Source organism: Mobula birostris, chromosome 13 (genome assembly GCF_030028105.1).
Source record: "Mobula birostris isolate sMobBir1 chromosome 13, sMobBir1.hap1, whole genome shotgun sequence".
In the NCBI taxonomy this organism is placed as follows: domain Eukaryota; kingdom Metazoa; phylum Chordata; class Chondrichthyes; order Myliobatiformes; family Myliobatidae; genus Mobula; species Mobula birostris.
Genome location: NC_092382.1, coordinates 34,789,288 through 34,933,466, shown reverse-complemented (window position 1 = coordinate 34,933,466; position 144,179 = coordinate 34,789,288). Strand labels below are relative to the sequence as shown.

Below are 144,179 nucleotides of genomic sequence, written 5' to 3'. Positions count from 1 at the left end.
TCCACAACAGAACAGTGTCACCCCCTCCCCCAGGGAGTGACGTCAGCGCTCCCCTCGCCTGCGGAGAGCATCGCTCCAGGTCCACCTGGTCTCCAGTTGACAGACTGTGCAGCTGGATCATGAAGCTCCTTCACTCACATTCCACAACAGAACAGTGTCACCCCCTCCCCCAGGGAGAGACGTCAGCGCTCCCCTCGCCTGCGGAGAGCATCGCTCCAGGTCCAGCCTTTTGCTGTATCACAGTAATTCAGTGAATAGGTCCTGCTCCGTTCGATAACTGCATTTGTTACACAGCCTTTGCTGATTCCTACTGACTATAACATTACTGATGTTGCACTTCTCTTTACATTTCACATAATAATTCTTCAATAACATGTATCATGATGCGTCAAGTCTAATGCCAATCTGTTAGTCTTTGTCTAACCGTATAGTTTGTGTTTCCTTCCTGAATGTGACATCATTTAAACCAAACAATTGATGCAGCGTCCCGGCAATGGTGTAGTGACCCTACTCTAACATTACTAATGATACATTCTGTTATAGCTGGTGGAGATTCACTGTTATATCCAATATAGTTACTCCAAACAAGCAGATATAAATCATCTCCAGCAGGACTGAAGATGCTGATATTGAAGCGTTCCGAGTCGCATGTGCCTCCACATTACTTTGGTGTGGGTACCAAAACCACTGGCACCGATGAAACTTTTCATCGGAGAGATTACAAAGTTGCACCTTTACTGGGCAATCGACATTACCAATGAAATAGAAGAGGCTGCCAGTGAGATTTTCTTTCCATTAGCAGAGATTAGTATGGCCAGAATATTCGCTACGATATTCAGGATTTAAAGAGCCATCTGGAAGGTTGTCTTACACCTTTTCAGCTACAAAGTATATGGTCGATAAGGAACTTCCTACCTGACGCACTGTTGGGGGTAGGGAGACACAAAATGTTGTTTTTTTTTCTTTGTTATGATCTTGTAAAATATGATATACAAAATTACCGGCTCAGTGCTGGGACCGGGGATTAATGTACTTGAGCGGAGCAACGTTGGCGTCTCAGCATGTGTCAGACTACAAGTGCGAGTAATGATGCATATTGAACATTATGCCACCCCTGAAAAGTACATTTTGTAAATTAGATAAATTAGCGCAGTGTGGTAATGAACCACAATGTGTATGAGCGCTGGCAGGTACTGTATGTAATACGAAGCGAGAGTACGTCAACAGCCATGCAGAGCGGCCACTAAATCAAATGTGAAGTCCATCTCAATGCCAGGGTCATTTAAATTAAGCAATTCACTACAAACATATCAGATAGTTTTGTAAATCAGCACGTTCGCCAATATGAGCACCAGCCACTGAAAATGTCCTTCATCATTCAAATCAGGCAGAAGGCAGCAGTGGTTGGCAGCCAGTGAGTAGTGGTGTTCCTCAGAGGTCAGTATTGGGAAAGCTACTTTTCAAACTGTTTGTCAGTGATTTGGATAATGTAACTGATGGCTTTGTGGAAAGGTTTGCAGACGATACAAACATTGCAGGAGGGGTAGGTAGTGCTAAGGAAACAATCTGATTACAGCAGAACTCAGACAAATAGCAAGAACGGGCAAAAATGTGGCTGATGAAATACAGCGTGGAGTAAAGAATGATCATCACTGTGGTAAAAGAAACAACAGTGCGGACTGTTATCAAAATAGGGTGAAACCAAACATCAGGATGCAGAGGAGCTTAGGAGTCCTTGTGCAAGACTTGCAGAAAGATTAAGTTAAAGGCTGAGTCTGTGGTGAAGAACGCAAATGCAATGCAAGCATTTACTTCAAGAGTAACAGAATTTAAAAGCAAGGAGATAACGCTGAGCCTTTATAAGTCACTAGTCAGGCCGCTCTTGGAGTGTTGTCATCAACTATGGGCCCCTTATCTCAGAAAGGATCTGTTGTTATTGGAAAGAGTCGAGAGGACATTCACGAGAATGATTCCGGGAGTGACTGGGTCGGCATATGGAGAGCGCTCCGCAGTTTTGGGTCTATATTCACTGAAATTTGGAAGTATACACGGATATTTCACTGAGACCTAAGGAATTTTGAAAGGACTAGATATGGTGGATGTGGAAAGGATGTTTCCTATGGTTGGGGTACCCAGACGAGGGCACATCGACAACGTTGATAGACCACTTATTGGAACAGAGGCAAAGAGGATTTTTTTTTTATTTTTTTGTTAGCTAGGGAGTAGTGGATCTGTGGAGAACTCTGCCACAGAGTGAGGTGGAGGCCAAGTCCATGGTGATATAATGGCATGCAAACGTTTGGGCTCCCCTGGCCAAAATTTCTGTTACTGTGAATAGTTAAGTGGGTAGAAGATGAACTGCTCTCCAAAAGTCATAATGTTAAAGACAAATCATTTGTTTCAACATTTTAAACAAGGTGGGTGTATTATTTTTGTTTTGTACAATTTTACCGTGAAAAAGGGAAGGGAGAACCATGCAAAAGTTGTAGCACCCCAAGAGATATGAGCTCTCAGATAACTTTTACCAATGTCTCAGACCATAATTAGCTTGCTGGGGATATGGCTTGTATACAATCATTGTTAGGAAAGGCTAGGTGATACAAATTTCAAAGCTTCATATATACCCTGACTCTTCGAACCTTGTCCCAACAATCAGAATCCATGGGCTCCTATAGGTAACTGCTAAGCACACAGAAAATTAAAATAAATGATGTTCGCAAAGCTGGAGAAGGCTGTAAGAAGATAGCAAAGCGTTTTCAGGCAGCTGTTTCCTCAGCTCGTCATGTAATTAAGATATGGCAGTTAACAGGAACGGTGGGGGTGAAGTTGAGGTCTGGAAGACCAAGAAAACTTTCTGAGAGAACTGCTCGTAGGATTGATAGAAAGGCAAATCAAAACCCCCGTTTGACAGCAAAAGACCTTCAGGAAGATTTAGCAGACTCTAGAGTGGTGGTGCACTGTTTTACTGTGCAGCGACACATGCACAGATATGACTTACATGGAAGAGTCATCAGAGGAAAACCTTTCCTGCGCCCTCCCCACAAAATTCAGCGTCAGAAGTGTGCAAAGGAACATCTAAACAAGCCTGATGCATTTTGCAAACAGGTCCTGTCGACTGATCAAGTTAAAAGAGAAGTTTGTGGCCGCAATGAGCAAAGGTATGTTTGGAGAAAAGAGGGTGCAGAATTTCAACTGTTAAGCCCAGGGGTGGATCAATCATGGTTTGGGCTTGTGTTGCAGACACTGGCACGGGGAACATTTACTGGTGGAGGGAAAATGAATTTAATTAAAATCTAGCAAATTCTGGAAGCAAACATCACATCTTCTGTAAAAAAGCTGAAGAAGAAAAGAGGATGGCTTCTACAACAGGATAATGATCCTAAGCACACCTCAAAATCTACAATGGACTACATTGAGGCGCAAGCTGAAGGCCTTGGCATGGCCCTCACAGTCCCCCGACCGAAACATCATCGAAAATCTGTGGATAGACATCAAAAAGCAGTGTGTGCAAGACGGCCAAAGAATCTCACAGAACTAGAAGCATTTTGTAAAGAAGAATAAGCGAAAATCTCCCAAGCAAGAATTGAAAGACCCTTAGCTGGTTACAAAAAGCGTTTACAAGTTGTGACACAGAGTGCCCAAATTTTTGCTTTGGGACCTTTTCCTTTTTTGTTATTTTTAAACTGTAAAAGCTGGAAATTAAACAAAAAGTAATCTTGCTTACATACTAAAAAAAATGTGTAAATCTGTTTGGAAATCAGGTGATCTTGTACTCGCTTACTTTTATACCTGCGGAAGATTATAACTTTATTGTAGTCGATCTGTGTTCAGCATTTTTCTCCTCTGTACAAGGACAGCCAGTATTTCATTGCCTTATCAGAATCTGCCACAGTTTAACACTTCCTTGCACATTTGGCGATAAGAGGGCACAGGGTGAATTTGAAGAAAATGCAGTTTTGCCAAGATACTGTCCAGCACCACGGATTCCAGCTCAGTACAGGTAGGCGAAGTTTGGGAAGCAATCGAATGAAAGCAATAAAGCAGGTCCTAGTCCCGAAAACGACAGTGGACATTGTTTTCCTATCCTGGGAATGGAAGGCTGCCGTCGACAGTGACATCACGAATTCCGGAAGAAGGACAGATTATTGCGTTCTACTGTGTTGCAAACTTTGCTCCCCTCCATCATGGACTGGACACCCACCCGAAAGGGAGAAAACCTTCCATAACCTCAAGCGGGCTTTAGTCTCAGCTCCCGCTCGGGTTACCTAACAAGAGCAAGCACTTTCAACAGTATGTGGCATGCAAATTTTGGGACCGCGGTCAAATTTTCTGTTCATGTGAATAGCTAAGCGAGTAAAAGATGAACTAATTTCCAAAAGGCATAACGTTAAAATGACACATTTCTTTAATATTTTAAGGAGGATTACTTTTTTTTTTTTTTATGTCCACCCTTCACAGTTTCAAACTAACAGAAAATGAAAAAGCTGTAAGCAAAAGTTTGGGCACACTGCATGGTCAGTACTTAGTAACAGCCCCTTTGGCAACCATCACAGCGGCGGACCCAAATGCAAGACACAGACACTGAAGTACTAGGAACAGGACTAGGCGCGACAAGGAGGCAAGGGAAGAGGGGGAGAAATTACACTGGACATTGACACATGCCCTGGACGAGACAAAGTTTCAGGGCCTTGGCTAGGACGTGACTAGAATAGCGGAAGCAGGAGATGAAACTGGGAACTAGGAGCCTGAGCTTAGACTCCGAGCTAGAGACTGGACAAGGACACAGAACCTGGTTCTTGACTTGGTCTCAGACTCCCGAACTAGGCGAGGACAAGACGTGGCTACAGGACGGGACAAAAGACTCCACGACAGGACGCGGAATCCCCAGCACCGGGCTGTGCGAGGTACTCCTGGGCTGGGCAAGGCATAAGGACAGGACTAGAACACGAAGCCTTGACTTGGTCAGAACGAGGAATCCTCAGCACCAGGCTGGGCGAGAAATAAGGAAAGGACGAGAACACGAAGCCTTGACTTGGACAGGACGAGATTCGTGTACAGGACGAGAGACTCTAGCACAGGATAAGGGAACTCCAGCACCGGGCTGAACGAGGTACTGCTGGGCTGGGCGAAGCATAAGGACAGGGCGAGAACACGAACCCTTGAGTTGGACAGGGCAAGATTCTGGAAGTTGGCTAGGTTCTTGGACAAGACGAGAGACTCTAGCACAGGATAAAGGAACTCCAGCACCGGGCTGAGGGAGGTACTCCTGGGCTGGACGAGGCATAAGGACAGGAATAGAACACGAAGCCCTGACTTGGACAGGACGAGAGACTCCAGCACAGGACAAGGGAACACCAGCACCTGGTTGGGCGAGGTACTCCTGGGCTGGCCAACAACACGAAGCTTTGACTTGGTCGAGGGAGAGACAGGAACGCAGAGCCTTGGTGGTGGGAGAGACAGGAACGCAGAGCCTTGGTCGAGGGAGAGAAAGGAACATGGAAAACAAAGCCGGGACCCCTCTTTGGGAACAGGACGTAGGGCCGGGACTCATTACACAGAATGCAGAATACGACGGGACGGTTCCCAACAAAAGCGGCAGACGGCCGGACCTACCTAGCGAATGCGAGGACACAGAATAATCAAATACGTGTATTTTCTTTTAAAATCCCGTGTTAGGAAAGAGTTAAATTAGTCAAAAATCACATTTGCTCCTCCCTTGGCGGGTGTAAAATGGGAAACAGAAAACAACGGTTCTGAAAGAGATCCGCATTAGCTTGGAAAGTGGAAGTTTTATGAGAGAGAAAAGGACTATCAGCCTTCTGTGCAAACGAGCTCTCATGATAGACAGGAGTAGCAGGTAGACAAGAAAGGCAGACATGGGTGGCGGAAGACAGTAAGTGAGAGTGAGAGAGGGAGACAGATACAGAGAATAATGGAATTAGCTGTTGGGAACTGTGTTCCCTCCCGCACAATGTGGATCGGATTAGTGAGTGGCCGATAATCATTCTTTGCACACAGTCCTTCTGTTCCTTTACAAGTGGCTGACTGCTATTTATCGTGTCATCCTGATATATTAGTAATTTAATGATCTTCAGCATGTGTACTTTGTCTCAGTTTGCTGCGAAATCCTGATGCTGTTGAATCAGAACGGAGGAAGAAAAATAAAATATTTTCCTTACACCCCATACCCGTACGCATATCCCATACAAGTGGGCACTTTGTCACTGTACGGCAGCTGATGCTGTTCCGCTGGGTGTATCGTGTCGGTGTGATAGGACGCACTTTAATCCAGGGGCATCAGCATCTTTCTATGCAATGACTTTGTATTTATTGGCAGTGAAAGGTGACGCTGTAACTTCGCACGATCTACTCTCCATTGAAGATCACACAAAAACACCAGTGATCTAAATCAGATATTCACTTTATTTTATTATCATTTTTTTCTTTTTTTATTCGATTCCTTGGAATGCTTCTCTCACTTGAGCTGTAGACGCAATCATATATTATTTCAATTTTTCCTTTGTTTTTTGAAACTAATGTTGTTTTAATTTTATCCCAGACTAATAATATCTGTGACCCTGCAAAAGCCGAACGGAATCTGGTGAACGGCTACTTCTTTTTTTGACTGTTATTAATCTATGGTGTCGTTTGCAACGAGCTTCTCTGAAAGCTTATAAATGTAGAGACTGCAGAACGGGCCCGTTTATTCGCATTGATGAATGCACTAAAATTCAAAGAAAGGTGTTTGAAACTGGAAACACGAGGAATTCTGCAGATGCTGGAAATTCAAACAACACACATCAACGTTGCTGGTAAACGCAGCAGGCCAGGCAGCATCTCTAGGAAGAGGTACAGTAGATGCTTCAGGCCGAGACCCTTCGTAAGGAATGTTCTTGGCCTGAAACGCCGACTGTACCTCTTCCTAGAGATGCTGCCTGGCCTGCTGCGTTCACCAGCAACTTTGATGTTTAAAACTGGAAAACCTTTGATTAAAGCATATATGTTGTATTAAAAATATGTATTTCTTCGTCACACAAAGCATCAGAGAAGCATACTTGCGTAATGGTCTATAAACCATTGCACTGTCAGTGCGGTAGAAGAATATTATTAGATTTTCCTGTCGGCACCGTTCCGTCTAGCCACTGAATACAAGCTGCATGTGATCATATAACTTCAGGTTCTTCATCAAATGAACAATGACCAGTATTAAATTGAACGTAGAAGTCACAAATTTCTTCGTTGTAAGTGAAACAAATTCCTTTTGTCCGTGCTATGTGAATATTTCTTCCATAAACACTCGCTTTGTCTTGTTTGTTCGGATTATACCGCAACCGGATGTAATGATAAAAAGAACAGACAACGAGCCTTTCTCCCGAAAAGCTTGAATGTTTACTAATATCGTTGCGCAAAAGAAACATCATATGATCTTGATGTTTATTTGCTAGAAATCCCATCAATGATACCATTATTGAGGTATTGACTGTGCAGTGCTGTATCTTGCTGACCGGTGAGCCGTTATACTTGCTGCATGTGAGCGGGCATTAACAATTCAGCATATCACGAATGTCGTCGCACTTGCCTTTCGTAACCCGTGATAATGGGATCAGTGACAGAGTGACATCATCTTTGGTCGAATAGTTCTGCCGAGTGACGTGTTTAAAGACAGACCATCACATTGTTAGTGATGGTGTTGGAGTAGCAGCGACATTACTAGTGTCGAACATACTGGAACTGGGCAAGCAGCTTAGTTCTCCGTGTGGACAGAGAAGGGACTGGATATGCAGTGAAATTATCACTGTGGTTAGCGATGTGGGGTTTGATCAGTAGGGGCGCTGTAAGTCTGGTCAGTCATGTCTCTGGATCTGCAATGATAATATAGGAATAGCGTCTTTCCCTCAACATTATTTTCTGAATGGATATTGAACCCATAAACACACCCTCACTACATGTTGTCCTCTTTGTGCACAAATACAAACTAACTCTTTTATATATTATCTTCTAACGCGATTTTAAAACTCCTTCTGGTTCTGACTGTGTACCGTCTGTGCTTCGCTTCTAAGATTCTCGGCTGCTTTATTTAGTATTGCGTAGGGTCCATTTAATAAAACAACTACGCCTCTGATAGTTGTAACCTTCCAGAAGTTCAAACTATTTCCCTTTTCCTAACTGGCAACTTTCTCAATCTACTGTGCAATGTTATCCTCTACCACCAATCATTTTTACAGTGCGTTGGAGATTCCTTCTGACAAATGGTTGGAGAAATGTTTCCTCAGATACCTCTGTATTACCAATCCCTTTACACGGTTCTATTGTGCAAATAGTGTCCCGTCGCGCAGGGTGAGAAGGCTCTCCCGTTTTGATTATTTCCACCACCAGGTGTAATGAAGAAAATGCTGATTATGATTTATTCTGTATGTGTTTGTGCTACACACGTGGAGACTGAAACGGCTACGCAAAGGCTAAAGTTAAAATCGTCAACGTTTGTGCCACCAAATTACATTATTGCATTGTTCAATCCCTTCGCTCCGTCGTCCGAGTTATAAAACAAGTTATTTCTGTTGGTGATCATTTCATATAATTTCCAATCTGCTGTGCACAGGGTTATCTATACAGAAGCCATATCAGATGCATGTTGAGAAATTGCAATCTATTGGCATTAGAATAACGACACATCAGTTGCATTGTTAAGGTAAAAGCCGATATATGGGTTGGGTGGTGATCCTGCATTTGAGGCTAGCGGTGAAGCAGCAGGACAGTAGCACCTGGAATAATGTCCACCTGTCTTGCTGTCATACGGGGCAGTGATGTACAGCAGACAATGCTGCATTTATGGTGCCTTTGTCTAGGTAATAGCGATCTGCTGACTGCAGAGGAGTTGGATAAATCTCCAGTTGAATTCTATGCAGAGAGGAAGAATTTAAAATATGGGTGCCTTAGGAATACATTTCAGTGAATGAACAGGACAGGCTGTAACATTATCACTGTGGTCACGGTTATGGCTCAAAAGACAACATTATCATCATGGTGAAATGTGGGGGTTGAATAGTAATGACGTCGGCAGCTTGGCCTGCAGTGAGATCATCATCTCAGCTCAGTGAGCGGAGATCCGGAGAAGCAATGACAACGTCAGCGTGAGCAGTGACCAACTTTGAAAGTGTAGAACACTCTGTTTATTAAAGGGAAGGTCCTGTAATCTTTCTGAAGTTCCAGCATTACACTCATTGTGTCTGCTTCGTATCCGCTGTTCTGTAGTTCCAATCCAGAGAGTGGCTCTCCATCAGGTCGGAGAGATGAGTTTCAGTGGCATCGGCTGAGACTTCGGACAGTTTCATCAAGAGGTGGCCCACATCCGTCCGCATTTGCAAAGAACTCTTCCTTTTCTTCTTTTGGAGCACTGTTTAAAAATCATTGCAAGATCTTTCATAATAGCGTGTTTTATTTTATTTTATACAAACATATGTTGTATTCCATAATTCTGCATGTGCTGAACAGCAACGGGTTAACTACAGCTATTTCTGACTGCAATTAATCTGATTGGTGATGTCCAATAACTCTCTTTGTTGTTGTACACAGCCAGGTTGAATCAAAGCAAATCTGAACATTTAGTACCAACATTCTTCACAATGCGTTTAAGTGTTTAAATATGTTAAATGTGTTTATTTGCATACATAATATTTCAACGATTATATTTTCTATGTCATTACCAGTATGCGAGATCAGAACACGAAGCTGCCGTATAAAGTTGTAATTGATGTCGATTCGATATTATTATATTCCCCCGTGTGTTCCATTATCTGCACCACTGAATACAAGCGGCACCTCCTTTCATACTTCCGGTTTTTTATTCACTTATCCACTGATCAATGTCCGGAATTATATTTTTTTGTGCAGATAGACCAAATCAAGGGGATGTAATTCCCCACTTTCCTCGGTAGCCCACTACGGTATCAGCTATTCTGGATTGGGTACTGTGTAAAGAGCCAGAATTATTTGGAGAGATTGATCAAAGAACGGTTTGGATAAATTGATCACAATATGATCTAATTCACCTTGAAATTTGAGAAAACAAAGCTAAAGTGGGGTGGATCAGAAATACAGTGGAGTACATGGAATTAAAGCTGCATGAGAGAGGAGCTGGCCAAAATTGTTTTGGAAAAGGACACTGGCAGCAATGGCTGTAATTTCCGGAAGGAATCTGGAAGACACAGGAGATATGCTTCCGAAAGAGAAGATGTCTTCTAAGGGAAAAATGGTACAACCGTTTCGAACAAGAGAAGTCAAAGCCAACATAATAGTCGTAGAGTGGGTTTGCAATACAGCAAGAATTAGTGGGAAGTATGATGGCTTTCTAATGTCAACGGAAGGCAACTAATAAGTCATTAAGAAGTAAAAGAAACTATGGAAGCCAATAAAATTAAAGAAGTTAATAAAAGTTTCTTGAGATACACAGAGTGTATAAGAAAGGCAAGAGTGGGTATTGGACCGCTGGAAAGCGATGACCAAGAGGTAGCATGGGAGATAATTGAATGGCTGACGTCCTGAAAAGGTATTCTGCATCAGTTTTCACTGTGACACTGCCAGTATGGTGGAAGTTCCAGTTGTCAGGGGTCATGAAATAAAACCAACAGTCTATGCAATAATTCCAAAATCGGAGTTGCTAAATAGATAATGCACTGCATATCTACGAAGAAATATCCTGTCACATTACAAATACTTTAATGTAACCTGAATCGTCATGGCAATAATCCTTCAGTAGTCACTTTAGCATAGTAGCACACTAGTTAGTACACCAAGTTTTTTTTTTAAGTTGCGGATGTTGTGAAGTTTTAATTAAACGGAGGACATTATACACATCGTTTTGAAGGGAATTTGGTGCACGACATTGTTGACGAATTTAACACCACTTTATGCTGAGTGAAGGATTACCCCCTTAGTAATAATGATCAATTAGGCACAGGCAGATTCTATACTTATTGTATTAGCTGAAACACGTGAATTTACACAACCAAAAACCTGAGTGAACACGTAGTAATTTCCCAGACACCACCCCCCACCTCGCACCTCACCAATGAACAACCAAATAATGTAAACCCTGGGGAAGGAGCCTACGCTGGCCAGGTGCTCTTCCTTGTCCCGATCTCATCCATGTGATTTTTTTTTTTTTACTTCAGCTCCTTTGCATCCGAAGCTTTATTTTGGAAGCTACGCTAACTGGTGACTGAAGATAATGGTAACATGCCATCAACGTAACCTATCTTGTTTGCTCTATGACGTAACGAGGTTCACCCTCAGCGCTGGTGAACTAGGAGCACAAATAACCTGTTATACCTGCCGAACAGGTGCCCGCCACTCTTCAATTGCCAGTGGGAATTTCATTTTACTCCTGTCCGGAGCCTCACCGCCCACACGACACCCACTTCGCCCAACTCCGCCCCCCCCCAAAAAAAATATATGCTTGCTCCCGTGGTGAATTTTAGCGAAAACTGCGCAGATGACTAACTTTGCACCAATCCTTCTGCCATATTCTGCGTTTCAAACAACGATCCTTGTTGATATCTGTATTTTGACAGCTTTCAGCCTTGCCCTAATAGATGTGTTTGCACAGCCGTGAGCTGAGAACCGTAATCATTACGCTATGTCTGAATGTCCCTTTGTGCTCATGCACTGTGTTTCATTATGATGTTCCGAGCTTTGATCTCTGACATCACCCGTCCTTCACATTGCCCACTCCAGAGCACTTTCAATGGCTTCACTGGAACAGCAACTCGAAAGTCGTTCGGCAGACATTTTTGTGCTGATTGTGAAGTTGTTGAATATCATCGCTCAGGGAATAATGATCCTGGGATGTAAGATTAAAGACCCCATAACAGCTTTCACTTGAATTTAGTTCAATAATTTTCATTGAATAATCTTGTCTCAGAAACATCGATATGTAAATGTAATAGAATACCGCCAACTATTGTTTCTCTTGTGCATTTTCGCCATAAATTGTTTTATCTCTGATCAGTCTGTAGCTCTCTGTGACTCCAACCCAATATCAATTCTCAAATATTGGGATTGTTAATTGTCATTCATTAACCCACGAACATAATGGAGAACGAAACCATTATTACTCGATTCCGATGCAGCTTTAAAAAAAAAACAAAGTATAAAAACACAATAAATATCAATATAAATTTATACTATAAAATAAAACGTACAATGAGGTAGTAAAACGTCGAGTTATTTTATATACGTGGACGGAGTGTATGTACTTAAATCGCGGCTAGTTACGGGAGTATCTGAACATCAGATGACTCTGACAGAAAATGATAAAGTAATAAACCGAATTACCTCTAAAATGTGCCGACGACCAGAGCGTTAGGCGGCATAATTGCAAAGACATTTTGTACAATACATTAAACCGTTTCGAACCAATCAAACCCCACCTATCGCGACTCAGTGTCATAACGGGGGCGCTGGCGGCGGTCCCAAATGAAAGACGCAGTCACTGAAGTACAAGGAACTGGACTGGACTAGAGTTAGGGGCTCGGGGCCGGACCCGAGAACTAATCGAGGACATGACGTGGCTACAGGACAGGACATGGTTTGGGTTCTTCCAGGCTTGGCTGCGGGACAAGACGGGGCTTGGGTTCTTCCAGGCTTGGCTGCAGGACTAGACGAGGAACTCCTGCACAGCACAAAGCACATGGACAGGACGAGAACCCGAAGCCTCGACGTGGTCTTGGGAGAGCAGGAACACAAAGCCGTGGTCTTGGGAAAACAGAACACAGTGTCGGGACCCCTCCTAGGGAGCAGGACGTAGGGACGGGCTCGTACCTAGAACATAGAGAGACGGTTTCCAAGGTAGCAGCAAACGGCCGGACCTACCTAGCGAAGGCGAGGACACAAAGAGACAGTTCAAAACAACGACAGACAGTTCCTTATCTTGACATACGAAGGCTCCGGTCTTGCTCCGGCGGTAGAACTTGACAGCGATGCAGGCAAGGACGCCGACAAGGTTGCAGGCAATTCTTCCGGTCAAGGCATCAGGTAAAGGTTGCAGGCAAGGCTTCAGAAGGAAGGGGAAGGGAAAGGAAGGAAAGGGAACAGTGCAGCAGCCAGGGGCTGAATTCTGAAGCTATTTATGAAACCAGCCCAAACGAGATCAGGTGCTTCAACGGAAACCGGGGAAAACTGGAAAACCTGGAATAAGGAACGATGTACCGGAACGTGAACCGGAATGCGGACTTCACGGACCGGACCATGACAGTCAGAGAGAGATAAGTTAAGAAACATTTGGATATCTCGGCAGAAAATCTCCGTTGGTATCATTTTGAGTTTATCAGCAATTACTGAGACAGATGGAAAAAGATTCGCTTCTTTGCAGGAGAAAGTATCTCAGATATGCATTCACTGTTCATACAAAATGCTTAACCGAGCTTGAAAGAGAGTCTTACCTTGATTCGATATTTCAAAGTGCAGTTCCGTAATCTTATCTGAATTAAACGCAATTCAAGGGGCCATTTTAAGTTCAAGTTAAAGTTCACTAATTTTCATTCTTTAGTAAACAATTGTTCAGGAGAATGAAGTTTTTGTTACTCCTGATCTGATGCCGCCTATAAAGAAAACAGATTAATCATAAAAGAACATATATGACGACGTGAGATTAGCTGATCAACAGGCTGATTGTATGTACATTACGTGACATTAGGCACAGCAATATCTCTACATTTTCGTACTCATAAAGGAAATAATGTAGTTATCAGGGAGTGTGCGGTGCTGTGGGTTAATGGATGGAAGGATTACACAGCGTAGCTGCTTGTGGAAGTAGCTCTTTTTGAGTCTAGTGGTCGAGTGTTGTGAGTGGGACAAAAGTCACTAAGCAAGGTCGGGGGAATCCCTCTTGATATTGCTGGCCATTTTTCGGCACCGGTCTTTCCATAAGCCCTTCATGGGTAAGGCTGATACTGGAGATGTCTCTTATTGTGGAGCCCGCCTGTTTCAGTGGAACAGTTTCTCTCCCGTTCAGAGATACAGAATCGAAGGATTCTTTCAATTGTGCGTGAATAGAAATTCGTGTCTGTTGATGTGAAGTCCAGCTTGGCTCAATCTCCTCATGAGTTACAATCGATGCAGACCTTTCTTGAACGTGAAGGTGCTTTGGGATCATGGGAGGATATTGAATATACACTCCCGCGAGAAGAAACGGCTCACAGCTTCTACTGCTCTTGGGGTTATGTATCTGGTAGCAAGTCTCGATCTGTTCCACCTCCCCTCTGTAGGCCGTATTATCTTACTTCGTGATCAGCACAACTACCGTCTTGCATTCAGAGAACTCAATAATGTGATTTATTGTGTGTTCTGTGGTACAGTCGTATGTGGGTAGAGAGCAGAGCATTGAGCTCAGCATACAGTCCTTGGGAGACACCAGTGTTGAGGGCGATGGGGAGAGTGATGTTGGTTACATCCTAAATATCTCTCCAATGTGAACGCATTCTTTATTAGATAAAGTGCCTGACACCGCTTATAGTACTCTCACTGCTGTCTGACCAATGACTTATCAAGCCTCAGTATAACATCCTCCCCTTAAGGAACCATGGGTGACAAGTGAGGTGGAAAATCTAGTCAGGAGGAAGAAGGCAGCATACATGAGGTTTAGGAAGCAAGGATCAGATGGGCCTTTTGAGGAATATAGGGAAGCAAGAAAGGAGCTTAAGAAGAGGCTGAGAAGAGCAAGGAGGGGGCATGAGAAGGCCTTGGTGAGTAGGGTAAAGGAAAACCCCAAGGCATTCTTCAATTATGTGAAGGAAAAAAGGATGACGGGAGTGACGGTAGGACCGATTAGAGATAAAGGTGGGAAGATGTGCCTGGAGGCTGTGGAAGTGAGCGAGGTCCTCAATGAATACTTCACTTCGGTATTCACCAATGAGAGGGAACTTGATGACGGTGAGGACAATATGAGTGAGGTTGATGTTCTGGAGCATGCTGATATTAAGGGAGAGGAGGTGTTGGAGTTGTTAACATACAATAGGACGGATAACTCCCCGGGGCCTGACGGAATATTCCTCAGGCTGCTCCACGAGGCGAAGGAAGAGATTGTTGAGCCTCTGGCAAGGATCTTTATGTCCTCGTTATCCACGGGAATGGTACCGGAGGATTGGAGGGAAGCGAATGTTGTCCCCTTGTTCAAAAAAGGTAGTAGGGATAGTCCGGGTAATTATAGACCAGTGAGCCTTACGTTTGTGGTGGGAAAGCTGTTGGAAAAGATTCTTAGAGATAGGATCTCTGGGCATTTAGGGAGTCATGGTCTATTCAGGGACAGTCAGCATCGCTTTGTGAAGGGCAGATCGTGTCTAACAAGCCTGATAGAGTTTTTTGAGGAGGTAACCAGGTATATAGATGAGGGTAGTGCAGTGGTTGTGATCTATATGAATTTTAGTAAGGCATTTGACAAGGTTCCACACGGTAGGCTTATTCAGAAAGTTAGGAGGCATGGGATCCAGGGATTTTTGGCCAGGTGGATTCAGAATTGGCTTGCCTGAAGAAGGCAGAGGGTCCTGGTGGAGGGAGTACATTCAGATTGGACGATTGTGACTAGTGCTGTCCCACAAGGATCTGTTCTAGGACCTCTACCTTTCGTGAGTTTTATTAACAACCTGGATGTGGGGGTAGAAGGGTGAGTTGGCAAGTTTGCAGACGACACAAAGGTTGGTGGTGTTGTAGATAGTGTAGAGGATTGTCAAAGATTGCAGAGAGACATTGATAGGATGCAGAAGTGGGCTGAGAAGTGGCAGATGGAGTTCAACCCGGAGAAGTGTGAGGTGGTACACTTTGGAAGGACAAACTCCAAGGCAGAGTACAAAGTAAATGGCAGGATACTTGGTAGTGTGGAGGAGCAGAGGGATCTGGGGGTACATGTCCACAGATCCCTGAAAGTTGCCTCACAGGGGGATAGGGTAGTTAAGAAAGCTTATGGGGTGTTAGCTTTCATAAGTCGAGGGATAGAGTTTAAGAGTCGCGATGTATTGATGTATTGATAAAACTCTGGTTAGGCCACACTTGGAGTACTGTGTCCATTTCTGGTCGCCTCACTATAGGAAGGGTGTGGAAGCATTGGAAAGGGTACAGAGAAGATTTGCCAGGATGCTGCCTGGTTTAGAGAGTATGCATTATGATCAAAGATTAAGGGAGCGAGGGCTTTTCTCTTTGGAGAGAAGGAGGTGTACAAGATAATAAGAGGAATAGATAGAGTGGATAGCCAGCGCCTCTTCCCCAAGGCACCACTGCTCAATACAAGAGGAGATGGCATTAAGGTAAGGGGTGGGAAGGTCAAGGGGGATATTAGAGAAAGGTTTTTTACTCAGAGAGTGGTTGGTGCGTGGAATGCACTGCCTGAGTCAGTGGTGGAGGCAGATACACTAGTGAAATTTAAGAGACTACTAGACAGGTATATGGAGGAATTTAAGGTCGGGGCTTGTATGGGAGGCAGGGTTTCAGGGTCGGCACAACATTGTGGGCCGAATGGCCTGTACTGTGCTGCACTATTCTATGTTCTATGTTTACACTTTAGTCCACACAAGATGAATGCAAACATTTCATACCGGCTGATTTGATATACCTGCGGAGAAAAACTTGTGAAGTTTTGAAGATGTTCATGAAGACGTCAGTGAACTAGGATATACATTGCCTGCGTGGGATTTTGACGTCCGGCAACCTTACAAGAACTGCTTCCATGCAAACTCCTTGTCATGTCTGCCGCTGCAGCTGATAAGTAGGCGTCTACCATGAAGGCGTTTTGTAGACGGGTACTGGGTCTATACAGGGTCCTTCTCATGTCTGCGACTGCTCCGTACAGTGGCTGCGCATTTGGAAGGCGTTATGTTGACGGGGACTCGCTCTCTGCAGACTTTTTCTCATGTCTGTCGCTGCAGACAGTGGTTGCGCACCTGGATGGCGTGATGTTGCTTCCCTCGGTGTGTGCAAATTATTTTTTTAGAGATTCGGGAGGGATGCCTGACTGGAACATTCGACGCCATTTTTTCCTCGTGTCGCCAATAATGCCCTGATGCCCAGCTACATAGCGTTATCAGAAAGGTGCTCCCGTTTATTGAAGTTGTGTTAGACAGTCTGTGCCATTTTGCTACTCTGAGAATTATTTTGATTCCAGACAAAGTCAGCGTATATTCGGACCTGCCGTGCGGCCTGGCCTTTCGCTATCCCCAGGAACGGCCTTGACATGCTGCCGTCGGAGGAAAGCCTGCGCACTCGAACCATCCCCTCTATCATTCTCTGTGCCTCTTTCACTCTCTCAGCTGATCGAGAGTGACAGCCAGTCGGTCCTCTAAACGGGAGGCTTGGAGAAGCAACGCTGTAGACCGTAACATCAAAAAGATAGTGTCTGGTTCTGGAGTATCGGAATGATAGAGCGGAGGAAGGGGAAAATAGAAATAAATCTAAGATAGTGAGCAGTAAAGATGTCAGGAAAGACAGGCAGGTGATGGGGCATATGTGTAGCCATTGGGATGAGTTGCAGTGCAATAAAGTTGCAGTGAAATCAAAGCAAAAAGTATCAAATACTGGTCTTAAGGTGTTGTACTTAAATGCACGCAGCATAAGGAATAAGGTGGATGATGTTGTTGTACAGCTCCAGATTGGCAGGTATGATATTATGGCCATCACTGAGACCTGGCTAAAGGATGCATGTCTCTGGGAGCTGAACGTCCAAGGATACACGGTGTATCAGAAGGATAGGAAGGTAGGCAGAGGGGGAGGTGTGGCTTTATTGGTAAGAAATGATATTAAATCATTAGAAAGAGGTGATATAGGATCGGAAGGTGCAGAATCTTTGTAGGTTGAGCTAAGGAATAGCAGGGGTAAAAGGACCCTGATGGCAGTTATTTATAGGCCTCCAAACAGCTGCAGGGATGTGGACTACAAATTACAACTGGAAATAGAAAAGGCTTGTCAGAAGGGCAGTGTTATGATAATTGTGGGGGATTTTAACATGCGAGTGGATTGGGAAAATCAGGTCGGCACTGGATCTCAAGAGAGAATTTGTAGAATGTCTGCGAGATGGCTTTTTAGAACAGCTTGTTGTTGAGCCCACTAGGGGATCGGCTGTACTGGATTGGGTATTGTGTAATGAACCGGAGGTGATTGGAGAGATTGAGGTGAAGGAACCCTTAGCAGGCAGTGATCATAACATGATTGAGTTCACTGTGAAATTAGAAAAAGAGAAGCCGAATTCTGATGTGTCGGTGTTTCAGTGAAGTAAAGGAAATTACAGTGGCATGGGAGAGGAACTGGCCAAAGTTGACTGGAAGGAGACGCTGGCGGGAAAGACGGCAGAGCAGCAGTGGCTGGAGTTTATGTGAGAAATGAGGAATGTGCAAGACAAGTATATTCCAAAAAAGAAGAAATTTTCGAGTGGAAAAAGGATGCAACCTTGGTTGACAAGAGAAGTCAAAGCCAAAGTTAAAGCAAAGGAGAGGGCATGCAAGGAAGCAAAAATTAGTGGGAAGACAGAGGATTGGGAAGTTTTTAAAACCTTACAAAAGGAAACCAAGAAGGCCATTAAGAGAGAAAAGATTAACTATGAAAGGAAACTAGCAAATAATATCAAAGAGGATACTAAAAGCTTTTTCAAGTATATAAAGAGTAAAAGACAGGTGAGAGTAGATATAGGACCGATAGAAAATGATACTGGAGAAATTGTAATGGGAGATGAGGAGATGGCAGAGGAACTGAACAAGTATTTTGCATCAGTCTTCACTGAGGAAGACAGCAGGATACCGGACACTCAAGGGTGGCAGGGAAGAGAAGTGTGCACAGTCACAATTACGACAGAGAAAGTACTCAGGAAGCTGAATAGGCTAAAGGTCAATAAATCTCCTGGACCAGATGGAATGCACCCTCGTGTTCTGAAGGAAGTAGCTGTGGAGATTGCGGAGGCATTAGCGATGATCTTTCAAAAGTCGATAGATTCTGGCATGGTTCCGGAAGACTGGAAGATTGCAAATGTCACTCCGCTATTTAAGAAGGGGGCAAGGAAGCAAAAAGGAAATTATAGACCTGTTAGCTTGACGTCGGTGGTTGGGAAGTTGTTGGAGTCGATTGTCAAGGATGAGGTTACAGAGAACCTGGAGGCATATGACAAGATAGGCGTGAGGAGCATGGATTTGTGAAAGGAAAATCATGTCTGACGAATCTCATAGAATTTTTTGAGGATGTAACTAGTAGAGTGGATAGGGGAGAACCAGTGGATGTGGTATATTTGGATTTTCAGAAGGTTTTTGACAAGGTCCCACACAGGAGATTAGTGTGCAAACTTAAAGCACACGGTATTGGGGGTAAGGTATTGGTGTGGGTGGAGAGTTGGTTAGCAGACAGGAAGCAAAGAGTGGGAATCAACGGGACCTTTTCAGAATGGCAGGCGGTGACTAGTGGGGTACCGCAAGGCTCAGTGCTGGGACCCCAGTTGTTTACAATATATATTAATGTCTTGGATGAGGGAATTAAATGCAGCATCTCCAAGTTTGCGGATGACACGAAGCTGGGTGGCAGTGTTAGCTGTGAGGAGGATGCTAAGAGAATGCAGGGTGACTTGGATAGGTTGGGTGAGTGGGCAAATTCATGGCAGATGCAATTTAATGTGGATAAATGTGAAGTTATCCACTTTGGTGGCAAAAATAGGAAAACAGATTATTATCTGAATGGTGGCCGATTAGGAAAAGGGGAGGTGCAACGAGACCTGGGTGTCATTATACACCAGTCATTGAATGTGGGCATGCAGGTACAGCAGGCGGTGAAAAAGGTGAATGGTATGCTGGCATTTATAGCGAGAGGATTTGAGTACAGGAGCAGAGAGGTACTACTGCAGTTGTACAAGGCCTTGGTGAGACCACACCTGGAGTATTGTGTGCAGTTTTGGTCCCCTAATCTGAGGAAAGACATCCTTGCCATAGAGGGAGTACAGAGAAGGTTCACCAGATTGATTCCTTGGATGGCAGGACTTTCATATGAAGAAAGACTGGATGAACTGGGCTTGTACTCGTTGGAATTTAGAAGATTGAGGGGGGATCTGATTGAAACGTATAAAATCCTACAGGGATTGGACAGGCTAGATGCAGGAAGATTGTTCCCGATGTTGGGGAAGTCCAGAACAAGGGGTCACAGTTTGAGGATACAGGGGAAGCCTTTTAGGACCGAGATTAGGAAAAACTTCTTCACACAGAGAGTGGTGAATCTGTGGAATTCTCTGCCACAGGAAACAGTTGAAGCCAGTTCATTGGCTATATTTAAGAGGGAGTTAGATATGGCCCTTGTGGCTACGGTGGTCAGGGGATATGGAGGGAAGGCTGGGGCGGTGTTCTGAGTTGGATGATCAGCCATGATCATAATAAATGGCGGTGCAGGCTCGAAGGGCCGAATGGCCTACTCCTGCACCTATTTTCTATGTTTCTGTAGGCAGAACTCAGCATGGATTCCTTAAAGGAAAATCCTGCCTGACAAACCTATTACAATTTTTTGAGGAAATTACCAGTAGGCTAGACAAGGGAGATGCAGTGGATGTTCTATATTTGGATTTTCAGAAGGCCTTTGACAAGGTGCCACACATGAGGCTGCTTAACAAGATAAGAGCCCATGGAATTACAGGAAAGTTACATACGTGGATAGAGCGTTGGCTGATTGGCAGGAAACAGAGAGTGGGAATAAAGGGATCCTATTCTGGTTGGCTACCGGTTACCAGTGGTGTTCCACAGGGATCAGTGTTGGGGCCGCTTCTTTTTACATTGTACATCAACGATTTGGATTATGGAATAGATGGCTTTGTGGCTAAGTTTGCTGACGATACGAAGATAGGTGGAGGGGCCGGTAGTGCTGAGGAAACGGAGAGTCTGCAGAGAGACTTGGATAGATTGGAAGAATGGGCAGAGAAATGGCAAATGAAGTACAATGTTGGAAAGTGTATGGTTATGCACTTTGGCAGAAAAAATAAACGGGCAGACTATTATTTAAATGGGGAAAGAATTCAAAGTTCTGAGATGCAACGGGACCTCGTAGAGGATTCCCTTAAAGTTAACCTTCAGGTTGAGTCGGTAGTGAAGAAGGCAAATGCAATGTTGGCATTCATTTCCAGAGGAATAGAGTATAGGAGCAGGGATGTGATGTTGAGGCTCTATAAGGCGCTGGTGAGACCTCACTTGGAGTACTGTGGGCAGTTTTTGTCTCCTTATTTAAGAAAGGATGTGCTGACGGTGGAGAGGGTACAGAGAAGGTTCACTAGAATGATTCCAAGAATGAGAGGGTTAACATATGAGGAACATTTGTCCGCTCTTGGACTGTATTCCTTGGAGTTTAGAAGAATGAGGGGAGACCTCATAGAAACATTTCAAATGTTAAAAGGCATGGACAGAGTGGATGTGGCAAAGTTGTTTCCCATGATGGGGGAGTCTAGTACGAGAGGGCATGACTTCAGGATTGAAGGGCGCCCATTCAGAACAGAAATGTGAAAACATTTTTTTAATCAGAGGGTGGTGAATCTATGGAATTTGTTGCCACGGGCAGCAGTGGAAGCCAAGTCATTGGGTGTATTTAAGGCAGAGATTGATAGGTATCTGAGTAGCCAGGGCATCAAAGGTTATGGTGAGAAGGCGGGGCAGTGGGACTAAATAGGATAAAATGGATCAGCTCAATATAAAATGGTGGAGCAGACTCGATGGGCCGAATGGCCTACTTCTGCTCCTTTGTCTTATGGTCTTATGGTTCCGCTCACGGTTTGCAGTGGTTGAGGGGTTGGGGATGTGGGTGGGAGAGCCTGTGTGAGATACGCAAGTGCTCGGTTATGGTCTGTAGTTTTTTGATGTACTGCAGATCAAGTTGGCTTTGTTACTCTAAAAGTGCAGACCATTGAAGTGAACGGGAAGAGTTCCGGTCCTTTGGAACTGCGGAGGATGGGAGTGAATGGGAAGGGTATGGGGCCACAGGGAGCCTGGACCGTTGGACCGAATGGAAAGGGTTGGTGCCCCATGTGAGTGCAGACGGTGAGAGTGAATGGGAAGGAGTGGGTTCGAAATGCGTATCTAGACCGTGAGAGTGAGTGGGATGGTGTGGGATCACTTTGTGTATGCGGGCGGTGAGAGTCAATGGGAGTGCGGATAGGGGGAGTGCATGGGAAGGGGTGTGGTGCCGCTGTGAGTGTGCATGGTGGGAATGGATGGTAAAGGGTGGGGTTTCGCTAGGAGTCAAGTGAAAGTGAATGCAAGTGTATGGCGTCCCGTTAGAAGTGTGGTCTGAGAGGTTGGGAATGTATGTGGTCCCTTGTAACAAAATAATTATCTTCGATTCCATCCATTGATACTTCTCAACGCTCAAAGTCAAATGAGATTGTTATCCGCTAAGTTTCTGCGATCCACCTGTACACCTCTGCACGTCTGTGTCCCCCTCACTCACTCCTCGTTTTCGTGATATGACTCATTCCTCTGTTACCGCTTCTCCACCCGCGTGTCCCAGACGTGACAGAGATGGTAAATATTCAAGGGGTATGCTCATTCTGCCATTTCTGGAGCTTCCTTGCTCTCCAAAGTCCTCTGTTACATGGCCGCTCCGCCTTATATTTATATTTATCTCTCTCTCTCTGTCTCTCTCTCTCTCCCTCTCTCCTCCATACCCCTGCCTCCGGGACGCCACCTTCTCCTTCCCCCTGCTTGCTGAACGCTCCTCTCTATCCTTACCTCCTCTCCTCTCGTCAAGTGTCTTTGGATACCAAAGTATATTTGCAGCTATAGAAAGAGCAAAAGGGTGACGATTGAGAGGCAACATGGCGAATTAAGAAATGGTGGACGATTTTTATAAGTATTCTGAGTCACTTTTAACCGTGGCAGACACCATCATGGTGTGAGATATTAAAAAATGTCAGCGGACAGGATTGAATTAGTTGCTATTAATAATGGTTCAATGGTTCAATTTAGAATGTACTTCGGAAGATGAAATGTCTGAAGGGAGATATGTCACCTGGACTACACCCCAGGGCTCTGAAAGAGGTAGCTGAAGAGACTATGGAAGCATTGGCAGTGATCCATTATGAATCAGTAGATTCTGGAATGGTTACTGAGGACTGGAAAATTGCAATCGGCACTTCAATCCTCAGGGAGACGAAAACAGGAAATTATACGCCAGTTAACCTGACTTCAGCGGTTCAAAAATGATGGAGTACATTCTTCAGAATGGAGTTTAACGATACTTGGAGGCGCATGATGAAATAGGCGAAATATACAAATACATTGTGCCCTTAAGTAGAAATCTTGCCTGGCAGATCTGTTGTAATTCTTTGAAGAAATAGCAGGCAGTACATACCTTGGGACGGTCAGATAAGAAGTAACGGTATTACAGGAAAGATGGCAGCAGGGATAGAATCACAAACAAGGGAAATTCCGCAGATGCTGGAAATAAAAGTAAGGCACATGCTATGCTGGAGGAGCTCAGCATGCCAAGCAGCATATGTGGAAAATGGTAAACAGTTGACGTTTTGGGCCAAGGCCCTTCATTGGAACTGGAACAAAAAAGCTGGAAATTCAGCGGAAGCAGGTGGTGGCGGGGATGTTCAAGGTAGTAAGTGATAGGTGATACCAGGAGATGGGGAGAGGTGAAGTAAAGAGCTGGGAACTCGACTGATGAAAGTGATAAGGGTTCGATAAGTGGAAATTTGATAGGAGGGAACATAGGCGAAAGGGAAGGGTGATGCACAGTAGATGGCAGCTCTTGGCCAGGTAAGGAGATAAGAGGGAATCCAGGTAAGGGAATAAGAGGGAAGAGAGGGAAATTGGAAGGGGCAGTGATAATGGTACGATGAGTAGAAGTTCATGCCATCAGGTTGGCGGCTACGCCGACGGAATATAATATGTTGATACTCCACTCTGAGTGTGACTTATCCCAGATATAGAGGAGGCTAAGAACTGAAGCGTCGTTCATGCCCAGGTTGGAGGCATGAATAGAAGAATGGCTGAATATCAGGATGCATAGATTGTGCATAAAACTGGATCTTTCTGTTTGGCTGTCGGGAACTAGTGGTGTTCCGCAAGGGTGTCGGTATTGGAACCACGTTTTCTGTCACACGGATTTGATTGTTTTGTGGCAAAGTTTCCATGTGATACAAAAATAGGTGGAGAGGCGGGTGGTGTCGACAGAGCAGGACGACTGCAGAAGGACTTAGAAGACTGGGAAAACGGGTAAAAACTGTGGCAGATGGAATACTGTATCGTGGAATATATGGCCATGAATTTTGGTAGAACGAATAAAGGCATAGACTACTTTCTAAACGGGGAGAAAATTCAATAATCAGTGGTGAAAAAGGACTAGGGAGTCTTTGTGCAGGATTCTGTAACGTGTAACCTGCAGGTTTATCTGTGGCAAGGAAGACAAATGCAATATTAACATTCATTTCAAGAGCACCAGAATATTGAAGCAATGATATAATGCCGAAGATTTATAAGACATTGAGCAAACCACACATGGAATATTGTGAGCTGTTGTTGGTATTCCAGTGACCCAATCGAATCCGCACTGTCAGACGACGTAGCTTACCGGTCTGTAAGTGAGATTCAAAAAGGAGCATTCTCGGACTTCCGGCATTGTCCACCAGCTCAATTGAATCGCGATTCATTAGAAAGCTCAAATGAAAATGAAGTAGGGACAAGCGAAGCGGCCATTGTGTGAGTGGTGAGAGTGGGAACGTTTTCATTCCTTGTACTTCGGCGAAAATTATCTTGGGCGAGTTTAATATCTGGTAAGTTTCCTCTCTATTTTTCATCTGTTCGTACATAGTAAGGACAGTCAGAATGGCCCAGGGGCTGTGCTGTGTTCTTTGGCAGAGATGTGGGAATTCCGGGAGACCTCCATCTTCCCTGATAACCACACTTGTACCAGGTGCATCTCTTCAGACAACGTGTTAAGAAACTGGAACTGCAGCTCGATGGTCTTCGGCACATACGTACAACTGAGGATGTGATCGATCAGAGCTGCAGGGAGGTAGTTACGCCTAAGTTGCAGGAGTCAGGTACCTGGCTGAATGTCAGGATATGGAAAACAATTGGGGAGCTGGTGCAGAGTAACCCAGTGGTTGTTCCTCTCAATAATCAGTATACCACGTTATATTGTTGGTGTTTGGGGAGAACTACAGGGGGAAGCCACAGCAACTGAGTCTAGCTGGTGGCTCACAAGGGAGGGATCTGGGGCGTGGAGAGCAGATGACTGCAGTATTTTTATGGGATTCCGTAGTAAGAGGAGTAGGCACGAGATTCTGTGGGCGTGATAAATACACTAGGACAGTATGTTACCTGCCAGGTCCCAGGATCAGGTATATCTCGGACGGGTATATAGCATTCTAAAGGAGAAATGGTGAGCAGCCAAAACGCTTGGTACATATTGGCGTCAGTGACATAGGTGCAGAAGGGCAAGGGGTCCTAAAAAGAGAAATTTGCAAACTATGTGGATAGACAAAAACATGACCAGTGTAATCATCTTTTGATTCCCGCAAATGCCACGCGCTGATAAGGCCAAGAATAGGATGATCTGGCAAATTGAACGTTTGGCTGAGGAACTGGTGCAAAAGGTAAGGGTTCAGCTTTCTTGCTCAGTGGGATAGCTCCCACCTCTTTTGGCCTCTGCAATAGGACCGGCTGCACCGGAACTGGAGACAGACTAATATCCTTGTTTGCAGATTTGCTAGAACAGTCAGGGAGTGTTTAAAACTCATTTGGCAGTGGTGATTGGAAATGAGTGATATGACTGCAAAGGGGCAGTTAGTATACAAGCAGGATGGGAGTTATCCCACCATAGGAAGGACGGCGATGCTTTAGAGAGAGTGCAGATGAGATTTACCAGAAATTTGTCTGTATCCGAGGGCATGTGCTATAGCGAATGGTTGGAGAAACTTTTGTTACTTTCTCCACAGCCGTGGAGGCTGATAGGAGACACGACAGATGTGTATACAATTATAAGCGACACAGAGTAGACAGAGAGTATCTTTTTTCCCCAGGATAAAATTATCAATTAGCATTGCATACGTATTCAAGTTGTGTGAGGTGTGAGGGGCATTTTTTCCAGAGTAGTGGGTGTCTGGAATGCACTGCCCAGGCTGGTGGCAGAGGGAAATGCATTATGGACTGTTAAGACATGTTAAGATAGGCACACTTGTACGGTAATTGGAGGAAAGTTTATGGGAAATATCAGAGGCAGGTTAAATAATTATAGTGAGTAATGCATGCCGAGGGTATTAGCTTAGACAGATGCATTAGGCATATTTAAGGAACTCTCAGATGGGCACATGGATAGATTTAAGATGGAGAGTTACAATCTGTGCTTAGAATAGTGGAAGGAAGGAGCGCCGTAACCACCACCAAAAATTCCACCTTCCTTCCGTTAACTGGCAGGTCATCATCGGGCTAGTCGTGGCGCCTGTTGATCTCCCCCGCCGCTACTCAGCGTTACATGAAGCCATTGGAACGGTATGTGGATTGTCATGTGGGCAGCTGATGCATATTAAAAGTCCTGGATATGCAACCATTAACAACAGGCTGATGATCTCTGAAGAGTATTGATGATGGGTAGGGTCGCCAGTCATGTAGAGATAATTCCCAGAAGAATGCAATGGCAAAGCACTTCTGCAGAAGTAAAAAATGCCAAGAAGAATAATGGCCAAAGACCACGATAGCCCACGTGATACGACGCGGCACATAATGACGATGAAGAGGAGGAAGTGATCAAACTATGGAAGAATGCAGCCTTTATTTTGGGAGAGACATAATAAATTAAAATGTATCGGTGCTGTTGAACAATAAGAATTACAGAGGCATGATAGATGAACTCCCGAAGTTAACTGGGAAAAGACACAAGTCGTAATAACGGTGGAACAGCAATAGCTAGAGTTCCCCGGAGCAATTCAGAGGGTGATGCTTAGATATATCACAAAGATGTAGTCTTATTCAAAAGGAAGCATTAGGCAACTAGGACAGACAAGGGAGGTCCAGGAAAGTACAAAAACAAAAGACGGCAAAACTTAATGGGAAGTTAGAGGAATGGGAAGTTTTAAACACCAACGGAAGACAATTAAAAAAATGATTCGGAGAGGAATGATCAAATATGAAGGTAAGCTAGCGAGTAATATAAAAGACCCTATTTTCTGATTTTAAAAAGTGTAAAGAGAGGCGGGAGTGGGTATCGTACCGTGGGAAAATGATGCTGGGGAGGTTGGATTATCGGTGGAGGGGGAGGGAGTCGGAGAAATATTGGATGATCTTAAATGCAATTTCCATCTGTTTCCACTGCGGAAAAATACAGCGGAATGTCAGAAGGTCTAGAGTGCCATGCGACGAAGTGAGTGTAATTGCAATTACGAAGGAGAAGAGAAGCGAAGCGAACTGGGTGGTGGTGCTGGGGGAATGGGAAAAGATTGAAAACCATTGCGAGATCTGTGGAGCAGAATGAATAAAGGATCGGGAAGGGTTTAGGGTCTGGAAGCGAGTAGTGGGGGGGGGCGGGAGGACAGAAGTCAGAGAATGTGCATGGAGGTTAGATGTCAGGGACAGGTACAAGGAGACTGCGAGCGTAGCGGGGTCAATACGGCGCTCGGTGGAGCCATGAGAGAGCTGGAGGTGAGGGCAAGGAGTGCAAGGGTCCATTTGTATGGTAGAATGTGGCAAACCCGGAGCGGTGAGCGAGAAGAGTGCGCGGATGCCAGAATGAGGAGGGAGGGGGTGACGTGTGGGAGGGAGCAGAGGTGGGGTGAGAGTGAGGGGAACGCGAGGATTTGGGTAAGGACAGAATGGGGAGGAGGTGTTGGTTGATCGAGGAGACTGAGTGAGGAAGAGGCACGAGAGAGTGTGGGTTAAGAGGGGGACGAGTTTTGACTGATCACCCTCAGTTTGGAGTGAAACGCTGCCACGCCAGTGTAAGGATCTCTGGACCACTGTTGTATTAGGGTGAGCGGGTCAGCAGTAACTTCAGATCACTGTTTCTCCTCCAATAGGATTCAGATTCAAAGTGAAGAAAGGATGTTACAGCAGTTTATTGATTTCATCATGACAAATGTAAACTCAACAACATGTGACCTGCTAACGTGCGAAAATAAATAATCTGCTCCCGATTCACTCACAGGCACATACAATTAACTGAGAGGCGATAACGACCACCATCACTCTGCATCAGGGAAATGATGGCCACAAAATCTCACTTGAGTGCAGTCTCCGAGGACACTGCAGATCCAGGGTCACCGAGGCTTTTGTCAATTTATCATCATTGTAAATGAACGTAGAAGCATAGAAGCACAGAAAATCTACAGCACAATTCGGACCACAGAGTTGTGCGGAACATGTCCCTACCTTAGAAATTACTAGGCTTACTTATGGACCTCTATTTTACTAAGCTCCATGTCCCTATCTAAAAGTCTCTTAAAAGGCCCTATCGTATCCGCCTCCACCACAGTTGCCTGCAGCCCATTCCAAGCACTCACCACTCTGTGTGTAAAAAACTTACCCCTGACATCTCCTCTGTACCTACTCCCCAGCACCTTAAACTTGTGTCTCCTTGTGGCAACCATTTCAGCCCTGGGAAAAAAAAAGCCTCTGACTATCCACACGATCAATGCCCCTCATCATCTTATACACCTCTATCAGGTCACCTCTCATCCTCCATCGCTCCAAGGAGAAAAGGTCGAGTTCACTCAATCTATTCTCATAAGGCATGCTCCCCAATCCAGGTAACATCCTTGTAAATCTCCTCTGCATCCTTTCTATGGCTTCCCCATCCTTCCTGTAGTGAGGCGACCAGAACTGAGCACAGTACTCCAAGTGGGGTCTGACCAGGGTCTCAGATAGCTGCAACATTATCTCTCGGCCTCTCAGTGTAAAAGACTACAGAATATACTGTCTTTAGCAAAGTGAGCAAACTAATTCTCTGCAGGATATTTCCAGCCCGGCACACTGGTGGACCAGGCTGAGCTCCTACCTGGGCTCTTCCCGTTTGTGTAATTATCCAACAACCACAGGCCCCACCCCCTTCCAAAGAAACCAAGAGACGGCATCTAATGAGTTAAGTCTGGAGGGTCGTCATTAAATAAATGGATGGCTGTTAAATGGCTGGGGGAGTATGAGATCAGCCAAAATGTCCCCATTCCGCGAGTGGTGATGTTGACACATTCAGTTTTCACAGCATCACTGCCAGTCCGGGTCTGGAATCCTGCAGAGACATCAGTTCCTTCTTCCCGGTCTCACTGAACTGATTTCTCCAAAGCCTGAAACAGATTGAAGAATAAAGAGGGAATAAACAGGTTACACAAGAGTGTCAGTAATGGGGAACTGGGTTAATTCTTTAGCAACAGTCACAGAAAAATATCGGAAGAAACCACACGGCTTTGCTGATATTTTATCACATTGAGCATTAACAGAAACACTCACCCTATCCACACCAGTCTCAGGAGGTTCAGTACGAGACGGCGGAGAGCGGGGACAGATTGGTCTGTGAGCCAGTTGAAGCTCAAGTTCAGTGCATTCAGTGATTGGATTGTACTGAGAGCGGAGACGAGTTCTTCGGCACCGGAATCTCTGAGACCGACATTGTACAGCCTGGAGATGAGACAGAATGATGGTGAAGGACACAGAAAGACAAGAGACGGCAAAAGTACCTATTGTTTGTCAGTAACATAATTACTGATCACATTCATGTTCAGTGACTGACACATGATGACTGGAAACACGATCTCCCACAGTTTGGTACTCACCACAACTTCTGTATTTTACACACCCGGTTGGTCAGAGCTGCAGACAGCAGTTTCACTCCTGGATCTCCCAGAGTATTCTCCCCAAGTCTAATATGATCAGAGAAGTCGATGAAGTAAGTGATTGAAACGTGGGTGTAAGAGGATTTCAACACTCGGCCACTTCAGGAAACACCAAACCCCTCAGAAAATCACTGGTCAATTCCCTCACCGTCAATGTTCCTGACTGACCATCTCCAGATCATTAATATGTGTAAACCTGTAAATACCCCAATTCCCAATATCAGATCTGTCTACCGCATTTCCCCTTCACCCTGTGGGAATTCTCTTCCCTATTCCCCTCAACTGAGAGGGTCAGAGGATCAGGGGTGAAAGGTGAGACAATGTGCATGGGTAATGGAGAAAGAGAACCCTAACAGAAGATACTAAATAAGAAGGGAGATCCACACAGGAGGGAAGTGATGGGGATGAAGATCCAACATGATGAAGGAGAATGGGGCAGAGAGATCCGACAGCAGAACGATGGATGTGGAACAGAGAACCCACGGGACAAAACAGGATAGGAAAGGGGGTTTCCAAGGAGAAGGAGGAATGGGAACAGAGATTGCACATGAGGAAGAGGGCATGAGAAAGAGATCCGGCAGGTGCAAGGGGAATGGGGATAAGAGACCCCACAGGAGGAAAGGAGCAGTGGGGATGAGAGGTCGCACAGGAGGAAGGGGATGGGAAAGAGAGATCCCAAAGGAATAGGGATTGGGTTGAGAGATCACACAGGAGGAAGAGGGATGGAGAAGTGAGATTCCACAGAAGGAAGGTAGATGGGGAAGAGAGCTCACACAAGAAGTTAGGTGGGGAGATCCCACAGAAAAAGGGGGATGGGGAAGAGGGATCCCACATAATCATGGCGATGTAATTCGACAGGAGAATGTTGATGGGTATGACAGATCGCTAGAAGAAGGCAGCATGGAGAAGAGGATGATGCATAAGGGGATGGGGAAGAGAGATCCCACAGAAAGAAGGGGGTGAGGAAGAGAGATCTAACCGGAGCGAGGGGGATAATAAAAAGTCTAACAGGAGGAAGGGGGTTATGAAACAGACTTCTTTTACGAGGAAGAAAATGGGGAAGAGGCACCTCACAAGAGGGAGGAGGATTGGGAAGATAGATCCACACAGTAGGAAGATGGACCATGAATAGTGATCATTACAGGAGCATTAGGGATGGGAAGGGAGATCCAATCCGAGATAGGAAGACTGGGAAGAATGGCCTAACAGGAGGAGGACGATAGGGAGGAGAGCTCCCACAGAAGGAAGTGGGATGAGTAAACAAGACCCCACACTAGGATGGGGAAGGGAAAGAGAGACCCGATAGAAGGTGGGATGGTAAAGAGAGATCCCCCAGAAGGAAGGTCGATGGGGAAGAGTGTTTCTTACAGGCAGTTCTGATGGGGAAGATAGAGGTCTCTCTCACAGAGGTATATCTCTCTTTCTCACTGGGGAAGTATCTTGCTCCCCTTCACAATGAAGGCAAGAAGCTCCGAACAAGCTGTTGCAGTCAGTGTGGGTCTGGGTGTGAGTAACAGTGAGAAGGAACGTTGTCAATTGATGTGTCACAGGCAGCGAGAAACATGACTATTCCTGTGATTTACTACCATGAAACCAACGGCCGTTTTTCGCTGATCAGATGAATTCTCCAACAACCAATCACAAGAAACCACAGAACCCACTCATCGGGAGAATTACTGAACGATCCTGGGCCATTTGTCACAATTCTTCACAATTTGTTTTACTATAGTTTTACCCATATTCCTTTACATTGAATCAACACAATGGAACAGTTACACTGTTCAGAATGACTCATAAATTAAGTTACCTCAACTTCCTGCATTTGTGCAGCCCAGGTCCCAGACGCTGAATTCCATCACTCTGAATTTGGCAGCGAGTGAGGTCGAGGTATTTTATTGCACCACACATACCAATGAGATGAGACAGGACTGCACAGTCAATCGGGGTCAGACGCATTTCACTGAATGAAAACTTTTGCACAGATCTCAGTGTGGATCGAGTCAGTCTACGATTCTGAGACTCAAACAGGTAGTGCAATGTTGTCAGGAGGCTCCTTTTACCAGCTTCACTCTCTGTGTTTCCACTCTGGCTTTTAACCTCTTCCTTCACCCAGTCAATCACCCGGCTGGTTGTTTGCTGAGAAAATGGACCCAGAAACTCCACCAGGCTGTGAGCTGTCATTGGGGCGGAGAGACCAGCAGCAAAACGAAGAAACACCTCAAATCGCCCATATGTTGAGTTGTGGGCTTTCGTGAGGAATTTCAGAATATCCCCGGGATACGGATTCAGGAATTTTGCGAGTGCAGCTATAAACTCTTGGATGCCGATGTGTTGGAATGTGTACACCACGCTCCCGGCAGAATCCTGTCTCTCAAAAAGCTCCATTAGAAGTCCAGAGAGGAATTGGGAAGGCAGCAGATTGTTAGTTATCAAATCTTCATCTATAAACACAGTCTTCCTCCTGGACACTCCTGTGAATGCCAACTGACCGACTCTAAGCAACACATCACGGGCGTTTTCAATCTCACCACTGTACTTTTTCAGAATGTTGTAAATATAGTAGCAATACAGCTGGGTAATGGTCTTGGGAGCTTGGTGCGGATCCATGTCTCGTTCTGTGAAGAAGGGCCCCAGTGCTAGAGCGAGGATACCGCAGCAGGAGGGGCTGTAGCTCATGGTGTACAGGATCTCGTTCTCCTCCACGTGTTTGAAAACAGCTGCTGCCACCGTCTGATCTTCAAAATGCCGCATGAAATATCTGTTTCTTTCCTCACCAACAAATCCCTTGATTTCAGCCCAGATACCGATCCCTGCCTTTTCCAATAAATCTAACGCAGTGGGTCGGGTGGTCACCAGCACTGAACACCCTGGGAGCAGCTTGTGCTGGATTAAACTGTACACAATGTCAGACACTTCACATCGCCACTCGGGATCTGGGCACTGGTGCTGAGGTTCAGTGTATCTTCGACTGTCAGTGAAGTCGATCCTGTGTTTGAATTCATCCAAACCATCGAATATAAACAGCAGTCCCTTTGGATTTTTCAAGACCTCTCTCAGGATCTTTCCAAAGTAAGGATACTGATGCAGAATCAATTCCCTCAGGTTTATTCTGCAGTTAATTGAGTTTAAATCCCGGAATTTGAAACTGAAGACAAATTGGAATTTGTGGTATATTTTCCCTGTGGCCCAGTCATAGACAAGCTTTTGTACCATTGTTGTTTTCCCGATTCCTGCAACTCCGGCCACCGCTGTTGAACACCCAGATATGGATTTACTCCGGGAAAAGCTGCTTTGGAATAACTGATCAGTCCGGATCTTTTCCATCTCTCTGTGGACATGTTTCCCCCTCCACTCCTCCTGATCTCTACCTCTTGCCAGCAGTTCATTGTCTACCAGTCTCCGATCTCGAACACTGGAAATGACCGTGAGCTCAGCGTATTGATCAACCAGCTGGAAAATCTTCTCCCTCGTCAGGATCGCGTTCACTCTGAATGTTTCAGTCTGCACCCGCAGAGTCTCTTTGTGTTTCTGTTGAACATCTTCCATGGGAACAGAGGACATAGTCAAAATGTTAAATGGCTACTCTGGCAAAGAACTTTCTAACTGCATTTCAACATTCTGTGTTTGAGATTACATGAATTAATTCAATGTTTCCACGGATATTAGGTCAGAAAATAACATTTTCAGGGACACCTGAAACAACTGCGATGGATGTCCCAGCAAATATCGATTCCTCATAGTCTTCTACTAATTCGTTGTGAAGGTGAACATCCCCCTGATATCCCATTGCAATCCCGCCTGCACTGCTGTGGACGTTTCCCTTTTCAACAACATGTCACCATTTTGTAAGCACTGCTTGCATCATTAATAGATTTATGTTATTTTTGATCTGGTGTGGAAAGATTGAGAGCAAGACTCCGTGTATTTTGGCAAAGCTGCACAGTTGGGATTCACAGATGTCCACAGCTCAGTGCATGAAAACAGGAGCAGAATATGTATGAAGTAGTCAAAAAGGGCAGCATCTGTGGAGAGATTTACGGAGGTTTCTATCGATAACACATGGGAAGGACAAGTCAGATAATTGGTAGAATTTAGTTGCAGGGATGGAGGAAGGATGGAAAGATGAAAGGGTATTGTCATGACTAGGAGAGTCCACACACGTCTCAGTGATGTGTGTTTGTGGGAGAGAGTGGTAAAGTCTTGGCAACTGATACTGATTAGTCGAGCAAAGGGGTTGTGGGGTATTATATTATTGACAGTAAGTCGGTAAATTTATTTATTATTGTCACATGTACCAAGGTACAATGAAAATAATTTTTGTCTGCTATCCATATCAATCACTCCATTACATCAATACATTGAGATTGTACAAGGAAACACAGAGCAGAAAAGTTCAGGGAAACAGCGTTGACAATATAGTATAAATCCAAAATATAAATAGCAGGTCCGCTTTTTTCTGATCAACGCCCTGAAACGGTAAAATTCAAAACCTAAAGTTACAGTACAGTACACGAGTCTTATGCGAAGGTACACACACACACCTAAGAGGTTTGAAAGTACTGTATAAGCAATACAGACTCAATTGTCGCTTTAAAACGACAGCTCAGAATCTTTTTAATTGAACCTTGCTTAAAGCTAACATGGTTTTGTCTTTCATTTTCTAGTTTGCAGTCTATCCAAATGAGATGTAGTTTGAACAATATCGTCTGTATGAAATGTGCGCCAGAAATAAAATAGTATTATTTTTATTTTTTCTCAGCTCCAGCTGCTTCACCCTGAGGTACAAACATGGACATGAATACTCATTTCTCAATTGCTCGGAACTTCCGGACTTTTTTTTTGTGACGTGCATAAATATTGTTTTATAGGCCTAATTCTTGAATCGTACTGTGCAGTCACTTTGGCATGATGCCAGTGGAAGATATTACTATTGGGACAATGTATATCCTGTTGGTGTTCCAGAGTACTTCAATTTTGTCTTCTCGTTCAGCGCATTTCTGATCTTTTTTACTCATAGATTTATATCTGCTATGTTTATTGTGTTAATATCAGAATTGCATACACTTGTATGGAGTGCCGAATCCTGTTTTCGCTGATGAAATTATATCCTCAGAAGTTTTATCTGGCACTTGTGTAAGTTTTATGTCTGTTATTCCACTTTCTCTTTCTGTCCTTGGGAGTGTTAATCTAAGTGCGTTCAAGTGTACATAGTATTTTATAGTTTGTCATTTCAGTTCTTATTTTTTTCTTTGTAAATTTCCTTATCAGTTTCCAAACAAGCTTTTATGCCAGAAGTATAAGTTAATAAACTTCTGAGGCTGAGGTTGAAGCGTTCGGATAGAGATGGTGCTCGGTACTCGGTGTCGGAGGGCTGTTCAGAGCTCCAAGTTTTTGGACGACTCAGAGTTGGGCTGTGGTCGGGCATGGCAGGGAGAGTTTTCTTCCTTCTCCTGTCTGTGTGAGATGTGGGACTTCCGAGAAACTTTGAACTTTTTTTTTTACTGTGCCATGGACTATTCTTCATCAAGTTATGGTATTGTTGCACTGTTGTAACTATATGTTATAATTATGTCGTTTTGTTAATTTTTCAGTCTTGGTCTCTCCTGGGTTTTTGTGATATCTCACCAGAGGAAATATTCTATCATTTCTTAATGCATGCATTACTAAATGACAGTAAAAGAGGACTGTGTGTCCTCATAAACTAATCTAATCTGATATGGGTATGGCGAGAATATATATTGCTTTTGTTGTATTCTCTCGAATGTTTTCCCTTCATCACCTCTGATATATTTTTTGTGCTTGTTCATAACTCATGTACCCATATATTTCACATTCATCCACGGGTTATCATCCTGCTCTGTTTTCTGTTGCACAAGCTCTTTTGAACCTTTGTTTATGTTTAATGTTCATGTCTATACCTTATGAAAACATTTCTAATACTTGAATTAATTTCTCTGGCTTTACTGCTGAAGGAGCATAAAATTTCACATTGCCCACAATTTAACCCATTTCGAGATATATTTCATTCAATCACACAGGGGATAATTGGGCAGGGGTTCTGTCAGACAGAGTGTATTTGGTCTGCAGTAGCGGCATTTTGTAGTACATAATAATAATACTGTAAATTACGGTAAGAACAGATTACCGTAATGCAGCCAGTCAATACAGTTTCAATCACTCATCGATGGAAGTTTGAAAAATGGGAAAAAAATTCTTCAATCAGTTAATTCATTCTCTATATGTGCTAAACATGCATTGATACAGTTTAAAGTAGTAGTAGGGCTCATATGTCTAAGGATAAATTATCTTGTTATTATTCTCATATAAATCCTACATGCAATGGATGTCACTCCGAGATAGCTTCTCTAACTCATAAGTTTTGGTCATGTCCTTTGTTGAAAAAATATTGAAAGATAATTTTGATACTATCTCAACTGTTCTGAATATTGATTTACAACCTCACCCTATTACTGTCATTTTTGGGTTACCAATAATAGAATCAAGTAATTTAACCTCTTCAGCTCGTCGGATGATTGCATTTCTTACATTAATGGCTCAAAGATCCATTTTGCTGAACTGGAAAGAGATTAATCCTCCCACCACATTTCATTGGTTCTCTCAAACTATGTTGTGTTTAAATTTGGAAAAAAAAATTAGAAGTGTTGTTTATGATCCCTCTATTAAATTTGAAAAAAAACTTGGAGGCCATTTATTCGACAGTTTCATATGATGTAATTTGACATTTTTTTGTAATATATGTTGAGAGGAACGGAGTCGACGACACTAATGGTTACTTTTTTTTTAATGATGTTTCATAACAGCCCCGTCTTTTTTTTCTTAGTTTAGTTGTTTAACACTGTTTAGGTTAGTTTTTTTGGGGGGGATATATTATTTATTTATTTATTTAGTTTTTTTTCATGATTTTTTTTAAGACTTTTTTTTGTTTTATGTTGCTCATCTGTATCCTGTACGATGGGAGATTTAACACTCATGTGTCAACTGGGCTATTTAACTATGTTAACCGCAACAATGTATTCCCAATAACTTTGTATCAATATTATGGTATGTTTATTATGAAACTAATAAAAAGATTGAAAAAGAAAGATAGAAGTTTGCCAAGGTATTCGATGACATGCTGAATCTCCATATACTCCTGAAGAAGCGCACGCACAGTTGCGCTTTCTTTGGAAATATATTTATATGATGTGTCCAGGACAGGTCCTCTGAGGTAGAGACACCCAGGAATTTAAAGTTACTGACTGTCTCCACCTCTGAGCCACAGGCGATTACTGCCTCATAGGACTCCGGTTCCCTCTGATGGGGTCTGCAATCAATTCCTTGGTATTATTGACAGATATTATCGGTATTATTGAGAGATAGTTGTTATTAAAAAATAACTCAGCCAAATTTTCAATCTCCCACCAGTATGGTGATTCATCTTTGATACAGCCCAGAACACAGAGACATAGGAGCAATGCGAATAGAGCAGGGAGCTAAGTACACTTCTCTGCAGTGCTCCTGTGCTGATAGAGATTGTGGTGGAGATGTGTTTGCTAATCAGCATTGACTGGAGTCTACAAGTGAGGAAGTCCAGGATCCAGTTACATAAGGGGGTATTGAGGCCCAGGTCTTGGAGCTTACTGAGAGGTTTAGGGGAGATGATAGTGTTAAATGCCGAGTTGTAATCGATAAAGAACATTCTGATGTATGCATTTCTTTCTGACCAAATATTCCAGGGTTGTGTGAAGAACAAACGAGAAGGTATCTGCTGTAGACCTGTTGCTTCAACAGGTGAATTAAAGCGTATGCAAGTCACCACTTAGCTAGGAGCTGATATACTTCAACATCAGTCTTTCAAAGCACATCATCACTGTGGATGTAACCACCACTCGACAGTAGTCATTTGGACAAGCTACCACGTTCTTCGGCATCAGCGTGCTTGAAGCAGGGGGGTACAATACACTTCTGCAGCCAGAGGTTGAAGATATTGGTGAATACACCAGCCAGTTGGTCAGTACAGGTCTTCAGCACTCAACAAGGTATTCCGTCCGTACCGGATGCTTTACTTGGATTCACTCTCTTGAAGGCAGCCCGCACGTCATCTTCAGATATCGAGACCAAAGGACCTTCAGTAGACATTGGTGTGCGCGATGGTTTTTCACTGTTTTGGTGATTAAGGCGAACATGAAAGGCTTCAAAACGAAGCTCTGCTGACCACTATGTTGCAAGATTTAACTTTCTAGGTGGGTTATGCCATTGAAACCCTTCCACAGATGTCGAGCAAAGCTCTTTCATTCCAGTCTAGTCAGGAATCTTGACTGCGCACGAGAAATGGCATTCCGGAGATCATACCTGTACCTTTGTGGCATTTTTGATCTCTAGGCTTGAATGCCTCTGATCTGGCTTCAAGCGGATTTCGGATCTCATTTTTCATTCAGGGCTTCTGATTGGGGGAATCCCTGAACAATTTCGTGGGGGCACATTCATCCGTAACTGTTTCAATAAAGTCTACCTAACGGCCCTAATGTAGTTGTTCATGTAATCAGATGAGCTCCTGAAAATGGCCATGTTCACTGACTCAAGACAATCCTGTAACCGTTTCTCTCCCATCACCGACCGCCTCTTGAGTTGTCTTGATCTCTAGAGTTTTGCAGGTAGCAGGTGTACAACCAAGTGAGCCGACTTGCTAAAATGTGGTCTCGGGAGGAACGATGGGCTTTCCTTATCGTAGTCTAACAGCGGTCTAGTGTGTTGGGATCTCTGGTGCAGCAGAGTTATGAGCTGATAATCATTTGTCAGGGTTCCATCAGAAAGGGTTTCCTTCGTGAAACTTATTGTTCTGAAGCAGCTGTAAATTGCAATACATAACAGTAAAACTATGGTAAAATTATGGTAAGAATATATAAAGTTAAATTAATATGCAGTGCAAAAAGAGAAATAAAAGAAGCGAGGCTGTGTTGATCGGCTCAATGCCCTTTCAGAAATCTGATGGCACAGGATAGGAATCTGTTCTTGAATCGTGTAATGTGTGCCTTCAAGATCCTGTACCTTCTCCCTGATGGTACCATTGAGAATAGGGTATGTCCTCAGTGATGGGAACACTTTCTGGTGGATATGGATTTTTGCATCGCTCCTTGAAGATGTTCTGGATGCTGGGGAGGTGTATCCCCATGATGGAGCTGTCTGTGTTAACAATTTTGTTCCTGTGCAGTCACACCCTCAAGTTCCCAATACCAGATGGTGATGCAGCAAGTTAGAATGTTCTCCACAGTACATTTAGAAAAATGTTCTAGTGTCTTTGGTGACACCCCAGAACTCACCAATTCCCAATGAAAAACCGCCACTGTCATGCCTTCTTTGTAAGATTTAGATATGCTGGGCCCAGGATAGATCCCCACAGAAGCTGACTCACAGGAACTTAAAGTTGTTCAGACTTTCTACTTTCGATTTATCTAGAAGGACGATTGCGTATTCCTTCGTCTTATCCTTTCTGAAGTCCACAAAGAATTATTTGACCTTACTGACGTTATGTTCAAGGTTGCTGCTGTGACACTGCTCATATCTTTCTTTCCTGTACGCATCATCGTCACTATCTCAAATTCTGCCAGTAATAGTTTAGAGATGATATTTGAGGTTCGCCTACCCACACCGCTTTAGGCTCGGAGAGGGAGAAGTGCAGTGGGCTAAGCAGACGTCTTTGAAGTGCTCCAGTTTTGACTGACAGCGAAGTGCAGACTTTTTTTTCCAATCCACACAGACTGTGGTCTTCCAGTGAGGAGGTTGTTCATCCAGTTGCAGTGGGAGATACTGAAGTTCATGTTTTAGAGCTTTTGAATGCACCTGTAGGAATGATTGTTTTAAACAGCAGTTTGACAAAAGTATTAGCATTATCAGGGGACCCAGGGCAGCAAGAGGAGACAATTAAATCACATCAGCTGTAGACCTATTGTGGTGATTGGCCTGCCAGCTTGTGAGGGTTCACCCTCTTGATCGACTTTCTGACGTCAGCCTCCGAGACAGATAATAGGGTCGCTGATGCTACAGGAAATTATCGTAGCTATAGTTCTATTTTCCCTTTCAAAGCATGCATGAAGATCGTTGAGCTCGTCTGGGAGTGAAGCATCACTGTTGTTCATGTTGTTAGCTGTTGCTTTGGGGGAAGTAATGGACCGCAAACCTGCCAGAGTTGACGTGCATCCGCTTCCACCTCCAGCGTCAATCATAATTATTATTTTGCTCTTTAGATAGCCAATCGTAAGTCGTAGCTGGCTCCTACTGATTCGCAAATCCTGAATGCAACAGATCTAGTCCTCAGCAGACTCCGAATCTCCTGGTTTATCTCCGGCTTTTCATTCGTGTATGATCCATACCTTTTGATTCGGGCAATTGCAGTATGTGCTGATAGACACACACACACAACCAAACAGGTTTTAATGAAGTTAGTGACAATTGAGGAGTACTCATATAGAGTCAATGATAAATCTCTGAATCGATTCCAGCCCGCCGACTCAAAACAGTCCAGCAAACGCTCCTGTGCCTCCCTTGTCCATATCTACTTGGCCGTCTCTACTGGTGCTGTGGTCTTCAGTCTCTGCCTGTACTCAGTGAGTAGAAGTGCAGCCGGGTGTTCTGACTTTCCAAAGTGTGGGCGTAGGATGGCACAGTAACTGCTCTTGATGGTAGTATAACTGTGTTCCAGTGTCTTTGCTCCTCTGTTTCCACAGGTCACATGCTGGTGATAATTGTTTGGAGACTTTTTGAAGTTGGCCTGGTTAAAATCCTCCAAAATGATAGGAAAAGCATCAGGGTATGCTGTTTCCTTCCTGCTGATTACGTAAATCAGCTCATTTAGAGCCAGTTTGACACGGGCCAGAGGTGGGATATACACTGCTACCAAGATGATGGCTGAAAACACCCTGACAGATAATATGGACGACGCTTGATCGCTTGCTGTTCCAGATCGGGTGAGCATGAGTGAGATAAAACCACCACGTTTGTTCACCACGGGGACTTAATAATGAAGTGCACTGCTCCTCCTCTGCTTTTGAATACTCAGCAGTTCGGCTCATTGAGACGAATGTGAAGCCAACAAAATGTACCGATGATTCCAAGCCGGAAATCCAAGTCTCCGTGTAACCAAAACAACAACAACAACGTACCCGAATGTCCCTCTGGTACAGCAATCTTGCTCAGATCTTCGATTTCCTTTATCAGAGACTGAAGTTTTGCCAGCAGAATAGTCGGTAGTGGAAGTTTGAAGCCTTAACCAGACATTAAATCCAGCATGGCATCTATTTTCTATGATTGGAGACTGCTATCCGAAATTTTGGGGCTTTCAGTAGTGATAGATTTTTTAGTCACCTTAAAACAATTTTACTTCCTATGTTGTCCATAACATTAGCTGTATATTGCAACTGTAGCAGTCTATAGCCGGAATATTTGATCACCTCCACCGAGCTGCTCGCATGTGTGGCCTCCTTAATGGCGCCTCAGAATCTATTGAATATTCTGCATTTATCTAGTCCAAAGTTGATGTTGATACCTTTCTAAAATAGTTCCATTGTTTGAGTTAGCTTTACTGGTAACGGATTATATATGTATTTTACTGATGCGATTCAGTAAATTGGAGAGTGGGATTCAAGCTGCGAAAGACCATAGTGGGCTTAGAGAATCACCCTGAGAATTCTCTCTGTTTATTTTGATAATGCTGTATTTTTTGTTGTTAATAGATAGTGTGTTTAGAGTACGTCACTTTTTCATCAGATGTTGTAGGAAGTTCATAAGAAGTGGGTGTAGCTTATATGTATGTATTCTATAATAATATAACTTCTTTTAACCATGAATGTGGGTCAGAAATAAATGCTTTATGGTGGTCAAGATAACAATATAACAACATGAAAGAGTTCTGCTTTTCTATAGGGATTGATATAGGTTACAGAATCGATCATTACTAGATGCTCTTTACATCCTTTCATGCGCTTACGCCATCGTTTCATCTCTTCAACAAGTATATTGAGTTTATTTAAGTAAGCTGTATTTCCCAATTAATCACATGATGTTACAATTTTATATATAGTTTGTAAACAATTAATAGGATGATATTTTGAAGGACTACTTCAGGTGCTGCTACTACTACTACTATCTTTAGGTAAGAGATATGATTTACCTTATTATTATATTTATTATTATTATGAGCCGATTTTAACAAAGTGGGTGACAATTCGGTAGTCTTAGAAATACCGACTTACAATTGTCATTGATAGTTGTGGTACATACATTTAGGCCTTTGCATCTGCTGCTCAATGCGAGTTGGAGAAGAGAGAATGTTTGAGGTGCGCAAGCAGTAAGCAGGGAGGCTTTATGCACGGCAATTAGCGTCATCCAAACTTCAAGTTGGGCGTTTGACAATCCTGCAGAAAATTAACATGCTTGTGAACTGTGGTGAATTGGCCTTTTGGAATTATAATTGTCTTCCCCATAGAAGACAGATGTTATTGAGATTTAGTCTGGCTGCAGTTCTTTGACAAGTGCTGTTCTGCAGCACTGTGCACTGCGATTTGCCATATCCAGATTTATTTTTGTTTATAAAATACCCGAAATAAAATGTTGATTGGAGTTTGCAAAGATTGATGATATCGTGAAGAGTGTAGAAGACTACTAATGGAAACAGTGCAGTGTAGATTGGTTGCAGATATGTTGCAGAAATCATGTTGTTTAAATTGGTCAAATATGAAGTATTTAAACTTAGAACGTGAACATACAGTGCACTGTTAAAGGCAAGACCATGAACGGTGTTAATGAGCAGAGAGATCTTGAGGTCAAAGCTCATATTTCCCCAAAAAATGGATTCAAGGGCTGGTAGGGTGACAAGGAAGCCATGTTGCTTGCTTGTATTTATTAGTGCAGGATCTTAGTTGAAAAGCTAGGTTGCAGCTTCACAAGAATTAATTTAGGCTGAAAATTTGCCCTCCAAAGTGATGCCTTTGTGGCAAAGCTTGTAGGAGTACTCAGATAGATTCGGAGAGTGGGCAACACAAGAGTGGCAGATGGAATACAGTCTAGCAAATTGTATGGTTATGCACATTGGGGAGAGGAATGAAGGGGTAGACCATTTTCTAAATGGGGACAAAATTCAGAAATCAGAGCTGAAAAATTACTCTGCGGTCCTCATGAAGAATTTCCTAAATGTTGCTTTGTAGATTTTGTCAGTGGTAAGGAAGGTATGTGTAATTGTATTACTCATTTCGGGAAGACAATGAAATAACAAGGATGTAATTTTCAAGCTTTACAAAACACTGGTCAGATCATATTCGTAGTATTCTGAGAACGGCCTACCAATGGAGATTCGCAGAAGGTAACTCAATTTCCAAGGAGGAGAACACCAAGAGCATCAAGCAATTTCGAATCATCTTACTGTTCAATGTGGAAGGGAGGTATTTTTCAGTGTTGTTGCCCAACGCCGAACGGAATATCTCCAGAATAATCACAACATTGCAAAAGGGCGGGTTTAGCATAGGTTTCTTGGTGCCTAGAAAATCTAGGCGTGATCACTCAATTGATCAAAGCAGTATGAGAAGGTAAGGGAGATCTTTCCATCCTCTGACTGTATCTACAAATGCATGTAATTCTATACCGCCTAAGATGGTTAAGGTCGCCATCAAGAACGACTATGTCCTATTTTGGACAGGGAACTCTTTCTGGACTACTACAGCAATTGCAGTCCATGAGTCAGCTTTGGGACAGTCACAACTGGTTGGCATCGTCTTGAGAAGGTGGTCATAACAGGATGTCTGTGATACTCTTCCCCTTGGCGACCACCATGTTGCCCAACTCAGCAGAAGTATAGAGCAGAGGCCCAGGCCACATAGTCACATCTAGTGTCCGTCAATCATCTGAAAGTGCATTCACGGATGACCTGACTGTAAGAACAAGGTCAGTGCCAGGATGCAGACGGGTCCTCCAGGGTCTGGAGAAGCTCACACTTGGGTAAGGATGACCTTCAATCCTAAGAAATCAAAATTCATTACTCAATACAGGAAAGGTAGTTGACAATTTCGGCTTTAACCTGGAAGGCGCCCAATTTCTAAGGCTATATGAGAAGCCAGTGAAAAACCTGGTCCAAGTTTTTCATTGAAGAAATGAATGAAAAACTTCAGCATCCAATGAAGAAACAGCATTCAAGCATCCACATCCATCAAAGCAGCCGGAGAAGAGCTGCATAAATGGTTGACTGCTGTTGCTAAGTCACGGCTGCCAGACAAATTCAAGGCCTGGATTTACCAGCATGATATTCTCCCTCAGATTCACTGGACTCTGCTAGTCTCTGATGGCCCACTGTCAACAGCGGGGAAAAAAAATCAGCTGGTACCTAGGATGACGGTTATGTTTGCTTCGGAACCTAACCAGTATCGCCTTTTACGGGAAGCAAAACAGATTGAAACTCCCCATGAACAATCTGAGCGAGGTGTTATTGGTGCAATACAACGAGCCCAGGTACCCGAAGGTCTCACACACTGGCATTGATCTGAGGATACGACTGAACAAACTGAAGCACGCTGCGCCATTGGGTGCTGGTGAGCTCAGAGGGATGCAGGGCAGGCGGGCTTGGGCTGCTTCCCGACAATTCGCTTTGATAAAGTGCAAGGAAGAGCGAGGCGCCAGTTGGTCCAGGAAGAAGTGCGAACTGCTGAGGAGGAGCTACATACCAGCAAGATTGACGGCATACGTGGACAAGATGGGACAAAGTAATGGAGTGCAACATCTTGTTGTGGGAAATCTTGCGAGCTGAACCTCACCGTATCACGTTCCTGATCCAGTCGGTCTATGTCGTCTTGACAAGCCCAGCGAAACTTGACTGCTGGGCCAAGGCCGGAACACCTGCGTGTTCCCTTTGCTGAGGGAAGAGGTGCACACCCTCAGCTGCTGCTCAAAAGCCCTGGGGCAGGGCGAGTATCGTTGCCGCCAATCAGCTGCTGAATACAGTGAAGACACCTTGCGCATAGTCATCGCCCAGGCGAAACACCATCGTCCAGCAAAGCTTTTACTGAGGCAGGGTTAAGGCTCACATCCAACCTATGTCTTCTGCCAACATTCTGAGAACACCAAAGGACTGGCATTTGAGTGTCGACCAAGGGAAACGGCTCTGATTCCCTGAACACATTTGCTCGATCTTGTTTAGGCCAGACATAGTGCTGCTGTCAGTCATCTAGACTGGTGGTCATGTTGGAACTACAGCCTAGAGACGCTTGGGCATCTCAGGATCCCAGAAGAGGAATGTCGTCAGGATAGCACAGCGGCATCAAAGCGAGCCTCGACATGGTTGTGGATGTGACAGACACAAGTTGGGGCTTGATCACTTATGGCTGGGTTGCCCCAGTGTGTCGGATGTTGAAGGACCTGAAATACCCTGTGACCGCGGTGACATCACAATGATGTGTCTGAGTGCGTCCTTGAGCAGGCTGGACTCAATCTCTGAAAAAAAATGGATGTGCTAGCATTGCAGAGCAGATTCACGAAAATGATTCCATGAATGGAAGTGTTACCCAATAAGGAGAATTTTACTGCAGGAGTTTATGAGAATAGGATATATCCCATTGAAACCCATCTAATATTGGAAGGCAGATATATAGTGGACATAAAAGATGTATCCTATAATCCAGGAATTTTGGACCGGGGGCACATCCTTAGAATAGAATTGTGCCTGCTCTCATCAGAATTAATGAGAAATTCTTTGCTGGCGAGTGGTAATTGTGTGAAATTATTGCCGAATACGGCTGTGGAGGACGTGACTGGGTATATTTAAAGCAGACATTTATTGGGTCATGATCTATAAGAGTGTCAAGGTTTACTGCGAGAAGGAATAACAATAGGATTGAAAGGATTTGTGGAGCAAATTTGATCAGTCGGATGGCCTAATTCTGCTCATAGGTCGTATGCCCGTAGGCTGCACATGGAGTATTGATTTCACTTTTAATCTCAAACTGTCGGAAAACTGGAGAGGGTGAAGGAAATGTTCACCAGTATGTTGCCTGGATTCGACTGCATATGCAACAAGGAGATGTTTAACAAACTGGGTTTGTTTACTGTGGATATTTTGAGAGATCTGATAGAGGTGTATCAGATTGAGAGAGAGAGAAAGTTAGAGTAGAGAGCCATTACTTTTTCTCCAGGAGTGATGTGTCTAATACCAGAGGGCATTTGGTTTAGGTGAGATGGGTCCATTGAAAGAACATGCAGGAATTTATTGATTTATGTATTTGTTTGTTAGCTTGTTTTGTTCATAGAATGTACTGCCTGGATGGTTACTCAGGCAACTATGATAGTCGTGTTGAAGGTGCTCCTAGATATACACGTGAACCGGAAGGATATGATCAAAAATATAAAAAAGAGGGTTCCAGGAGTTTGTTTTTGTTGAACTACAGATATAAAGAGATGTATAATCAGTCAGCTTCACCATGCATGCCAGCTGCCGTACTATCCAAATATTTTCAAGGAACGATGCCTCAGAAAGTCGGCGATCATTATGAAAGACCGCAATTACTCAGCACATGCCATTTCCTCATTGTTACCGTCAGGGGTACAGAAGCCTGGAGCATACACTCAACGATTCAGAAACAGCTTCTTCCCCTAAGCCATCCGATTCCTAAATGAACATTGAACCCATGCACACTACCTCACTTTTCTATAAGATTTCTGTTGTTGCATTATCTTTAATTTAATTATTCAGTTATATATTTAACTGTGGTGCTATTTACTGTAACTCATTATTTCTTTATTACCATGCATTGCATTGTACTGCTGCCGCTATGTTAACACGTTTCACGACATATTCTAGTGATATTAAATCTGATTCTGATTGATTTTGATTCTCAGGTTCTACTAAGTCACAGTCTAACACTTGAGATGTGGATTGAACTGTGCATTCCATCACTCACCTTTCAGTCGAGTGGGTAACTCAGATAACCCTCGGGCGACGCTCGTGTAGTCCTGTGGATCAGGGCCTGTTTAAATCAAAAGCTTTCATGAAAAGAAACCTAACATGCTTAAAACTGTGTATTTCAATGTGACTGTGTCCAGTGTGTGGCTTTAACATACCGAGCTCCTGTAGTTCCTTCAGTATTTTGTCCAACTCAGGTAACTCAGTCCTCATTTGCACAAAGGATTCCCACATCATCCTCCGGGTCTGCGAGCCTTTCCCCATCACCAAACTGAGGAAGAGTGTGGAACTCTCTGGACGGTTTCCCTTCTCTGTCAGTTCAGTGACTTTCTATAAAAGAGAAGCAATGAATTTATTGTAGCAGACAGAAAAGATGGAGCATGTGGAGGAAAGGACATGTTCATTGTCCCGGAAGCTTTGGAGCAGGTGCAGTCACTGGGTAGCCATCTCAGATAGTAAATCTGTGGATTCTGTCATTGACTGAAGGAAAGTCTAAATCAATACGGTGTAAGAATGGGGCTTTACTGACATTCTGCAGTAGGTGCAACGTGATTAATTTCCTCACTCTTTCAACGTGCAACATTACAGCAACAACATGTGACAACAAGAACGCAAGGCAGGGGAGAGCAAAAGGGTTGGAAAATCGATGGCGACCATCACTGAATCATGGCGGAAAGGAGATGATAGCTGTGTGCTTACAACCAAGGATACATATTATATCGAAATGTTAGGCAGATAGGTGGTGAGTTTAGGTTGACTCTGCTGGGAATAAAAACTTAGAAAGAGGTGACATCGAATCAGACGATTTTGAAACCTTGCGGGTAGGTAGAAAGTACAAAGGTAAAATGACCAGGATGGAAATTATATACAGGTCTCCAAGCTGTAGCAAGGACGTGGATTACAAATTACAACGGGAGATAGAAAATGCATGTGAAAAGATCAATGTTAAAATAGTCATGGTGGATTTCAATCTGCAGGTAGCTTTGGAAAATTAGTTTCTTGGAGCACTTCTGCAGTCTTAGGATAGATCATCCCAAAGATGAAGATTTGTTCGAAAGGGAGGAAGAACATCCATAGCTGGCGAGTATAATAATAATGGCCTCGTCAGTCTAAGTAGGCAATGGATGCGCCCGGTTGGGTGTGGAACAGCGTCGGCTGCGGCTGAATAAGCCGGTTCTTGAGCAACAGTCCGGGCGAAGACCTAGGCGATGAATATGGAGATCGTGGGCTACCAAGACATCAAGATCCCCCTCTGCTTCGTGAATCTGGTCCAAAGGAATACGAAGCAGTACATTTGGCATCAGCTTGGCTGCAGGAGCTGTCGAGAGGTGACGTGATACGTCATCCAACCACCTTAGGGGCTCCACTCCGGATTTGTGTAGGGTTAACTCCTTAGCCTTCTCTTCTCCCGAAGGTTCCCACAAGGCAGTGGGATCTGTAACCCTGGGTAAGGGCCCAGATCAGGTACTGTCAGCCAGAGTCAGCTGAGCCCAGGACTCCTGGCTGGCGAGTAAGCCAGCAAAAACCAAAGGAAAGGGTATCGAATATAGCAAAAGCAGTGGAAAGCTGGAGGACGTTGAAGCTTTTATAAATCAACTGAAGGCAACAAAAAAGTCACAACGAGAGAAAACATGAAATATGAAGGTAAGCTTGCTCATAATATAAAGGTGTTTTTCAAAATGTTCTTCAGATATGTAAAGAGTGAAACCGAGGGTATAGTAGATACCGGACTGCTGGAAAATGTAGATGGTGTCGTAGTCTTGGGGGACAAGGAATTGGCAGAAGATATTAGTGCGGCATGTATTTTACATCAGTTTTCATTGTAGAAGACATTAGAAATGTACCAGAAATTTGTGAATGTTGGGGGGGGGGGGGGCACAGAAGTAATGTATTCTCAATTATTAAGCAGAAGGTCTTTGGGAAGCAGAAGGTACTAAAGATTGACGTATCACGTGTTCCAGCTGGACGACACCATATTGGCTGTGAAAGGGGTAGATGAAGAACCATTGTGGAGGTAGTCGTAATGATCGTTCAAGAATCACTAGATTTTGGAATCGTTCTCGAAGGCTGGAAATTTTAAATGTCACTTCACACCTTAAGAAAGGAAGGAGACAGAACAAAGGAAACAATGGGCAATTAACCTAATCAATGATCAGGAAAATGCTAGCAGTCAATTACTGGCGATAAGGATTCGGGGTATTTGGAGACATATGCCAAAATAGGCCAAAATCTATTAGGGGGAACCTTGACTGACAAATCTTTTGGAAATATTTGAGGGAATAGAAAGCAGGATCAACATGGGAGAGTCGGTGTAAATTGTTTACCTGGATTTTCATGGGACCTTCGTATACGTACCGCACATGAGGCTGCTTAAAAAGATTAAAAACCAATCGTGTAACAGGAAAGATACCAGCATGGGTAGAGAGTCCATGTTTATTTCCAGTTAAACATTTGGCTGAATGAAGAGAATAAAGAGGGCCTTTTCTTCTTGGATGCCATTGATTAGCTGTGTTCTGCAGGGGTAGGCTCTGGGTTCACTCCTTCTCATATTGTACGTCAATGACTTTGTCCACAGAATGATGGCTTTATGGCCTAGTTTGCGGACAATGTGAAGGTAAATACAGGATCAGGAACCATTTGAGAATGTTGGGAGTTCATAAAAGCAAAAGGACAGATTGAAAAAATGGACAAATCAGTGCCAGCTAGAGGACGGTATATGGGCATGCAATTCTGTAGAAGTAATGACGACGTAGACTATTTTCAAATCTGGGAGAAATTTCTGAATTCAGAGTTGCAGAGGGTCTTGGAAGACCTAGTTCAGGGGACCCTACAGATTGAGTCGGTGTTGAGAACGGTAAATACAAAGTTAGCAATTATTTTGGGAGGGTTATAATATAAGACCACTGTTGTAATACTTTGGCACTGGTCGAATGTCACTTTCATATTGTGATCAGTGTTGGTAGCCTTATCTGTGAAAAGATATGATGCTATTGGAGAACGTCTAGAGGAGAATCAGGAGAATGATCCGTGGAATAAAAGGGTTAATATATGAGGAGCGGCGGGTGACTCTGCACCTGTACTCGGTAGAGTTTAGAAGGACAAGGGTGAATGTCATTGAAACCGACGGAATGTTGAAAGTTGCAGATAGAATAGGTGTGGAGAGAACGTTGACTAAAATGGGGACGTTTATTGTCATGGGGAGTCTCGAACCGGAAGACACAGCCAGCGAGGGTCATTTAGAATGGATGAGGAGGAACGTCCCTAGCTGGAGGTAGAGAATCTGTAGCATTTATTTGCTCAGACAGCTGTGGGCATCGAGTAATTGTGTACATTTAAGGTGGAGGTTAGTAGGTTGGCAACGTTTACCGGGAGAAAGCAGGATCAGGGGATGAGAGAGATAATAAATCAGCAATGATGGAATGGAGGATAGGCCGAATGGCCTATTTATGATTCTATGCCTTCTGGTCTTATGATTGACGTGTGAAAACAACACAATGTCCAGGCGACTGTCTCGGGATTCGGATTTTTACTGCCTGTTCACTAATGCTCTGAAATTGTGTCACTTCCTCAATGCAGCAATGGGCTTACTGATCAGTGGGGAATTCTAAATTAAACATATTCAACTATATTATCTTAGGATGGATTGAAGGTCATTGATAATGCAACTAAAAATGAATGGGTCTTAGAAACTGTTCTGAGAACAAAAAACTGCTGTGATATTCTGGTGTTAGAATGATTGATCTCCAAGACAGGTTATCAAAAGAGAAATGGAAAGATGTTGCATAATAGGAATAATGGACAATAATCATGGAACGAATCAGCATAAGTTCCTGAGGTTCCACTGCATTGGAAAATTATCCCAGTTTCACTACAACTAGGTCTGAGGAGTAGCAGTTGTGAAAGGGATTTAAAGATGTAATTTCCATACTACTAAATTTGAAGAATTCAGATGATGAATTTATAGATGAACTTCATATTTACAGACGACTCCTCTTTACTGAACAGCGGGCTTTGGATAACACCTGTCTATTATAGACAGATCCACTGAGTCCCAACGAGAACAGAATCAGTCGTGGGTGTAAATCATTTAATATTCCAATACCACAAATGGCTGGACAGTTCAGATCTTGGATATGACCTTCAGTGCTTGTGAAGTCCATGGACAGTGGCCTGAAATACCATGTTCATGTCTATCTTTAGGTAGATATTCAGCAAGTCAACAGTTTTCTTTTTTTTTTCCGGTTTGTCCTTTATCTGCCCTTTTAGGGCAACCTGGTGATTTCTGGTGTCATGAGTTGTCAGATTCCTGCATGGTAGATCGTGTCTTATAGAGTTTTTCGAGGACGTTACCAGGAAATGTTGATGATTGCTCAGAAGTGGATGTGGTCCACCTGGACCTAGGCGCACATTCGGACCAGATATCACTTCATTTGGATATCGCCCATATACGAAGAGACAGACATTGAAGCGGGTCAATAGTTCACAAGCTTTAATGTTAACAAAGTTAGAAGAAAAGGAAAACAATAAACGTTACATCAAACAGGCCGTTAACAATTACTCTCAAATGGAAAAAGAAGCCAACACCGCAGCCAAAAGGAATAGCTAAATACATATAAAAAAGGAAACAATGAAAACCGGTCGTCTTCATAGACAGTTGACTCGACTGCCCGATTTCTCATGCAAGACTGAATGCAAGCAGGCAGCGAACCGTACTGTGCTTCCAGAAAAATAATAGTTAAATACTGTCACAGTGAAATAATACTTAGCTGACATATGCATATTCATCAGCACAATTGCTGTATTTGCTCAGCTGCCGAATCCGTGATTGTAACAGGAACCACTTCCCTAGGCTCCTGAGGTGCAGCAGACCTGTGTGTGCTGGAAGTCCTGGATAAGCGACTTGTCCAGGATGTTTTTCGCCGGGATCCAAGTACGTTCTTCTGGACCATACCCTTCCCAGTCCACAATCTACTGAACTTTACCACGTACCGGGCGAGGTACCAGGAGCTGACGTACAGCATAGATCAGAGAACCATCTACCAACCGACAAGAAGGGAGAAGTTGTGTGACTGCGCCTGTGGAAGAGGTAGCAAACGGCTTAAGCTGGGAGACATGGAATACACGGTGAATCTTCAGTGATGCTGGTAGATGCGATCTATACAAAACATTGCTGCCTGCCTTTACCAATTCAAACAGTCCCACGTAACTCGTTGCTAACTTGCGTCTCTCGTCTGCTAGGGGATGACAACAATACTGCCTGTCCTTGGACGTAGATGGCCACTGCAATTGTCTCTTTATGAACTCCTGGGTCCAGTGCATTGCTGGATCTCCAGCCAGACGACTTGTGTGTCCTCCTTTAAACATGTTAGGCGCTCCGCATCAGGGACGAACAGCCGTAAGGAAGTTCAGACACCCATGCCTATGTCCGACTGTTGGGCGGCCCTCATCTCCGCCTCTATCCTTCAGATCACCGTTGGAGCAATACATGAGCGAGGAAGATTGGGCTCTGTATCGAAATTGCCCTCAGATCCATGGAACTGCCGGGAGAGAGCGTCGGCCTCAGTATTCTTGCAGCCGAGAGGATAGGTGAGGATGGAATTGAACTGTGCGAAGGAAAGACTCCAGCGACCTTGAAGATAGATGAGTCTCTTTGCATCCTAAATTTAAGAGAGATCCTTGCTATCTGTGCAGACCAAGAAAGGATGTTGTGCCCCTCCAGGCAGTGTTGCCATTACTCCCTGACAGCCAGAAGTTCCCGGTTTCAACATCAGAGTTTCTCTGAGCCAGGGTCAAGTGAGGAAAAAGAAATACACAATGGCAGAGCCGACTATCCGCAGAAGAGCACTGAGAGAGGACAATTCTAATGCCAACACTGGCTATGAATGACTGTGACGTGCCTGGTGAGTGCATTTATGGAAGATGCGATAGAGCCGAAATTCCAGAAGAAGCGGCGATAAAAGTTTGCAACACGCATGAAGTGCTGCACTTGTTTGATTGTAGATGATCTTGGAACTCTGGATAATTGTCTGATCTTTATTCTGGTCCATTTGAACAGTGGATGCGGTAAGCATATAGCCCAAAAAATGACTCCTGGTCTTTATGAAACTCACACGTTTCATGCTTGGCATACAGGCTATTTCCAAGGAGCTCTATGTGCACCTACTGAAAGTGCGAGAAGATGTGTTCCCAATGAAAGGGGCAGAAGATAAGGATGACAGCCAAATACACGAACGCATGCTGTTTCAACATGTCCCTAAGTATCGTTAATTCAGGCCCGGGATACAGCGGATGTGTTGGCCACACAAAAATGCATCGCCAGATACTCATAGTGGCCATTAGAGGTGCTGACAGCTGTTTTCAACTCTTCTCCTTCTTTCATGTGAACTAGATTGTAAGCATTGCACAGATCACTTTTGGACAACATTGTTGCTCCCTGGAGATGTTCAAACGCAGAGGTCAGCAGTGGAAGAAGGTAGCGGTTCTTCACAGTGTTGTTATTCAGGGGCCGATAATCAATGAAGGGACGGAACTTGTCATCTTTCCTGCTCCCAATGAAGATTGATTCTGCCGGCGAGGTTGACGGATGCATAAAGCCCATAGCCAATGCCTCCCAGACATATTTCTCTGTAGCCGCCATTTCAGGACGAAAGTGTGAAAACATCAGCCCTGGAAAGGGCTAGTACCAGGTAGCAGGTCTATAGCATAGTCGGATGGCCGGTGTGGGGGTACGGAAGTAGCCGTCTTTTTTTATTGAAGAACTCAGGAAGTTACGCATATTTATTTCCAGACAGGTCCACATCTTTAGCGGACACAGGAGAGGATTCATGGAACGAAGCTTGAGCTGACTGGTAGACAGGGATGCCAGTCCCCACTCTTGGAGTGCTTTCAGAGACCAATTGATTTGTAGTTTATGCTAGGATTACCAGTGGAGACGAAGTGCAGTGACTGTTCAGGCAAATCAACCAGATAGAAAGAGACTTCTTCACGATGGACGCCTTTGAGCACAAGTTTGTGGGGTTCGATAGAATGTGTGGCTGAAGCGCAGATGTTGACCGTCCATTCCTTTGCTGTTGCTCTTGAGGTATGGAGATGTCTATGAGACTCACAGCTGCAGCAGTCAATAAACTCCTTGGGGTCATGGGTTCAAGACCCCCACGATAAGGCAGCAGCTAGTATTACATAATTAGAGAAAGTTTATGAAATACTTAAATGACTCGTCAGGACTTCCCTCCCTGCTGACGGGTGTCCTCTTTTACTGGACGGTTGGGATGTCCTGTACAGCCACATTAGGGGCAGGAACCTGTTCCCCTGCGCTGGTTTTGATCTTCCTGACACAAGCGCATCCGCCATACATGCATAGGCTTCTTCGTTGACTGGGTGCTGGGTGATGAAGGAGTGGGAGGAGCAGGGAGTGCGGTGAAAGATGGTGATCAGAGAGAGCGTAGGAAGCTTGAAATATACTTTCCTTGCGCCACTCAGTTACCCATCATCAACTCAAATAGCCAGGTTAGTCAGGTCATCTAGACTGTCCTACACATCCATTCAGAACCCCTGTGTTCTGTCCACGCTGGCAAACAATGATGTGCGATCACTCATTATAACCTGTCTTGACTGGAAGAATGCAGAATTTAACTGCACAGGCTCTCACCGCCCCTTTGCCTTGGCACAGGTCCAGGAGTCAGTGGGTAGCCTCCTTAGCCAGTGCTGCAAAACTATCCTTCACTCTGCAGCAATGAAACATTGGAACTACTGGACTGCTGGGTATCCTTGCTACCGTAATATGGAGAACAGGCTGAGTTGATGTCCATCTGGGAGTTTGACCCATACACGCAAGCTTTTGCGCATATCAACAAAACTATCAAACCGGGCTTGAATGTCAGCTGACACTGGGTAATAAAATACTTACAACCATCGAGATCTTCCTGGTGGAGGAACACGGTTCCTGTTCTGACGCGGGTGTCTGTCAGGTTCTGAATGCATGAGTCATTTCAGGTCCGACAGCGGGAATATTAGGACCAGACATTGTAGGGGCAGCACAAAAAGAAGACCTGCGAGATGCTGAGAGTGAGACTGACGCAGACTGAGGTGCGGAATTGACGAGAACCCTAATGGCTGCCAGATGACACTGGCTGTCTGCAGTGAGCTCGTGGACGTCGTCCGTGAGTCCGGAAATCGCAGGCAACTGACTGATTGTCTGCGGTGAGCTGTTGAACAGTTGCTGCAGTGGATGATAACTGTTCCTCCATGTGAGTCTCACTTGTCGGCACGAGATTATCACCCTTATTGCTTCTGTAACTTCACTCAGAACAGATTCAATTGCTCCTAGCTTGTCCCCTACCTGTTCAAGCAACCTCAGGGGCAAGGTCAGTGCTTTTCTCTCTCTGCTGGGTCCATCTCTGTGTATTGCAACTTGCTGTCAGTATCTTCAGATATGACCCAGGAGCGGTGGGGGGGAGAGGGGGAGAGGGGGAGAGGGAGGGAGGGGGAGAGGAAGGGGGAGACTGAATAAAACTGGTCAATAGGGGAAGGAAAACAATAAACGCTAGGCCAAACAGGGCTGTTAAGTAAATCTCTCAAATGGAAATCGAAGCCAACAACCCGGAAGAAATTTAACAATTGAACACAAAATGAATACAGCTAATCTGCAGAGTCAGTTTACTAGACAGACCAACTACTGAAACAAGGCCGAATGCAAGCAGGCATCGAAACATTGCTGTGCTTTGCTCAGGTCTCGACAAGCACTACGACGAAAAGAATGGAGTTAAATGCCATCACAATGAAATAATAATGAAATGACACCTGCATTTCCACAAACGCAATGGCCGAATCTACGGTATGCTGATCCTTGGTTATGACACAATAAGTTCAGTTACTCAGCATTCAGGAGGAGGTAGTCAACTGGAATAGGCATTGCCTTCCTGGAAGAAGCCAAAGAGGTGTAGTAGATAATTGAGTCTCTGACTGTAGGCCTGTAACTATTGGAGTGCCGCAGGGATCGGTGCTGGGCCTTTCGGTCTTTATCATTTATATCAATGATCTGGATGACAATATGGTTAATTGGATCAGCAAATTTAAATGATACCAGAACTGGAAGTGCAGTGAACAGCGTGGAAAGCTATCGTGGCTTGCAGCTTGACCGGCTGGAAAATGGGCTGAAAAATAGCAGATGCAATTCAATGCAGACACATGCCAAGTGTTGCATCATGGTAGATTCACACAGAGCAGATCTTGCACAGTGAATGGTTGGAAAATGAAGGAATGTAGCAGACCAAAGGTATCCAGAAACACATTTTCATAATTCAGCGAAAGGGGCGGCAGATTATGATAGGATTTTAAAGACTGCTTTTGTCACATTAGACTTCAGAAATGAAAATACGGAATACAGGAGAAGAAGTGTTAGATTGAACCTGTATAAGATATTGGTGAGACTGAATTCAGAATCTTGTGTGCATTCATGGTCACCGACGTAGAGGAAAGCTGTATATTAGGTTGAATGTGTACTGAGAAAATTTAACCAAGTTGTTGACGGGACTGGAGGACCTGAGTTATAAGGAAAGATTGAATTGGTTAAGATTTTATTTGTTGCATGGATATTTGATAGAGGTATGTGAAATTATGAGGTGCACAGATCAGAAGATTGCAAGCAGGCTTTTTCCGCTGAGGTCGGGCTTTGCTACAACACACGGTAATCGATTAAGGGTGAGAAGTGAAAACTTTAAGGGGAACGTGAGGGGAACCACTCAGGGGGTCGAGGGAGTGGATCGTACTACCGGTGCGTGTTGCAAGCATGTTCAATTTCAACTGTTACCAGAATTTTGGGTAGATACATGAATGGTAGGGGTACAGAAGGTTATGGCCGTTGGGAGTAGGCAGTTTAAATGGTTAGACAATGACTAGATGGGACAAAGGGCCTGTTTCAGTCATCACTTTTCTATAACTCAATGAAAGGTCAGCCACCCATTTTTGGGGAATTCAGATGGAGGTGAGAACATGTGTGGCTAGCTGCTTTCCGACCCTCAGTATGTGCAATGAAGCCCAGTTTTTTATTTATCCTGGGTTAATGAGCTCAGCTGAATTTGACCGATGGTCCTGATAATATGTGAAGTTAACTTTAGACTGAATGCCTGCTCAACAGTCCAGATGCGCAGCCCCTACTCTTATACCACAGCGATAAATACAGCAGGTGCAAGAGGAGAAGGGTATGCTGAACCTGTAGTTCCCTGTGCTCCCCACCTTAACAGGCTTTTACAGCTAAAACCAGATCTGCTGGAGACAAGCCAGAGATACAACTTCCAGAGTCAGATGTAAATTCTAGAACGTGCAGGCGATTATCACTATTCCCTTTGATATCAACAGTTATGTCACAATATATGAAATACTCACCTCATTTTCTTGTGCACTGAAATGTCCCTCCTTTGTCAACATCCAACCCAGTCTTTCAACCTTTTCTTCAATTGCTTGTTTCAGTCTGTCCCTGTAGAACTTTGTTAGTTGGTACAGTCGATACTCGTCCCACTGAGCCAGGAGCTCAGAGATTGTAGATTCTGTAGCTGTGAATTTAAAAAGGATAAGGTAGACACGAACTCGAATATCCCTCGTCTCCACTGCTGTCACCTTACGCAGCAAATCAATCATGTCTCGAATCTTAGTGTTACCTACATTTAGCTACAAAATACGGATTTTCTTCCAATCTTTTAAAACCGACATAACAATGCTCTGGACATCAGTTTACCAGAAGGACCAGTTCCCCACAGTCTTACTCCCAAACCACCCTCTCATCCAGTACAAATATGGCCAATAAATACTGTGATTGTCAATGATTCTCGCTTCTCTGAGATACTCTCTTCATCTGAGCGACTACTTTTCCTTAATTCACATCAAATAAATTATCTTAATCTGGGCAGCTGCATTTCCTTCAATACACATCATACAAATCCTCGCTTCAGGTAGTACATTTCCTGTAGTGGGGTAAAGGGTGCCCCACTACACCACATGTACCACACTCACATAGTATTTTCTCCTCTCTGACCAACCCTCCAAGTGCGTCTATTCCTTGGCGCACTTCCCACGGTCCCCTTGTAAATTTATAATAAGTTTGAATGGCCTTGACAGAGTAGATGTGGAAAGGAAGTTTCCCATGGTAGGAGAGTCTGAGGCAAAACAGACATGCGGAGCAATTTCTTTAACCAAAAGGTGGTGAATTTGTGGAATTTGTTCCCACATGCAGCTGTGGAGAACAGGTCGTTGGGTGTATTTAAGGTAGAGAGTGATAGGTTCTTGATTGGACATGGCATCAAAGGTTACGGAGGGAAGGTCGAGAACTGGGGTTGAGGAGAAGCAAAAAAAGAGGATCAGCCATGATTGAATGCTGGAGCAGACTCGATGGGCAGATGGCCTAATTCTGGTCCTATATCTTATGATCTTATAATCCCCTTCATTGTCCAATGTACCAGCAATTCTGGTAGCATTTGCAAACGCAAGAATGACATTAACAACTTTATCTCCCATATCTTTAATACAGATAGCAAACAGTGGATCCAGCATTCATAGATACCACTAGTCACAAGCCGACAATCTGAGTAGCTCTCTATTATTAACTGTCTGATTCCTTTCACCTGGTCATTTTTGTATCCAATTGTCCAGATCGTTCACAGGGAAATTAATCCTAGACTTGTATATGGTGACAGATGTGTACTTTGCTAATAAATTCACAGTGAATTTTGAACTTTTAATAAATGCAAAGGTCTGTGAATGTAGCAGCTCAAGTAGGCAATGTGTGGAGGCAATTGTTAACATTTTGACATCATTTGTTGCAGCACAGAGTACACTTGCAGGGAAGTCTTCTGACAACTTTATAAGTTGGTTGGGTCAGTCGGAACAGCGTGTGTAGTTCTAGTAACAATACAACCGGATGGATGTATTTGTACTGAAGAGAGTGCAGAAAAGATTCAGCAGGGGATTGCTTGTGATTGAATATTTCAATTACAGAAGATCGTATCGATAGTTTCTGATTCAAAGTCTCGGCCCAGACATTCCTTATTCATTTTCCCCCATAGATACTGCTTGACCTGCTGACACCCTCCCTTTTTGTGTGTTACGTGTTCTCGTCACTGAGTTGAAATGCCTTGGGATTCACATTAATCATACCCCTGATAGCCTTGTTTCATTCCATGATTGTCTCCTGCTCGTTCATATTCCTCAAAGACTCTGTGCTATTTCCGCGTAGAAGGACCTAAAGCATCCTTTTAGAAAACTACGTTCACCATTTGTCCTCAGCCCAGACTTTGATTAGTGCATTAAAACATCCAAACAGACATAATTTTCTCTACAAAGAGCTGTCTCCTGCTCCTGGGCCATTCTCAACACTGGTAATGTTCTCGGCTCGGCTGCCAGAAACAGATTCTGAAAACACCCTTCATCACCATTGCACTGCAGCCCAGAAAACCAGTTGGAAATTGCTGATTGTCCTTCCAAATCCCAAAATTCTTTGTTACCACGCAATCTCTTAAATCCCAGAAATGCTTCAATTATCTGGCGGTGACTTTCAGAAATGAATCTTGGAGTGTCTTCAACATCAGTGCCTGTCTAGAGGTGAAACAGACTTGACTGTTCCCTTCACTTCCATCACTCACAAGAGCTAAGTAATCCACTAATATTAAAGCCTATAGCAACTATTTCTTCAGATACAAAAACTGTAAAAGAGAGTTAAGAGTGGATATGGAAATCAATACGTAGTGTGCATCAGTTTTCACAGTGGAAAACACTAGCAATATGTTGGAAGTTTCAGGTGTCAGGTGTAATGAAGCGTATGAAGTTACCATTACTCGGGAGGAGGGTTTTGAGAAAATGAAAGGTCTGAAAGTACAGTAGTCACCTGGACCAGGTGTTGCACTTCCCAGAGTTCTGAAAGAAGTGGCTAAAGTAATCGTACAGGCATTAATAATGATTTTTCAAGAATCACTAGATTCTGGAATGGTTCCAGAAGTTTGTAAAATCCCAAATGCCCATTCCACGCTTCAAGAAGGGAGAGAGGCAGATGAAAGGAAACTATAGGCTAGTTTGTCTGACCTCAGTTGTTAGGAAGATGTTGCAGTCTATTACTAAGGATGTCTCAAAATACTTGGTGGCACATGATACAATAGGTCGTAGGTCATAGTTTTCTCAACAAAACATCTTGCCCGACAGATCAGTTGCAATTCTCTGAAGAAAGAACAAATAGACAATAGTGAATCGGTTGATATTCTGTAGTTCGATTTTCAGAAGACCTTTAAAAAGATGCCGCACGTAAGGCTGCATAACCAGCTACGAGCCCATTGTAGTACAGGAATGAATCGAGAATGGATAAAACAGGAGTTGTTTGGCAAGGTGCAAAGAGTGCCAATAAAGGGAGCATCTTCTGCTTGGCCGTGTGACTAGTGGTGTGTCCCCAGCAGTCTGGGTTAGGTCCGGTTCTTTTTTACGTTATATGTCATTAATTTGGATGACAGAATTTATGGTTTGTTGCAAGTTTGCAGGTGATCTGAAGACAGAAGAGGTTTCGAGGAAGTAGAGATGTTACAGAAGGACTTTGACCGATTAGGGGAATGGGCAAATAAATGGTAGATGGAATACAGTGTTTGGAAGTGTACTGTAATGCAATTCGTAAAAAAAAGGAAATGAAAGTGTTGACTATTTTCTAAATGGAGAAAAAATACAAGAAACTGAGGTGCAAAAGAATTGGGAGTCCTTTTGCAGGATTCGCTACGGTTATTTTGCAGGTTGAGTTTGTGGTGAAGAAAGCAAATACAATGTAGACATTCATGTCAAGAGACTAGCATATCGAACCAAGGATATAATGATGACTATTTATTTTTAAAAATGGTGAAGCCTCACTGGGAATATTGTGAGCAGTGTTGGGCCCCTCATCTTAGAAAAGCTATGCTGAAACTGCAGAGGGTTGAAAGGAGGTTCACAAAAATGATTCCAGGATTGAATAGCTTGTCACATGAAGAACATTTGATAGCCCTGGGCCTGTATTCAGTAGAATTTAAAAGAATGACTGTGACCTCATTGAAACCAATCGAATGGTGAAATTACTTTTTTAGATTTGTTGTGGAGAGAAGGGCTGTAATATTGGGAAAGTCCAAGACCAGCCCCAGAAGAGAGTGGCGTCCTTTTAGAATATAGGTGAGGACAAATTTCTTTATCCAGAGAGCAGTGACTCTGGACTGGGCAAAATCGCAAATCAACAACTTCTTTCTCTATCTTATTACCATAACACCATAAGACCATAAGACATAGCAGCAGAATTAGGCCATATGGCCCACCGAGACTGCTCGACCATTCAATCAAGGCTGACAGTTTTTAAAAAATCTCGTCCTCAACCCCAGTTCCCGGCCTTCCCCCGTAACCTTTGTTGCCATGTCCAATAAATAATCTATCAATGTCTGCCTCAGATAAAACCAAGAACATGGCCTCCACAGCTGCAAATTCCATAAATTCACCGCCATTTGTCTAAAGAAATTTCTCCGCATCTCCTTTTTAAAAGGACGCCCCTCTGTCCTGAGGCTGTGCCCTCTTGTCCGAGACTCTTCCACCATGGGAAACATCCTTTCTGCATCTTCTCTGACTATGCCTTTCAACATAAGACTACAACATATAGCAGCGTAAGTAGGGCATTCAATCATGGGCTGATCTACTTCATCCAGTCATCCCCACAATCCTGCTTTCACCCCATATGCTTTGATGCCCTGGCTAATCAGGAATCTATCTATCTCAGCCTTAAGTGCACCCAATGACCTGGCCTCCACAGCCACTTGTGGCAACAAATTCCACAGATTTGTCACCCTCAGACTAAAGTAATTTCCCCGCATCTCAGTTCTAAAAGGAAGCCCTTCAATCACGCAACGAATGGGAATAAAATAATCCTTTTCTGGTTGGCTGTCCCGTGACTAGTGGTGTTCCGCAGGGGTCGGTGTTCAGACCACTTCTTTTCCTGCTGTATATTATTGATTTAGACGATGGAATAGATGGCTTTGTTGCCAAGTTTGTTTCTCCTACAATGGAGTCTGTCTTACCTCCGTACTTGGGTTCCAGTTTCGACATTTACCACATGTTCTCTAATTCCAATGTCTACAAACTGCAAGTGTGTAGAATGACCCACGGATGTGATGTCCGAGTAAATAGTCCGTGATTCCCCGTTTTATATCTACATAAATAAAATAAAAATCGGCGGGATACATTGACCAAAAGGATGTGGCGGTGCTGCTGCTTGACTCATGACTACTAGCTACTCGTCCAGTCATGAACGCTCTGCTTGAAGAAAGTGAGAAAATGATCCCTGCCGAAACCACGGACGCTGAGGAAACTCTCTAAAATTGTTGCAGCCCGTTAAATGCAGATTTCTGAATTTGGTAAACGTTGGTGGAATTGGTGATCACCCCTGTGAATGTGCGCATTCAGAATTGCTTTTTGTAGGGCGGCGTACAACCGCTCCGTTCGAACGTTCCAGAGTGATGGTTACTGTCCAGCAAGAGTTCTCACTCAATGTCAGCAAGACTAAGGAATTGATTACAGCCTTCAGGAGAAGGAAACCAGAAGTCCCTGAGGCATTTCTCATCAGAGAATCAGAAGTGGAGTGGGTTAGTGACTTCAAATACCTAGATGTTATCAGTTTGGAGGAACTGTCTTGTGCCAAGCACGAGTGCAATTCTGAAGAAAACACGGCAGCGCCTCAATGTTTTAGCAGTTTTCGGAGATTTCTCATCACATCTAAAATGTTGACAGATTTCTATGAATACGTAATGCAGTATATTGAACAGCTGCATGGCAGCCTGTCATGGATGCACCAATGCTCTAAAATGTAATGGATAGGGTACAGTTCATGAAGCATACAGCGCTCCCTATCATGGATCCTGCTGTAATCTCCATGTTTCTGCATGCAGTCATCCACTTATGCGATGGCTGGTCTCCACAGATTTGCGCTGCCCATACTCATCCATTTCTCCATTCTTCTTCTTTTCCTTATCAGATCAGTCTGTTATGTTTCAATTCACTGCCTGAATCTGATCTGACTGACCTGCATCAGTTTCTACTTGTATTCGGCCCAAGGCCACAACGATATTATCTTAGTTTTTTTTTCATCCCAGACTTGCAACCTAGATCATTTATTTTGTTATTTCCCACCCAGACTAGTTCAAACCCAAACAACCAGGACAGCTAAAACACTGGGCCCAAACCATCAATGACAGGTTGCATTCCCAAATGAAAGCCGTGGAAGAATCATCAGGTACGTCGTCTGCTGAAGGCTAGATCTGTGGCATTAAAGGCTGGCGACACAGATCTGTACCACAGGACCAAGTATGAGGCGAATGGCTATCACAAGGGCGAAGAGACAATTTCTTATGATGTTGGAGGTGACATTGGATGTCGACAACTCTGGCAGAGTTTGCAAACAATTAATTCCTACAAAGTGAAACCCAATTGAATGAATGGTAGTGATGCTTCACTACCATATAACCCAAAAACTTCTATGCCCACATTGAAAGGAAGAATATAACTACAGCTGTGACAATCCGTGATGGACTTGGTGACCCTGTGATCTGTCTGTCAGGGGCCGATGTTAGGATGTCTTTAAAGAAATCGAACCTCCGAAAGGTGGAAGCTGCCGACGGAGAACATGATAAGGCGCAGAAAACTTGTGCTAACCAACTGGTGGAAGTATGCACGGACATTTTAATTTCTCACAGCTACAGACGGAAGTTCCCACTTGCTTCAAAATGGCAACAATTATACCAGTGCCAAAGAAGAATAATGTGCGCTGCCTTCATGGCTATTGCCCCGTAGCACTCATATCTACAGTGATGAAATGATTTGATAGGTTGGTCATGACTCGACTCAGCACTTGCCTCAGCAAGGACCTGGACCCATTGCAATTTGCCTATCGCCACAATAGGTCAACAGCAGGTGCAATCTCAATGGCTCTTCACACGGCCTTAGACCACCTGGACAATACAAACAGCTGTCAGGATGCTGTTCATCGACTATAGCTCAGTATTTAATAACATCATTCCCACAATCCTGATTGAGAAGTTACAGAACCTGGGCTCCTATACCTCTCTCTGCAATTGGATCCTAACTAGAAGACCGCAATCTGTGCGGATTGGTTTTAACATCGCCGCCTCGCTGCCGATCAACATGGTGCAGCTCAGAGGTGTGTGCTTAGCCCACTGCTCTGCTCTCTCTACCGTCATGACTGAGTGGCTGGGCATAGCTCAAATACCATCTATAAATCTGCTGATGATACAACCATTGTTGGGAGAATCTCAGATGGAGACGAAAGGGCGCACATGAGTGTGGTATGCCAACATGTGGAGTGGTGCCGCAACAACCTGGCACTCAACGTCAGTAAAGCAAAAAAAAAGCTGATTGTGGACTTCGGGAATGGTAAGATGAAGGAATGCATACCAATCCTTAAAGAGGGGTCAAAGTGGAGAGAGTGATCTGGGTGTCAAGATCTCCGCGGACCTAACCTGGTCCCAAAATACCGATGTAACTACAATGAAGGAAGGCAGCGTCCATATTTCATTAGGAGCTTGTAGAAATTTGGTACGTCAACAAAAAAACACTCAATATCTTCTATAGATATACTGTGGAGAGAACTCTAACAGGCTGTATCCTTCTCTACTACAGGGGAGGGGGCTACAGCAGAGGACGAAAGAAGCTGCAGAGGGCGAGAAATTTCTTCCGCTCCAGCTTGGGTACTAGCCTACAAATTACCCAGGTTACCTTCAAGGAGCGGTGTCTCTGAGAGGCAGCGTCCATTTTTAAGGACCTCCATGGACCTCCAGCACCAAAGGCATCCTCTTTTCGCATTTTACCCCCACTGCCATCCGATTCCTGAATGGACAGTGATCCCGTGAACAATACCTCACATTTTTAATATATATTATGTCTGTTGTTGCACAATTTTTAATCAGTTCAGTCTACGTTTACTATAATAGATATTATTATTACATTTCTTTTTCTTCTGTATTATATAGAGAATTGAACTGCTGCTAACTCCTGGGTGACCAAGGATGGGAGCTCACCGTTCAGGGATATTCAATATTCAGGAGGGATAGACATGAAAGAAAAGGAGGTGGGGTGGCGTTGCTGGTTAAAGATGAGATTAACGCAATAGAAAGGAAGGACATAAGCCGGGAAGATGTGGAATCCATATGGGTAGAGCTGCATAACACTAAGGGGCAGAAAACACTGGTGGGAGTTGTGTACAGGCCACTTAACAGTAGTAGTGAGGTTGGGGATGGTATTAAACAGGAAATTAGAAATGTGTGCAATAAAGGAACAGCAGTTATAATGGGTGACTTCAATCTACATGTAGATTGGGTGAACCAAATTGGTAAAGGTGCTGAGGAAGAGGATTTCTTGGAATGTATGCGGGATGGTTTTTTGAACCAACATGTCGAGGAACCAACTAGAGAGCAGGCTATTCTGGACTGGGTTTTGAGCAATGAGGAAGGGTTAATTAGCAATCTTGTCATGAGAGGCCCCTTGGGTAAAAGTGACCATAATATGGTGGAATTCTTCATTAAGATGGAGAGTGACATAGTTAATTCAGAAATAAAGGTTCTGAACTTAAAGAGGGGTAACTTTGAAGGTATAAGACATGAATTAGCTTAGATAGACTGGCAAATGACACTTAAAGGATTGACGGTGGATATGCAATGGCAAGCATTTAAAGGTTGTATGGATGAACTACAACAATTGTTCATCCCAGTTTGGCAAAAGAATAAATCAAGGAAGGTAGTGCACCCGTGGCTGACAAGAGAAGTTAGGGTTAGTATCAATTCCAAAGAAGAAGCATACAAATTAGCCAGAAAAAGTGGCTCACCTGAGGACTGGGAGAAATTCAGAGTTCAGCAGAGGAGGACAAAGGGCTTAATTAGGAAGGGGAAAAAAGATTATGAGAGAAAACTGGCAGGCAACATAAAAACTGACTGTAAAAGCTTTTATAGATATGTAAAAAGGAAAAGACTGGTAAAGACAAATGTAGGTCCCCTACAGACAGAAACAGGTGAATTGATTATGGGGAGCAAGGACATGGCAGACCAATTGAATAATTACTTTGGTTCTGTCTTCACTAAGGAGGACATAAATAATCTTCCAGAAATAGTAGGGGACAGAGGGTCCAGTGAGATGGAGGAACTGAGAGAAATACATGTTAGTAGGGAAGTGGTGTTAGGTAAATTGAAGGGATTAAAGGCAGATAAATCCCCAGGGCCAGATGGTCTGCATCCCAGAGTGCTTAAGGAAGTAGCCCAAAAAATAGTGGGTGCATTAGTGATAATTTTTCAAAACTCGTTAGATTCTGGACTGGTTCCGGAGGATTGGAGGGTGGCTAATATAACTCCACTTTTTAAAAAAGGAGGGAGAGAGAAACCGGGGAATTATAGACTGGTTAGCCTAACGTCGGTGGTGGGGAAACTGCTGGAGTCAGTTATCAAAGATGTGATAACAGCACATTTGGAAAGCGGTGAAATCGTCGGACAAAGTCAGCATGGATTTGTGAAAGGAAAATCATGTCTGACGAATCTCATAGCATTTTTTGAGGATGTAACTAGTAGAGTGGATGGGGGAGAACCAGTGGATGTGGTATATTTGGATTTTCAAAAGGCTTTTGACAAGGTCCCACACAGGAGATTAGTATGCAAACTTAAAGCACACGGTATTAGGGGTAAGGTATTGATGTGGATAGAGAATTGGCTAGCAGACAGGAAGCAAAGAGTGGGAATAAACAGGACCTTTTCAGAATGGCAGGCAGTGACTAGTGGGGTACCGCAAGGTTCAGTGCTGGGACCCCAGTTGTTTACAATATATATTAATGACTTGGATGAGGGAATTAAATGCAGCATCTCCAAGTTTGCGGATGACACGAAGCTGGGCGGCAGTGTTAGCTGTGAGGAGGATGCTAAGGGGATGCAGCGTGACTTGGATAGGTTGGGTGAGTGGGCATATTCATGGCAGATGCAATTTAATGTGGATAAATGTGAAGTTATCCACTTTGGTGGCAAAAACAGGAAAACAGATTATTATCTGAATGGTGGCCAATTAGGAAAAGGGGAGGTGCAACGAGACCTGGGTGTCATTATACACCAGTCATTGAAAGTGGGCATGCAGGTACAGCAGGCGGTGAAAAAGGCGAATGGTATGCTAGCATTTATACCGAGAGGATTCGAGTACAGGAGCAGGGAGGTACTACTGCAGTTGTACACGGCCTTGGTGAGACCACACCTGGAGTATTGTGTGCAGTTTTGGTCCGCTAATCTGAGGAAAGCCATAGAGAGAGTACAAAGAAGGTTCACCAGATTGATTCCTGGGATGGCAGGACTTTCATATGATGAAAGACTGGATGAACTGGGCTTGTACTCGTTGGAATTTAGAAGATTGAGGGGGGATCTGATTGAAATGTATAAAATCCTAAAGGGATTGGACAGGCTAGATGCAGGAAGATTGTCCCCGATGTTGGGGAAGTCCAGAACAAGGGGTCACAGTTTGAGGATAAAGGGGAAGCCTTTTAGGACATAGATTAGGAAAAACTTCTTCACACAGAGAGTGGTGAATCTGTGGAATTCTCTGCCACAGGAAACAGTTGAGGCCAGTTCATTGGCTATATTTAAGAGGGAGTTAGATATGGCCCTTGTGGCTACGGGGGTCAGGGGGTATGGAGGGAAGGCTGGGGCGGGGTTCTGAGTTGGATGATCAGCCATGATCATAATAAATGTCGGTGCAGGCTCGAAGGGCCGAATGGCCTACTCCTGCACCAATTTTCTATGTTTCTAAGTTAACAAATTTCACAACACATGCCGGTGATAATAAACCTGATTCCAATTGAAGCATTGTAAGGGAAAGGTCTGTTGATCGTTTGCCCTTGATGATTTCTGACAAAATTACTGCACCTCTTTCAAGCTTGGTTAAGTAGTCTGTTGCAGAGTTGATGCATAGTTGAGAGTCTCACTTGTGCAGAGAAGCAAATTTGTTTCCATCTGTCTCAGTAATTTGCTGATAAATTCAAAATGAGACCAACTGGAACATTTTCTGCCCAGGAATCCAAATGTTTCTAACTTTCTCTCCCTGTGACCCCAGGTGAGTGGGAGTGGATTGGTATGATACTGTTTTAAGTCTTTGCAATTGTGCTGCACAACGCTCAGACAGTCAGGCACAGTTTAGTGACCATCCACTTTGTCACTTTATCATTTCCGGTCAGTCATCTCATGTTCAGATACTCCCACAACCAGCCTCTATTTAAGTACATACCATCAGTGTTTGCATACAGTTAATCCTATGTATTTACCAGCACATTAAATAGCTGCGTGTAATTTTATTTTTCATAGTATTCCATTTATATTTATTCTGTTTTTATAAGTAATGTGTTTTTGACAGCTGCACCGGACTCGTGCAATATTCGTTCTGCTCTCCTTTACACTCGTGGACTGCTGAATGACAGTAAACAATCCTAAAGCATGAGATAGATTGGGTTGGAGTCACAGAGAGGTACAGACTGGGCAAATAGAGAACAATCAATGCTTAAATCGCACAAGCTAATGAATAATTGCTGGCATTCTGGTACCTTTACTTATTGGTGTTTCTGAGAATCGATAATTCAATGAAAATGATTCAACACAATTCAAATTAACGCTGCAAAGGGATATTTTAATTTGCGTCTCACGGTCATTATTCCATGAGCGGTGAAATTCAACAACTTCACAATAAGAAGGTGGAATATAGGAGCGTTAATGACTCCTAACGGCAACTCCAAGCTTGCCTTTTCAGAAACAGCTCTATTTCCATCTTTAATATCTCCGTTTTTCCTCCTCAAGGTTGTTTTGAAGACCCTGACCTGGAGTTACAGGCTGACTACGGTTCCTTGCGGGAATGGGATCCGCTATCGTGGTTTCACAACTGTCCATTATTCGGCACACCAAGGGCTCGGCCTAAGAACTTTGCTCATCTTTGGAGGTCTGAATTTTCGTGGCTCTGCAGACGGGGGGTTCAGAGGTCAGTGTCCGAGCAGAAGACTGGTGTGCAGTGTAAGATAGAAGATCTAAGACTGTGTGCCCAGCAACTCGAGATCTTTAAGCACATAGCTTGGAAAAAAAGCGACGCAACAGACTTTTAACATCGTGAAATGGAGACCACCTTTTCTCCCTTATTAGGGAGAGAGAGAGCCTGTGGTATGTCGAATGCCGGGTGAACAATGTAGTCTTTGCAGTACTGCAAGTCCGTGCCTTTGCTGTTGTGGGTTTTTATGTAGATGGGGTTAGGGGATTGTTGCTTTCTGCTGCTTACACGTGGGAGAGAGAGGAGCTTTAACTATCATTCACTCTTTAGGGGCACTCCACTGTTTTCGTGAATTGCTCCGAAGAAATAGCATTTGAAGATGTGTATTGTATACATTTCACTGACATTAACCTTTGAAACTTTGAAAAAGCACGAAAATGCATGGTTCAACGACATTTCGAATTACTGGTCTTGTGAACTCAGTGACGTAATAGGAGAGGGCTGGAGAAGCCGGTGACGTGGAAAGGGTGATATCAGAGATCAAAGCTCTGAACATCATAAGGAAACCTGGTACATGAGTAAAAAGGGACATTCAGACATAGCGTAATGTTTACGGTTCTGTGCCTACTGCAGTCAAAATACATACCAGAGGAATGCATAGACCTGACAAAATACAGCTATCAATAGGGATCATTGCTTACAAGGCAGCATCTAGCAAAAGTATGGGTATGAAGTTAGTCATCATTTTTAGATTATGAAGACATGCAGTCCTCTTTTATTGTCATTTAGTAATGCATGCATTAAGAAATGATACGATATTTCCTCTGGTGTGATATCACAAAACACAGGACAGACCAAGACTGAAAAAACTAACAAAACTATATAATTATAACATATAGTTACAACAGTGCAACAATACCATAACTTGATGAAGAAGTCCATGAGAACAGTAAAAAGTTCAAAGTCTCTCAAATGTCCCACATCTCACGCAGACAGGAGGAGGAAGAAAAACTCTCCCTGCCATGCCCGACCACAGTCCGACTCTGAGTCATCCGAAAACTTCGAGCCTCCGATCCGCTCTCTGACACCAAGTACTGAGCGTCATCTCTATCCGAACGATTCAACCTCAATCTCGGTCACCAACAGCAGGCAAAGCCGAGGATTCTGATGCCTTCCCTCTGGAAGATTCCCGACTGCGCAGTAACAACAGCAGTGAACTGGCGTTTCAGAAATTTCTCCAGATGTTCCTCTGTGCTTTCACGTCTGTCTCCATCAAATCAGAATTGTCCATGGTCCCTATTTAACGGATACAATATCATTTTTCACCGGAGGGCTGCGCACGCGCGGGGCACTGCTCTCTCTCCTCCCGCCGAATTTGCAGTCTCAGCAGGATTGACAGCGGGCCAGGGACTCCAACTAGTTTGCGGAGTTGACCGGGGGAGGGGGGTGAAGGGAGTGGGGCTGAAGGCTCCGGACACCAGGAAAATGAAATTCCTACTGGCGTCGGAAGGATGGCTGGAATCTTTTCTGCAGCTATATCTAGTTATTTGTGGTCTCATTTTACCTGCGGTGAAAGTGAACCGCCTTCCGGGAAAGGAGAAGCAAAATAGTATTCTGCTGGTGACACGTCACATTCATCATCAGTTACCAGTCAGTGTGGCTTTAAATGGGAGGCTTCGATGCAAAGGAGCAATAACTCTCCTCAGGTAAACCAACACACATCGCTGGTAGGTTACATGGAGATTAAATCAAGACAGGTAAGAACACCTGGTCAGTGTAGTCTCCTTTCCCAGGTAGTAACTTTTCTATTCTTTGGGTGTTCATTGGGCGGGGTTTCGTCAGAGGAACTTAGTAGGTAGAAGTATTGACATTTGACACCTGGAACTTCTGCAAATCCCATTATCCCCATTACTTCCTCTCGAGCGTCATTTTCTAGCAGTCCAATATCGACTCTAGCCTCTCTTTTAAACATTATGTATCTGAGGAAACTTACGCTATCTTCCTTAATATCATTGGCTAGCATAATTTCGTATTCCTCCTTTGAATTCTTAATGCCTTCTGCTGTTTTTTTAAAATCTTCCCAATCCTCTAACTTCCTATGAACTCTTGCTCTATTACGTGCCTCTTGTTTGTGTATTATGTTGGATTTGACTTCTCTTCTTCGTCCGGGTGTGTCATCTTTTGTTTTGGAAATGTTTCCTCCTTGGGATGTATGTATCCTGTGCCTTCCAAGTTCCTTCTAGAAATTGCAGCCCTTGCCTCTCTGTTGTTATCCCTAGCAGTGTTCTTTTCAAATCATTTCTGGCCAATTCCTCTCCCAAACTTTTGTAATTACCTTTATTCAAACCTAATTCTGATACACCTGACTTTAGCTGCTTCTTCTGAAATATCAGGGTGAATTCGATCATATTATGATCATTTTCCCCAAAGCAGCCTTTTACCAAGCTCTCTAATTAATCCCAGCTCATTACACAGCACCCAATCCAGAATAGCTGATCTGGTAGTCGGCTCAACCTCGAGATGCTCTAAAAAGCCATCTTTCAAGCATTCTAGAAATTCCCCCTGTTGGTATCCAGCATGATGATGATTTGCCCAGGCTCCCTGCAGATTGAAATCTCCCATGACTAATGTAACATCGTCCTTTTGGTATGCATTTTCTCTCTCCCATTGTAATTTTTAGACCACATCCTTTGGGGAGTCTGTACATCAGGGTCTTTTACCCTTACAGTTCGTTAGCCCGATCTATAATGATTAAACACCTTTGGACCCCGTATCACCCTTTTCTGATTATTTGATTTCATTTTTAATCAACAGGGCAATGCCGCCCGCTTTACCCTCTTGACTGTCCTATCGCCACATTGTGTATCCGAAACATTACGCTCATTATTTATCCATGATTCAGTGATTCATACAACATCCTATACACCTATTCCAACCTATGACTGTGTGACAAGTTCTTCTACCCTATCTCGCATACTTAGCGCATTCAAGTATAACACCTTAAGTCCAGTATTTACCTGTTTCGATTTTATCCATCTATTATAATTCAACTCATCCTCTTGACTGCAATTTTGCCCTATCATCAGCCTTTCCTTGTTTGGAGCCTCAGTTTCTGAACTGACTACCGCATCTTCAGCACTATCACGCCGGTTCACATCCCCGGGAAAAGATAATTTAAATCCACCAAAAAGAATCCAGCCAACCTGCCCGCAAGGATATTGGACACCTCGGGTTCAGGAGTAACCTGTACCATTGGTGCAGGTCATACACATGCCAGAATCACCACAACAATCTCAACTACAATATCTTTCAAAATCGTTAATGACAATGAGCAAAACGGCAACAAATCGTCTCTGTGTTCGATGTCCCCAGCGATAATCAACACTCTTCAGAGATTATCCGTCTGCTGTCAGTGGCCGCATAACCAGGACTTACGATATACACCAGCGGCTCATACAGCCATTGTCCACCAGCTCCCATGGCTGCACACAAACTTTATCGGTGGGGGTGGGGCTGGTGGTGTGCTGAGCTGGGGTATAGCGTGTTCAAGGGCAAACTGCAGGCTAGCGGAGGGAAGCATCTCTTTTATTTGGTCAAAGTGCAGAAAATTCTTTCCAGAAATAGTTTAGTGTATTTGTGGATAAAAAACCTAAAATATGAAATGAGGTGCTGCTTGTGTTGAGTGGCTGCAGATAAAACACACCAGGGATGCTAAAACTATCGAGTCGACCTCATTTACAGCTTTATACAGCTGCTTCTTTTTCTGAACTCACATATTGGCAATGACATAGTCAATATAATTGTTTAAATATCTTGTATACATGTATATCCTGTTGAACATACTTAAACACTTTAACATATTGTGAAGAATGCTGCAAATAAATGTTCAGGTTTGTGTTGTTCCAACCAGGCTGTGTACAACAACAAAGGGTATTATTGCACATCACAAATCACATTAATTGCATTCAGAAATAGATTCAGTTAATTCATTGTAGTTCAGCACATACAGACATATGGAATATGCCACATGTTGTTATGAAATGAAAATAGTACATGTTATTATTATAGATTTTGCAACCATATGAAATGTTTCTCCAATACGAGTAAACATTCCAAGGAAGAAGTCTCTACAGATGGGGAAGGATGTGAAACACAACCTTGATGAATCTGCCCAAAATTTACATTAATCACATTCAGACTCACCTCTCTGACCTCCTGTGGAGCCACTGTGTAGATTGGAACTGCAAAGTGGCAGACACAACCAGACACATTGAGTACACTGCTGGAACATCAGAACGATGACAGGATTTGTATTCAAAATGCAGAATGGTCTGAACTTTGAAAACACGTCACTGACCGATGGGATATTGTCACTGCAACTCTGGATCTAAGCTCACTGAACTGAGATGATAACCTCACAGCTGGCCACGCTGCCGACACCATTACTATTCCCTGCCCATCGTCGATCATGACGATAATGTTGTCTCTGGAGCCTTAACACTGACCACACTGCTAATGTAACAGCGTGTCCTGGTCATTCTCTGAAATACATTCCTAAGACACCCATATTTTAACTTCTTCCTTCTCTGCATAGTATTCAATTGGAGATTTACCCAAATCCTTGAGTCAGCTGATCGCGATTAGGTAGATCAATGGCACCAACAAATGCAATATTGTATTATGTACATTACTGCCCCATATGACTGAATAGCTAACAAACCAGGTGGAGAATTAGTACAGATGCTTCTCTCCTACGGTGTTAGCACTAATATCAAATGCAGGATCCCTGCCATCCTCCTACATCAGCTTTCACCTTAAATGTGCAACTGATGTGTCGTTGTTCTAATACCAATTAATTTCAATTTGTCGAAATGCAGCTGGAATAAGAGAAAATCTGCAGGTGATGGAAATCCGAACAACACACATAAAATGCTGGAGGAATTCAGCGGGCCAGGCAGCTTCTACGGAAAGGAGTGCAGTCGACGATTCAGGACGAAACATGTCGGCAGGGCTGGAGACAAAAAAAGCTGAGGTGTAGATTTGAAAGGTGTGTCGGGGGGGGGGGGGTGAGAGAAATGCCAGGAAATAGGTGAAACTTGGAGGGGAAGGGATGAAGAAAAGATCTAGGAAGTTGATTGGTGAAAGAGACAGAAGGCCATGGAAGAAAGAAAAAAAAATGCGTGGATAGGAGCACCAGAGGGAGGCAATGGGCTGGCAAGGACATAATATGAGAGAGACACACAAGGGAATGGGCAACAGTGGGGGAGGGGGGGGTGGCATTACTGGAAGTTTGAGAAATCGATCATGCCATCAGGTTGGAGGCTAATGGAACAGAATATAAGGTATTGTTCCTCCAATCTAAGTGTAGCCCTATCGTGACATTGGAGGAGCCCATAGACGGACATATTGGAATCGGAACGGGAAGTCAAATTAATATGGGTGGCCACTTGAAGATCCTGCTTGTTCTGGCGGATGGAGCATAGATACTGAGCAAAGTGGTCCCCCAATCTACGCCGGTTCTCACGCGATATACATCGGGTGTGGTTTTCCTATAGATAAGTCACTGCACAACAGATTGGGAATTATATTAAACGAACACCAACACAAATAATTTGTCTCCATCACATGGATGGCGGAGCAAAGTGATTGAACAACGCAGTAATGTGAGGCACAGAAGTTGATCATTTTAACTTTAGCTTCAGCACAGTCAATTTTTCAAACACCATACGTGTAGCATAAACTTATATACAAGATAAAGCATTATTAGCATCTATTTCATTACATCTGGTAGTGAAATAATCAAAACGGGACATCTTTCTCACTGTGCGAGACGGTAAACTATTTAGATAATAGTCGTGGAAAGGGATTGGTAATGCAGAGGGATCTGAGGAAAACATTTTCCAACCATATACCAGAAGCAGTCTGGAATGCACTGTGTAAAGTGACTGCTGGTGGAGGGTAAACTCAAAACATTTACAAGTGTAATATCGCACAGTAGATTGAGAGAGTTGCCAGATATGAAGCAAGCAAACTGTTTGCACTTCTGGAACTTGACAACTATTAGAGGCGTAGTTCATTTCTTAAATGGATCCTACGCAGCAATAAATAAAGTAGCCGTGGATGTTAGCAGCGAATCACTGACTGTACAAAATCAGAACCAGAATGAGGATTAGTATCACCAGCATATGTCATGAAATCCGTCTTTATGCGGCAGCAGTACATCGCAATGCACAATAACAAAAACCGTAATTCCCCTTACTGAAATTAAACGTTTCCCTAACTTGTCTGTTCCTATCCCCCTCCAATACTATGGTAAAGGAGATAGAATCGTGATCACTATCTCCAAAATACTCTCTGACTGAGAGACCTACCACCTGACCGGGTTCATTTTCCAATGCCAGATCAAGTACAGTCTCTCCTCTTGTAGGCTTATTGTGTCACAAAATCTTCCTGAGCACACCTAACAAACTGCATCCCATCTAAATCGCTTACTCTAGAGAGATGCCAATCAATATTTGGGAAATTAAAATCTCCCACCACAACAACCCTGTTATTATTACTCCTTTCCAGAATCTGTCTCGCTGTCTGCTCCTCGATGTCCCTGTTACTATTGGGTGGTCTTTCAAAAAAAAAACACCATGTTGCATTATTGGCCCCTTCCTATTCCTAACTTCCACCAACACAGACTCCGTAGACAACCCCTCCATGACTTCATTCCTTTCTGCAGCAGTGACACTATCTCTGATCAACAGTGCCATGCCCTCACCTCTTTTGCCTCCCTCCCTGTCCTTTTTGAAACATCTAAAGCCTGGCACTTGAAGTAGCCATTCCTGCTCCTGAGCCATGCAAGTCTCTGTAATGACCACAACGTCACAGCTCCAAACAATGTTACCTCTAATTTTTAGTAGTCAGTGTGCACAAAAATCTTATGTTGTGCAATTTATTTTTCCTGTGACAAAAGTATGAGCGCACTGAATGCACACATGGCACAGTTTATGTAGGTTTGTTATGTATTTGACATAAAACTGCACAGAATTGGAGGCCGGTAACTAGTGGTGTGCCTCAGGGATCTGTACTGGGTCCAATGTTGTTTTTCATATACATTAATGATCTGGATGATGGGGTGGTAAATTGAATTAGTAAGTATGCAGATTATGATACTAAGATAGGTGGCGTTGTGGATAAAAAAAAATAGCTTTTCAAAGCTTGCAGAGAGAATTAGGCCAGTTAGAAGAGTGGGCTGAAAGAAGGCAGACAGAGTTTAATGCTGATAAATGTGAGGTGCTACATTTTGGTAGGACTAATCAAAATAGGACATACGTGGTAAATGTTAGGGCAGTGAAGAATGCAGTATAACAGAGGGATATAGGAATAATGGTGCATAGTTCCCTGAAGGTGGAATCTCATGTGGATAGGGAGGTGAAGAAAGCACTGCACATTTCTTCAGCTTTTTTTCAGCTCAGAGATATCGTTGGGCTGCACAGCTGAAAAAAAAACATAGGGATTGTTCTTAACAAGGAAGATTCCAGGACTGAAAAGGGTGGGAAATGTATGATGCCTCTGGGCGTGTAGTCTTAATAGTTTAAAATACTGAGAGGACATCTGATTGAAATACACACAAATTAAAAGTCCAAAAGTCCTAGATGGAATAGATATCATGAGTTTCCGTGTTGTATGACTCTATATCAATCTACAGTATACTTTTCTGCTGATAAAAAGAGAAACTGGTGTAAATGTCTGACTTTGTTGCTACAAGCATAACCCAGAATATTGAACTTTGCGAAGTTCCTCACGCAATAATGAAATTCTAGTTCCAAAGCAACAATGAAATGCGTGTACAGCTTTTGAACATGAGTGTATATTGGTAACCAACACTGGTATCGTTGTGTTTCCACACTTGTAACAACAGTGACCCTGAAAGGGTACTGACAGGATGCAAATAATTACATTAACAACCCAAAAGCTGTCTTGTAGATTTGTCAAAGTATAGTATTGTCTGCATTCAATTCTTAACATACACTGAAGACTTAATAGATTCTAGGCTCACACAGGAGACTTCAGACCAAATCTACCTTGTCTGTTGATGATGCAGGGCTGTCGTCAAGTTGCGACAGTGCGTACATTCTCCCGTTCTGGAGAATCTGGGAGCACAGATCCAAGGCAGAACAGGAACAGAACATGGTTTGCTGAGAACATTATTGATCTCTCAAAACAGCATCTGAGGAAATGTCATCCATCTGAACGCCTACTGTGTTAAATTTCTCTCTCCATAATTTCTGCATAGCTTGCTGATGTTTCTGATAATTTGTCTTTTTAAGTTCAGAGTTATGCCATCCGCATTATTTTGTCTTTTCATCACCAGAGAAGTTTTTCCTCTGTGGTTATTTGAAATGGCTGAGCAGAATCTGGAAGCTCAGGTTACACAGCACTGGCTGTATCATGAGTTTTTTTTTCAGGACAATTAGCGTGGTTGAATGGATTTTCTGGAAGTTGCTTCGCACTGAAAGCTAATGGGCATCCTTCACCTGAACTCCATCCTTGCCAGCAGCAACAGAAGCAACTTTCTAGTTAAACACGTGAGCCATTACACACGTGACATTTGATCAGGTTGCTAATTTCATCAGGTGCCAAAACACATTCTTCTCACCCCCGATAAACACATTTTTTCACAACCTCTGTTTTCCTATTAATCGTTGTATATTTCAACGTGGGATTATCTTCTGATTCTGAACTTCTGTGTTGTATGTCTATTTTGAAATAGTCTTTCTGTGTTCCAGAGCTGTGACATTGTTGGCAGTGTGTTCCGGGGCGTCACAGAACACTTCAGCTGACGGGCAGGGGTTAAACTGCCCACAAGTTCATACAAAGCGATATCAACTCAATACCAAACACACAAAAACACAAGTACACACATACAGTCTCTCTCTCACACAAACACACACACATTAAAGAATTAATGTGATTCAAAACGCGTAATGAGATAATCCAGTTCGAATACTAAATGGTAACAAATGAAAAATTGAAATAAGTTCTGTATCGAAGAGTAGTTCTTTTTTAAAGTAAACTGGTGTAATCATGCCAGATGTGAAAGTTAGGTTGAGCTAGGGTCACACGGCCTTGGGTTCCACACCCACAAGCCCCCATGATCTTATTTTGTCCATCCAGCCGACGCCTAACCGGCAAGATCCCATAGTAAATGTAGGGCAGAGTTATCCTATGCATTGGCTAACATTTCCTAATCAACAAAAGATAAACCTTCAAGAGATTAGTGACTTACAGTGTAACAGAGTAAGTTGGAAAGTAGAGATAAAACAAATAAAAAAGAGCAGCCCTTCAATAAATGAGCGAACAAGACCAAAGTCTCACTTACCAGTGACTTCGAGAGTGATGGTCGCTAAGGTTTTTGGGCCACGGATTGGAAGCATGTTCACACGGTACACCCCACTGTCTGACTCGTTCACCGACTTCAGCAGTAGCGACCCATTGGAGGTGAATAGTTCAGCTCGCGATGTATAGGGATTATCAATGGACACGAATTGATCGATCCACTGACAGATAGTTTTCCCATTGAAGGTCCAGCTTCCACTTGAGATCTTCCCTGATGGCCGCACTGAAAAGAAGGCTTCTCCCCCGATGGCTGCATATATTTTTCTGCGCTCTACATTGATGGTAAAATGCTGAGACTCACCTGAGGAAGAGCAAATCGTATGAGGGTAAAGTGACAAAGGTGCAAAAACTAGAGAAATGTACGCACAGTAGCTCAGTAATTACAGATATTTATAACCTATATACAGCTGAAAACGCAGATCGCCTCTTGTAAACCAATCTTCTATCCTACATCTATCCACCAATCTGTTGATTCAGGGACACCCTCTTCCACCAGGCCAGCAGACTGATTAACTCACCCTGATACAATTGTATTTCTATATTGTATGGACTGTCCTGTTGTTCGTGTTATTATCATCATCATGGCTTGGCTTCGCAAACAAAGATTTAGGAAGGGGGCTGCCTACGTCTGCTGCAGGCTCGCTGGTGGCTGATGAGGCCAATACGGGATAGGCAGGACCGGCCACAGCAGCTGCAAGGGAAATTCTGTTCTGGGTTTGGTGCTGCTGTGTCACGGTTCTTCCTCCCTCTCCTTTTGTCCTTAATGCCGGCCCTGCGTGTGTTCTCGAAGGAGGAGACAGTTCGGTGAATGGTGCGTCGCCAGGCCTCGCAATCGGAGTCTAGATTAGACCACTGGCGATGGTCAATGTGACAGGCGCCAAGGGATTTCTTCAGAGAGTCCTTATAATTTACCATAAGTAATTGCACATTGCACATTCAGACGGAGAGGTATGTGATGCAACACAGAGCGTCATAGGAAGTCATTCCTGCCTGTGGCCATCAAACTTTACAATTCCTCCCTTGGAGGGTCAGACACCCTGTGCCAATAGGCTGGTCCTGGACTTATTTCCATTTGGCAAAATTTACATATTATTATTTAATTATTTATGGCTTTACATTGCTATATTTATACTCTATTTTCCTGGTTGGTGCAACTGTAACAAAACCCAATTTCCCACGGGATCAATAAAGTATGACTACGACAATGACAATGTATACGAAAGATGTAAGTAAAAAACTCAATTCAGTCATTCAATTTATTCCTGGCCAATGTACCTTCACTGGAGTGTAAGTCATAGGACCTAGAGGTAAGATTGCTGTATTGGAGGGAAGCAAGTGATTATTGTGTTTTCTGTTTCACTGAGATGGACCGGTCAGCAGCATCAGGCAAGAACAAAGCAGCGGCGCTCCGACATAGAGCTCTTGTTTCATTCTTGTTCTCCAGACTCAGACCATCCTACATACCGAGGGAGTTCCCCGGCGTGATCCTCACTGTCATTTATGTACTGCCAAAGGCAGATGTCAAGCAAGCACTGGGCGTATTTAATATCATTATAAAGAAGCAAGAAATGACATACCGCGACGGCTTTCATATCTTTGCCAGACACCTTTAATCAGGTAGTTTGAATAAGTCTCGGCCCAACTACATCAGCACATCACCTGCGGCACCTGAGGACCCAGCACACTCGACGACTGATGCACTACTATCCAGAATGCCTGTTGTTTCATCCCTAGACCACATTAGCGGAAATCCAAAATCTGACTGTTCTCACCTTACTTGCACACAGACAAAGCAGCCTGGCCCCAGATACTATTCCAATAAAGTGTTTGTCCTGGGTGGCTAATTGGCTGAGTCTATGGACTTCATTGTCTACATTCAGCAGTCTGACGTACCACGTTGTTTCAGGCAATCTGTAGTCATACCGGTCCGCAGAATATCGCGGTTATCTGCTCAAAGCCTAACATCTTATTGCACTAGCATCCATTGTACGGAGTGATTCGGGAGTTTGCTCATGAAAAACATGAACCCCTGCCTGAGGAATGAAGTATTTCTTTTCCAAATTGCCCAGCATCACAGCTGGTCGACACCAGATGTAATTTAATTGGCTGGTCACTAAGTACTGGAACAACTGTACAATAAATATGCATAGGTGAGAGTGGTTCACATTGAGTACAACTCAGCACCCCCTCAAAACAAATCATTAGGCACCACAAATAGCTCCCTGTTCAACTGGATCCTCGATTTTCTCAGATGCAGACACCAGTATGTACGATTTAATACAAAAAATCCATGGGCCCGATTCGAGATATCCCTGATCCTGGCAATAGGATAGCAACATTATCATCTGGGTGTCCCCTTTACCTCCATGGAATCTCCTTTTTACTCTTCTAATTAAGTAATCTTCTGTCACTATTGCACTCCTGTTCTCCCCCCCCGCCCCATTTTCTTCTGAGCCACAGAGCCAGACTCAGTGCTGGAGACATATACGGCTTCCTTCTGGTAAGACAACCCTCTAATAGTATTCAAAGCAGTGTACTGATTATTGAGGGGTAAGGCTACAGGGGCGTTCTGCAAAGGTCAACTATCCCTTTTCCATCTTCTGACAGATACCCAGGGACCCGCTTTCTCGAGCTTAGGAGTGACATATCCATCACCTCCTCATTCTTCTGTGTTGGTCAAAGTTCACCCAGCTGCAGCTTCAGTTGCTTAATACTGTCTCTTAGAAGCTGCAACTCAATTAACGTCGTGAAGATGTGCTTGCAGGACCTTCATTGCTGACCTAAACGCTCGCAGACCGCAGTAAGTAGATAAGTATTTATGAACTTACTTCTTACTTAAGTAAGCAAATGAATGAACAAATAAATAAATGAGTAAACAAACAAGAAAAATGAATAAGAAAATAAACAAGTGAGCGAGGAAAGAAACACAGAAACGAATAACTAATATTGCCGATATAAATAAATTCACAAACAAGAAAGTAAATAAATAAGGAAACAAACAAATAAAAGAAGAATTCTGAGGTCCTGTTCATGAGCTCAAGGACAGTTCCGAAATCTGATTGCTGAAGCTGTGTGTGTGTGTGTGTGTGTGTGTGTGTGTGTGTGTGTGTGTGTGTGTGTGTGTGTGTGTGTGTATGTGCATGTGTGTGTGTGTATAAATAGATAATAGTAGGTAAGAACTAGTGCCAAATGTTTAGAAGTTTTGAGAGCAGCCTAGAACAGGTCGCCGTGGTCCACCAGCATATGCGGAATAAAGTGTTGCATTTACAGAGAAAGTGCGGTGCAGGCAGACATTATGGTGCAAGGCCGTAACGAGTTTGATTGTGAGTTCAGGAGTCCATCTAGTCATACAGGGTCCGATATTTGTCTTTTCCCAAGCAGTAAGGCTGATCAACATCCCCACCCACTATCTCACCCCTCCACACAGCCATCACCACTGCTTTATCATTTCCTGTCAGTCACCGTATGTACAGACACAACTACGCTGAGCATCAACTTATGAATGTACAACCAATCCATGTATACAAGCTATCTTATGTGTTTACATTTATTGTTATTTTAAATTATTGTGTCCTTCATTTTATTGTTTTTTTGTGCTGCATTGAATCTGAGATAAAAATTACTTTGTTTTCCCTTACATTTGTGTGCTGCAAATATCATTAAACAATCCTGCATCTTGAATCTTCCAACAGTTGGACAGAAGCTGTCCTCGAATATTGAGCGTACCCTTAGGCGGTTGCATCTTCTGCTCGATTAACCTGTGCCTAAAGTGGCTGGCTAAATATGATATTTGTTCCACATTCTCCTCAGTACAAGTGAGAGTTTAAAATAAACAAGTTTCTTTTCCTTGTTCTACTTATGATTTTGTAGCTAAGCAGAGTTCCAATGACACCACAGTCATAGGCCGCATCAAAAGGGGTGAGGAATTGGGGGGGGGGAATAAGTTCTCTCAACTTTACTTCATCCATTACATTGAAGGACTCTTCAAGTTCCAAATTAAATTTATTATCACTGCACATTTATATCACAATAAAACAGCCCGGAGGTTCATTTTCTTGTGACAGAATAAATCTATACACTGTAATAATAAATATAATAGAACCAGTGAAGTACCACACCAAGAGTGTGCAAAAGACAACAAACTGTGCAAAAACAACAAAGAAAGAAAGAACACTGATAATAAATGAATAAGCAATAAACCTATGGATGGGTGGGATACGGAGGGCTCTCTATGTTACAGGTGCTGGTGGATGCGACTCGGCAGATTAATGACTTCGTGTGGACTATATGGGTCAAAGGGCCTGGTATTGTGCTGTGACGATATCCTGAGTTATTCATGATGGATTGTGCTTTTAAAAAGAGAGAGCACACAGCTGTACAGCACCGAGTGTGAGAGTGTGTGTGTGAGACAGAGAGAGAGATGGACAAAGACTGCTCACAGTTTGATCGGGATTTCTACAAGGCCACTGCTAGCTTCTGAGTTCCTACAGAGAGAGAAGGGAGGAGCTACTTGATGGACAGCTGGTGTTCAGCACAACAGTATCTGAACTAGCGTAATTGCTTGTTTCACAGGACACGCAGATGCACTAAGGTAAGGTGAAGTTACCACTATCCTGTTCAGGTGCCCACGAGAGTGGGACTGAGGATCGATCGTGAGGGATCGATCTGTGATTATTAGTGCGTGAAAGAGAGACCCTGTGGAGTCTACCAGTGTGTCTAACCTTTGCCTGGATTGGTAGACTATCACTCGAAGACGGTGCTCTTAAGTTGGTCAAGTTTGGCTAACTTGGAAGTTTCGGAGGACAACAGGAAGGATCGATGGCATCGGCTTACTCAGACAACCACGACACCTCTCTCTCTCTCCATCATTACTGAACTCAATACCACGAACTGAACTGATTTCATTTACCCATCGTCGTAAGACTGTATCCATTTACTCCCTAGGCTTGAAGAAGCTTGGTTTTTATATTTCCACACTTATATATGCATGAACTTTGCTAACCTGTTTGATTTATCTGAATTTATATTACTGTATTGCGTAGTTACCAATAAAATAGCATTAGTTAACAGCAATACCAGACTCCAAGGTGTTTTCCATTTCTGCTGGTTCTTTAATCTGTTACAGGGTACGTAACAGTGCTATGACTATGATGGTGAGATATGTGGTAGAAGTGATTGTGTCTACAACCTTCTGCAATCTCTGTCGATCCTGTGCTTTGGAGCCTGTATACTAGCCGGTGTTGAAACCAGCTGGAATGCTGTTCAGATCTGTCGACATTTTCCAGTCTCCTCTTTAATCTCCTAAGCAAGTACACCCGCTGATGTGAATGTATAAATATGCGAGGCCAAGCAGATTGGTTGAACCTGCTCACCACTTCCACCACCTCAATGAGGACTGGAGTGTGTCCCGCACCCCACCCCCTGAGGAAAATGTCACATGAGCTGGTAAAGCATGACAGAAGGAGAGTTAGGGCTGAAAGGCCTTCTGCTACTTCTGTGTTTTGGGTTATTTCCTTCTCCACCTTCTCACTCGACGATCCATTCAGTCTGGCTTTTCAGATGACAGACACTAGTGAACTGGCACAGAGACCAGAAAATGCACCTCAGTCTCCAAGTGTAACAGAGACAGGAGCATTCTCTCGGTGTGGCAGTGATGGAGCTCTTGTTCTTCATCTCTTCACACCGGCTGGTGAGGAACATTCAGTTTGAGATAGAAAACCATAGAAACCATAGAAAAACTACAGCACAAAAACAGGACTTTTGGCCCTTCTTGGCTGTGCCAAACCATTTTCTGCCTAGTCCTGCTGACCTGATATGGACCATATCCCTCCATACACCTCCCATCCATGTATCTGTCCAATATATTCTTAAATGTTAAAAAAGAACCCGCATTTGCCACCTCATCTGGCAGCTCATTCCATACTCCCACCACTCTCTGTGTGAAGAAGCCCCCCCTAATGTTCCCTTTAAACTTCCCCCCTCACCCTTAGCCCATGTCCTCTGTTTTTTCTCTCCCCTTGCCTCAGTGGAAAAAGCCTGCTTGCATTCACTCTATCTATACCCATCATAGTTTTATATACCTCTATCAAATCTCCCCTCATTCTTCTATGCTCCAGGGAATAAAGTCCTAACCTATTCAACCTTTCTCTGTAACTGAGTTTCTCAAGTCCTGGCAACATCCCTGTAAGCCTTCTCTGCACTATTTCAACCTTACTTATATCCTTCCTGTAATTTGGTGACCAAAACTGAACACGATACTCCAGATTCGGCCTCACCAATGCCTTATACAACCTCATCATAACATTCCACTCTTACACTCAATACTTTGATTAATAAAGGCCAATGTACCAAAAGCTCTCTTTATGACCCTATCTACCTGTGACGCCACTTTTAGGGAATTTTGCATCTGTATTCCCAGATCCCTCTGTTCCACTGCACTCCTCAATGCCTTACCATTAACCCTGTATGTTCTACCTTGGTTTGTCCTTCCAAAGCGCAATACCTCACACTTGTCTGTATTAAACTCCATCTGCCATTTTTCAGCCCATTTTTCCAGCTGGTCCAAGTCCCTCTGCAGGCTCTGAAAACCTTCCTCACTGTCTACTACACCTCCAATCTGTGTATCATCAGCAAATTTGCTGATCCAATTTTCCACATTATCATCCAGATCATTGATATAGATGACAAATAACAATGGACCCAGCAATGATCCCTGTGGCACACCACAAGTCACAAGCCTCCACTCGGAGAAGCAATTCTCTACCACCACTCTTTGGCTTCTTCCATCGAGCCAATGTCTAATCCAATTTACCACCTCTCCATATATACCTAGGGACTGAATTTTCCTAACTAACCTCCCATGCGGGACCTTGTCAAATGCCTTACTGAAGTCCATGTAGACAACATCCACTGCCTTCCCTTCATCCACTTTCCTGGTATCCTCCTCGAAAAACTCCAATATATTGGTCAAACATGGCCTACCACGCACAAAGCCATGCTGACTCTCCCTAATAAGTCCCTGTCTATCCAGGTGCTTGTAGATTCTGTCTCTTAGTACTCCCTTCAATAACTTACCCACTACCAACTTCAAATTTACCGGCCTATAATCTCCTGGATTACTTTTCGATCCTTTTTTAAACAACGGAACAACGTGAGCCACTCTCCAATCCTTCGGCACCTCACCCGTAGACTCTGACATTTTAAATATTTCTGCTAGGGCCCCCGCAATTTCAACACCAGTCTCCTTCAAGGTCCGAGGGAACACCCTGTCAGGTCCTGGGGATTTATTCACTTTAATTTTCCTCAAGATAGCAAGCACCTCCTCCTTTTCAATCTGTACAGTTTCCATGATCTCACTACTTGTTTCCCTTAATTCCATAGACTTCATGCCAGTTTCCTTCATAAATACAGACGCAATAAACCCATTTAAGATCTCCCCCATTTCTTTTGGTTCCGCACATAGCCGACTACTCTGATCTTCAAGAGGACCAATTTTATACCTTACCATCCTTTTACTCTTAATATACCTGTAAAAACACTTTGGATTATCCTTCACTTTGACTGCCAAGGCAACCTCATGTCTTCTTTTAGCCTTCCTGATTTTCTTCTTAAGTATTTTCTTGCACTTTTTATACTCCTCAAGCACCTTATTTGCTCCCTGTTTCCAATACATGTCATACAACTCTCTCTTCTTCTTTATCAGAGTTGCAATATCCCTTGAGAACCAAGGTTCCTTATTCCTATTCACTTTGCCTTTAATCTTGACAGGAACATACAAGCTCTGCACTCTCAAAATTTCTCCTTTGAAGGCTTCCCACTTACCGATCACATCCTTGCCAGAGAACAACCTGTCTCGATCCACGCTTTTTAGATCCTTTCTCATTTCTTCAAATTTGGCCTTCTTCCAGTTCAGAACCTCAACCCTAGGACCAGATCTATCCTTGTCCATGATCAAGTTGAAACTAATGGTCTTATGATCACTGGAACCAAAGTGCTCCCCTACACAGACTTTTGTCACTTGTCCTAACTCGTTTCCTAACAGGAGATCCAATATTGCATCCCCTCTAGTTGGTCCCTCTATATATTGATTTAGAAAACTTTCCTGAACACATTTTACAAACTCTAAACCATCTAGACCCCTAACAGTATGGGAGTCCCAATCAATATATGGAAAATTAAAATCCCCTACCACCACAACTTTATGTTTCCTGCAGTTGCCTGCTATCTCTCTGCAGATTTGCTCTTCCAAGTCTCGTTGACTATGGGTGGTCTGTAATACAATCCCACTAATGTGGCCATACCTTTCCTGTTTCTCAGCTCCACCATAAGGACTCAGTGGACAAGCCCTCTAATCTGTCCTGCCTGAGCACTGCTGTAATATTTTCCCTAACAAGCAATGCTACTCCCCCACCTTTCAGTCCTCTGCCTCGATCACATCTGAAACATCGGAACCCTGGAATATTAAGCTGCCAGTCCTGCCCCTCCTGTAGCCAAGTTTCACTAATTGTTATAACGTCATAATTCCACATGTCAATCCACACCCTCAACTCGTCCGCCTTCCCCGCAATACTCCTAGCATTGAAATATATACACCGCAGAAGATTTTTACCACCACTCACAACCTTTCTATTTGCGGCTTTGCTTGAACTTTTAACATCATTTATTTTCACCCCAGCCTCACTGTCAGCTCTGGCACTCTGGTTCCCATCCCCCTGCAAATCTAGTTTAAAACCTCCCCATCCCCCTACAAATCTAGTTTAAAGCCTCCCCAATAGCACTAACAAACCTCCCTGAAAGGATCTTGGTCCCCCTGTAGTTCAAGTGCAACCCGTCTCCCTTGTACAGGTCCAACCTGCCCCAGAAGAGATCCCAATGATCCTGAAATCTGAAACCCTGCCCCCTACACCAGTTCCTCAGCCACTTGTTCCTCCTCCAGAGCATCTTATTCCTACCCTCACTGGCACCTGGCACAGGTAGCAATCCTGAGATTACCACCCTTGAGGTCCTGCTTTTCAACTTCCTACCAAGCTCTCTATACTCACTCTCCAGGACCTCCTCACTCTTCCTTGCTATGTCATTGGTACCAATGTGCACCACGACATCTGGCTGATCACCCTCCCACTTCAGAATGTCATGCAATCAATCAGAGACATCCTCGACCCTGGCACCCGGGAGGCAACAAACCATCCTGGATTCTCTGTCACGACCACAGAACCTCCTATCTGTATCTCTAACTATCGAATCCCCTATCACTACCGCTCTCCTCTTTTTCCACCCTCCCTTCTGCACTGCAGAGCCAGACTCAGTGCCAGAGATCCAGCTACTGCAGCTTGTCCCAGGTAACTCATCCCCTCCAACAGTATCCAATGCGGTATACTTGTTGTTGAGGGGAATGGCCAAAGGGGAACCCTGCTCTGCCTGCCTTTTCCTCTTCCCTCGCCTTGCGGTAACCCAATTACCTGTCCTCTGCTCCTTTGGCGTAACTACCTCCCTGTAGCTGCTATCTATAATCTCCTCATTCTCCCGAATGATCCGCAGGTCCTCCAGCTCCTGCTCCAGTTCCCTAACTCGGTTTGTCAGGAGCTGCAGCTGGATGCACTTCTTGCAGGTGTCGTTGTCAGGGACACCGGAGGGCTCCGTGACTTCCCACATCCTGCAAGAGGAGCATTCCAACATCCTGCCTGGCATTCTCTCTACGCTAGACAATCTGAACAAAAAAACTAATGGGAACCTACCCTGGCCTCTGCCCGTTCTCGCCAAAGCCTGTTGAGCCAAAGCCGTCCCACTCTGACTCAGTCCACTCTGACGATGGCCGCTACAACGATGGTCGCTGTATATGGTGGTCTGTTTTTAAACCCTGGCGCACTACGTCACGCGCCTGCGCAGTGCAGACCCTTCTCCCCGAGCAGTGTTTAAAAAAAAACTTTTTCTACTTGATTTCCTCACTCCCTTCTTCTCAGCTGCTTGCTTCGACTGATATATACTTCAAACAGATAATAATCTATTTGAGCACACTGGCAGATAACTGCAGAACAGTTAACAACATTTGAACTAAATATTCAAAGAGTATTTGTCCTTTGATTGGGGCTGATTCAATTGGCTCTGCCATTTATGACGCCATAATCCAATCATTTGAACCGAAGACCAATATCTACGGCTCAGTCTCCGAGTGTAACAGAGATAGGCCCTGCTGTTGGGATGATTTCTCAGTGCTTGTTCTTTGTCTCTTCCTACCTGCGGGTGAACGACACTCTCTCAGATAGTCAGGAAATCAAACAGTGCAGCGGGTGGTTGTAGGAAAGAAGAGTCGGTTACAAGATACAATCTTATTGAGCCAAACAGTCCCTAAGGATCTGCAGTTATTGAGCTAAGTACAGTTCTGTAGTCTATCTATATCTGCTCTTCCTCAGGTGAGTCTCATCCACATAGAGCAGAACCAGATAAATGTCACTGGCGGGGAAATGTTTTCCTTTCTGTGCAGCCGAACTCAGCAGTGGAAAACTGAATTTTAATGGGAAACAATTGCCCAGTGGATCAGTAAACACCGTGTCTATTGATAATGCATAAACATTGCGGGCTGAGTTAATCATCTTCAACAGGTTGTTGCTGCTGAAGCCAGTGAACATGTCTGGCAGTGGGGAATACTGTGTGAATGTGGTTCCAAAAAATGTCCCCATGACCTTGCCGATCATCACTCCACGAGTCGTTGTTAAGTGAGATTTAGTTGTATGCGGTTATGCATTCTCCAATGATTACGTTCATTTTATTCCTGTGATGAATGTGTAATGCCCTGGTTCACGTCTTTGCTGTTATACTGCAGGTGTTTCGTCTGGTAGTTCTGTAGGAGGGGACTGTTTTGCTTTTAGCCTCCTTCGGTTATTGTTGAAGATAAGGGATGATGTTGAATGTGTGCCATCAATTAGCAGGAGGTTTTTTTCATTAGGAACAATAAGATTGGTTTTGGTTCAGCGGGAGATGAAAAGAAAAAACGTAGCATGCGATCTGGTTGGAGACCGATTGTTCAAGATGGATTTAAAAAATTAGATGCAAAAAGATGACGCTGCGTACGGTGGCCGTGTTGAGAGCTCTGTTCCAAATCTTCAGTATACTACTAACTTCTACAATTTTCTTCGCATTTTCTGTTCAAGTAGCTGATAGTCACATCACATACAATGGACTGACACTTCTGTACATCGGAAAGATGGTACTTACCCACTAGGTGCCGCCTTTCCTACACTGGGACCCCCTGCTCGCGCGATCCATGGGAGACTCATCTTGACAACGCCACGGCATCGGAACAAGCGCCGGAGGCAAGGGAGAAGGGATGGCATCCTGGTGTGGCTGAGACTGCGTGCTAATCGGCCAAGGCTCCCTCGCATACCCTTGAACAACAAGCTGTGTGAACTGACAGCCAGAATCTTCTACCAGTGGGAAACAAAGGTATGTAACATTTTGTGGCTCGTGGAGACCTGGCTGATGATGGAAATACCAGACCTCGCTATCGAACCCTTTGGGTTCTCCCTGTTCTGGGCAGATAGTCAAAAAACCTCTCTGGGACGAGTAATGGAGGAAGGATATACTTCATGGTCAAAAGTGCTTACAGCGATCCCCGGAATGTGCATGCCCTCAAATTCTTTTGTTCTCCCGACCTGGAATAACTGGCGCCACTGTGTAGCCCCTACTGGCTGCCCAGGCAGTTCACGGCTGTTATCATCACAGCAGTGTACATTCCACCGCAGGCTGATGCTGACCTAGCTCTTAAGGAACTGTACAAGACCATCAACATGCTGGAGACTGCACACCCAGAGGCTGCCTTCATCATCGCCGGTGATTTTAATCGAGCGTCGCTGACGGAACTCTCTCCAAAGTTTTGTCAGTACATCTGGGTGAGCACTCGGGGAGATAGCACACTCGACTGCTGCTACTCTCCCTTCCGCAACGCTTACAAAGCTCTCCTACGCCCAGCTTTTGGAAAATCAGATCACTGTTTGATCCTGTTTCTCCTGACGTACAGGCAGAAACTGATACAAGATGTCCACTGTTGGTCCGACCAATCGGTCTCCATGCTGCAGGATTGCTTCCATGACGAACATTGGAATGTCATTGGAATTCTAGTACGAGAGGGCATGACTTAAGGGTTGAAGGGCGCCCATTCAGAACAGAAATGCTTAGAAATTTTTTTAGTCAGAGGGTGGTGAATCTATGGAATTTGTTGCCACAGACAGCAGTGGAGGCCAAGTCATTGGGTGTATTTAAGGCAGAGATTGATAGGTATCTGCGTAGCCAGGGCATCGAAGGTTATGGTGAGTAGGCAGGGGAGTGGGACTAAATGGGAGAATGGACCAGCTCATGATAAAATGGCGGAGCAGACTCGATGGGCCGAATGGCCGACTTCTGCTCCTTTGTCTTATGGTCTTATGAAGATCTCTTCGAGATTAGGGATAGAGTCACGTGCTTCATCGGGAAATGCATCGATGATGTTGTCCCCCAGAAGCCAGTTAGGGCCTTCAAAACCAGAAACCCTGGATCAATAGTTCCTTGCGAGCAGGATTTACTGCGCGACACAGACCTTACCTTGCCAATAATCAGCAGGAGATCAAGAAAAGCAGCTACAAACTGTGCAAAGCCATCAAGGCTGGGAAACCACACACAGGGACAAGACCGAGTCATGAGTCTCTCTGAATAGCACATGTGACTTGTGGCGAGTGTTGCACACCATCGCAGACCTCAAAGCCAAACGCAGTGGTGCAGCCTCTCTCCCAGATGAGCTCAGTCGCTTTTACACTCAGTTCGATGTCACTAACTCTGAGCCTCCCAGGAAAGCCACGGCTACAAACTGCAACCCGGTCATCTCCGAGGCTCTGGTACGCAGATGGTTCCAACGAGTGGACAGTCGCAAGGCTGCGGGATCAGAAGGCATCCCAAGGCCAATAGTTAAGATGTGCGCAGTACAGCTGGCAGGTATGTTTACAGACATTTTTAATCTCTCCCTCTCCTAGTGTAGAGTGCCCTCCTGTGTCAAATTATCCACCATTGACACTGTACCAAAAAAGACCAAGGTAAGATGTCTGAACGACTGGCGTCCTGTCGCACTCACCGCAATGCTCTAAGAGGACTGCAACTGCACTAACCCTACCACCTAAAATGCACCCCAGGCAATTCGCCTGCCAACACAACTGATTGACCAACAACACAATAGCCACTGTTCTACATACCGTCCTTACACATCTGGAGAAGAAGGATGCTTATGTGAGAATGCTGTTCTTGGACTACAGTTCTGCATTCAACACCATAATTTCCTCCAGGCTCGACAGGAAGCTCAGAGACCTCGGCCTTGTCCCTGCCTTGTGCATCTGGATCCCGGACTTCCTGTCAGATCGCTGACAGGTGGTAAGAGTGGGCTCCCCCACCTCCATCCCTCTGACTCTCCACACAGGAGCCCCTCAGGGCTGTGTACTAAGTCCGCTCCTTTAAGCCTGGTTTATACTTCTGCGTTAACTGCGCGCCGTAACCTACGCAAGTGGCCTACGAGTGTTGTGAGCATTTATACTTGTGCGTTGGTGTGTCTGCGTCGCTCTGCAATTCGCGCACTTCACGCATGCGCACTCACCTGCCCGCGCAAGGCTTCATAGTAGTCTCGGGGTAAACAAGACGTGAGCGTCTTTTTTCATGCGAAATGTGTCCTCCATAATTTCGGAGGTCTGTAAAGCTTTATGGAAAGCATTGCAGCCAGAGTTCCTTCCCTGCCCTTCAGTCACCCAATGGGAACCTATTGCAGCGTAGGATGAAATGCGATGCTACCAAGCGGACCAATCACAGCTTGCGTTCTGCATTGCCATGACACGTGGTTACATTTTGGGAGAGGTGCGCGTCGCAGCAACACAAACTCTCGTGTAGGGTTCTGCATCAGCTTTGCGGCGACGCATTGACACAGAAGTATAAATCAGCCCTTATTCTCTGTGTACCCATGACTGTGTCGCCCCCATAGCTCTAATCTGCTAATTAAATTTGCCGATGACACTACATTGATTCGTCTTATCTCAAACAATAACGAGGTGGCCTACAGGGAAGAAGTCATCCCTCTGACACAGTGTTGTCAAGAAAACAACCTTTCCCTTAATGTTGCAAAAAAGCGAAAAACAAAGGTGCTGATGTTGGATTACAGGAGGAATGGAAACGGGCTGAACCCTATTAATAGCAATGGATCTGTGATTGAGAGGGTAAACAGCCTCAAGTTTCTCAGATTCCACATCACCAAAGATCTCACGTGGTCTGTACACACCAGCTGTCCAGTGAAAAAGGAACAACAACGCCTCTTTGACCTCAGACGGTTGAAGAAGTTTGGTTTGCGCCCCTAAATCCTAAGAACTTTCTACAGGGGCACAATTGAGAGCATCCTGAAATGCCTGTTATGGGGACTCTAACTCCCTTAATTGCAGGATTCTGCAGAGAGTGGTGCAGACAGCCCAGTGCATCTGTAGTTGTGAACTTCCCATGATTCTGGACATTTACAAAGACAGGTGTGAAAAAAGGGCCTGAAGGATCATTGAAAACCCAAGTCACAACAACCATAATCTATTCCAGCTGCTGCCATCCGGGAAGTGGTACCGCAGCATAAAAGCCAGGGCAAACAGGGTCCGGGGCAGCTTCTTCCACCAGACCATCAGACTGATTAGCTTGATTTAAGTGTTACGTTGTTACATTCTATGTTACATTGACTGTTCTATTTATTATAAGTTATTATAAATTAGTATGATTGCATATTGCACATTTAGACAGAGACGTAACTTGAAGATTTTTACTCCTCGTGTGTGAAGGATGTAAAAGTAAAGTCAATTCAGTTCTGATCAATTCTGTCACCGATGATTTTTTAAATGTTCCACCTTTGTCCGGCATCCTTTACTTGTATAACATTTTGCGATATTCTGTCTTATGCCACCGGAATATGTTTTCGCAACATTTTGGTCTTTGACTTGAATGTCTGCTCTATCTGTTATGTGTAACAACCTGGTAATGAGGCACTGACATCCAAGCCAATTATACATTCCCATTCACTCACAAGTAGTCCAATCCAACCATTTGACTTGCGTTACCATTTGCATCATACATAATAGTTGTTCGTCCATTGTTGATGTTGGTGAGGACCTCGACATCATTATGATGGTGTCGAGACTAGTGCTTGATTTGGATTTAAGTGAGGGAGAGTTGCGTAGCATCAGCCTCACTCTCTCTTCACAATTCCCATCTGGATCCAGTGGCAGGACAGAGTCGAGACATAATAATACATTCCTGGAGGCAATCAAAATGGTTGGCACTTAGACAGCCAAAGGCAATTAGCTTCAGGAAAGAGGGGTAATAGTGGATATGACACTGGAGAAGTAATAATGGCAACAAGGAAATGGCGGATAATCTTAATAATTATTTTGCTTCAGTCTTCACTGTGGAAAACACCACAGTCTTCCCGAAATTGTACAGTGTCGAGGCAGGATTGACTGTAGTTGCTATTACTAATGAGAAGGTGTTGGGTAGTTGAAAAGCCTTAAGGTAGATAGGGAGGGGAGGGAACGTCGACTCAGACCATGAGAGGCCTGCATCAGGCATTTTCATGCCTTACAAGGCGCAGACTGGATGTCCGTGTGGGGCACCACTCCTTGCACAGACTAGAGCAATGTGTGATTAAGTGCCTTACTCAAGGGCACAAACACACTGCCACAGATGAGGCTCGAACTGGCGACCTTGAGATAACTAGACGAACACCTTAACGACTTGGCCATGTGCCCAACACAAGGTAGATAGGTCACCTGGAACAGATGGGCTATGCCCCATTTCATGAAAGTGGCAGCTGAAGACATTATGGAGACATTTGTAGTGATTATTTAGGAAGCACTAGAATTTGGAATGATGTCCGAGGACTAGAAAATTGCAGAAGTCACTCCACTCCTTAAGAAGAGAGGGAGGACAAAAGAAGGAAATTATAGACCATTTACCTGACTTCAGTGGTTGGGGACTTGGGATCCATTACTAAGAATGATGTTTCAGTGTACTTGCAGGCACATGGTAAAGTAGGCCAAAGCCAGCATGGTTTCCTTTAGGAAATATCTCTGCCTGACAAGTCTCCTGTCATTTTTGAGGAAATAACTGAGAAGATAGACAAATGAAATTCAGCAGATGTTTGATACTTAGATATGCAGGAGGCCATTGATAAGGTGCTGCACAATCGAGAGGCTGCTTAACAAGATAAAAGCTCATGGTATCACAGGAAATATACAAACATAAAACGATTGGCTGATTGGCAGGAGGCAAGGAGTGGAAACAAAGGTGTATTTTCCAATTGGCCGCTGGTGATGTGGTGGTGTTTCTCAGGGGACAGTATTGGAATTGCTTCTTTTCAAGTTCAGAACTCCGAGTTGCAACGGTAATTGTAAGTCTTCTAGCAGGATTCCCTGAAGGCTAGTTTATAAGTTCCATCCGTGAGGAGGAAGGAAAATGCAATGTTAGCATTCATTTCAAGACGGCTAATACAAAAGCAAAAGCTGTCGTGCCGAGCCATTTTAAGGCACGTGTAGTCCCACAAGTGGTAATTTGAGCAGTTTTGGGTCCGTTACCTAAAAGAAGATGTGCTGACCTTGGAGAAGGTTCACAGGGCATTCACGAAAATGATTGTAGTACTTAATGGCTTATCGTACGAGGAATGTTTGATGGCTCAGGGTCTGTTCAAACTAAAATGAATGACGACTTCATTGAATCCCATCGTATGTTGAAAGGCCGAGATCGGGTGGATGTTGTGAGGATGGTTCTATCCAATTTAACTTTAAACGACAACATCAAACCTGCCTCAACCACTTCTGCTGGAAGCTACCACTCTCTAAGTAAAGAAGTTCCCTGTCATGTTACCCCTAAACTTTTGCCCTTTAACTCTCAACTCATGTCCTCTTGTTTGAATCTCCCCCATTCTCAATGGAAAAAGCCTATCCACGTCAACTCTATCAATCCCCCTCATAATTTTAAACACCTCTATCAAGTCCCCTCTCAACCTCCTACACTCCAAAGAATAAAGACATAACTTGTTCAAACTTTCTCTATAACTTAGGAGATGAAACCCAGGCAACATTTTAGTAAACCTCCTCTGTACTCTCTCAATTTTGTTGACATCTTTCCTATAATTCAGTGACCAGAACTGTACACAATACTCCAGATTTGGCCTTACCAATGCATTGTACAATTTCAACATTACATCCTAACTCCTAAACTTAATGCTCTGATTAATAAAGGTCAGCATACCAAAAACTTTCTTCACCAGCCTATCCACATGAGATTCCACCTTCAGGGAACTATGCACCATTATTCCTAGATCCCTCTGTTCTACAGCATTCTTCAATGCCCTACCATTTACCACGTATGTCCTATTTTGATTAGTCCTACCAAAATGTAGCACCTCACATTTATCAGTATTAAACTCCATCTGCCATCTTTCAGCCCACTCTTCTAACTGAACTAAATCTCTCTGCAAGCTTTGAAAACCTACTTCATTATCCACAACACCACCTATCTTAGTATCATCTGCATACATACTAATCCAATTTTCCACCCCATCATCCAGATCATTAATATACAAATGTTTGTATATGACAACCAACATTGGACTCAGTACAGATCCCTGAGGCACACTGCTGCACACCGTCCTCCAATCTGACACACAGTTATCCACCACTACTCTCTGGCATCTCCCATCCAGCCACTGCTGAATCCATTTTACTACTTCCATATTAATGCCTAACGATTGAACCTACCTAACTAACCTTCCGTGTGGAACCTTGTCAAAGGCCTTACTGAAGTCCACATGGACAACATCCACAGCTTTACCCTCGTCAACTTTCCTCGTAACCTCATCAAAAAATTCAATAAGGTTTGTCAAACATGACCTTCCATGCACAAATCCACGTTGACTGTTCCTAATCAGACCCTGTCTATCCAGATAATTATATATACCATCTCTAGGAATATCTTCCATCAATTTACCCACCACTGACGTCAAACTCAAAGGCCAATAATTGCTAAGTTTACTCCATAACTACCCATCTTGTTTCCTTTACCTTACTCAATTCAATATCCTTCTCCTTAGTGAATTCTGAAGAAAAGAAATTGTTCAAAATCTCCCCCATCTCTTTTGGCTCCGCACATAGCCATCCACTCTGATTCTCTAAGGGACCAATTTTATCCCTCACTATCCTTTTGCTATTTATATAATTGTAGAAACCTTTTGGATTTATTTTCACCTTACTTGCTAAAGCTGCCTCGTATCTTCTTTTAGCTTTTCTCATTTCTTTCTTAAGATTCTTTTCACATTATTTATATTCCTCGAGCACCTCATTAACTCCAAGCTGCCTATATTTATTGTAAATCCCTCTCTTCTTCCGAACCCAGTTTCCTATATCCCTTGAAAACCATGGCTCTCTCAAACTTTTAACCTTTCATTTCAACCTAACAGGAACAAAACGATCCTGTACTCTCAACACTTCACCTCTAAATGACCTCCATTTCTCTACTACATCCTTCCCATAAAACAAATTGTCTCAATCCACTCCTTCTAAATCCTTTCGCATCTCCTCAAAGTTAGCTTTTCTCCAATCAAAAATCTCAACCCTGGGTCCAGTCCTATCCTTCTCTATAATTACACTGAAACTAATGGTATTGTGATCACTGGACCCAAAGTGCCCCCCAACACATACCTCCGTCACCTGCCCTATCTCATTGCCTAAGAGGAGATGCAACACTGCTCCTTCTCTAGTTGTTACCTCTATGTATTGTTGCAAAAAACTATCTTGCACACATTTGACAAACTCCAAACCATCCAGCCCTTTTACAGAATGGGCTTCCCAGTCTATGTGTGGAAAATTAAAATCTCCCACAATCACAACCTTATGCTTACTACAAATATCTGCTATCTCTTTACAAGTTTGTTCCTCCAGTTCTTGGTCCCCATTAGGTGGTCTATAATACACCCCTATAAGTGTCACTACACCTTTCCTATTCCTCAATTCCACCCAAATAGCCTCCCTGGATGAGTCCACTAATCTATCCTGCCAGAGGACCGCTGTTATATTTTCTCTGACAAGCAATGCAACACCTGCCCCTCCTATTCTATCATTGAAGCAATGAAATCCTGGGATATTTAGTTGCCAATCACACCCCTCCTGCAACCAGGTTTCACTAATAGCTACAACATCATATTTCCAGGTATCGATCCATGCTCTAAGCTCATCCACCTTTCTTACAATGCTCCTAGCATTAAAATAGATGCATTTAAGAAACTCTCCACCTCTTACTCTCTTTTTATCCTTAATGTAGCAAACAACTTTGTTATCTTTTTCTTCCTTGTCCCCTACATCTTTGGTCTGAGTACTCCTGATCTCTGCCCCCTGCCTATCCTCCCTCACACACTGTCTACTAGTTTTCTCTATATACTTCAGAGTCCTGTCCCATTTCACCGAATAACGTGAAATATTTTTTTGACGAAACCAATTCACCTTTGGTCCTCAGGCCAAACATTCATCAGTGAATAACAGAACACATCAGAACAGACCATAAGGTCAGCAAATACAACTTATCTACAAAGAGCTGTCTCCTGATCCAACACCACCTCTCACTATCCCCTTCATGTCAGCCAGGAAAACACACTACAGAAACTTCCCTCATCTCCTCTGGGCAACAACAGCGAAAACTGATGAGAAATTGACTGACGCCATTCCAGAACACAAACTAGACTCTCGCATTTGTGAACTCCTGGAAATCTGCCAATCATCCGATGTTACCTTTATAATTGCAAGGTAGAGGAATCTACCACTTTAGAAACAGTCTACTGGTGAAACAGATCCTGTCTGTTCCCTGGACTCTTACATCGCCTACAAGAACCGTTGTCATAAAGCTGTCAGCATTTCATCCATAGCCGCCTGATTCAGGGCCTCCTGATCCCTTTCCTCATAAAGCTTTGCATGGGGAGAAGACTAATTCGACCATTTGCAGTGCTGTACCTGTTTGGTTGTTCCAGTGCTCAAGGCCGCTTTACAGGATTGATGAACCCATTAGATGGCATTTCTCTCTGTTCCCGTTAGCACCCGTGTATGTCTCTTTCACTGGCCTTTTTTATAATTATACGTTTAATTATACAGATCCCAGTGATTATACCTGTGTCCATTCTGATTCTGACCAACGATTATTGATTGTCGTCTTCTTGCTTACACTTTTATCCCCGCACAGGAAACCTCCACCTGCTGGTGATTCTGTGAATTGCACACAACAAGCAGACAAATCAGTCATTGAGAGTATGATTACTTTACAAAGTATGATGGTATCACCATCCCCCATATCAGAGTAGCGGTTGGCCCAGGGACCAAGCTTTCCCCATTTCCATCAGTTACTGCATCATGTCTGTGTGTCTGTCCAGTGATATCTAGCGCATCCCAATGATAGAGTCACAGAGCAATACCCGACGGAATCAGACCCTTTGGCCCAACGAGACCATGCTGATGATGATGCCCACCACGATGGTCCCAATTTCCTGTGATGGGCCCACACCCCTTCATGCCCTGCCCCTCCATGTACTCGTGCAAACCGCTTCTGCCACTCCCTGCGGCATCTCACTCCACATAATCAGCAGCCTCTGCATGAAGAACATTGCTGTTCATATTCCTTTTAAATCTTTCCCTCTCATCCTCAATCTAATTCCCTAGTTCTGGTCTCCATCTACGAAAAGGAAACCTGCGAAAAGTTCTGTCACCGAACCAGGTTCATTACCTTGTACTAGATACAGTATGGCAAACCGTCTAGCTGGCCCAACCACATAGTAAGTCAGGAAACGTTCCTGGACACCAAGCATATTGTGTCCCATTTAACATTTTTGAATCAGGAGATGGGAACCAATATTAGGGAAATTGAAGTCAACAAAGACAATGACTCTGTGATATTTGCATCTTTCCAAAACCTGCCAACTTACCTGCTTCTCATTGTTCTGGTGGGCTTTTTTGGTGGTGGTGGTGGTGGTGGTGGTGGGGGTGGTGGTGGGGGGGGGTCTGGGACCATAGGATACACTGAGTGATTTCTCTTCCACTTCTCTGATTTTCATCCACACCATATGCCCCTCCCCCCCGATGTCCTTCATTTCTGCAGCTACGGATATCAATTCCACTTGTCCTCCTTTCACCTCCCTCCATATGCCTTTGAAACAAATAAACCCTGCTACATCAGACATCCAATCCTGCCCATCTGTGTAATGGTGATAGCATGTATCATGCACAGACTGAAACATGTTCTAAATTATTCCTATTTTAAATACTTATTGTACTGAATTAAACACATTTCAACTCATCCAGTGATACCCTTTCCACAGCCTATCATTCTCTGAACATTGCATCGACCTTTATATCAACTGCTCCACCATCTGACCTAACACTCTCTTTCCCATCCCCTGACCAACCGAGTTTAAATTGACCTCAGAAGCTCTACCAGTCCTGCCTAGAAGGACATTGGCTCATTCTAAGTACAGGTATAACCCATCGCTACGATACATTGTCAAATAGGAACAAAATTTCCATCTAAATTACCCTTCTTCTTAATCGCAGGTTCATATGTACTGAAAATTTAATTAGTAGAAAAGTACTCAATGAGGCCTGGCGTATATAAATGAAAATTATTTGTTGGCAGTTGCTAGTTTGGACTGAAGGAGAAGCACTGTTGGATGGTTCTGTGATTCTCCATCGGAGCTAATCAGCCATACCTCTGCTTAACAACCTACTAGGCTTACTGGACTAACTTGAATGTTGAAAAGCCATGTATAAAAATGGTCAATACTTGGCAATTTTCCTCAAATCGTGCATTTCTCATAAAAGAATCAGCGGAGGATGAGTGCTCTGGGAATGGAACCAATAAATGAAACAAACAGATAAAAACCAACTCACAGGTCTGTAGAAAAAGCAGCTTTATTCCATTCTCATGTTTTAGGATCTATAATAGTGAAAAAGAGAGTGAATTGTGTTCGAAGTTTCAAACACAACTTGCGACTTGTGAGATTCTCACAGCTATGGAAACATATGCACCATAGTACTTAATTTGGAGCTGCTTCATGTGCAAATATGCACAATGGTGCTTGTCGTTTCCATCTACAGTCTTACATGCAAGGTTTCAAAAATAAATTGTGGACCTTCACTGAGAATATAGCATGTTGCCCATGCTAATGAATTGGCAATGTGATACAATAATTGAAATCAGCACACAGCACATAGTTTCACCAGTGAATGAGCTACGAAAGAAGAGCCCCAGACATGAGACTAATCTTTTGACACCTTTTGTAAGAGTTCTTTAGCTGCTTACATATCAGTCATGTCAGGTGTGTGATGGAATACGTTTCACTTTCCTGGGGAGGAGTATGTCCTCACAGTTATTTTGCAATTCCATTGTTACTGTGAACAGGTAGGAAAGTGGAGCTGAGGCTAAGACAGATAGATCAATACTTTTTGACCCCAAAGGAAATTGCAATGGCACCGTAGCATTACAAATGCACAGATACATAAACATTAGAAGAGAAGTAAGAAAAGAACAAAAAATAAGTTGCCTCAAACAATCTAACTGAAGGGGATATTCACTTCCCGGGTTATAGACTGACTCATTAGAGAACATAATGGCCGAGGGGTAGAATGACTGTAGAACTACCAAGTTCCCTAGGCCTCCCATCCCATGATCCTCTCCCTTCTCCAGCCTTGTATCCGTTTTGCCAATCAACTTTCCAGCTCTTAGCTCTATCCCTCCCCTTCCTGTCTTCTCCTATCATTTTGGATCTCCCCCTCCCCCTCTCAAACCTCTTACCATCTCTTCTTTCAGATCGTCCTGACGAAGGGTCTCGGCCAGAAACGTCGACTGTACCTATTCCCATAGATGCTGCCTAGCCTACTGCGTTCACCAGCATTTTTTGTGTGTGTTGCTTGAAAAATAACAAGTGGAGTTTAACATAGACAATTGCAAGGTGCTGCACTTTGACAGGACATGCCAGGCTAAAACTTACACAGTCTGTGTTAGGGGACTGAGGTCTGAGGTGGAACAATGGGACCTAAGAATGCCGATGCGCACTGACATGGTGCCAAAAGAAATGTTGGAGTTTTCCATAGTGGGAATTAACTGTTCATTCTAACCTTTGCAGTTACTTACGAAGGTATTGAAAGAAGAAAATTACCAGCATGGATTTTTGTTCTGTCCTGTCTTTGTTTTCGTTTAGTGTTACTTTATGTTTTTTCAATGAAAACTGTCACATAGAGACCCAGATTCCACACTGGCCATGTAGAATCCAGATTAAGGTAACGGAAATTTCTGCATCTCTATTCCAGATATGAGACCCTCTCATTTCAGAGGGAAATTGCCCATAGGTAGACAGTTAAATTAGGAATTTTAAGTTAACATTTTGGAAGATTGGAATATTTGGGGAGCAATCCTAAAAGTTGTTTTTACTCACAAGAGTGCCTTCTTTTTACAGAACATAAAATATGTTGCTCAAGACTTTAGACATCGTAATTTTTACATTTGAATTTCCTTTAAAAATAGTTATGATGCAATCATAGTATTTGTCATGCAAATTACCAATTTAAATACTAGGTTGTTTCAAAAAGCAGTTTGCCATTAATTGCCCCACCATTTTAACACACACATTTATCCAGCTGTTGCTGGGTGGTCGAATCGAAATGATTTGTTCAGTCTGCCCTGACACTGTAGGGATGAGATGCAGTTGTAAAGGATATTAACATTTTCTGCCTTCCTTGCAGATAACCTTCAGGTACTGGAGAATAGCACGGACATTATGATATGACAGCAGATTATCTACAGGGACCATTTGAATCAAAACAAAAATAGAGAAGTTGGAAGGAGATTTGCAAAGCAAGGTGCTAAATGGGCAGGAATGGCTGCCACAGACTGGTGAGATCGGAAGGCAGAAGGAACAACAGGTTAGGCTTATGGGTCTACCAAAAGAGAAAGAGGACTCAAATATGTGCTATGCTTGGGAGAATGGTGTGATGGGCGTGGACAAAAACCTTCCAAATTCCAAAAGTTGCAAATGTACAGATCTGAAATAAAATTCTCAAGATGAAGTATCGCAGAGGAAATAATAATTATCAGCTTTTAGGCCCACTTACTGAACAGCTTTCAGGTAATGATAGCCATGGTAAGGTTACAGTACAGTGAGAGCAGACTCATGTGAACATTGAGCTGGATAGCGACTCACATAAGAGGCTATCGGTTGAGGTGGTCACACCAAGCATTTTTCAACTGTCGTTTCAATCATTATAAAATATTCACAGGAGGACATCGTACACCAGGATAGTAGATGGGAAGGGCATGAAAGGACATGGATAAGTTATACTTTCAAGGCCCAGGACCCTTCCGGTTTTTCAAAACTACTAGACAATCAACCATCCACCACCCCACACCCTCAAGTGACTTAAATGATACCAGAGCCCAGGGTAACACAGAGGGGTTGGGATTAGTGTTAGAAGATGCAAGCAAATTTGTCACTTTGGCACCAAGATACCAGCACCTGCAGGTAAATTTTAATCAAACCAAAATAATGGTGCTCGCCTACAATGAGACAGTTATTCACTCACATTCTTGGAAGGCAATGAAGCAGGAGAGAGTTTAAACCTGATAGAAGGAAACGGCGATGATTAGAATTACTGGAAGCAGGTTATGCCTCAGGGGTACTCACTGTTACTACCTTAAATATAGTAGAATTAGAAAGCTAAATACAGTCCCTTCAGTAGAAAATACAGGATACGGTATTACTGGAGAAGGTTATCAAGATCAGTACCAGACTAATCAGATTGTTCATGACGTATCCCAGGTAACTCTGGATGCAGTGAAGCCCCTTCAAGGTACAACAAACCTGGTTACTGACCATATAGACTCAACTACGAAGGAAACACAAAAGACTGAGATTTGTGCCACATAGTCTACATGCTTAATCGCCATGATTGGCACAAATTTATTACAACTTAATCCATATCAAGTACCAAACTGGGTATCAGGAGGGCAGATAAAAGAATGGCTTGAAGACAAGGGACCCTTATGTCACATTACATGTCTTACACTGACCAACAGAGCACTGGGTACAGATGGTGATGTTAAAGGGTGGTTTTATCCCTGGTGTCATGAATTCTTGATTACCTGACTGGCAGACCACAGTATGTGTGCTTGCAACACTGTGTGTCTGACAGAGTGATCAGCAGCACTGGGGCTCCACAGGGGACTGTCTTGTCTCCCTTTCTCTTCACCATTTACACCTTGGACTTCAACTACTGCACAGAGTCTTGTCATCTTCAGAAGTTTTCTGATGACTCTGCCATAGTTGGATGCATCAGCAAGGGAGATGAGGTTGAGTACAGGGCTACGGTAGGAAACTTTGTCACATGGCGTGAGCAGAATTATCTGCAGTTTAATATGAAAAAGACTAAGGAGCTGGAGGTAGACCTGAGGAGAGCTAAGGTACCGGTGACCCCTGTTTCCATCCAGGGGGTCAGTGTGGACATGGTGGAGGATTACAAATACCTGGGGATACGAACTGACAATAAACTGGACTGGTCTAAGAACTCTGAGGCTGTCTACAAGAAGGGTCAGAGCCGTCTCTATTTCCTGAGGAGACTGAGGTCCTTTAACATCTGCCGGACGATGCTGAGGATATTCTACGAGTCTGTGGTGGCCAGTGCAATCATGTTTGCTGTTGTGTGCTGGGGCAGCAGGCTGAGGGTAGCAGACAACAACAGAATCAACAAACTCATTCGTAAGACCAGTGATGTTGTGAGGATGGAATTGGACTCTCTCATGGTGGTGTCTGAAAAGAGGATGCTGTCTAAGTTGCATGCCATCTTGGACAATGTCTCCCATCCACTACATAATGTACTGGGCTGGCACAGGAGTACATTCAGCCAGAGACTCATTCCACCGAGATGCAACACAGAGTGTCATAGGAAGTCATTCCTGCCTGTGGCCATCAAACTTTACAACTCCTCCCTTGGAGGGTCAGACACCCTGAGCCAATAGGCTGGTCCTGGACTTATTTCATAATTTACTGGTATAATAATATGTAAATTATTTAACTATTTATAGTTTTATTACTATTTATTATTTATGGTGCAACTGTAACGAAAACCAATTTCCCCCGGGATCAATAAAGTATGACCATGACTATGACTATTATGTTGCTGCAGAGTTCCACATTCCACAATGGGGGAATAATGTAACCTGCCCTTTGAAAGGGATTCACATTGTTGTCAAGTGTCGTGAAAACACTTAATAGATTCAGTGCCAATGAGAACTGTTTATTCTGCCTGTGAGTAATCAAGTCTTTTTTGCCATATGCATTGGTGGGACAGTCGTATTACATATCAACAGCAGGCACAAGTTTTCCAAGGACTGGAAAGTGTCCTCTGAGGTAAATTTTACCTCTATCTGTATATAATGTGACCATAGCACACCTGCTAGGTGTCCATGTGTAGTCAACAGAATGAGTGGAGGATAATGATCCTAAGATTAACATCTTTGGTTCAAGATGAGGGAGATGTTGGCCAGATGGAACTACAAGAGTAAACCCTACATCAGACTGCTTTTTAAAGATTACAGTTTCACGTTCATCACAAACATACACTCCATTCTAATTGACAAGCACCAAAAACCTGAGCCCCTGTTCCTCTCTCTGAAACTGGATTATTAACTTCCTCATCGGGAGACTATGGTTTATGCGGATCAGAAGTAGCTTCTCCTCCTTCCTGACAGTCAACACTGGTGCACCTCAAGGATACGTGTTTAGCCCACTGCTCTACTCTCTCTCTCCACCCGTCTGTGTGGCTAGGCACAGCTCAAAGGACAACCAGAAGTTTGCCAATGGCACAACTATTGTTGGCAGAATTTCAGATGGTAATAAGGAGGTGTACAGCTGTGAGGTAGATCAACTGGTCGAACAGTAACAAAACAACAAACTTGCACTCAAATTAGTAAGACCAAGGAATTGATTGTGGATTTCAGGAAGGGGAAGTAGAGGGAAGAGCAGTGGAAGGGTGGTGCCAGCAGCTTCAAGTTTCAGTTTGTCAACATCTTTGAAGATCTACGCTGGGCCTAACATATGGATACAATTACAAATAGCATGCTATATTTCATCAGGAGTTTGATGCGATCCTGGATGTTACCAGACTCTAGAAAATGTTAACGGATGTAACACAAAACAACAAGTTTCACAACATATGCCAGTGCTATTCAGTGCTGATTCAGTGCTCGGGACCGTTTCTTGAGAGGGTCTAAGACCAGGGGTCACAGCCTCAGAATGGAGGGACGTCCTTTCAGTGCGGAGATGAGGATGAATGTCGTTACCCAGAGACGATGAATCTGTGGAATGCTTTGCCACAGGCAGCTGTGGAGGCCAAGGCTTAATGTGTATTTAAGGCAGAGTTTGATAGATTCTTGATTAGTCTGGGCATGAAGTGATACAGGGAGAAGGAAAATTTGACCAGCCATGATGTAATGGCAGAGCAGACTCAATGGGCCAAATAGCCTAATTCTGGTCCTCTGTCTTATGGGGTAGATCTGCGGTGGCTTGTTTGCAGGATGTTCAGGGACGGATAAGTCGTGTAGGGCCCTGGTCAACTTTTTAAATTACAGTAAGTTTGGGAGGCGGGATGTGGCTTCTGTTATCCTCCCATTGCAGTGGGCGGCGGCAACACTATAAAGAGTAAGAATCAGGAATCACAGGCTGTACAAAACGAGAGTGTGTGTCAGATCTGTATCTGATTGACTTGCCCGAACGGGCCGACAAGGCAGAAACTCATACAAGTGGAGCTACGTCCGGAAAGTACAATTTATCCGTTTTAAAGTGTTTTTTTCTGTTCGGTGAATTGAACTGGGGACACTGCCGAATATCAGACCAGCAACACTCCGCGACGGGCGCAAATACTCACCGGTGAGCCGGGAGCCTCTCTCGACGGGCGAAAACTTTCCCCAAACTCCGGACCGAGGTAACACTGAATGCGGAAGGACGGAGGGAAACGGCCGCCCAGCCGGAGATCAGCGCATGCGCAGCATGATATCCGCGACTGTTTGCTTCTCGGTGCAACAGAGCTGCAGTAGTTGCCGTCTCACTGGCTCTTCACTCAACCCTGGAGCATCTGGACAGCAAAGGTACAAACATCGGGATGCTCTTTATCGACGACAGCTCGGCATTTAATACTATCACCCCCTCAAACCTAAACAATACGTTTCAAATTTGGTCTCAATATACCCTTGTGCTACTGGACGCTCCGGCGGCTGCCTTGCAGACGCCGGTCAGTTTTATATCGATTGTTATTACTGTTAATTAATCATTGCCCGATGTCAGTCATCGAAAAGTAACGAATCATGTAGGGGTCCTTTAGAGGATAGACTCTGAAATGGTTTCTGGAATCCTCAGCTCCTACTTGTGGTGGGGACCAGCTCATGATATGCAGATTCTCAAAAGTTTGTTCCCAGTCAGTTTAGATTGGCAGCAACATCTCCTCCACAACCTCATCAGCATAGGTCACCATGAGGCTGTGCGTTTAGCCCTCTGCTTTACACATATGACCATGTGGCTAAACATAGAAAATAGGTGCAGGAGTAGGCCATTCGGCCCTTCGAGCCTGCACCGCCATTCAGTATGATCATGGCTGATCATCCAACTCAGAACCCTGTACCAGCCTAGCCTCCATACCCTCTGATCCCTTTAGCCACAAGGGCCATATCTAACTCCCTCGTAAATACAGCCAATGAACTGGCCTCAACTGTTTCCTGAGGCAGAGAATTTCACAGATTTACGACTCTCTGTGTGAAGAAGTTTTTCCTAATCTCGGTCCTAAAAGGTTTCCCCTCTATCCTCAAACTGTGACCCCTCATTCTGGACTTCCCCAACATCAGGAACAATCTTCCTGCATCTAGCCTGTCCAATCCCTTTAGGATTTTATACGTTTCAATCAGGTCCCCCCTCAATCTTCTAAATTCCGACGAGTATAAGCCTAGTTCATCCAGTCTTTCATCATATGAAAGTCCTGCCATCCCAGGAATCAATCTGGTAAACCTTCTTTGTACTCCTTCTATGGCAAGGATGTCTTTCCTCAGATTAGGGGACCAAAACTGCACATAATACTCCAGGTGTGGTCTCACCAAGGCCTTGTACAACTGCAGTAGTACCTCCCTGCTCCTGTACTCCAGTCCTCTCGCTATAAATGCCAGCACCATTCACCTTTTTCACCGCCTGCTGTACCTGCATGCCCACTTTCAATGACTGGTGTATAATGACACCCAGGTCTCGTTTCACCTCCCCTTTTCCTAATCGGCCACCATTAGATAATAATCTGTTTTCCTGTTTTTGCCACCAAAGTGGATAACTTCACATTTATCCACATTAAATTGCATCTGCCATGAATTTGCCCACTCACCCAACCTATCCAAGTCACCCTGCATCCTCCTCGCATCCTCCTCACAGCTAACACTGCCACCCAGCTTCGTGTCATCCGCAAACTTGGAGATGCTGCATTTAATTCCCTCATCCAAGTCATTAATATATATTGTAAACAACTGGGGTCCCAGCACTGAGCCTTGCGGTACCCCACTAGTCACTGCCTGCCATTCTGAAAAGGTGCCGTTTATTCCCACTCTTTGCTTCCTGTCTGCCAACCAATTCTCTATCCACATCAATACCATACCCCCAGTATCGTGTGCTTTAAGTTTGCACACTAATGTCCCGTGTGGGACCTTGTCAAAAGCCTTTTGAACGTCCAATTATACCACATCCACTGGTTCTCCCCTATCCACTCTACTAGTTACATCCTCAAAAAATTCTATGAGATTCGTCAGACATGATTTTCCTTTCACAAATCCATGCTGACTTTGTCCGATGATATCACCACTTTCCAAATGTGCTGTTATCACATCTTTGATAACTGACTCTAGCATTTTCCCCACCACCGACGTTAGGCTAACTGATCTATAATTCCCTGGTTTCTCTCTCCCTCCGTTTTTTAAGAAGTGTGGTTACATTAGCCACCCTCCAATCCTCAGGAACTAGTCCAGAATGTAAAGAGTTTTGAAAAATTATCACTAATGCATCCACTATTTCTTGCGCTACTTCCTTAAGCACTCTGGGATGCAGACCATCTGGCCCTGGGGATTTATCCGCCTTTAATCCCTTCAATTTACCTAACACCACTTCCCTACTAACATGTATTTCCCTCAGTTACTCCATCTCACTGGACCCTCTGTCCCCTACTATTTCTGGAAGATTATTTATGTCCTCCTTAGTGAAGACAGAACCAAAGTAATTATTCAATTGGTCTGCTATGTCCTTGCTCCCCATAATCAATTCACCTGTTTCTGTCTGTAGGGGACCTACATTTGTCTTAACCGATCTTTTTCTTTTCACATATCTATAAAAGCTTTTACAGTCAGTTTTTATGTTCTCTGCCATTTTTCTCTCATAATCTTTTTTCCCCTTCCTAATTAAGCCCTTTGTCCTCCTCTGCTGAACTCTGAATTTCTCCCAGTCCTCAGGTGAGCCCCTTTTTCTGGCTAATTTGTATGCTTCTTCTTTGGAATTGATACTATCCCTAATTTCCCCTGTCAGCTACGGGTGCACTACCTTCCTTGATTTATTCTTTTGCCAAACTGGGATGAACAATTGTTGTAGTTCATCCATGCGATCTTTAAATGCTTGCCATTGCATATCCACCGTCAACCCTTTAAGTGTCATTTGCCAGTCTATCTTAGCTAATTCACGTCTCATACCTTCAAAGTTACCCTTCTAAGCACAGCTCCGATCCATATTCAGGTTTGCTGATGATAGCCCCGGCATAGGCCGAAACAAGTGTGGTGACAAATCAGCATGTAGGAAGGAAACTGAAAATCTGGCCCAGTGTTGCCACAATAACAGCATCTCACTCAATGTCAGCAAGACCGGGGAGCTGATTAGTGACTTCAGGAGGGACCCAGACGTCCATGAGCCTGTCCTCATCAGGGGATCACTTTTTTATTTGCACAATAGTCTTTATCACAGTGTTTGCTTGTCGGCCTTGTTGGGAACGGTCTTTCATTGATTCTATTCTGGTTCTTCAATTTAATGTGTATGCCCACAAGTAAACAAATCTCAGGTTTGCATATGGTGACCTGTGTGTAATTTCATTTCATATTTCAGAGTAAATTTATTCTGTGATCTCCCAGGCCCGATTACTACTTCCACCCTTCATCACTCTCCTCCCCCGGATCCACCTCACACTTACCTAAATCTTCCCAGCTCTGCCCTCACCCCTTCCCCTCACTGTCCCCTGACCCTCAGTCTGGGTCTGCAATGTCAGCTGTTCATTTCCCTCCACAGGTGCCGCCTGAGGTTTCTGCCCGATCCTCAGTTTCGTGCTTTCTGCAGTCCCTGCTCATCTGGTGACGTCTGCCTTATGTGAGGAGTCTGACTGAGTCTTCACAGCCCTTTGAGTCTCATGATTCACTATACTCTGAGGGAAGACATTTCTCCTCCTCCCAGTCCTGAACAGCCCACCACTTTTCTGCTATTGTGGCCCCTGTTTCAACCACTAATGATGTTGTGCATTTCAATCAGTTCACCTTTCAGTCCTCAATTCTCTAAAAGGAACAGTTCCCACATTTCATCTTTCTTCTGGGATTACCACACCATTCTGGGATCGTTATGAAGAATCTTCATTCTGCTCTCTATGACAAATATTACCTAACCTCTTTCTTAAACCATTGTGCAATTAATTTCCATCTTCAACAGCCCTGTGTGACTCTGAACACTCACCTCCATCCCCCTGTCACTACTTCCAACTTCTCACCTCCCCTCTCCTGGATCCAGCTCTCGCTCTATAGTTGATGTCAAACACCCACACCTCAGCCCTTTTTTCTCTGGTCATCTCCCATCCACTTACAGTCCAGAGCGAGGGCATCGACCCAAAATCTCAACTAACCATTTCTGTCACCAGATGCTGCCTTTGTGGCTGAGGTCCAGTCCTGATGAAGGATTTCAGCCTGAAATGTTGATTGTTTCCCCTCTTCCATAGATGATGCCTGGCTTTCTGATTTCCTCCAGTGTTTTGCGTGTGTTGCCTGAGGTGCTCCAGGAGTTCATTCTTTGCACAACGAACCTCTGTGAGAAAAGAGAGCAGGATTTTACACAGTTTTTTAGCTGCAATCTCAACAAAGCTCAAGGAAGAGTGAGAGGATATTTTCAGTCTTTTACCCAGTAACTCTTCCAGTAAATACCTTTGACCTCCCTCCCTACCCACTGCACATCAGTCCCTTCACGATATAAACACAGTGTTTCTGTGTCTGCTGCAGAAGTGGGTGACCGCTCCTTGCCAGCTGACCTGTCCCCATCCACTCAGTTTCCCTCTGTCACCCTGAAGCCTCTTGACGATACAATCACTACTCAAACCTCAGGAGGTTTCTCACTTTCAATTGAGTTTAATTGCCGAGTGCACAAGTATAGGGAGTTCCAGGCACAGCGAAACACTTACTTGCAGCAGCATCACAACCTCAGAAAGGCGCTGCCAAAGTTATACCAACATGTCTCCTGCCCCACTAGACGCCCGAATATACTTGACCACTGCTACACAGCAGTCAAGGATGCCTACCGTTCCGTCCCATGACCTCACTTCGGAAAATCGGACCATCAGGCCGTACTCCTCCTCCCGGCTTACAAACAGAAACTGAAGCGGGAGGAAACAGTGTCAAAAGTAGTTTCGCGTTGGACTGAGGAAACGGATGAGGTCCCTCATGACTGCTTTGAATCGGTGGACTGGTTAGTATTTAAGGACTCGGCAGCTAACCTCGATGAGTATGCCTCAGCTGTCACAGACTTCATTTGGAAATGCACGGAGGACTGCGTGTCTCGCAAGACGATCTGGGTATTCCCTAACCGGAAACCTTGGATGAATTATGAGGTCAAGTCCCTTTTAAAGGCTAGAGCTGCGGCTTTTAGGTCTGGGGATACCAGTCGCTACATGAAGTCCAGGCGTGAACTCCGGAAAGCCGTTAAGGGCACCAAGAGTCAATATCAAGCCAAGCTGAAAGCCCAGGCTAACCAAAGGGATGCCAAAAGACTATGGCTGGGTCTAAATTTGATCACTGGGCGCAAAGTAAAGGCTGGGAATATCAATAACTGTGGTGCTTCTCTTCCTGACGAACTTAACGTATTCTACGCAGGATTCGAACAGAAGAGGAGCGTCCCGCTCCCTCCAGATGAACCGGACCTGGTGGCATCAAGATCCATCGTCACCAAGAAGGACGATAGAAGTGCCTTCCTGAAGATAAATCCAAGGAAGGTGACGGGCCCAGATGGCGTCCCAGGACGGTTTCTCCGGGCCTGTGCAAATGAGCTAGCTGGAGTGTTTGCTGACATCTTCAACTGCTCCTTGCTTCAGTCTAGGATCCCCTCGTGTTTTAATAAGGCAACGATAATCCCAGTGCCGAAGAAGAGCAAGGTGGCATGCCTGAATGACAATCGACCTGTGGCTCTGACATCAATTGCTATCAAGTGCTTCGAGAGATTGGTTATGGCACACATCAACCACAGCCAGGATGCAGGCTGTAAAAACAGGGGACAAGCTCTCCTCTACAATCACACTGAGCACCAGTGCCCCACAAGGCTGTGTCCTCAGCTCCCTGCTGTACTCACTGTACACCCATGATTGTGTAGCCAAGTTTCCATCAAATTCAATATATCAGTTTGCTGATGACACAACAATTGTAGGCCGTATCTCGGGTAAAGATGAGTTTGAGTACAGAGAGGAAATTAAGAAGCTGGTGGCACGGTGCGAAGACAATAACCTATCCCTCAACGTCAGCAAGACAAAGGAATTGGTTGTTGACTTCAGAAGGAGTAGCGGACCGCACGACCCAATTTACATCGGTTGTGCCCAAGTGGAACAGGTCAAAAGCTTTAAGTTCCTCGGGGTCAATATCACAAATGACCTGACTTGGTCCAACCAAGCACAGTTCACTGCCAAGAAGGCCCAACAGCGCCTTTACTTTCTGAAAATACTAAAGAAATTTGGCCTGTCCCCTAAACCCTCACTATTTTTTATAGATGCACCGTAGAAAGCATTCTTCTGGGGTGCATCACAACCTGGTATGGAAGTTGTCCTGTCCAAGACTGAAAGAAGCTGCAGAAGATCGTGAACACGGCCCAGCACATCACACAAACCAATCTTCCATCCTTGGACTCACTTTACACCGCACGCTGTCGGAGCAGTGCTGCCAGGATAATTAAGGACACGACCCACCCAGCCAACACACTTTTCGTCCCTCTTCCCTGCGGGAGAAGGCTCAGGAGCTTGAAAACTCGTACAGCGAGATTTGGGAACAGCTTCTTTCCAACTGTGATAAGACTGCTGAATGGATCCTGACCCGGATCTGGGCCATGCCCTCCAAATATCCGGACCTGCCTCTTGGTTTTTTTTTGCACTACCTTACTTTCCATTTTTCTATTTATGTTTTTTAACTTAATTTTTTAATATTTACTAATTTTAACTATTTTTAATATTTAATATTTGTAATCCAGGGAGTGGGAAGTGCAGAATCAAATATCGATGTGATGATTGTACGTTCTAGTATCAATTGTTTGGTGACAATAAAGTATAAAGTATGGTTGTTATTGCCCACAACCATTGGACACTGGAAGCAAATGAGCTAACTTCACTCACCCCATCACTGACCCGTTCCCACAATCCATGGAGCCACCTTCAAGGACCTTTCACCTGATGCTTCAGACATTTTTTGCTCAATTATTTATATATTGTTATTATTTTCTGGATTTGCTCAGTCTGTTCTCTTTTTTACATTGTGTCAGTCCTGTTGTGTGTGGTCTTCCACTGAATCTATTGTGTCTCTTCGATTGATTATGTATGCCCGCAATGCTGACAATGAATCTCAGCATTATACAAGGCATACTTTGATTACAAAATTACTTTGAAGTTGTGCTTATAAATGTAGATTAGTTAGATTATTAAGCTCTGTATCAAACAAAATAAAAGAAATGAATTTTGCATCATTTTGCCATATAAATATAAATTCTCCTTCAACAACACACTCAGGAATGTACAGGTAGAGAGATGTCAAGGGTAAGTTGTTTTTTACGCAGAGAGTGCCAAGTGCGTGGAACGGTGGCGGAGGCGGATATGGTAGGGTGTTTTCCTGGATAGGAACATGGAGTTTAGAAATAGAGAGGGCTATAGGTAACACTTGGTAATTTCTGCGCTAACTACATGTTGGGGACAGCTCTGTGGGCCGAAGGGCCTCTATCATGCTGTAGGTTTTCTACGTTTCTATGTTGGATTTGGTATCTCAGCCAAATTGTTGACACAGCTTGGGAACAACTGGGCTCCAAGCCCCAGTCCCTACAACACCGACTGGGACATCCTGCAGGTCTGGGGAGAGTCCGGTTATTCCATCTCTGTAAACACAAAGACAACAGGAACAGGAGCAGGCCACTCGACCCCTCCAGCTCGTCCTGTCATTCAGTAAGACCCCGGGCCTGTCCGTCGTTGACCACCAGCACCACTCCTAGCCCTACTTTGCCATGACCGCTCGCAGGGCAACAGTCTGCCGGTGTTTGCCCCCCAATGTGGTGAATCGCCACCACCGTGGGCTCAGACATTTCCACAGATGAGCCCCTCTTGACCCCACCGGGACAAACATCCTGTCCGCCCCCTCTCTCATCGTCAGCGACTCCGGCCTCAGGAGACGCTTCACAAACGCCCCAACTTCCCTCGGGGGGAAATGGAAATAAATCAGAAAGCGGACATTTACTTTGGGATTTGTTCCGCTTTGACGGTGCTTTCGAATGGGAGCGGTTGATGATGTAAGCGAGGGTAACGCCCTCTCGGCGGGTCCGCCTCCGCTATTGGGTGTAACCAGTGATTGACATCACCCGGCACCAATGGGAATTGCAGTAGATCCAAAACCCTCTGTTGTCAGAGGGGGAGGGGGAGGTGTCAGATGATCGTTTGCTCAGCCGTTAAACCGTTTCAGCGCGTGTGTGGCGCACGTGACGACAGATCCCGAATGGGGAGCGCGTGTGGGTGCCAGTGTGACGTCACTTGGGGGTGCGGTTGTGTTTTAAAACACCTTAATAGATATTTCTCATAAGTTCAGTGGTATAACAAAATTAATTACCGTTTTCATCCTGAATCCAAATCTAAAACAGAATTATAGCGGTGTGTATACACAACCTCTCGACTGTCTCTCCTGGTAAATTAACACTGACAAATTTGAGATGACCCTTCCTTTAGCAGCCGGAATCATTCAGATAGTTGATCGCTGAGAAGAATTATGTTTATTCATCTTTAAAGTTCACCCAGAGACGGCTGGACGAAGTTGATGTGGAGGTCGGGGTGTCCAAGTGAAAGGGCCGGAATGCCGAACCTTCTGCGTTGTCGCTCCGACCTCCGACCATGGATAGCGCCGTGCTATTGGCGACATGGCGACCTCCACCACCGGTGGAGCCGCGAGGGCCTCCATCCACTGTTGGCGACATGGCGACCTCCGAGCACGGGTGGCGCTGCGGCGAACTCCTGGTAAGTGCAGGAGCGGTCCGATCCTCCCCCAGGTGTCGTTGGTGGTGTTCCTGTTCGGGCGGCGGTGAGGAACTGACTGATCCCGAGTTTGTTTAAATCGAGGGTCGATGGCAGTGGGAAAGGGCCGGGACGGAGCTCTGCTGAACGGCTGGAGGTTGCAGGCTCTCCAGGGCCGCAGCCCCGATCTGAGTTTTACGCCCGAGCCCGGACTGCGGGATCAGTTAGTTGTGGTTCCCAAGCTGGGAGGGGGATTGAAGTGAAGGGGAGCTGTCTGTCTGAGTGGGGCGAGGTTATGGATGGATGTAGGGTAAGTGGTGGGAAGTGGTGTGGGACCACAGGCGGGAGGGGGGCTTCTGGGAGAATTTGTTATGATTATTGACATTGCGTGACCCCGGGGTGAATGGGTCCGAGGGCAAATTAAATCGCAAACTAGGGAGGATCTGGTCCATTGGGGCAGACAGCACGCGTGTCCTTTCAGGAAACAGCAATTCCCTCTTCATATTAATCACTGTCTAGTTCTGCTGTTAAGTTTGTGTTTGTTACAGAGCCCGAAAGTCTGGGAACAGCCGTCACCGACATGGGCTGCGAGTGCATATTGGTGGCGGGGGCGGGGGGGGGGGTGGACATGAAGTCAGGGACCCATGCAACAGAGAAGGACACGGGTTTGTACAGCCTCCTGTGATTTATACATTTCCTACAGTCGGTTCGGATCTGGTGACATCTGGATGTGAGAAAGTGAAGAGGGAAGGGGCTGAGGAGAGAGTCTTAACAGAGGAAACATGGTCAGGTTTGAAGGGGTGGAGAAGCTGTCTGATAGATCGTTTTAGTTTTTTTATGATCTCACAGATGGTGAAAGAGGGGAGAGGCTTCTTGAGGAAGAGAGTCAATCAGAGCTGAGCGTGGTTGAGAATGTACAGAGTACAGTCAGCAAGTTTGTAGCAAGTAACTTCAAGCAATCACTTTTTTTGAAAGATGGTATAAACACACCCCTTTGTCCTCTTCCTGCTCCTTACCGCTCCCTGCCCACCTTCTGTCTCCTCCCTGTCTTCCCCTCAACACCCCCCCCCCATTGGTCGTAGGTTAAGATTGAAAGGTGAAATGTTTTTGGCGAATCTGAGGGGTACATTTTTTGCTCAGACATTGGTGAGAGTAGAACGAGCTGCCAACGGAAGTCCTGGATGCAGGTTTGATTTTCATTCTAGAGTGAAATTTGGATACGGGAGGTGTCTGACGGCTGTGGTGCAGGTGGATGGAACTAGCCAGTTTAAAAAAAACTCTTTCGGTTCTGTTGTGCTGTAAGTAATATTCTGATTTATAATTTCTACAGTCAGTGCTCTGCTTTGAATGTCTGAAGCCAGTAATTTACAGAATGGGTGAAGAGGCTGTCCATTCACTGTTCCTGTCAAAGACAAGTTGAAGCCCTGTCATGTAATGGGAGAGTTCACTGTCGGTCAAAAGCCGCTTCTACTGTACCAGTGATTGATTGGCCTGCATGAATGATGCAGCAGCTCCTTCCCGCTGGCTGCCCATTGACTGTTCCTGTGCTCAAGGTCAAAATTCACGGGTTTGGTGAGGGCAACAGAAGACACTCATTGCGAATAAGCAAATAAACCACTTATTTTCAAACATGTCAACCAAACATCTAAGAACCACCCCCTCCTAAGTTACACAAACTAGAAAACTAAATGTTTTACAAACAGACAGTTAGCTCAGAGTGCATGTGGCACTGTGTATATCTCAGCAGACTTCCCCAAAGTGCCTTCAGCAATGGCTGTGATGTCAGTGTGAGCACGAGTGCCTGGGGATGAAAGAAGGGAGTCGAGCCTCCCACACTGCCTATCCTCATACCCCTGAGACACCTGAAATCGGACACTGGCACCGTGGCATAACAGGTAACCAACGGAAAAGAGCTGCTGCATCTTTCATACGGGCCAATCAATGACCATCATTGTAGAAGCGGCTTTCAACCAACTAGGAAACTAACGACCCCCAAACCGCTCCCTTTACAAGACAGAGCTGCAGTAATGAGCCTGGTCTCAAAGACAAGCATGCATTTTGCCTTCTTAACCACCCTATCAACCTGTGTAGCTACTCTCAGAGAGCGATGAAATTGGACCCCACGATCCCTCTGTTCATCAGAACTTGTTGCTTGTGAGACCATGTTCTTTTGGGTCTTGCCGGAACAGTGTACTGTCTCCTTTTAAATTTGACCTACCAAGGTGCAGCACCTCTAATTTGGCTGGGTTAAAAGAGCATCTGCCATTTTTCTGCCCATATCTGTAACAGTTCTACAGGATATCCCACTGTATTCATTTCCAGTCAGCCAATCTTTGTATCATCTACGTATTTACTGATGCAGCCATGTACATTTTCATCCAGGTCATTTATGTAGATCACAAAGATCCACAAATCAGTTAGAATCAGTCCCTTCAACCACTTCCCAGTGTCTCCTATGGACAAACTAGTTCTGAACACAGTTCCCTATGGATCCCATGCAACTTAACACTCTGGATCAACCTCCCATGTGGGAGTTTACTCAAACACCTGACTCACCTTACTGGAGAGACTTGTTCTGGAGCTGCTCCGGCCTATGGTTAGGCCACTTAGATCCCCTCCAGTTCGCCTACCAGCCCCGACTAGGAGTTGAGGATGCCACCATCTACCTGCTGAACCGTGTCTATGCCCACCTGGACAGGCCTGCGAGCCCTGTGAGGGTCATGTTTTTTGACTTCTCCAGTGTGCTCAACACCATCCGCACTGCTCTGCTGGGGGAGAAGCTGACAGTGATGCAGGTGGATGCTTCCCTGGTATCATGGACTCTTGATTACCTGACTGGCAGACCACAGCACATGTGCTTGCAACACTGTGTGTCCAACAGAGTGATCAGCAGCACTGGGGCTCCACAGAGGACTGTCTTGTCTCCCTTTCTCTTCACCATTTACACCTCGGACTTCAACTACTGCACAGAGTCTTGTCATCTTCAGAAGTTTTCTGATGACTCTGCCATAGTTGGATGCATCAGCGGGGAGATGAGGCTGAGTACAGGGCTACGGTAGGAAACTTTGTCACATGGTGTGAGCAGAATTATCTGCAGCTTAATGTGAAAAAGACTAAGGAGCTGGTGGTAGACCTGACGAGAGCTAAGGTACTCTATTTCCTGAGGAGACTATTTGCTGTTGTGTGCTGGGGCAGCAGGCTGAGGGTAGCAGACAGCAACAGAATCAACAAACTCATTCATAATGCCAGTGATGTTGTGGGGATGGAACTGGACTCTCTGACGGTGGTGTCTGAAAAGAGGATGCTGTCCAAGTTGCATGCCATCTTAGTCAATGTTTCCCATCCTCTACATAATGTACTGGGTGGGCACAGGAGTACATTCAGCCAGAGACTCATTCCACCGAGATGCAGCACAGAACATCATAGGAAGTCATTCCTGCCTGTGGCCATCAAACTTTACAACTCCTCCCTTGGAGGGTCAGACACCCTGAGCCAATAGGCTGGTCAGGGCCATGCATATCCTTAGAGAGAGACGGATAGGACATTTCAGTGCCACAGTAACAGTACAAGTGTACAGATATACAAATATTAGCAGAGAAGTAAGAAAGAACAAAACCTTAAAAATAAGATGTCCAAATTTACAAGTCAAACCTTACAAGATTTCCAAGTTCGCACCATCCAGATAAGAAGTGATAGAAGTATTGTACAGGGTGTTGGCGATAGCAGGGTCTGGTAAACAGAACTCTGCTTAACCGAGGTTAATAACAGTCTAACAGGAAAGCGGCATCACTTCCCCGGCTACTGGTTGACTCATTTTAGTGACGTTCTATAGCGCTTTTTGGAGCAGCGCGGTTGACTTAGTCTATTACTGAAAGTGCTCCTCTGTTCAGCCAAGGTGGCACGCAGAGTGTGGGAAACATTGTTCAGAATTGATTATCCGGAGGGTCCTTTGTCCTACCACAGCCTCCAGTGTTTCCAGTTTACCTCCTACCATAGAACCAGACTTTCTCATCAGTTTGTTGGCATCACAGTGTTGACGTCATTGCCCCAGCACACCACCGCATAGAACATTGCACTGGCGACAACAGATTGGTAGATCATGTGAAGGAGAGGTCTGCATACTCCAAAGGGCCACTGCCTCATTAGGAAGTAGAGGCAACTCTGTCGCTCCTTGAACACAGCCTCTGTGTTGGTGCTCCACTCACATCTGTCGACCCCAAGTTTCTTGTAGGTCCTCACCACATCCACGTCCTCATCAGCTGTAGTAACAGGGAGCAGTACAGACTTGGTTTTCATAAATTCCATCACCATCTCCTTTGACATACTGACGTGGAGCTGCAGATGATTTGCCTTGCACCATTTGACAAAGTCCTCCACCAGGACCCTGTATTCATCTTCCCATCCTCCCCTTATACACCCAAATAATACTGAGCCCACAGAAAATTTCTGCAGATAGCAGGACTCAGTGTTGTATCTAAAGTCCGAGGTATACTGGGTAAACAGGAAGAGATCTGTAGCTATGTTAAACCTTAAGGTGTTGTGTTCACTGTTTCTGAACTGCTTACTCAGTGAAATGTTTATCACCTGGCCAGGCTCATTACTCACCAGGTTCTCTACAGCTCTGTCATGTGAGGACTTAGTTTACATGTTTTCTGTAGATGCTGGTCATCGATTGGCCCGCATGAATGATGCAGTAGCAGCTTGCCATTGGTTGCCTTGTATGCCACGGCGCCGGTGTCCGACTTCGGGTATCTCAGGGATATAAGAACATCAGGTATGGCAGGCTCGCTCCTCTTTCATCCTCAGCGTCGACACTGAAGTAACACTGAAAATCTGCTGCAGATATCGAAGGGCCCATGCGCGTTCCTGGCAAAGTATCTGTTTGTGGAATATAGTTTTGTAGCTTGTGTAACTTGTGTCGGGGGACGCGGGGGGCATAGATGAAGTATCTGTTTGTGGAATATAGTTTTGTAGCTTGTGTAACTTGTGTGGGGAGGCGGGGAGATAGGTATTTGATAGAACCTTTTACTGTTTGTAAATAAATAATTCTTTCTTTTTTCATTCCTTTTATTGGTTTTTGAAAAAAAGAAGTGTGTATACAAACAGGAGGAGAATATCTCTGACAATATGTCAATAACAGTACATACAAAAGGTAAAATAAACAATATCAGAATCACACATAGTGTTGATCTACAAAGTATAAATTTGATACAGAATGTATAATACAGAAAAAAAGAATGTAAACTCATTCTCTTATCAATTTATGAAGAAAGGAAGGACTATTAGAAAGTTTATATTAAAAGCAAGCAAAAAAAAAAATCACTATCCTAAACAGAAAAAAAAAGACCAGGATTCTCCAGCCTGAGAGAAAAACTGAAAAAAGAGAGACTCGCTGATCAAATCCAAGGTTCTGAAAAATTAGCTGGAAGAGAATCAGATCAGATGAAAATATTGAATGAAAAGTCGCCAGATTTCTTCAAATTTAAAGGATGTTTAAATTAAATAATTAATGTGCTTATTCATAATCAGTGTCTTCTATCACACTTACCAGACCCATGAACCTGCTTCCTCTGAACAAGCTCCCCGTCTTGTTAGGTTATCTGAATACTGGTTTAAGAAACTGTTCTGCATGTACCTGACAAACGCTGGCACATCTATATCAGCAGCACTAAGAAAAAACCAGTTGCTAGTGGGGAAGTCAAAATTCCCCATGACAGCAACCCGATTGCTTTTACATCGGTCTTAATCTGCCTCAGTGTTCATCAAATTTGATAGGCACGTGGATGAGAGATAAATGTAGTGCAGATCATTCCACGCTCTCTTCAATCTCTATGTACAAAGACTTACCTCTGGCATTCCCCCTATTATTCTCCAATCACCTTAAAATTATGCCCGATCATCCCAGCCGTCTCCACCCTGGAGAAAAGTCTCTGGTTATCCACTTGTTCTCCTCTGCATTTCATCTTGTACACCCCTATCAAGTCAGTTCTCATCCTCCACTCTAAAGTGAAAAGCTCTTGCTTGCTCAACCTGTCCTCATACGATGTGCTCTGTACACCAGGCACCCTCCTGGTAAACCTCCTCTGCAACCTCACTGAAGCTTCCGCATAGTTCCTACAATGAGGCGCTCAGAACTAAACACTATTTTCCAAGTGTGGTCTAAACAGGGATTTTAGATTTACATCATTATCTCGTCGCTCTTGAACTCAAGACCCTGACTAATGAAGTCCGACACCGCATATGCCTTTTTAACTACTCTAATTTATGAAGAAACATTGAGGGATCTATGGATTTGGACCGTTATGCCTCTGCTCCTTGACACTGCGGACAATCTGAACATTAGCCCTGCATTCTGCCTTAAAATTCGTCCTTCTAGAGTGAATTTCTTCACACCATTCGAGGCTGAAGTCCATCTGCAATTTCTCAGATCAGTTCTGCATCCTGACGCCGTAGTCTAGGATAATATTCTACACTATCCATAACTCCAACAAGCCCCATGTCATCTACAAAGATACAAACTCTTCCCTTCTTCCTCATCCAAATCATTTATATAAAAAGCCCTAATACAAGGGGATCCCGGAACGGAACCACACCGAACACCACCGGTCAACAGCGAGAACCTCTAGCGAGAAAATGCCGTCTTCTGCCTTCCATGGACAAGTCAATCCCAAATCCACCAGCAAGCTTTACCTGGATAACATGCTTACTTACTTTCTGAAGGAGACCATCATGGTGAACCTTATCAACTGCTTTACTGAAGTCCATTTATAGCAGATGAGCTTCTCCACCTTTATCAATGTTCAGCGTGCTAGTGAGGGTGCAGCTTCAACGTGTTAATGTCAGAAAAAAGTACAACAAATAACTGAGTTCAAAAGTTCAAAAGTAAGACACTACGGAGCAACTGTAACAGGCTGCATACACGACCGGCGCATGCGCACAGTACGTGTGCTTGCAACACTGTGTGTCCGACAGAGTGATCAGCAGCACTGGGGCTCCACAGGAGACTGTCTTGTCTCCCTTTCTCTTCACCATTTACACGTCGGACTTCAACTACTGCACAGAGTCTTGTCATCTTCAGAAGTTTTCTGATGACTCTGCCATAGTTGGATGCATCAGCAAGGGAGATGAGGTTGAGTACAGGGCTACGGTAGGAAACTTTGTCACATGGTGTGAGCAGAATTATCTGCAGCTTAATGTGAAAAAGACTAAGGAGCTGGTGGTAGACCTGACGAGAGCTAAGGTACTGGTGACCCCTGTTTCCATCCACGGGGTCAGTGTGGACATGGTGGAGGATTACAGATACCTGGGGATACGAATTGACAATAAACTGGACTGGTCAAAGAACACTGAGACTGTCTACAAGAAGGGTCAGAGCGGTCTCTATTTCCTACGGAGACTGAGGTCCTTTAACGTCTGCCGGGCGATGCTGAGGATGTTTTACGAGTCTGTGGTGGCCAGTGCTATCATGTTTGCTGTTGTGTGCTGGGGCAGCAGGCTGAGGGTAGCAGACACCAACAGAATCAACAAACTCGTAAGGCCAGTGATGTTGTAGGGATGGAACTGGACTCTCTGACGGTGGTATCTGAAAAGAGGATGCTGTCCAAGTTGCATGCCATCTTGGTCAATGTCTCCCATCCACTACATAATGTACTGGGTGGGCACAGGAGTACATTCAGCCAGAGACTCATTCCACTGAGATGCAGCACTGAGCGTCATAGGAAGTCATTCCTGCCTGTGGCCATCAAACTTTACAACTCCTCCCTTAGAGGGTCAGACACCCTGAGCCAATAGGTTGGTCCTGGACTTATTTCATAATTTACTGGCATAATTATTACTATTTAACTATTTATGGTTCTATTACTATTTATTATTTATGGTGCAACTGTAACGATAACCAATTTCCCCCGGGGTCAATAAGGTATGACTATGACTATTTGTCACATCGTCAACCAGACTCGTGAGACTTGATCTGCCCCTCACAACGCCAAACTAACCTTCCCCAATCAGCTCGGCTTCGAGAGGTTTTCATAAGTCCTATCTCTAAGAAGCATCTTCAACAGTGAAGTAAGACTCACTGGACTATAATCTTCAGAGGCATCCCCTACTCACTTCCATGAACAAAAGGAATAATACTTTCCATGCTCTAATTTCCTGGCACTAATTCTGCAGTGAATAATAACACGAAGATCATTGCCAAGGTGCGAAGATCTCTTCACCCGCTTCCCGCAGTAACCTGGGGTTATCCTGACCACACAAGTGGACTTATCTATCCTAATGTTTTTCAAAAGTCCCTTGCGCATCCTCTCTGTTAATCTCGACATGTTCCAGCAGATCTGCCCAGTTAATGCTGTCCTCATAAGCGGCAAGATCCCTCTGACTGGTGAATATTGAAGTAACATCTTCATTAAGGAACTATCCTACCCCCCCCCCCACCCTGCCCCGACTCCAGGTGCATGTTTCGTCTTCTATCCCTCCCAGTCCTACCCTCGCTCTAGTCATTCTGTTCTTCACACACGTTTAGCACGCCTTGGGGTTTTTCTCACAAAGACATTCTGAAGACCTTTCTGTCTTTCCTAATTCATTTCTCCACTTCCTTCCTGTCTACTTTGTAGTTATCTATCGCCCTGTCAGACCCTTACTTCATAAACCTTAAGTCAGCTTCTTTCTTCCTCTTGGCTAGATGTTAGACATCTTTTGTCAACCATGGCTCCTTCGAATAGCCATCCTTTCTCTGCCTCAAAAGACAAATATATCCAGAACCCCATGCAAGTGCTGACTAAAACACGTCCATACTTCCGTTGTGCATTTCACAGAGCATACCCCTTCCCGATTTGTTGCCCCAAGGTTCCAGTCTAATGGCATCGTTATCCACTTCCCTCAATTAATAACTTTCGAGACTGACACAGGGCTGATGGGAGTGAACAGAGCAGTGAGATTAATTTGTGGACTGACACAGGGCTTTGAGGTGTAAGCGGGGCAGGAAGCTTGGTTTGGGGATTGACACGGGGCTGTAGGAAATGAACAGGGCAGTATGTGTTTGGGGACTAACGGAGTGTGTGGAAATAGTTGCGTAGTGCGATTACTTTGAGACTGGCACGGAGCTGTGGAATTAGTGTGTGTTCCTTGTTTACGAAGAGAGGCTGCTGGAACAAAGTGAATGCCACTTAAATATATATACAGTACATATTTATTACTGAGGTCCTCGAATTGTGTTATTCCATAAATAGTTAGAGTGGTCTATCGAGCTAGATTAAGGCCATACAGCCAGGAGCGGCGCCTCAGTGCCCTAATCCATATTCTCGCGCTCTCATGCTACACTTCTTCTGAGCTCAAGATCACTGAATCCTCAGTTCAGGAACACCGCAGGTTCCACGACTGCCGGGAAACCTGGATTCCCGCACCCCCTTCAACTGCGTGCCTCATTGATCAGTCCGACTTGCGGGAAATGTCCAACGCTCCCACCCCACCCGCGGCCCCTGTTCTCAGGACCCAATCAACTCCGAACGCCTCAGAATGGCTTATCAGTATCTCCCACTCGCTGGAGAAGCGGGAGGGAGAGCCTACCGCGACCCCTCTGTCCGTCCGGAAGGTCCCAATCCCTTCGGTAAAGCTTCCACCACTTCTCGAGAAGCCGAGGCCGAGAAAAACGCCCCAAACAACGGCTACTCCTGATGGGCCTGGAAGGCGAGCGAGGCCCCTTTGTACACAGTCCCAGGAGGCTCCCGCTCCTTCAGATTCCTTAGCGCCTGGAACAGCAGCCCGCGGTACGTCCGAGAGGTTAGGGTGCTTTGGGTCCTGGAATAGAAGTGAGGCTATACCGTGCTCCATATTGATGAAGCAGTGGATGGGAGCGAAAGGGCAGGGGCTGTTCCAGGCTGTAGGCCACCACGACTGAGGCCGGATCTTCGCTAAGGGAGGAGACGCTCCCTTGTTAACTCTGCCCGAGCTCAAGTACGGCCCGTCTCCAGGGTGCACTGAACATCGGCAGCAACTCCAGAACGGACTGGAGACTAACGGGACGTGCGTGTGTGTGATGGAGTGGGGTTGGGGGAGGGGGTGAGGAGGGAGAAGGGCGGGGGACTGCCACTCTAAAATATACACAGGCCCTCATTTGAATTTTCGAAACTCCCGATGGTTCACAAGCGATGTCAACCGCTCTCCCCGGATCTCACCGGTGATTCGCTTCGTACATTTCCTTCAAAATTGCAGCAATTCCTTAAAGCACAATGCAATACCTTTAAATTTGAACTTAAAACATGTTGCATTATGGATACAAAATAACAGTGATTAATACGTAAAGGTGGCGAGCGTTCTGGATTATAAGAATTTACTTTGATAGCGGTTTTGCATCGAAAAATCAAAGTTGTCTGTTATGAATCCACAAAATGAACCCATCACCCCGAGTTTCCACTCTACATCTGTTTCAACTGTCGGCGTATTTCAGCGAAGGCTACGTGTTAAACTGCAACTACATTCACTGCTACAACGGCGTCACAACATTGTCGGTAACTGAATGAGCCCAGAAACTTCTCACAATGGAGACCAAATGTTAGTTCGCCTAGGCTCTTACCAGGTACCAATAACTGCAATGATCATGAAATATGTCTTTCTCACATAGTAAAATGTTGCAAGCATGCTGTGTGATATTCAGACTGTCTTCCAGCTGCCTGCGATCTCGCTGAAAAAACTCTGAGCGATGAATCTCCACGGTCATTCATTTATTCCCGCTCTATAATACTACACAAGGCTAACGTGTCCTCCAACAGCTGCGGTAAAAATAAACATGAATTCAGTCAAGTTAAATCCCAATTCTAATGAGGTATGGATAGCTTGACAAGAAGTTGCTAAATCTCAAAGATAAAGAAATGACGATTTGAGGTCATTGACTGTTGTTTCCAACCACACTCAGCTCTCAGTTTCATGGTTGTTATTGTTAATTTTGGCCATATCTCGTCTCCGTTGAGTTTGTCACCGCCTACCAGTGATATACGGTCATTAGGCTGTCTGTTTCACTCCCGGAATTGCCTCGGTTATAGATCTTACAATAGAAATATATGGCACTTGATTACATTGCAGCAGGAAATGAACATTTCAGTTAGCAGCAGAGAATACGCAATTCTCCCCTTGAAGCGGGGGAGGAAGAGGTCCTTCTCACAGAAGCTTAAAACTGTGTTCAGTGGTGAAATCATTTCTTTCTGTCAGCTGAATCTAATACGGAAAGCATTGGCTTACTGGAAGAGTAAGTTTCAGCATAAATTAGCATGAGGTGTCGACCTTCATTCTGATATAAGGACATGACACGGAAATTGAATTGCAAACCTGCCGACCTAGGCTACTGCACTTTCAGTGCTCACAATTTTGTGTCCACTACATTCGAGAGAAAAAAAAAACAACTGAGTTTTAGTTTGAATGTTCGATCCTCACAGTCACGTGGTTGATTGTCAGCTCCCTGATCTTATCACACTTCAATTCTTTAACACTGACATCCAGACTTTCTTTGCTTCTGACGTCAGCTTTCTCCACTACCAACTTTAAACAAAATCTGTCACTTGATCCACGCTGGAATAAAATAGTGGGTCATAGCTTGCCAGATGTCCATGGCCAAAACAGTCCGATCTATGGAAATGACTAAAGAGGTGTTTGCTGACGTGGCGACTCACACAAAACAAAAACTTACGAGGGTTCATATTGTCTAAAGCAGCCGTGCTGAAGACGTAGAGTAAATCGGTGTGCCGGCACCCGCCAGGTTTCCAATCCCCTTAACAAATAATCAAATAATAGGAAAGGAAACATCCGGGAAAAAGAGGCTACGCTGGCCAGGCGGTCCTCTTGATACCAATGTAATAGAAACATAGAAACATAGAAAATAGGTGCAGGAGTAGGCCATTCGGCCCTTCGAGCCTGCACCGCCATTTATTATGATCATGGCTGATCATCCAACTCAGATCCCCGCCCCAGCCTTCCCCCCATACCCCCTGACCCCATAGCCACAAGGGCCATATCTAACTCCCTCTTAAATATAGCCAATGAACTGGCCTCAACTGTAATCTTTGTTTTTTTCCGATTTGGGATCATCAGCTCCTGCTCCGCATAATTGTCGCCGCCTGTACTCCCGAAATGCTCGTTCAGCTCAGTCTGTTAGGTTTGAATTCCTTTGAAAAAAAATGTATGGCTCTTTCTCCTAAATTTGTGATCTTGTTTATTTATTTTGTAGTTTCCAACTGAGACTCGTTTGTCTCCTTGTCTACTATCATGTTTCAGTTTTGATATTTGAAAGCACAATTTTTACACCAAATTATAAACCTGCTTAGAATCAATACCACTGATAAAATAATCTATTTTCCGGGAAATGTCCCTCATTGCTAGCAATATATGTGAAACTATCAAGTGATGTGGGTGACATACTACACTTCTTCATTAAAAAACAAACGAATGTACTTACTCTGCCTTCAGTTTGAACATTGTATCAGTTCTGACACCGACGTTGTACCACCATTCAGGATATTTATTTTTAATTCAGAAAATAAAATAAAATAAGGATAAATCAGAACAAGATAAGTATGTAATGTTCTGAGGCCGGAATGCAAATTCACAGAGTATGAATGATCACAAATATACCATATATTTAACACTTTGCAACTGTACCCTTACACACGTTGCGTCATCATGCTTCGAACACACAAAAAAAGTTGCTTCAATTAAGCTATTAACTCTGGACGTTTCGGTCATACATTACATATTTGATTCAAGAACAATCCATTATACTCTTTCTTTTGATTTAAAATGAGAAAATAAACTTTTGTTGTTCGTTTGATTTCATCCAAGTTACTTTCACGTCATGTTTTTCAAACGATGTACTGCTCATATATAATACACGCATACGCAATACGATAGTCAGTCCTGGAAAATGTTGTTGATGTTGTCGTTCTTTTCTTTTTGCAATCTATTGTCTAACACAAACTTTTAAACTTCCCGACCAAGAAGTATCAGGCTTTTCCTCATTGCCGCTTTTGAATACAGATACCACATTTACAATAGCCCAATTCTCTGTTCCTGTGTCTGAGGCCAACGAAGGTCTAAAATTCTCCATCTGGCTTCATCGTGCTTCTGCTATTCCTGTAATATGTTCAACGTTTTGCAACCGTAAGATGCAAGGCAACCATTCAGTTTCAAACGCTAAGCGATTCAGTTTTCAAATCGCTAATCTGTTATAAAAGTACGCCATCCTCTCCAGAACTGCAAGGTAAGCATTTTTCCACACTGTGAATCTGGAGATATTGTTTCATTTCAGGAAAAAAAAAACAAGGAAGTCTGCATATGCTACAAATCCATTTCAATGTAATCAACTTTCTGGAAAAGTCACCAGGCAGGGCATCATTCCTAATTTCACGGTCTACGTACAAAAATGTCTCTGGGTCAGTAATGCTGTAAGCTTTCACCGTTCTGGAATTGCAAGCAAGAATAATTTGGATTTTACTGTAAAGTTTGCTGCCAAATATACTTTGCATCTGATATTTAAATTTACTATTTTTAAAGTATACCCATCTATTGCCGTTACACTTATTTGAAAGTCTGATCGATGCACCCTTGAAGCGTGCAATCCTGCTGCGGCAGCGGCTGTGCCTGAGATCGCAAGAGCGCAGGTGGTCGCAGCTCCTCACTAATGGAAATCAACGCCACCTAATGGAGCCCATGTTACCTTCTCGTTGCCTGGGAAATACTTCAAATCAAATCCAACACCGACTTCAACCATTCTCACTTGTCTCCTCTCTCATCGAGAAGAAAGTACAGCAACCTGACTAAAATGCAGACAGATTTGAAGGACTATTTCTTTCAGAGCTTCAGCTGACGATTGGATTTACCGGAGTACAATGAGGTGTATTTTCGATCTGAAATTCTGCATTATTTGGCCTAATATGTTGTCGTCTGTCAGAACACTGTGGTAGTAAAATAATGACATGCTAAATATGATGCATTCCCTATCTCGATAAATCTGACAATAATAAAAAGCTTTTAATAAATTTATAGTTCGCTACAACAATTTAAATGACAGCTGTAGTTTTTGTGCAGATGAACAACGATCAAGACATGGATAAATTATTCAACACATTTTCAGCTCAGTATATTTTATGTCACATGTTTGTTCAAACTTTCGTGGTGAGCAGCAGTAATAATTACAGAGTTCAGCACCGACAGTCAGTCTCGAAATTGCATTCAGCAATGGTGATGGACAAATATCCAGCATGCAGCTTATTGAAACTTTCTCCCCAGTGTGAACCCAGCAGTATGTCACAAGTGTAACACACTGTAACGTTTCACTGCTAATGTAACGGCCTCGGTGCAGTGTTTCACTGCTGAGGTAATGGTTTCTCTGTAGCAGCAATGTTTAGGTTACGACTAGAGATAACAGGGTTTTGGCGTGCAGAGCAATCCAATGAGTGAAATGTTCTTTCTTGTGAGTCTGAAAGAGAGATTTTTGTGGTCTTTTGCCAGGGAGAGATGCGAAGATGCGAATGGAGAGAGTGGGCCCTTTTTGTTCTTCACTAACCATATAGTCAAAGTAAGAATTATAAAGCTTAATTGTTTAATCACATATTGTGTACTGTTTGTTATTTCAGGGTACTGATGGTAACAGGGGACAGATCACGCAGCATCCTCCCAAACGAGATTTCTTAAGTTTGGCTCGGCTGGGGGGCTATCACCCCCTATATTAAGCTGCTAGCTGAAGTGAGAGTTACACAAGGTTAGATGACTGAGTGAATCCTTTCCCACATTCACAGCAGGGGAACGGCCTCTACCCAGTGTGAACTTGCTGGTGTCTCTGCAGTTGAGATGACCAAGTAAATCTCTTCCCACAGTCTGAGCAGGTGAACGGCCTCTCCCCAGTGTGAACTGACTGGTGTGCTTGTAGGTGGGATGACTGAGTGAATCCTTTCCCACACTCTGAGCAAGTGAATGGCTTCTCCCCAGTGTGAACTCGCTGATGTTCCTTCAGTTGAGATGATGAAGTGAATCCCTTCCCACATTCCATGCAGGTGAACGGCCACTCCCCGGTGTGAACTCGCTGGTGCGCCATTAGGGTGGATGACTGAATGAATCCCTTCCCACAGTCTGAGCAGGTGAATGGCCTCTCTCCAGTGTGAACTCGCTGATGTACCTTCAGTTTAGATGACCGAGTGAATCTCTTCCCACACACTGAGCAGGTGAATGGCCTCTCCCCTGTGTGAACTGACCAGTGTGCTTGTAGGTTGGATGACTGACTGAATCCTTTCCCACACTCTGAGCAGATGAACGGTCTCTCCCCAGTGTGAACTCGCTGATGTACCTTCAGTTGATATGATGAAGTGAATCCTTTCCCACAGTCCGAACAGGTGAACAGCCGCTCCCCAGTGTGAACTCGCTGGTGAGATATTAGGGTGGATGACTGAGTGAATCTTTTCCCACAGTCTGAGCAGGTAAATGGCCTCTCTCCAGTGTGAACTCTCTGATGTGCCTTCAGTTGACATGACCGAGCAAATGCCTTCCCACAGACTGAGCAGGTGAATGGCCTCTCTACAGTGTGAACTCTTTGATGTATCTTCAGTTGAGACGACCGAGTGAATCCCTTCCCACAGTCTGAGCAGGCGAACGGCCTCTCTCCACTGTGAACTGACTGATGTACCTTCAGTTTAGATGAGCAAGTGAATCCCTTCCCACAGTCCGAGCAGGTGAACGGTCCCTCCCCGGTGTGAACTCGCTTGTGAGCCATTAGGTCAGATGACCGAGTGAATCCTTCACCACAAATTCAGCAGATGACCAGCCTCTGCCCAGTGAGAACTGACTGGTGTGTCCACAGGTGGGAAGACCAACTGAATCCCTTCTCACACACAGAACAGGTGAATGGCCTTGCCCAGTGTGAACTTGCTGATGTACCTTCAGTTGAAATGACTGAGTGAATCCATTCCCACTGTCTGAGCAGATGAGTGGGACCTCACCCGTGTAAAATGACGAGCGTGCCAGTCGGTCAGGTGAGCGAGTGAATCCCTCCCCACAGTCTGAGCAGGAAGGATGATCGAGAGAATCCCTTGCTCCACTTCTTAAATATCTGGACAGAGACAACAAATCTGGTGTGTTGTGTTCAACATTCCCGTAGACAAATTCCTTGTCAGTTTTAACCTGTAAATAGATTTACAAAATCCATCAATGGGTGAAGGACGACATTTCAGATGAGATCACTTCAGTTGTCAAGGTGTGACCTGGCATCACACTGTTACAGTGAAGTTCAACCCAAGTTGGAAGGAGAGATCATCATCTAACTGGGCACAGTGCTGGTACCTGGAATGATCATCAAATTCTCTGATGCTCTTTCTGTCTCTATATGAATGGGGAATTTCTGCCATCTCCAATCTGTGACCTGGCCCCACAGTAACTGAAACCCTCTCACACAAATAGCCAGCAGTGCATTCCACGCTACCACCACTCTCTGTGTAAAAAACCTACACCTGACAGCCCCTCGGTATCTATCTCCAAGCACCTTAAAACTATTGCCCCTCGTGTTAGCCATTTCAGCCCTGGGAATAAAACTCTGGCTATCCACATAAACAATGCCCCTCATCATCTTATACATCTGAATAAGGCTCTGAACATAAACAAGGAAATTATACATTGCTTCGAGGATTCGTTAGAAGTATACACAATTATGAGGGTATAGATAGGGTAAATGCAAGCAACCTTTTCCAATGAGGTCGGTGGGATGACAACCAGAAGTTGTGGGGAAGTGGGGAAGGTGAAAATTTAACAGGAACATGTGGAAAAGCTCTTCGCTGAAATGGTCGTGAGTGTGTGGAATGAGATGTCAGCTCAATTGGTGAATATGAGGTCAGCTTCACCATTTCAAAGAAGTTCAGATGGGGGTCTGGATGGTAGGGGTATGGAGGGCAAAGGTCCCGGTGCAGGTAGCTGCATTAGACAACTTAAATGTTTTTTTGGCATTGACTAAATGGGCCAAATAGCCTGTTTCCGAACAGAACTTCTCCATGTTTCTATGACAGAGAAGCTGGCCAAACTTGTTTGGAAGGGTAGAGGTAGGAGTGACAACGGAGCAGCAATGGCTGGAATTTCTGGGAGCAATTCAGGAGCTGAGTGATCGATACATCCAAAAGAAGCATTGGAAAGGCAGGAGGGCACAACCGTGGCTGAAATGAGATGCCGAACCCAACGGAAAAGCCAAAGTGAGGGCAAAATATAGAGCAAAAACTATTGGGAAGCTTTTAGAAACCTACAGCAGATGACTAAAGAAAAGTCAGATGGGCTCAGGGCATGGAATTATGATATTGATTAATGAGTTTTGGTAGCACCCAACAGTCTGAGGCATTTTGAGGAACAAAATATCCCGAGCCTCAATATCTCTTGAAAACCAAGGTTCCCTGCACCAGTTACCTTTCAACTTTTATTTTGGCAGGCTCATACAAACTCTACACCCTCAAAATTTCACTTCTGAAGGCCTCCCACTTACCAAGTACTCCTTTGCCAGAAAACAGCCTGTCCCAAACCACACTTGTCAGATCCTTTCTGATACGATCAAGATTGACCTTTCTGCAATTTAGAACCTCAACCCATGGTCCAGACCTTTATTTTTTTTATCTTTACTTTGAATTTCATGGCATTATGATCACTAACTTCTGTCACCAGCCCTGGATCATTTCCTAACAGCTCATTGCACACTTCTACATCAGGAATTCTACATACTGACTAAGGGCACATTTGACAAACTCTACCCCATCTAGTCCTTTGACAGTATGGGAGTCCCAGTCAATATATGTAAAGTTAAAATCACTTACTGACTCAACCTTCGTTTCTTGGCATGGTCTGCGATCTCTCTACAAATTTGTTCCTCTAAATCCCTCAGACTGTTGCATGCAACCAAGTCCCAATAATGGCTACAATATCAGAAATCCCTGTCCTGTGCTCCTCTGGATTTCGTACAATGCTTCATGCATTGTGATATACACAGCTCTGCACATTCATCGCACCATGCTCGAACATTTGATTGCTCACTCTATGTGAGGTCTGAACAACATCTGACTGGCGTCAAGAAAATAAACTCTCCCTGATTGTCACAAAAACAAAGGAGCTGATTGTGGACAACAGGAGGAATGGAGACAGGCTAACCCCGATTGACATCAATGGATCAGTGGTTGAGAGGGTGAACAGCTTTAAGTTCCTTGGCATAAACATCACCAAGGATCTCACATGGTCTGTACATACTGGCTGTGTTGTGAAAAAAGCACAACAGCACCTCTTTCACCTCAGATGGATGAAGAAATTTGTGGTGGAGCCCCAAATCCCAAGAACATTCTACACGGACACAATTGAGAGCATCCTGACTGGCTGCATCACTGCCTGGTATGGGAACTGTACTTCCCTTATTCGCAGGAACCTGCAGAGAGCAGCGTGGACAGCCCAGCGCATCTGTAGATGTGAACATCCCTCTATTCAGGACATTTACAGAGACAGGTGCGTAAAAAGGGCCCAAAGGATATTGGGGACCTGAATCACACAACCACAAACTGTTCCTGCTGCTAACATTCAGGAAAAGGTACCACAGCAAAAAGACCAACAGGCTCCAGAATATCATCTTCCACCAGGCCATCAGACTAATTAATTGATTTCTCTGTTATATTGACTGTCTTATGTACAAACTATCTATTATAAATTACACATTGCACATTGAGACAGAGACATAACATAAAGATTTCTACTCCTCATGTATATGAAGGATGTATGTAATAAAGTCAATTCAGTTTAATTCACCCTCTCCAATATTTGTTCTGTCATTCTGGCTCCCTTTCCCCCTACAACTTATGTTAACCACATCACCCCTCCCCCCACACTAGCACTAGCAAGCCTTACCACTAGGATATTAGTCCGCTCTTGTTCTGTTCCCCTAACTAACAAATCCCCTCTCACCCCTTTGACTTTCCTCTGCCAGGTAATCCCCCCAACAGTTTCTAAAGTGGTCCACCTCTTGTTGTGGGGGATGACCACAAGAGTACTCTGCGATGGCTATTTAAACTCATTCCACTTCCTGATGCTCACCCAGTTTCCTGTGTCCTGTACCTTGGGTGAAAATCACCTCTTTTCATGTCATAGGTATCACCCAGCCCCCCAAACTCCCGGATGATCCAAATTCATTGATTTCCAGCTCCAACTCCTTAGAGTGAAGGGTTACAAGCTGTAGCTGGATGCACATCTTGTAGGTGAAGGCATCAGGGACACTGGAGGTCTCCCCACTTTCCCACCAATGTCACCTGTAATTTGTAACAACCAGTGTGCACATAAATCTTGTACTGTGCATTTTTCACCCAGTGACAACATGTGCACAGTGAATTTTATACAGAGAGGTATTCATTTTAGCAGCTAGGAAATCACTGTCGATAGGAACTTTGATCTCCTCTGGGTTTGATCGAGTTCATCTGCACTCTCACACAACCTATGCAGCAGGCCTGTAATGGGTAATGAAGGATTTTCTCACCAGAGCTTTTGCACATTGTCCATATGTGGTTTTCTTGCTAAAATACACTTCAAGAAGTCAGATTTCCACATATCACTACACTTCTTCCCACTTGCAAATTGTCCAGCAACTTTTGCATCACTGCAATACACACAGGTAACACCAGTTTCTGTATTGTACATAAATATTTCCCCTGAACCCTCCCCCAAATGAGGTGAACTCATTGATGGTAATGCCAATGAATATAAAGGGAGGCGCAGTAGTCTGTCTCATTGGAGTCTGGCACATTTGTGATGTGAAAGCTATTTGTTGCCCAGGGCAAAGGTGTTTGATATCATTATCTTCACAGAGTGAATAGGTCAAAACATGTCCTCACGGGTAGAAAGGTCCAGAACAAGAGGAGGTAGAACAAGCAACACACACAAAATGCTGGAGGAACTCAGCAGGCCAGGCAGCATCTGTGGAAAAGTGTACTAATGCAGAATTCCGGCATTTTGTGTGTGTTGCTTGGATTTCCAGCATCTGCAGAATGTCTCTTGTTTGTGATTGGAGGTAAAATAAAGGTGATTATCAGAACTGGCGATGTAAAAGATTTTGTTCCCTTTCTCCGAGTTCCTAACCCTTTGATGGCTGGAGCTCAGCTCTGTCTGAGAGATCCATCGGCTCCCATTCCCTCATCAGCCGGAAGCTCCGTGGGGTCAGGGTAGGGATCGTGGGGCTGAGAGAGGGAAGAGAACAGGACTGTTCCGGGATCGCGGGGTCATAGTGTCCGGATTCACAGCAATTGCCCCTCAGTCGGTGGTGAAAACGGTCTCACGGAGATACACTCACCAGCAGCGATATCCGAGGCCTTTTGTGTACTGCGCATGCGTGATATTCGGGACTTCCCGAAACCCTGACGCCTGCGCATTCGATCGGTGCTTCAGCGACAGCGAAAGTTGTTACGCTGAGCTTTCAAGTTAATCACGGTGCCGTTGAAAGTTTCTGCAAGCACCGGCTCAAGTACAAACCCCAGTTTTTTTTTTGTGTGTAGAAAACTCAGCACCTCTTTTAACGAAGAAAGCACTCCCTTAAAAAAATACAATTAATATCAGCAAACTTTCCGCGTGTTTAATGCCAAAGTAGAACGTTCTTACAAATGCAGATATAAAACACAAGAGATTCTGCTGTTGCTGGAGATGTGGACACATACACATAAAATGCTGGAGGAACTCTGCAGTTCAGGCAGCAACTAAGCAGAGGAGTACACAGTCAATGCATGCTGAAGGGGCTCGGCCTGAACGCTGCCCATTTATTCTTCTCCGCATTGACTGCCTGATCTGTTGATTTCCACCAGTATTTTGCAGAAATTAACCACATTTTTCCGATCAACCAGTTTCCAAATGTTTCTGATCTTTCATTTTAGCCGCATCCTGCTGATCTGATTCCTCTTCCTCCTCCTCCTTGTAAAGTCTAGTTCCCATCTCTTCCTGGAGCCCCAAAGTCCTGACTCAGGCTGGTAACTCTTTGGTTTCTGACTCTGCTCCATCGAAGATTCACTCTTTAGTCTGCTGTCAGACTTTAGCAGTGCATTGCAACAACCCAACTGTCTGAGGCACAGTCCTTTGAAATTAGTGAAAATGACACCAAAAGTTGAAAAGAGCAGGGAAGGAGGAGTTTAACCGCCTTAGTCCGGAGCCCTGAAGAACGTGAAAACCACAGTGAACTCATTGTCTTATTCAGCCTGGAGACAATCATGCAGGGAATTCATGCAGGTGTACAAGATGATGAGAGGCATTGGTTGTGTGGATAGCCAGAGGCTTTTCCCAGGGCAAAATTTCCTCCCTGATGTGAAGTTGCTGGTGTTGCAGCAGCCGGGGTGGTTTAGTAAAACTCTTTGCTCACTCCGGACAGAAATGTGGCCTCTATTTATTGTGAACTCACCGGAGCATCACAAGGTGGGTTAACTGAATGACTCTCTTCGCACACACGGAGCAGGTGAACGGCCGCTTCCCAGTGCGAAGCTGTTGGTGTATCTGCGATGGCCGACTGAATCCCTTCCAAAATGAGAGCCAGTGAATGACATCACACTGCTATCAACGTCATGGCAATGTATCCAATCAGATCACGGACATGGACACGTGATCGGACTCTCCTTGTAGCGAGTGGGGCGCTGTCTTCTCCAGCATCTCCGCCTCCACATTCAAGGATCGGCGGCATTCAAGCGCTGGTGAACTGACAGATACAGCGGAACTAACGGGCTGTAGTGTTTGTGGTTCCCATACTCAAATCCTTTGACTTTTCTACACTGTTAAAAGTTTACAACGCACGTCAGCGAGTGAAGGACAACATTTCAACTTAGAAAATTTTAGTCTCCATGGTTATTTCTGATAAAAAAACAATTTCACAGCTGAAAACATTTCGGAGGAACAAGAAACACACATACAAATGCTAGTGGAACGCAGCAGGACAGGCAGCATCTCTAGGAAGAGGTATAGTCTCGTTTCGGGTCGAGACCCTTCGTCAGAACTAACTGAAAGAAGAGATAGTAAGAAATTTGAAATTGGAGGGAGAGGGGGAGTTCCGAAATGACAGGAGAAGACAGGAGGGGAGGGGTGGATCAAAGAGCTGGAAAGTTGATTGGCAAAAGGGATACGAGGCTGGAGAAGGGAGAGGATCAGGGGACGGGAAGCCTGAGGAGAGAGAAGCGGGGGGGGGGGGGAGAGCCCGAAGGGTGGAGGGCAGGCAAGGAGTTATAGTGAGAGAGACAGAGGGAGAAAAAAGAGAGAGAGAACAATGGGGGAAAATAACAAATATATTTTAAAAATAAATAAGGGATGGGGTATGAAAGGGAAGAGGAGCATGAACGTAAATTAGAGGGGTCAATATACATGCCATAGGGTTGGAGGCTACCCAGACGGAATATAAGGTGTTGTTCCTGCAACCTGAGTATGGCTTCATACATATCAGAATGGGAATGGGACGTGGAATGAAAATGTGTGGCCACTGGAATAACAAGACCCTTCTTGGGCCTGCAGGTTGTCCCAGTCGGTGTTGTAGGGACCGGTGCTCGGAGCCCAGTTGTTCCCAAACTGTGTCAACAGTTTGGCTCAGGGACCAAGTCAACATTCCCCAGTCTGTTATTGACAAAAAAATGCACATTTATATCGTGAAAATGACACCAACTGTATATTAGATCCTGAGAGTTTCGGGAGTTTGGATAAATTAAATGAGGGTGTCTGCGGGTTTTTGTTTCCCGGGGTTTGTTTCCACGTCCTGATATCGATGGAGTGAAGCGGGAGTTCAGAGCCGACACAGCGGGGTCCGATACAGGTCAGACGGGGTAAGTTACAGGCGACACTCCGCTCCGGGACCATCAGCACCGGAGCATTTAAAGTAACGCCGCAGTAATTCCGGTCAGAGAGAATATTAAATGAAACCAACATGGACACTTTCTGATCCGATCCCCTGACAGAGTGTGAAGGAGCCGCGGCGAAGAGTAGTTGCAGAATTTAAAATAAGCGAGCCGAGCCGGGCCCGTGTGGGCGGAAGCCGAGGAGGAGATCGATGCCTGCGAACGGGGGAAGTAAATCCGCAACGAGCTTTGGAAATTGTCCGTGGACAAAGTCGGAGACAGCAGGGCTGAGCGGGACCGGACAGTGTGAACAGATGTGACCGGATCGCGGGAATCATTGTCGCTGAGAAAGTTGCCAAGGCTTTCTCGGCTTTGCATATCAGTCAGAAACCTGATGGACAGAGATTTACACTGATTTTCCGAAGCGTTCCCGGCCTCCTTCCCGAACCCTGCTCTCCGTGCAGTCAGCGCCCCGGACCGGAACGTTTCTCCCGGCATCGGCACCTTTGAGGCGCCGGTGATCGCCGCCTTCCGCGTTTTAAACCTCCGGGAATCAGCTGCCCCACGCAGCGGACAGACAGTAACTCACTCGCTCTCTCTGTTGCTTCCCAGTGAATTTAGTGGCGATGGTGATCCTGTCCCGGGGAAAGTGCGGCCTCTCCACCCGCAGCACTCGCTACCTGGTGGCCACGGCAGCGGCGGATCGACTGACCATCGTGTTTGCGGTGATATTGTGGCGGGTCGGTTACTATTACTTCCCCGGGACTTTCCTGGACATCACCCCGTGTGCAGTGTGATCTCTGCCCTGGGAGAGGCAGCAACAGAAAGTTCTGTCTGGTTCACCGTCACTTTTACATTTGACCGGTTTGTCGCTATTTGTTGCCAGAAGTGGAAAATAAAATATTGCACCGGGAAAACTGCGCCTGTGGTTCTGACAACAACCGGCGTTCTGCTCTGTTTTAACAATGTGCCCTTCGTCTTTATATATCGTCCTGTGAAAGTGATTGACAATACACCCTGGGACTGTATTGAAATACCGGGCTACTATACAGATCCCGGGTGGGTGGGATATGACCGGCTTTCTCCCGTCCTAACGCGCATTACTCCCGTTCGTGTTAATACTGTTCAACGCTCTGACAGTCAGACACATTTTAGTGACTAGTCGTGTCCGTAAGGGGCTGAGGGGTCAGAGCAAGGCGGAGAACCGCAGTGACCCGGAGATGGGGAGTAGGAGGAGGTCTGTGATCTTACTTCTCACCATCTCCGGAAGCTTCGTCATCCTGTGGTCGGTGAGTGTTGCCGAATTCCTTTATAACACCATTGCCGGACTGGATCAAAATAATTACAACGATTCTGAATACATGTTTCAACACACCGGAGACATGCTGATGATATTAAGTTGCTGCACACACACGTTTATTTATGGGGTAACTCAGTTCAAGTTCAGAGAGCAGTTCATCAGCGCAGCGAAATATCCGCTCACGTCAATTATTCAACTAACTAACAAATAACATATCTAAGCTCTTCTCGGAGGCCGTCGCAATGTTTTCGATCTTGACTCTACAGAACCAATGATTATTGTAGAACGTGGCAGCGGGGAGGGTAAATCTGGTTTCGAGCCCGAGAAAAACACAGCCCAGGAAAACCGTACCCCGCGACTCCACTCCTACCGATTCTTCAGCTCATCCTACCATTTATTTTCAGTTTCCACCATATTCCCGCGCTCGTCACCGCCAGACCCATTTCGGTCTGAGAAAACGGAACAGGTTCTGGGGACATTCAAGACCAAATCGGCAAAAAATGCAACTCATTTGTTACCTTAGCCTTTTGCAGAAGAATGAAGAAATCACCAGGGCCTGTTATTGTGGCAAATCACCACCAGGTGGCAGTGTTGTCCATAATAGGGACATGTTTACAGACATACGGAGGGGTGGAGGGAGCTGGAAGCCAACCTCGCAAGTGGCTGAAATACTAAACCTGCCCCAAACTACTCTCTTTACGCTAGTCAGGGTCCCAAACAGTCCTTCTCTGTGAGGCAACTCTTCAGCTTCGTGCCAGACGGGGTCATCTGCTGTTTTCTGTTCTCCCCGTATGGCCTCCTCGACATTAGTGAGAACCGCTGTCGTCTCTGCACTCTGACCCAATGAGATGCTGGAGATGCAGAGTAACATACACAAAATGTTGGAGGAACTCAGGAGGTCAGATAGCTTCTAGAGAGTGGGGGGGGGGGGAAGCATAGCAGAAATTTCTTGCTAAGACTCTTCCTCGGAAATGGAAGGGGTGGGGTATGCGGAATAAGATGTTGGGTGGAGGAGAAGGATTAAAAGCAGGCAGGTGATTGGTGAAGCCAGGTAAGAGCGAAGGTGAGTGGGCGGGGAGGGGGGAGGTGAAGTGAGAAGGAGTGAGGTGGTAGGCAGAATAGGCAAAGGGCTGAAAATAAGAAATCTGAGAGGAGATGAGAGCCGACCATGGGAGAAAAGGATGGAAAAGAGGCACCAGAGCGAGCTGATCGGCAATGGGCAAGAGAGGAGGTAAGAGGGGAGACAGAACCGAGAGGGTGGGGTGTGGGTGGAAAAAAATGTGGAGTAGAAGTTAAAGATACCGATGTTCATGCTGTCAGGTTGGAAGCTACACAGATGTGTTATGAGGTGCTGCTCTTCCAACCTGGGAGTGCTGTCATCGCGTCAGTCTAACAATGATCCGGCATGTTGGAATGGGAAGCGAGAGTGGACTGGCCACCGGGAAATACGTTTTATTGCAGTCGGAACGAATGTGCTTGACAAGGAGGTTTTCCAATCTACATCGGGTCTCGCTGAGGTGCAGAAGGTCGCACTGGAAGTGCCGGATACGGTAGATGAACCCGACAGACCCGCAGGTGATGTGCTGCCTGACCTGGAAGGCTGAATCGAGCCGAGGGAGGAGGTAAGTAGGAACGTGTAGCACTTCTCTGGCTTTGCAAGGTTACGTTCCAGGAAATAGATCAGTGGGGGGAGACGAGTGGACAAGGAAATCCCTGTGGAAAGCAGGGAGTTGGGGTGGGGTTCAGTAAAAGATGAGCTTGATTGTTGGAGACAAGAGAAGTTGTGGAGGTGACTGGGATATGGAGTGAAGGTGAATTTTCGGGAAATGGAGCAATTGGGTGTGAGATCGGCATCAATGGTGGTGGAAGGGAAACTGTATTCTTTGAAGAAGCAGGACAACTCTGACGATCTGGAAAGGAAAACCTCATCCTGGCAACGAATGTGGCGGAGATGAAGGAACTGAGGAAAAGAAATAGCTTTTTTCACAGGAGGCAAGATGCAAGGAGGGTTAGTCAAGATATCCAAGCAAATCGGTAGGTTTATAAACAAAAAGCGTGAGGGTGTTTTATGAGCCCTGCCATCCGCCACGGCCAGTGTCTTTCTCGAGTCAGCTGTCGCCTGAATGCACCAGGGTGGATGGTGGAGGGTTTTGCAGAGATGGCGAGTGCTGTGGGGGTCGGAAGGGTTTATAGAAATAGGGAGTGCTTTAGGGCTCGGAAGAGTTTTCACAGATGGCGAGGGGTGTTTGAGCGTTTCTCTACCACTGAGGGAATATACTTTACTTGTAGTTCCAACATGGCATTTTTGTCTGCAACAAAATGCAACCCATATTGTATCAGAGTGTTTTACGAATAATGTTTGTGCAACATTATGCTGAGGGAACCCGAGTACCTAACTGCAGACCCACAGTCCCTACACTGTATTATATCTGCCACTTTTATTTCTTTTCCCAAAGTGCCTGACTATACAGTTCCCTACACTGTATTCCATCTTCTATGATAATCAATACATTATTTCAGATAGGACAAACCATAATAACCATTCAGATATAATATTACGGGATAAACAAGAAGGAACAACTCCCTCAATAGATAATTTGATTTTGCTTGAGGGCTCGATACATAGAAAACAGTCGGGGGTGGGGAGACAGTTACAGAAAGCGGCAGGTGGTCTTGCAAAACGAAAACCATGATTTCACTGTGTGGGTCAGAAAGTTCGATGGGCTGAGTGGCCAATTTCTGCGTGGTATGTTCACAAGAAAAGCTCTGACGACAGTTAACGTAAATCCATTTAATTCGAACGGACCATAACACATGTAAATTACCTGTCGCCGAGTCAAAGCCGAACATTGCAGTAATTCTATCATCCAGGCCGCTGACACAGATGATAAGCAACAACGGACCCAGCACCGATCCCTGCGGCATCCCACTCCTCACTGGTCTCCAGTCAGAGGGTCAAACCATCTTTTAGCATTTGCTGGCTTCTCCCGTTCACCACATCCAGCATTTGCAAGCCCCTGAACCTCAGACCACAAGACAGAGGAGCAGCATTAGACCATTCAGCCCATCGAGTCCGCTCCGCTATTCCATCATGGATGATCGCGGATTCCACTCAACCCCATGCACCTGCCTTCTCTCTAGATCCCATAATGCCCAGACTGATCAGGGAACGATCAACTTCCACCTTAACTATACGCACGGACTTGGCATTTGCTGGCTTCTGCTGCAAAACCGATGTCGAAGCCAATTTATCACCACATCTAGCATTTCCAACCCCTAAGACACAGGAGCAGAATAAGGCCATTCAGCCCATCGGGCCTTCTGCCCCACACAGTGAAATCATGGTTTTCGTTTTGGATCTGGCCCAGCCGAATGAGACTGAGTCACCCGGCCTCGGGTTACCGGCAGCCCGGTCATGGCATTAGGTAGCTCTGGAACCACAGTATATTTTTGAACAGGATTGGCGAGGATGTGGTGGTCCGATCTACGACAATCGAGCATGGCTTTAATTTTAGACTAGGGCTGGATTAGACAATCTGTGACCTGGAAGAATGGGCAGTGCGTGACTTGGCTGAATGATTTTTTTTCACCTTCTGTCCGTCCGTCTGTATTGATTGTCAGTAAGGTGGAGACTTTATTTCCGATCGGCACACATTGTGGTGTTCCGGTGAGGAAATCGAGGATCCAGTTGCAGAGGGAGGTAGAAAGACCCAGAGGTTTGAGCTTCTTGATCAGAAATTGTAGGAATAATTGCGTTACTCGTTGAGATACGGCCGATAAACTGCATTCTGATGTAAGTACTCGCATTGTCAAAGTAATACAAAGCCGCGTGACGAGCTCATGAGATCACAACGTGACCTACTGTGGATACAGGCAAAATGCAATGGACCTCTTTGCTGAGGGAGCAGCTAATTCTAGCCATAGCAAACCTCTCAAAGATTTCACCGCAATAGCTTGTGTTATAAATTATAGTCTGCAATACAGCTGACGCCACTCTTCTTGGGCACGGGTATGATTGTTGCCCTTTTGACGCAGGTGTGAACTGCCAGCTGTAGAAATGAGAGATTGAAAATGTACTTAAACACACCCGCCAGTTCGTTGGCACGGCTCTCAGAATCCTACCAGGTACCTCACGGGTTCTGTCGGCTTGCCAATGTTCACCATCTTGGAAGGCTGTTTGACATCGGCCTGTAAGACAGATATCAGATACTGCAGGGATCCTCACATCTGTACTTATAATCTGGCTTTCAAAGCGTTCATGAAACTTGTTAAACTCATCCGGGAGTGAAGCACCACTGGCATTTATGATATCAGATTTTGCTTTGAATGAAGTAATAGAATGCAGACACTACATAAATTGCTGGCAAGACAGCATCTATGGAAAAGAATAAGCAGAGGGAGTTTCGAGGCTAGTGACATTTGAAGTTTTCCGTTCCTCCAGAACCATCTGAGAATCAATTCATTCTGGAAAGATCATTACCAATGCTTCTACAATCTCTTCAGCCAGCTCTTTCAGACCCTGAACTGTATACCATGCGGTCCAGTTGAGGTAGCTACCTTTAGACTTCTCAGATTCCCAAGAACATTCTCCATATTAATGCAGTTTGATGCACCTCTGCCCCCGACACATTTCCAGCTTCCGGTATACTGAGAGTGTAGTAGTGGAGACTGGTGCAAAATGTTAATTCAGTTCATCCGCATTTTCCGTGTTCCGCATTATTACATCCCCACCATATTTTTTCAGCGGTCTGATGTACACTTTCGCCTCTCTTTTACACCTGATGTTGCAAAAGAAGCTTTTGACATCATCTTTAATATTATTGGCTAGCTTACCTTCGTATCCTATCTTTGCCTACATAATTACTCTTTTTCTAATTGGCTTCTGCTGTTTTTAAAAGCTTCCCCATCATCTAATTTCGCACCAAATTTTGCTCGATTATATGCCCTCTCTTTGAATTTATGTTGACTTTGACTTCTCTTGTTAGTCAAGCTTGTGTCATTATGTCTTCAGAATAAGAACATAAGAGCAGAAGAAATAGGAACAGGAGTAGGCCACACGGCCCATCGAGCCTGCCCCGCTATTCAATAAGATCATGGCTGATCAGTCCATAAACTCAGCTCCATCTACCTACCTTTTCTCCATAACCCAAAATCGATCTAACTGTATTTTAAATATATTTAGTGAAGACGTCTGAACTGCTTCCCTTGCAGAGAATTCCACAAATTCACCACTCTCTGGGAAAAAGCAGTTTGTCCTCATCTCTTCTCT

At 44.4% G+C, this 144,179-nt stretch overlaps 2 protein-coding genes across 3 annotated transcripts; both read right to left on the bottom strand.

The window, feature by feature from the left end:
* Positions 1-28,026: 28,026 nt before the first annotated feature.
* On the bottom strand, positions 28,027-106,274 carry LOC140206709 (NACHT, LRR and PYD domains-containing protein 3-like). Of its 2 annotated transcripts, XM_072274876.1 has the most exons (10): positions 106,157-106,274; positions 98,361-98,455; positions 78,160-78,477; positions 57,135-57,301; positions 46,910-47,081; positions 46,750-46,815; positions 31,623-33,354; positions 29,756-29,842; positions 29,433-29,600; positions 28,027-29,269 (listed from the first exon to the last, which is right to left on the bottom strand). In XM_072274876.1, exons 2-10 carry the CDS (start codon positions 98,368-98,370, stop codon positions 29,182-29,184), a joined length of 2,808 nt encoding a protein of 935 aa, XP_072130977.1. In that variant the 5' UTR covers positions 98,371-98,455; positions 106,157-106,274; the 3' UTR covers positions 28,027-29,181. The 2 variants fall into 2 exon arrangements, with proteins under 2 accessions (XP_072130977.1, XP_072130978.1); XM_072274877.1 differs by lacking the exon at positions 29,756-29,842.
* Positions 106,275-128,800: 22,526 nt separating this feature from the next.
* On the bottom strand, positions 128,801-130,598 carry LOC140206715 (uncharacterized). Its single transcript, XM_072274885.1, has one exon. The coding sequence runs from the start codon at positions 130,530-130,532 to the stop codon at positions 129,579-129,581; it is 954 nt and encodes a 317-aa protein (XP_072130986.1). The 5' UTR covers positions 130,533-130,598; the 3' UTR covers positions 128,801-129,578.
* Between the last annotated feature and the right edge of the window lie 13,581 nt (positions 130,599-144,179).

Bases quoted from the DNA above. Each gene is read 5' to 3' on its own strand.
- LOC140206715 (XM_072274885.1), bottom strand. From the start codon at position 130,532: ATGGCTCACAAGCGAGTTCACACCGGGGAGGGACCGTTCACCTGCTCG.
- LOC140206709 (XM_072274876.1), bottom strand. The intron at 47,082-57,134 runs GTGAGTATTTCA...TCTCTTTTATAG, and splicing joins TCAGTGCACAAGAAAATGAG to AAAGTCACTGAACTGACAGA. The intron at 29,601-29,755 runs GTGAGTACCAAA...TCTCATCTCCAG, and splicing joins TGTAAAATACAGAAGTTGTG to GCTGTACAATGTCGGTCTCA.